Source organism: Eptesicus fuscus, chromosome 18 (genome assembly GCF_027574615.1).
Source record: "Eptesicus fuscus isolate TK198812 chromosome 18, DD_ASM_mEF_20220401, whole genome shotgun sequence".
Lineage (NCBI taxonomy): Eukaryota > Metazoa > Chordata > Mammalia > Chiroptera > Vespertilionidae > Eptesicus > Eptesicus fuscus.
In genome coordinates this window covers 17,343,767-17,465,662 of record NC_072490.1, presented here as the reverse complement: position 1 = coordinate 17,465,662, position 121,896 = coordinate 17,343,767, and the positions used below count along the sequence as shown (strand labels likewise).

Sequence of the window (121,896 nt, the reverse complement as noted above, 5' to 3'; positions counted from 1 at the left end):
TTCGATTCCGGTCAAGGGCATGTACCTTGGTTGCGGGCACATCCCCAGTGGGAGGTGTGCAGGAGGCAGCTGATCGATGTTTCTGACTCTCTATCCCTCTTCCTTCCTCTCTGTAAAAAAATCAATGAAATATATATTTTTTAAAAAGGACTAGGTGGAAGTTAGAAATATTTTAAAGGAATAATCAGCAAGGACTTGATTGATAATGTTTTGTGACATAAGGTGGCAGTATAGATAGAAATAGAAAAGATAGAAAAGGGAGTCACTTGGAGATGAGGAGTTAGATATTTGGTTGGAGTGATATACCTTCCATTTAAGATGACAATAGCTAATTTAATGGTTGTTGGATCAATTAATTAACTATCAGAATCCAAAGTGTGTGTAATTTCTTCCCGATGGTGCCGCCCATAATCTATGTAGTGATTAGTTTTGAAAGAAGCAATTGATTATAGTTATATTCTTACACATTTACCTTCTATTAATTAATAATAGGTATAACATCTACTGCAGAAAACTGAGATTTAACTGTATCTTTGAAACCTTACTTTCTTATACAATAAAAATTGTCTGCATCTTCCCAGTCAACAGGTTCAAACTTTGCTTATGTTGGCAACTTGTCAGGGGGTTGGGAGCTACACCTGTTTTACTTAATACTGAGTTAATCACAATCTGCCATTATCTTTGAAACAGCCCACAGAGGCCAGTGTATTCAGGTTAATATTTATCTTTGAATTCTAGAATTTGGAATCTCCACATCTCTGCTTTCTTGTAACCAGACTACATGCAGCTCCAGGGCCACAGGCCTATACTCAGCCACCAGGTTCTATTTTAATCTCATGTCCTCTTTAAAATACTGTCATCCTGATCGATGTTTCTCTGTCTCTGGATCTGTTTTTGTTCATCAGTTTATATTGTTCATTATATTCCATAAATGAGTGAGATCATGTGATATTTATCTTTCTCTGATCAGACCATCAAACCTCAGAGGGAAGGTAGGGGAGGGTGGGGGAAAGGGGGAGGATCAACCAAAGGACTTGTATGCATGCATATAGGCCTAACCAATGAACAGAGGCAACAGGGGGGTGACGGCATGAGTCGGGGGGATGAAGGAGGTAATGGGGGGATAAGGACACATATGTAATAACTTAATCAATAAAGAAATTTTAAAAATAAAATACTGTCATCCTGCAATGCCAAACATATTTGCCACAGATGTCAGAAGTCCTTCCCAATTCTTATGATAGTCACTTAATCTTTATTTTACATGGGAATAAGCAATGAGATTGTGTTTTGTTTTTTAGCATGTAAGTAGGAAACAAGATGAGGAAATGATATCTTTGATGTTCTATATATTTAGACTAGTTAATAAATTTGAGATTCAAATTTAAAGAATATCTCAGCATTAATTCTATATCTACCACAAAATCTGGCTGATTTTATTTATATTAGACTAAACAAAAAATGTCTTATTAAAATCTTTGCTTAAATATTTACTCCCCCAAAAGTGTTAGTCCTATGCTGAGTAGTTAGTTAAATAGCTCTTCAAAGGTTCCCCACTTCCCACTGTAGTACTTGGCATCTAGGAAGTGTCTAGCAATGACAGAGGAAGGGAGGAATCAAGTATCTCGGTAATGGTCTTAATGAATTGGTGACATCATTAAGATGTTACTAAGCAAAGTATTGGAAACTAGAATGAATCTATATCATCTCAGGACATGTTATGTGGGTACTTTGATTTTTTTTAAAATATTTGCTAAGAGCTGCTTTTTCTTGTCATTTACCTTTCTCTTAAAAAACTTGGCAAAAACCAAACCAAAATAACAAAACTAGTCAAAACACTAAAAATTCAACAAGAGATTGGTTTGTTAGCAAGAAGGTTGTGCCATTCTGGAGACTGGGCTGTGTTTGAGAATGGCAAGGGAATATTTGCATGGAAACTGACCTCACATGGCTACAGACATGGAACTCAGGCATGTCTGAAATGTCAGCACAAGGTCCAACTATGGGAGTCATCTATGTCTGCATAGATCAGGGAAACTATGAGATATGTTCAGTTCTATAAGAGAAATTGTGAAACTGTAACCAAAATCCAGGTTTGGCTGCCTACCATGATGAAAGCCAGTGAGACAGGAACTGGTGAAAAAGAAAAGGGGTTTATTCAAGTGTTGACCACCTGAGAAGATGGGGGACTCTTGTTGCAAAGCCCATCTCCACATTTCAGTGCAGACAGAAGTTTTTATAAGGAGGGAGAGGGAAAGCAGAATAGAGATTAAGGGAAGGGCATTGAAAAGTTCTCTACATGCAGACCCAGTCCATTTCGATAAGGACCTTGAAACTGATCAAGTGATGGTTTGGTGTGCGTCATCCTGTTTTTACTGTTCAAGGTCAGCAATTCTCCTAGAGCTGGGATAACTGAAGGTCAGAGTCTGTATCTCCTGAAGTTAGTTCCTAGGATTCTTATACAAACATGCTCTTTATCTATAAGCTACGTATTGGTCAGGTCAGCATTTACAGAAACAATGTCAAAATAATGGTTACAAAATTAGAAAGAAAACTCAACATGGAGCTTCAGAAAAGGAAAACTGACAGATAAGTAATAATTGGCCATGACAAAACAGTTTTATGAAAGATGTGGTATGTGCTACTAGCTGTCCAAGTGTCCCAATGATTATTTCAACCATAGATTTGCTTTAGATATTATTATTTTTAAATATAAGGACTTAACTCAATAATTAAGGTAAAGGAAAGCCAATTTGGATTATGCTGATAGATACAATCAGAAAAGGAACCAGAATGTGAGTTGAGAGAGCAAGTCCCTGTGCCTAAGGAAGAATGAAAAGATATCCATTTATCTGAGACGAGAGGCCTGGTGCATGAATTTGTGCACCAGTGGGGTCCCTTGCCCAGGCCTGTGGGACCAGGCTGAAACCAGCTCTCCGACATCCCTGGATTGCGAGAGTGTAGGCAAGGCCGAGGGACCCCACTGGTGCATGATCGGGACTGGGGAGGGATGCGGGAGGTTGACCAGCCAGAGAGGGACCGCGGGAGGGCTCCAGGGCATGTCCGGCCCATCTCACTCAGCCCCGATTGGCCAGACCCCAGCAGCAAGCTAACCTACCAGTCAGAGCATCTGCCCCTGGTGGTCAGTGCACATGATAGCAAGTGGTTGAGCGGCCTTAGCCTATCATTAGCATATTATGCTTTGATTGGTTGAATGGATGACCAGACCCTTAGCATATTAGGCTTTTATTATATAGGATTGCTACCTAATGGGAAAGATAAAGAAGAGTTGAGAAGCAGATCTTCAATGACATTTCACAAGTTTATACAAGAATCCATGGCACAGTGGTACAAAATTTTTAAAATGCGTCCTGGAGCAAAACTGCTAAATATAACCCCAAAGAATGGCAGTTCCCTGAAGAGGCAGTGAACCCACTATGGGTTCCTTTTATCCTGCAGTTTATCCCTTTATCCTTTGTTGCCTCTTACTATATTCTTTCTGAGTGCTATGCTAGGTATAAGAGAGGCAACAAAAAGAATAAGACATAGTTCCCAGCTTGAATGGGAAGCCATTAAAATGCCATCCTGTGTCTTCAGGCAAATATATATATATATATACACACACACACACACACACACACATACATATAGTTCAAAGTGAAGTAAGATGCAAAGATGGGCGCAGTTCATCTAAATCACCTTCTTTTTTTTCTCTCTCCTTTTCCACCTTCTTCCTCTGGAGGTAACCTTGGTCTGCTCTAGAAGTTGAAAGAAGAAAAACAGGATAAAGAATATAGTCCTTTTGCATTGAATTAAAGAAAAAGAAGCTAGTGCATAATGATGGAAGGGTTAGAACCAAAGAACCCCATGTTAGTCAAAACTTGGTAAAAAAGGAGAATGAGACAGGTTAACAATAGTAGAGGCTTCCAAATATTAGGCACTGGGTAAGGAATTGCTAACTTGTGTGGATTTTAGCCAATGTTTTCTCCCCTCTGACCTTCAATTTCCTCATCATAAAAATGAGAGCATCAGGTTAAAACAGTTCACAAATGTTTGTCCATTTAAGAATCGGGGAACTGTGAATAAACTAAATTCTCTAGTCTTAACCTCAGAATTTTGACTTAAAGGTCTGCCTGGGGCCCAGGAATCTGCATTTTAGATGAACCCTAAGATAGTCTAATGCAGTCCTCCAGGGAACAATGCCTGAAAGATTCTGTGTGCCGAGGTATCACCATTATAAAAGGGAAATAGCAGCAATATTAAATACACAGCTTGCAATCTCTTCCTGTTTCTCTTTATGTAGTCCCCTTGTAATACGTTTGCAAATGGGAATTATTTCATAAAGAGAAGTATAATTTCATCTGCATGCAATTCCTTCTGCAGTGAGTGAAATCAAAATTATACATTTACCAAAAATGGGGCTTAGACACAACACGACATTCAAACTCAGAAAAATAATTAACTTGCACTCACAAAGCAAAATGAAAAGTTTCCTCCCAAAAAAATCACGATTTATTGGAGTGTAGAGTCTGAGAAATCAAATGTAGGATATTTCCATTCTCCACTGAAAAATGTTTTCGGAGTAGTGATTAGTTAATATGCATGCATATTTGTGAGCAGGCATTCTAGTGGCTCCTGCACGTATCAAGGGACCGGCACGAAGGATTGTACAGAGACATGGTGAACACCCAGCCCTTGGAACAGGAACCTGTGACACCCCAGGGTAGACAGACATTCCCACACATCTGGAGAAGGAAAAACTGCACTCTATCTTTTGGGCAACTCCTCTGCCATCTGGCATTTTCAGGCTAATCGTAGTTTATTAATAAAAATATCATATTTTTCCTTACTGGCCAAGATGCATGACATGAGTGCCCGACCACTCAGTGCTTACACTCATTTGTCAGTTGAGTTGAACCCAACGGAAATTATAGCTCTCATGTTTTTCAACCATGAGTTTTTTTGAAATGCAACTACTTCCGTGATTCATTTTACAAAGTTCTCCTGCCATCATTCTCCCTGAGCGTGTAATCTGTTTCAAATTTAAGTTTACAAGAAATACCAAAGCTTTGATGGTTCCATATTTATTAAGTGAAGATCAAAGGCTCTCTTTGCTTTTTTTTCAGTCTTTTTACATCTGCAAGGGATGACATAACATTTCAGATGACAGTATTTCTTTCCACCAAAGAATTCAGCATGAGAATGCCTTCATTTTCAAGCACTTATTTCTTCCTAAGCTGAAACATCTCCAAATTATAAATCACACATGGAATTTCATTCAGTTATATTTCCAGACACCAGGAAGCGAACACACCACTCTTTATTGCCACCAGATACTGCTTTGTCCCTTTTCTTCCCACAAAGCCCTTTACCTAAGAAGACTGGCTTCCGGGATTATAAATCAAAAATTATCTTCCTCAGTAGATCTTGCATGGGAGTTGGCTTTTTGTTGTTTTGTGTTGTTTCTGTCTGACAAAGAAAGGATCATCAAGACATTAACAAGTAGATCATATATGCAGAGAAATATATGAAGCAAATTGCTCTTCCAAATATACGAAGACATAAAAATCAGTGAGAAAGGACAAAGAACCCAATAGAAAAGAGGGCAAGATATTGGAATGGACAATCACACAATAGGGATCCCAAATGATTAATAAATGTGAAAGGATACTCAAACTCATCAATAATCAGGAAAATACAAAGTAAAGCAACAAAATACTATTTAACTCAGATCATAATGGCAACAAATGATAAAGGTTCAATGAAATTTCGTGTAGGCCAGGATATAGAGAAGCAGAAATTGGAGTGAGCTGCCAAATAACACTGTAAGTTGGCACTAAAACTCTTGGAGAACAATTGGCAATACCTTTGAAAAGTACATAGCCCCTGACTCAGCAATTCTATTTCTAGGAATATATCCTAGAGAATCTGCCTTTACCCACAGGGGAATACAGACAGCGTTGGTTGTAAAAGTAATAATACCTGCTTGTAACAAACACTGAGAAAAAGCAAATAGCCATCAGGTTGGTAAGGGGGAAATAAATTATGGTACTGTTCAATGATGAAATCTATGCAGGAGTTAAGATAGGTAAGTCTATATCGACATAGATTAGAAAATGACTAAAAAAGCAAATTGTAGAACATTTTGTACTACTTATAATACTAGTTAGGTATATTTAAAATTATACAAGTCAATATTATTAATTATTAAATGTATGTATATACTAAAAGTTCAAAAAAATAAAATAAACTCTAAATTCCTGACTGTAGTTGTCCCTGGGGGAAGATAAAGAAGGGGTAATGGGACTGAAAGAAGGTCCATAGGGGAGATATCTGTAATAAAAAATATCAACAATAAAAATCTGTAATAAAAACTATCAACAATAAAAAATATATTACACAAATACAAAGCACCCATATCTTATCTATCGTCAAATTACAATGTTTATTTTCCACAAGAGTTTAACTATAGTTAGAAAAATCATTGGTTCTAATATCAATTTCAATACCTCCTCAGAGAGTACCTATCAAAAGACCTATATTCATGAAACACCTATTAAAACAACAACCCATACAATAGGACTATCTATATATATAAAAGCTTAAGCAACCATTGCAACCAAACGGACTACCAAACAGGCTGCATCAGGCAACCAGGTTGGCAGGGGGTTTAGTGAGGGACGACCAAATGACCGAGCAGCAGGCTGCATGGGGCAACCAGGCTGGCAAGGGGTGAGTGAGGGGTGACCAGGATGGCAGAGGAGGCAGTGAGAGGTGACCAAGCAGACAGGCAGGTGAACAGTTAGGAGCCAGTGGTCCTGGATTGTGAGAGTGAGGAGCCAGTGGTCCTGAATCCTGGGGATCGGACCTAAACCAGCAGTTGGACATCCTCCGAGGGTTCCCGGATTGCAGAGGGTGCAAGCTGGCCTGAGGGGACCCACCCCCATGCATGAATTTCATGCACCAGGCCTCTAGTCATTCTATAACCCTGAAGCTTAGCAGAAGGGAAAGCTGAGATGTATAAGTGAATCTTGCCTATGTCACGAATCCATTGAATTGTTTGGATGGATTTGGTCATGAAACTTCTTCGGGTTTGAGTTTTCTCAGTGAAAAGTGAGGAGCCTGGGTGAAATGATCCCTAATAACCCTTCCTATCCCAAAAGTCCATGACAAGGTGTTTTCTCGCCCTCCCTTAATCCAGGGCACTTTCTCTCCTTGTAAACTGATCAGAGCATCAGATATTGTCTCTTGAGAATGTGATTTCCAGCAAAGGACTTATTTAAAAAAACAAAACAAATAACATACCACTGTAACAAAAAACAGACTCTGTAAAATTCATCATGACGGGATCCGACCTGAATCCAAAGCATAAATTCTTTTAAAAAAATGAGCAATGGCAGCAGGCTAATCAATCACAACATGTTTCAAGGACGTGGTGCAGTTACTTCCTCAGTGCTTCACATCCACTCTTCAGTCACAACAGACCGAATGATTGCTATAAAAAGTGAACCCTCGTATTAGTGCCTGTTTATTGAGTATGTCGGCACCAAGGGCCCTTCTTTGCTAAGTTACTGTTGCCTGACCAGATTCCTGTCCCTTAGCTTGACACATTATTGAGAACTGTTTTGTTCCACACCTTCTGTACTATTTCCAACCTTTTCTGTATAATAAAATATGTAATAACATGAATTGGGGTTGAAACTCTTAGTTCAACTCTGTAACATATAGCACATCCTTTTCCTGCTTAAAGCCACAGTAAGGATGTATCCTTTTCGCAGATGAAGTATAACCAGTTGAATTCCCACATTTTTATTATTATACTAGAGGCCTGGTGCATGGATTCATGCACTCATGGGTCCCTCGGCCTGGCCTGTGGGGATGGAGCCAAAACCGGCTCTCCGACATCCCCCAAAGGAACCCAGATTGCGAGAGGGCAGAGGCCAGGCAGAGGGACCCCACTGGTGCATGAATCTGTGCACCAGGCCTCTAGAATGCATATAAGATCTTTAATTAATTTCTTCTCACCCTCCTTCCTCCCCTCTGAGATTCATCAGTCTGTTCCATGTTTCCATGCCTATGGTTTCCATTCCTGCGTTGAGCGCCTTCCCCCTGGTGGTCAGTGCGTGTCATAGCTACCGGTCGGCCAGTTGCTTAGGCTTTTATATGTATAGATTTATAAAACTGCTTGTTGATCTTCCCGTTTCTCTGAAGGGGTTAAGAGGGTTTATTCACCTGATCATCAACATACTCATGTGCCAATACCAGACACCTTAAGACAGATAAAAATCAAATCTCCAATTTCATGTATTTGGCCACCATACAATGCTATAATTAACTCAGGAGTCCAAGAATTCCTGAAAACTTTCTAATATTAAACCACATTAATAACTCTAGATGCACAAACTACTTTTCTTGAAATGAAACTTTTTATCAAGAAAGTGATCTTCAACTGAGTTTGACTACAATTAAAGAGGAAATAGAAAACCTCTATTCCAGAATGATAGTATGGATTTTATAATGCATACACAAGCTTACTGAATTGCACAGGATGAGAATCTCCAAGAAGGTACTTTTCTGGTATGAAAAATTGAGAACTTTGCCGAACATCACAAAGGCATTTAGAGGACGGGGGCTTTTTTACACTGTCTCCTTCACAGTGCAATCACAATGCTTTTGCACACACACGCTAATAAATGTTCACTAAATTTAATTGGAGAGGTTATATGGAACACTTACAAACAACTCTTGATATAGCATATAAATACTGTATAATACAGTTACATAGTTTCAAAGTCAAGATAGTTTATTCAATGAGGTAGATAAAAATAGTCAAAAGAAAAATCAAAAGTAAAACATTTTCTGATGAGTCTACATATTATGGATTTATAATGTATATAAATTTATGCAGTCAATGTTTTCATAACTCTTGTCTATTCAAGCAGTTTTCAATGGTTTGCATACTTATTAAAGATTTTATTTAGGCAAAGTAACCACTAAAAAGATATAAAGCAAAATAATTCAATTTATTTCTTAAATGCCTATGTATTTACAATCATAAAAATTTTCATGCATTATAACTTATGAGATACTACACTTTCACTGTTATTAAAAATTAAAAATCTTAGGAAACCTGATTCAATTAACTTATGAAGAAATTAATAGCTAATCATAAAATATCAAGTTACTATTACTAGCTTAAACTTTTATCATAATCATGAACAGCATTTAATCATGAATATCTTCATTTTACTTTTAAACTATGCTTATACTTTTTAGATTAAAATCTCACATTGGGGCAATGAGACTTTACTCCAAATTACAGTCACATATGGAAGGGAGCTTTTAATTCAAGGTTTAATTATGATCCATAGTACAAAGATATATTTCCATGAGGGTTACATGATGGATAACCAGCAAAGAAATATGCTAGCAGAGTAAATTGCCCACTAAGCATGCACTGAACCAGCAGACTAATCTAAAACATGGTAAGTCCTTGATTATTGCCAGCTTTTCTATAATATTCAGGTTCTCAAAGGTCACTGAATTTTATAATTATCTCCAAACAATTTTCTTCTTGGTCCTTTAAGCTTTGTCTAAATAGTTGAGTATGTTGCCAAGCAACAACACCATCTCCTCTGCTTAATTCTGCTTCCAAAATAACTTCTGTGGCACCAGAAAAATCATGATAGGAGCGAAGAATTTTATCTGTTGGAGGGAAAAAAATAACACTTTGCTTTGGAAACTTAAATAACATAACAAAGAGTTTTGGGATGCATTTTATACACTTGTAGGTAAAAATCAACCCTTAAAAAATAAATATAAAAACAAATTATTCTTTATGGAGGAAATGTGTCCTTTGAAACAAAGAAATGATAATTATTCTTCCATCTGTTTCAAAATAAAAAACATAAGCCCTTCTATTAGAATGAGGTTATACAGGTTTTAATTAATTTTTTTCTGCAATAGTATGAATAACTCTTGGGTATAAAAAACTCAAAACTACATCTCAAGTAAGTACAATTACTCTTTAGAGTGTTAAATACACACTTCATGATTAATTCTCTGGTCAAATGCTTACCGCCGGACAGTTCTACTTGTGCTGTATCAGATCGCAGTTTCCACTGTATTGTTCCAGTCTGAAAGGTTTGACTACTTGTTCTAATGGTAATGCTATCTAGTTTTAGGCCAACTGACCCACACTCAAACTTCCAGGAAATATGAGCATGAGATGATCCTTCCTTTCGAGCTAAATACACCTACAAAGTAGGAGGAAAAAAAGGAATTGTCAGAAAAAATTAAATAGTGTATAAAACACATATAGTCAAAGTCTTATTTTCACAGAGTACTATGTACAAATGGTTATTAAAAAACCTAATTTTCCCCACTGAAAACATTTTTACTACTAACATTTAAAACTTTTTATTAACAGTTTTTCCTATAGTATCTTCGAAAGATATTATTTGAATACAGGTAGCCCAACAAGTATAGCCCTAAAGGGCTGCATGCTAACCAAATTTTGGTAAGTCATATTTTTTAAATTAATAAGTTCAGCTATTTAAAATAAATTTTATGATGAAACCTGCTGAAATAAAGAATCATTTTAAATGCAATTATTTCTTAAATTGTCTTCTTTTCAAAGCCTGGATTTTCAGATAAGCTTTCCTAGAGTGAGATGGGCCATATCCTATAAATAAATAAAAATACCTCAGCCACTGCTAAGTAATGTTTTTTTTTTTTTTGGTTTTGTTTTGTTTTGTTTTAATCACCTTTATTTATTTATTTTTGTTTGTTTGTTTTTGTTAATCCCCACCGAGGATATTTTTCCATTGATTTTTAGAGAGAATGGAAGAGCTAAGTAATGTTTTAACAAAAGGTAATATCCATGCTTGCCTCCTAAATAGTTCGCTCCCCATTCCTTCACCATCAAATGCCCCTTACCACTTTAAATATATACTAGTTAAGGCATCCAAGATTATTGGCTGCTTCCAGCTTATCTCCTGCTATAGTTTCTAGTTTCATCCAACTCTTCAAAATGATTACATAAAAACTGACTTCCACAGCCATCGTCTTTAACAGGTAACTGCATTCACCCAGGCTCAAACCCCTAAGGATCTAACTCTTTAATCATTATGACTAAAGAGCCCCCAAAATGATCTATGCATTTTTTTAAATGAATATGGGGGGGGGGGCGGCTTCTCCATTTATACTGCATTTACCACTAGTCATGACTTTACACTCATCTTCGTGCCAGCACCCAGCTCTTGCATTAAATCCAAACTCTTAGCTTTCATAGTCCTCCCAAATTTTATCTCACCTTGAACTACCAATATTCCCTTACTCAAATGTAACTATTTTATTTTTGGCATACTTGTATGACCTAACTTAACCATATCATAGCTCTCTGGGGGCAGAGGTTCTGAATTCAAAGGATTTTATAAATAGTATTTAAGTAATAAAAAAATTGTATACACAAACATATTCTTTTAGAAATGTCAAATCTACTTCTCAGGGGCCAATAGTTGAAAGTACCTTATAACACACATCTGCATGAAAATCCTACTGCATGTCTTTAGTCATCAAGTGAAAAATCACTGCTAGCATTCTATTGATATTCTATTCAATTTGGCAACTTATGGATATTTTTCCTCCAGACTAAATATGTCAGTTAATTTAACTTTAAAGTTTTTAAAATCAGTGAGCTGGAGATTATAAAACAACTAAATAATCACCCCCCAAAGAAAATGATTTGAACTCCTCAGAATATCCTATATAATAAAAGGGTAATATGCAAATAGACTGAACGGCAGAATGACCAGTCACTATGAAGCACACTGATCACCAGGGGGCAGCTGCTCAATGCAGGAGCTGCCCCCAGCCCGCAGGCCCTGATCACCCAATGGGGGCCTGCAGGCCAACCTCTCAGTCCCTTCCCCTGGCCCGCAGGCTCTGATTGCCTGATGGGGAACAGGAAACGGGATGGGTGGTGGCGGACACAGGTGGTGCCAGGTCAAGGCCCCCACCCTGCCAGTTGCCCCCCCCACAGAGGGCCACCTGAGGTGCGGGGGCGGGCCTGGCAAGCAGGCGGGAGCGGCCAACCTCTTGGTTTCTCTCCCCGAAACTGATGGTGAACAGGGAACCGGGGGTGGGTGGCGGCAGGGGCGGGGCCGGCTGCCGGCAGCCAGGGAAGATGGCCCTGATCGCAGGCCAGGCCTAGGGACCATACCCATGCATGAATTTGGTGCGCCAGGCCTATCGTATGTGTATAATCAACAATTGTTCTGGATGGCAAATCTAGATGTATGTAATTGTCAACTGCTCCACTGAGGTTCAGGGAAGCCTCACTATAACATCCTCTAATGTTCATGTGTTCCTACAGCATGCTCTTCTCATTTGTAAGGAGAACCTGGGGCTCAGGATTGCACCCATGCTTCCTAGAGGTCATTAATTTCACCTGTTGGAAACTACTGACTATCCATAGCCTAATTCAGGCGTCCTCAAACTATGGCCCGCGGGCCACATGCGGGTGTTTTGCTGTTTTGTTTTTTTACTTCAAAATAAGATATGTGCAGTGTGCATAGGAATTTGTTCATAGTTTTTTTAAACTATAGTCCGGCCCTCCAACGGTCTGAGGGACAGCGAACTGGCCCGCTGTTTAAAAAGTTTGAGGACCCCTGGCCTAATTACTCCTTCAAAGAAGTGGCTAGTAATGACATTATCTGGAAAAGATGAGCCAAACAACAGGGTTACAGGAAGAAAGAGAGTTCTAAAGAACTAAAAAACTGGGGGAAAGTAATATTAATACAGAAATACATTCAAATTCATTTATTGGTAAATACTTCCATGTAATAGATTTTCAGGGCTCAGTAGTTTTAAATGTTCCCTCAAAAGTGTGGCTATAAAGTATGATAGGCTGAAGTCAGCTTAATTTCAAATTTCTAGCTTACCCCAACAACTGTCTTCATTATACCATGTGGCTCTGGGCCAGAATTGTGGTTTTAACTGTCACAGGAGGTTTATAATAGTTGTTGAACATATGTGAGAGGACTGCCTAAAATGTGAGATGACTTACATTTTTTAACCCTGAGGGCATCAGCTTTTAAGAGTCTCAATAGTTAAAGGATAAAATGGATCATCATTGAATTCTTAAATGCTTAAACTGTCAAACACATTGTGAGCAAATAAAAGGTCTCAGGGTAAGAAACAGTATATGCAGATAAAACAGACACTATTTATACTGAAAATTCATATTATCTTTTTCACATAATACAGTCTGTCTGGAGCATTTTAACCAATTTATTTTAACTCAGCATTTTTAGAGGTGCCAGGAAGTTATCAAGAATATGCATACTTAGTTTGGTAATTTGAAATGCACCAAAACAATAGGATTTACATAAACCTCCAAAATGGTCCTATGTGTTAATACCAACAGAATGAATAATTTTAATTTATTTAGAACAATATATTATACTTTCAAATATTCATTTTTTTTTTGGTTGAGACCCCCCAACCCCCCAAAAAAGCTTATTTTTTGGGTAACTGTTGGGTGTTCCTAACTCCTTTAAGTTATTTTAGACAACTTTTGCCTGTTGTCTTTTTAAATTCATAGGTGTCTTTATTATGTATAGTTCTATATACTTGTTTGTGCAACTTATGGGACTACTAAGAGGTGAGTGCTGCTACCCCTATTTTAGCAGCAGTGGTATTACTGACGTCATGGAGTTTCCCCCTGCAGACTGAAATCTAGCACCCCAAAGTGACCCACCCTTGCCCCTCTTTGGCATCTGTAAGAACATGCAGGCACATCACAACCTGTGGGCAGGAACAAGACTATGTGTCTGTGACTTAGGGTCTAAGTTATACAATGTACACAAATGAAACTTTGCTCTTTGGGTTGTGTCTGTAACCACTAGTTTCAAGACTGAGAGCAATTTGCATGTCAGCTTTTTTAGGTAGTTCACATTCTACAGAAGATCTTCACTTAGAGATTTTCGGATTACTACATGCCAGGCTGGTCTACTGGTTACTATGGATTCCTGGAAGCTCAGTTTGTACTACACTATTTGAAGTTGTTCTCTAGTGTGCTCTTAAAGTCATTCTTCTGCTTAGGCTGCTAGGATTAACTCTAATTAAGTTCACTGTACAGCAGACATTGCTACAGATATCCTGCAGAGCAGCTGCATTTCAAGAGATTTTAATTTAATGCTGGTAAATTGGTATTGTTCATGAACCTTATTTTGGGTTATTCTATTTCATCACAGAAATCAAACATGAGTCACTACCAGTCTCCACTGTCATCTCTCTATACTATGCTTCTGATTTTTTTCCATTTGGAGCCTCTGGAATTTCCTCTGGATCACTAGTGTGATCACATCCTTCCCTTGCCTGAACTTCCATGGATTCTTATTACATCATCGCAAGGTAATCAAAGTCTCTGGGACCTGACAACTGTTTACCTCTCTCTTCTCATTTCTCACTGTTCTGCTCCATATTCCCTACTACTTATTCTTCCCTAGATATCAGGTGTTTCTCTCCTCAGCGTTTGTTTTCTAAAAAAATATATTTCTTTATTGATTTCAGAGAGGAAGGGAGGAGAGATAGATAGAAACATCAATGATGAGAGAGAATCATTGATAGGCTGCCTTCTGCACACCCCCCACGGGGGATCGAGCCCACAACCCAGGCATGTGCCCCTGGCCGGAATCGAACCTGGGACCCTTCAGTCCGTAGGCTGACGCTCTATCCACTGAGCCAAGCCGACTAGGGCGACTCTCCTCAGCGCTTTTGCACATGCTCTTTCTCATGTCCCCAAACACCCTTCCCCTTCCACCCAGAAACTCTCTTTCTGCCCTGGAGCCAGTCAGCTGGGGGAGAGACCACGGGAGGTTGGCTGCAGGAGGTTGGCTGTGGGAGCGCACTGACCACCAGGGGGCAGCTCCTGCATTAAGTGTCTGCCCCCTGGTGGTCAGTGAGCATCATAGCGACCAGTCCAGTGGTCATTCAGTCGACTGGTTGTAATGGTCACTTAGGCTTTATATATATATATATATATTTATATATATATATATATAGACTGGTTTCAGGTGTACAGCATAGTGATCAGATATTTGTATCATTTACAAAAGTGACCCTCCCAATAAATCTATTACCCACCTGGAACCATACTTAGTTAATACAATGTTATTGACTATATTTCCTAGGCTGTACTTTGCATCCCCGTGACTATTTTGTAACTATCAATTTGTATTTAGTACCTTCCCCTTGACTATTTCTCATGCCTATTCCTCACCACACCTTTCCTGCGTAATCTCCATCCTGGAATCTAGACAGATCACATGCAGCCTGCTCTTGTGTATTTAGAACAGATTTTTATTCTCTGAAAGAGGTAGCCTCCCAGGAGCACAGGGACTTACTGCATTGTACTACTTAGCAAGTACGTTTTTCAGTGATGTGTGAATTTGAAAGGAATATAAAAAGCTAAGTCAGGGACACTTTTTAGGAGGCAAGTGATAACAAGTGTTATTAATAGATTCCCAAACTAGTCTCCCTGCATCTGCCCTGGTCCCTTCAAAAATGTTCTCGCCCTAACCTGTTTGGCTCAGTGGATAGAGCATCGGCCTGAGGACTGAAGGGTCCGAGGTTCTATTCCAGTCAAGGGCATGTACCTTGGTTGTGGGCACATCCCCAGTAGGGAGTGTGCAGGAGGCAGATGAATCAATGTTTTTCTCTCATCGATGTTTCTAACTCTCTATCCCTCTCCCTTCCTCTCTGTAAAAAATCAATAAAATATATTTTTAAAAAATGTTCTTTGTGTGGTTGCCATAAATACTTTTTAAAAACCCTGATCATTACTAAATGCTCTCAGGGCAAGAAACAGCTCAAGTGTCTTTCTCTCTGGCCTCGCCTTGTACTGTGCTGCACCCCTGCTTCTCTGCTTGTAGTTGCCCCGCCCTCTGCCCTCTCCATAGAACTTTCTTTACTATCCTTTCTGTTAGATTAACTTATTCTTGTCCTTAGAACTTGGCTTAAGCCTTACTCCCTCCAGTCCTAGCTAACTGGACTAATTTCTCCCTTTATTGACTTACTACACTGTGTACCTCTTCATGAATCTTTTCAACAAATATGTGTGAGAAGAGATTATTTGTCCTCGCCTACTAGATTATAAATTTATTACCTGGGCAGAGACCTTGTCTTTTTCTACTCACTTTTGTACTACTCTTAGTATTCATATATTTATCATAGTATCTTATATATAAAAAAAAAGTTCATAGTAAAGTTTGGTGAATGTAAGAAAGAATGATTGAGTGTATATGGCATACATTTTATATCACCTTAGGGCTGTGCAGACCACCACAATAAACCATGTCTTCATTCAGACTTAGCTATTTTTAGATACTTTGCATTTTTGAGCAATTTTTCATTCTCTTTGTTGCTAGAGCACTTTTTGATGTACGGCATTATGTCAAGAATTAATTCATTTCATCATTCAGTAAACATGCACATTGTAAGACATTGCACTTGGCACTTGGGATATAATGTTAAGAGGCAAGTGTCAAGGAGAGCATAGATTAGTGTAGGAGAAAGACACATGGGCCAACTGTTTAGATTAGTAAGATTAGTGATACTGGTGGTCAGTGCGCTCCCACAGCCAACCTTCTGCAGCTGGCCAATCTCCCACGGTCCCTCCCCCCCAGGCAGCTGGCCCCGATGGGTCCTGATTGCCTACCAGGCCAAGGGACCCCACCCATGCACGAATTTGTGCACTGGGCCTCTAGTATAAAATAATATTGAATGTCAACTATAATTGGCACATAAAATTAAAAAAAAACAACAAAAGAAATAGGCTTTTTCTATTTAGTAGAGCTAGAGAATTTCTAACTGGGGACATGCTAGTACAGAACTAAAAAATGCTAATTTAGGGGGGAAATTCAAGTTTTAGTGGAAATATATTACTTCTGAGTTATTAGTCTCTACAATATAGTTAAGATTCTAATATTTTTCTTCATTGGGCACTAAATACTGTAACTGAGAACTGACTCATTCAACTTCTAAAAAGATGCCCTTCATAAAAGCATATCAAGGCATAAACTTTACTTGAGTAGGAGCCTGTTTTTCATGTAACGGTCTTTGCATCTCATTTACATTACTTAAATCTTTTTATACAATACAGCCTCTCTAGCCATACGCTCTTCCCTTGCCTTATGAACACCTACTCATCCTTCAGCGTCCAGCTCAAATGCTGCCTGCTCTGTGGAGCTTTGCCCAATTCCCACAGCCAGAGCTAATTACTCCCTCCTCGGTGTCTCCATGGCAATGTGTTGATATCCTTATTATAGTACTCTTCATCGTGGTTAAGATGGCTATTTATGCTTCAGTTTCCCGTTAGACTGTGAAAGAAGACATTGTACCTCCCATCTTTTTTTCCCGTGTAGCTAACAATGCCTAGCACAACAGGCACTCAGTAAATGTTTGCCGATGAACCAATGAGTAACTAAAGAAGAAATATGCCATACAACAGACCTGTTTCTCAGCATGTCACATCTTCTGCAACACAGCATTGTTTCCTCTACCATTACTTTCTCCATTCACACTACTGGTTAGGAAGAATGGCATGCTAGACTAGTTTAGTCCTTGAATAAAAACATATCTATTCTATCCTGCTTTCTGTTCAGAAAATATTTTTGGCTAAGGGTAGTCTCCAAGAAGTTGTTCAGTGCCCTCATCAACTATATAATTGATTACAGATTCATATTCAAATACAGATTCATATCTTGAAATTTAAAATTTTATATTTCATTTTATATGCCCTTCTTTGACTAAAAAAAGGAAGATCCTAAATCTACAATTTTAATAATGCTATAAGCTATTCTTGGTTTAATACAAAAAGATCACCAAGGTAAGTTTTAAAATATAAACTTATGATTAGAAAAAAAGCAGGGACCTCATTTCTGCATGCCTTCTGTACTCTGATTACTGCCTAGAACAATGATAAGCATATAGTAGATGCTGTTAATCTTTAATCTATCCAAGGTCTTACAAGTGAACAATTCCCTTCCCATTCAAACATTTGTCAAGTTAACTTTAAAAACTCCCTATTAAGTTCATTAACTCCTATGAAAATATATCAGTAACATGGTTAGATCTAGTGAGGTCATTTGAATAACTTTGAGTTTATTTTTGGTGCTTGTCTAAGGGATAGGGCAGACTAAAAGCAAAGCCTCTTACTTGTTACAGATAATGGGACAACAATATACAAGTTAGCATATGGGAACTGCTATAGTCCTAGCAATCCATTTCTTTATTCTTTAAGACAGAGTAGAAATAACTAATATTACTTCTCAACCATTCATATTGTTATGCAATGAAGGTGTATTAAATGGTTAGCTCTTGGGACTTTGAACTACATGCTATATTCCATTATAGTCCACCTTAGTAGGCTATCAATACATACTTGTGAAGAAGTTAAATAACAATATACCTTATATATTTATGCAAAAATTAGTCGCATGGATTGGTCATATACTTGATTACTTTTCCCAATGAAAGCTTTAAATTCAACCTCTAATGAAATCACTTCCTTGTTATAAATCCACAAATTTCTTATGATCTCTTGATTAAATGTTGGGAACACAATTTTCTTTTACAGGTTTAAGGAATACTAAAAGTAATTTTGACATATCAGTTTTCACATCATGCACAACTGAAAAATGAAACCAATCATATGCTTAAACAACGACAAGGGTTTTAAACAGTTTCCTGCATTAAGTTACCATGTTCCAGTCTGTTTCAACTTTTCTGAATATGGATTCCATTTTCCATACACCATTTTCCCATCCAGAAGTGGTTTGATTATTATTTGAAACTCGAACATAATGATCTTTCACAATATTATAACAAAGGTGAAGCTGTTTAGAAATCTTCTCATTTTCAGAGGGGATGAACATGGCTTCCTTTTTCTTAAAAAGGAAAACGGAATTAGTTTTTCAAGGTAAAGAAAGACTATAGATTGTATATGTATATGGGGAGTGGGAGAGAGAGGATGGGAGAAGAGGGAGAGAGATTGCTATGTATAGTGGTAAGAGATTCCTTCAACATGAAAATGAAAAATTGGTGCCATTAGAAATTCAGAAAATATCTTATAGGTTAAACATGATCAGTATAATGTTGATATAGCACAACTGCTACAGGACAGAAAACGAGAAGTATAAATAATAGCTCTGACTTATATTTTTGTGATTTTGAAAGTTCACCTAAATTCATTTATTTTTCTTCATTTCCACCATAATCGTTTTCTAACTGGACTAGTATAACTGTCTCTTGAAATTAATTCCCAGCTTTCAAGTTTTATTTCTCCTGTTCAAGCTTCACATAGTAATGAAAGTGGTTTTTTAAAGATGTCAATTGTGATGTTATTTCCTTGCTTAACTCACTCCATTGACTTTCACTGTACTGAAACTCTAAACCTTTCCTTGCATGATCTGTCCCCTGCCTACTTTTCCAACCAGATCTCATGTCACTCTGCCCTTTGTCTCTTTGCTCTCACCATATTACTTTTCCTTTAGTTCCTCAAAAAGATCCAATTCGTTTCTGCCCCAGTGCCTTGACACATGCTGTTTCCACTGTCTGGAAAGCTGTTCTTTCTACTTCCCATATCTTTGATTCTCTCTCATCCTTCAAGCCTAAACCTAAAGCCATCTCATCAGAGTGTCCTTTCCTGGTAACGCTAAGGTAGGAGAGGGTCTGGGGATTCTGAAACAATCAATGCAGACCACTGCTCCAGTCTGTGTTAATGTCTTGATACAATATTTACTAATCACTCAGGAGAGTAGGGAATGCTTTTTTTGTTCAGCATTGGGTATTAGGTATTAAACAATATAAAAACTTTGAATGTACAAAAATCACTAAAAATATGTATCTTAGAGAAGGAAAGAAAAAGTAATTATATATGTGTATTTGTAATCACTGTCAGAATTACAAAACAGTAACATTGGATGTATAAATAAGATAATTCCATAGTAGAACCTATGACTCATTACTGTCAAAAAAGTAAAATAAAAGCAGTTTATTCTTTTTAGATATTGGTATTATAAGTTAGTGTATTTGCTTCAAAACAAGCATGTAACAACAAAGATATTTCAGAATCGACATAGCCAAATGGAAATAAAATTTAAAGTAGCAGTATCTATATTTTACAAGGATAACTAACTGCAAAAGGGAAAAGAAATATGTATGTTACTGAACATACCATGTATGCAACTGAACAATCTGGAGTAAGAATGACATTAATATTTCACGAAATCTTTTAAGTCTAAGATTAAGATGAAACTATTCTTTCCAGAAATCACCGGATATCACCAACTCATTTCGAGGTATAGTTCCATAAATTTTTAGGACTGACATTTTTCAATTTACTTTTAAAATAAACATCTATTTCTAAAGAGGAAAATGACATTTTAAATCCATGCCTCTAATATGGTCTTCAGTAATAAGAGACATTTTTTAAAAATTTCAAAAGGGGAAACAATCTGAGCATATGACCCAATTCATATTTTTAAAGTTTAATCAACTTATATGCCATACAAGAGGAAGCACACCCATCCATAAAAAGAAAAAGAAATGAAGACCTAAATAATATCAATGTTTTAAATTGAGAACAGCTGTGAATTAAATTAGCTTTTTAAAACTGGCTTCATTTACATTTATACTTATAACTTGCACTGCATCAGCAGTGATTTGAATGATTTGTTGAATTTAGATCTTGTAATTTTATGGCTGAACCAACACTTCCAACTGCCTGCTAAAGATTCTGGATAAATTAACAAGCAAACAAAGTTACTGAGGATAATTCACTCCTTTTAGACATATTTCTTTATTGGAGAAATGAGTTGCAAATTTAGAAAAAGTAGATATAAAACTTAAATTAGTTTAGAACTGTCGATATTGATATCGTGATGGGTTATTTTCCTTTCAAGCACTTTTCATTACATTATCACCTTAGACCAGTGGTCGGCAAACTCATTAGTCAACAGAGCCAAATATCAACAGTACAACGATTGAAATTTCTTTTGAGAGCCAAATTTTTTTAACTTAAACTTCTTCTAACGCTACTTCTTCAAAACAGACTCGCCCAGGCCGTGGTATTTTGTGGAAGAGCCACACTCAAGGGGCTAAAGAGCTGCATGTGGCTCGCAAGCCACAGTTTGCCGACCACGGCCTTAGACCTTCATTTTAAATACTTTATAAGAATATATTTATTAAAAAGTAAATAAAATACTTTATAGTGAGTCAACTTTAAACTCCCTAAGGGAAAGGGACAGTCTATTGTACTTTCTTTATGTTTATTACAGAGCTTTTCACCTGGCCTCTAATTATAGACATTATATTTCCATTGTTCATTATTTAATTTTGGGAGATTAATCAAGAGATACCTTAAAATAAGTCTGACAATATAATAGTAATCACACCACCAGCAATAATTTCTAGCCAATACCAGATGTATGCAAGTCTATTTCTTATCTGGTTGATGATTACATGGGTGCTCAATTTGTAAAAATCTGTTCAGCTGTACACTTATAATTTGTGCATTTTTCTGTATATACTTCAGTAAAAGTTATACTATACTCAAAATTTATGAAAAATCCTGTTTTAAAATGTTTTGCTAACTCTCTTGTATGTGACTAGACTATGACAATCAATCATTGGTTTTACAGTTTTTAATTATTAAGCTGTAAAGTTAATTGAAAGGTCATGGCCAATGCATTTTTTCAGTAAGTAAAGAGCACAGTATAAGAAGCAGGAAAGTGAGATTATTATGCTATAATGAATTAAATACCTCTAGACCCATTTCACCTCGGGCTACTCTCCAAGCCACTGACCCAGATATTCTTCCACCAAGTTCTCCAGGTTTAGGGGTCTTGGGAGAAATAAATTCAACAAGCTCCACAATTATCCTCTGGAGAAGTTCTTTTCTTCTGTTTTCTGACAAAGACATTTGCCTCTGCAATACACGTTTTAAAAAAGTCATTAAGATTAGGAAAATGTGCAAGTGCAACTCTAAGTAAGAATATACTTAAGACATGTATTTTAAGGGAATCTTAAAGGAAATAACAAACTTTATTTTCATATGTATAATTATTTGGAAAATAAAATGGACACTAGAATATTCAAAGTAATTTTTAAAAACTTAGGCAAAGAGATCATTTTATACCCACATCCGACGATGCATGACCTTTAATATCCTAGATTTAAAATGAAGATAGCAACCTCTGCTTTTGGCCACAGTAAATTACTTGAATCAGATCAACTGTCCCATTGAGAAAAGCTAGAAAAGGGTGAACACATACACACAGACATACACAAAAACCTGTTTGAATGCAATAGAAAACTACCAACGTAGCCAGACTGAAAAAGTTAAGATCCCAAGAGAAATTGAGGTGAACCAATACTGTGCCACTTGCCCAGCCAGCGTGACTCAGTGGTTGAGCATCGACCTATGAACCAGGAGGTCATGGTTTGATTCCCAGTCAAGGCACATGCCTGGGTTTCGGGCTCAATCCCCAGTGTGGGGCGTGCCGGAGGTAGCCAATCAATGATTCTCTCTCATCATTGATATTTCTATCTCTCTCTCCCTCTCCTTTCCTTAGAAATCAATAAAAAAAAAATTAAAAATACTGTGTTACTTTTCCCTTCCAGGAATTTGCTAATTATTAACTGAAACGAGGAGGAGGGGCCAAGAAACCAAGCATAAAATGAAGGCTAAAGCGCTGAAAAACAAAGAATTTTTAGCAGAAACAAAGTGCTGACGAGTAAATAATTGGAGTTCAGAGCCTTCCAAGGTGAAGGGATCTAGTAAATACTCCAGGTTTTCAGTTTGGCATCTCTGAAGGACTACACATTAAAGGTGAAATTCCACAGAGATTGAAAAGCTCACTTACAACGTCAATCATGACTGCATTAAGATGATCCACTCCTATTCTAATTGCCTTCCAACAGCGCAAAAAATAAAAAATCATACAAATATATGTTAAAAACATTTCAATACTACCAAAAGGGTTTAAAGTAAAAACTTAATCTCCCCTCTTGAACCACTAGGTCTTCTCGGAAGTAGTCATTGTTAACAATTTCCTGTGACTTGTTTTAGAAATTTCCATACATGAACAAGTGTGTGTGTATGTAATTATATTCAAGACACAATTACTTGGATAAATAAAACAACATACTTTTGCCAAGTATTATATATACTGAAATTTTGTTTCACTGAACTTTAAGAGACATAACAATTTAATGTAAAAAAGTACAATATTTAAAATAAGTCATCAGAAATTTGAATTAACAAAGACATTTAACATATTAAAATATTGTTGCTTACAAAATAATAATACAACTTTAAAAACCAGCTCTTGATTATATAAAAATTTTCAAATATTCTCTCAAAAGTGACAAATGCCCATCACCTACCTGCTTATTAAGTCCATTAATAGTTTCTCGAAGTAATTCTTCTTTAATCTGAGTTCTTCTTGAGATTACCTCTTCATGTTTACAAGAATATCGCCAAGTGACATCAACCACCTCAAATTACAGAATACAAATATATAACAAGATTACAACTATCATCCTTAAATACCTAGAATGTAATTCTTAAACATAAAATTTTAAATGCTATTCTTTCAAGTTCAAAAACCTGTGGAACAAAATCAGAGAATGTGCTTTTTATTCATTTTGTTTAGGCACACTTCCAAGAAAGATTGTGACAAGAAGTTTTCAGAACATTTAGGTTTTTTAAAACTTATTTCCCAAAATACAACAAATAAAAAACCTTTTCCATTTTTCCTGTATGAAATGTGTATTATAGAACTGATTTTTGCAAAAACAATTCAATGGAGAAAAGATAACCTTTTCAACAAAAGGTGCTAGAAAGTTCCTTATCCATATGCAAAACAATGAATTTCAATCCACACCCCAGAGTATATACACAATTAGCTCAAAATGGATCACACAACCCAAGTGTAAAATTTGAAGTATAAAACTTCTAAAAGAAAACAAAGGAGAAAATCATTGTGTCTTGCGTTAGGCAAAATTTTCTTAGATACACTATCGAAGGGCATAATCCATGAAAGAACAAATTGATAAAATGGACTTCATCATTTATTCTCTTCAAAAAATGAAAAGATAAGCTTCAGATAAGGAGAAATTTTTTTGCAAAGCATATATCTAATAAAGGACTTGCATTCAGAACGTATAAGGAACTCTCAAACTCAATGATAAACAAAACAATTTAAAAAGTGGGCAAAGTGGATATGTGGATGGCAAATCCTATATAATAAAAGCCTAATATGCTAAGTGTCCGGCCTTCCAGTCGTCCATTCAACCAATCAAAGCGGAATATGCTAATGATATGCTAATGATATGCTAAGGCTGCTCAACTGCTTGCTATGATGTGCACTGACCCCCAGGGGACACACAATTGACCTGGTCAACCAGTTCTATGACGTACACTGACCACCAGGGGCAGACACTCTGACCAGTAGGTTAGCTTGCTGCTGGGGTCCAGCTGATCAGGACTGAGCGAGACAGGCTGGACACCCCCTGGAGCCCTCCTCAGCTGGCTAACCTCCCGTGTCCCTCTCCGGTCCTGATCGTGCACCAGTGGGGTCCCTCAGCCTGGCCTGCACCCTCTTGCAATCTGGGACCCCTCGGGGGATGTCAGAGAGACGATTTCGGCCCGATCCCACACAACGCAGGAACTGCTCCCTGGTGGTCAGTACGCTCCCACAGCGGGAGTGCCACTCAGCCAGAAGTCAGGCTCACGGCTGGCAAGTGCAGCGGCGGTGGCAGGAGCCTCTCCTGCCTCCGTGGCAATGCAAAGGATGTCTGACTGCTAGCTTAGGGGAGTGGGCCTAAGCTGTCAGTCAGACATCCCCTGAGGGCTCCTGGACTGCGCCAAGAGGGCGCAGGTTGGGCTGAGGGACCCCCCCACCCTGAGTACATGAATTTTGGGCACCAGGCCTCTAGTAAGCACATAAAAAGATGCTTAGTGCCCTGACCGGTTTGGCTCAGTGGACAAAGCATCGGCCTGCGGACTGAAGGGTCCCAGGTTCGATTCCAGTCAAGGGCATGTACCTTGGTTGCGGGCACATCCCTAGTAGGAGTGTGCAGGAGGCAGCTGATCGATGTTTCTCTCTCATCGATGTTTCTACTCTCTATCCCTCTCCTTTCCTCTCTGTAAAAAAATCAATAAAATATATTTAAAAAATAAAATAAAAAGATGCTTAGTACTGTATGGATACATGGAATAGACTGACAGATCTCAGAGGGGAAGGGGGGCGGGGAATTAGATAAAAGAAGGTAAAAAGCCAAAGAATATATATGCATGATCCACAAACACAGACAAGTGTGGTAATGGCCAGGGGATGGAAGCTGGGTGGAGGTACAGGGGAGAAAACAAGGGGCATCTATAATAGTGTCAACAGTAAAAAAAAAACCCACAAATTTTGTTAAACTAAAATATAAATAAATAATGTCCATCAACAGATGAGTGAATAAACTATGTTACATCCATACAAAGGAATACTCAGCAATAAAAATAACCATTGATACACATAGATGAATCTCAAAGTAATTATACAGAGTAAAAGAAACTAGACTCTCCCATCCTCACTCCACCAAAAAGAGGATATAGATGCTCCCTGACTTATGATGGATTACATCCCAATAAATCCATCATAAGTTGAGAATACCATAAGTTGCAAATGCTCTTAATAGCAGCACACTACAGAGTATTGGTGATTTACCCTGTGATTGAATGATGTACTGTGAGTTGCAGGTCACTGCCACTGCCCAGCATCATGAGAGTATGGTACATGAGAGCATATCACTAGCCCAGAAAAAAGATCAAAATTTAGAATTCGAAGTACAGTTTCTAGGCAATTTGAATTGCTTTTGCTTTTTGCACCATTATAAAGCTGAAAAACCATCGACAGTCGTAAGTAGGACCATCTGTACACTATATGATTCCATTTACATAAAACTGTAGATCTGTGGTTACCCTGACAGGGACAAGTAGGGATAACAAAGGGACATGTGGAAACTTCCCGGGATAGTGGATATGTTCACTATCTTGACTTTGTAAAGGTAATTTCATAAGTGTATATAAGTGACAAAATTTATTAAATTGTATACTTTTAAATATATGCCACATTTTGTATGTCAATTATACTTTCAAAATTTGTCGAAACTGTGTTGTATTCTTAGGAAAAAAAATGTGTTCCCTTATGCCTACCTCATCTTTAGAAAATGCTAGGACATAGGACAGCTTCTTGCCCCACCCTACTTCATAGAGGAGCGGTTTGTCACAGGCATCTTCACAGGCATCACAGTGCAGCCACCGCTGCTGAGAGGGAGAATAGACTTCTGTCCAGACATGGTCTGCTCAGGTACACCAGAGAGCAACAGGAAGAAAAAGAGTTTACAAAACCAGAATGACTTCCAGTAACTATATACAAACTCCTAAGGTAAGAACCACATAATCAAGTTAGGTGTAACATTCTAAATCTTAGTTAAGACTAAACATTTTGTGGCACACAAGACTCTAGTACACTTGTTTTCTCTGTCCCTTTGAAATCCTTGAAAATGTTTGTGGAATATCTCCTTTCATGCAGTCAGTTTTAGGCTTAATTAAAAATAATGTGAGCTATAACTTTAAAAAGGGTGAACATATTGAACAAGAGCATCGAAAACAGGGATCAGTTTGCTAACATGAAGAAGTTAATGTCACTTGAAAATGCAGTCTCTCTCAATTTTTAAGACCCAGAACCAAAAGGAAGCCTAAAGAGGATTTCTGATTATTGATGTTCTACATTGTAAGAAAATAATAACAAATAAAACACAAGTTAAACACTGAGAAAAAGGAAAACAACTTTTTGACATGTAGATGACATATGTCATTTCTAAATAAGAACAAAATAAATTTCACATAGCTTTTATTACTTTTTTGTATATTAAGATTTAAGATTACTAAATTTTTTATACTAATCCCTACAAAAGTAAAGATTTCTATAGCATATTATTACACATGTTCTTATCCATATAGAAACACCATTACTAAAAATGGCATGGTGAATTATTAATAAAAGAATGTTTATAGTGCAGAGTACTATGCAAAAAATACTAGGTGCACCACAAAAACTTTGTGATCCCCTAAAAATCCGTGAGGTTGGTATTATTATTTTACAAAAGGCAAATGGAAGCTCTGACTCAGAAGGCCAGAAAATACAAGACAGAACATAACAAGCCCAGACTGTAAAATTCTTAATTCTGCAAAGCCCTACTACTCTCTGCTCATACCAGTTCTGTACCTGTGTAATCCCAAACGTAGCGAGCTTCAAACCCTAAGGCTCGGCAGCACAGTGTAAAACAATTGGCCCACTCGCCACACCGTCCACATTTCGTTTCCAAAAGTTTCTCAGGGTTATTATACCTGGTTTTAAATAACAATAAAAAAGCTTTGATTCAGTATCAAAACTAAAAATTTTAAAGAATTTATATTATCTCTGTGCTAAACAGTAATATTCCTAATTTTAAATTCGTAATGATTAGAGAGCCTAGAATATATGAGGCAGTGTTAGAATCTTTGGTAAAAATGATTAAACAATGGTACAACCTTCAAGGAGTTTCTAGTCCTAAGAGGGGAGAAGGGATTAACATAACTAACTTGAATACACAGAAGAATGTGATACAGACCTTTACAATAGGTCAGGTTAGGGTTACAGGAGAGTGGTCAGGGAGGAGAGCTAGTATTTGAACTGGCCTTGAAGGACAGACAGGATTTGCATAGACAGAGATTCTCCAGGAAATCTGCTTTGAGCATTAGCATTACCCTAACAAGTAGTCTAATTAGCTCACTGTATTTAAAAGGTAAACAACTTTATCAGACTACTCAATGAAGCTTTAAGCTTAGGTGAACTCAATTTTACTTAAAATCCGTTTCTTGTCTCTAATGATTATTATTTTTTTTTAAATATATTTTATTGATTTTTCACAGAGAGGAAGGGAGAGGGATAGAGAGCCAGAAACATCGATGAGAGAGAGACATCGACCAGCTGCCTCCTGCACACCCCCCACCGGGGGATGTGCCCGCAACCAATGTACATGCCCTTGACTGGAATCGAACCTGGGACCTTCCAGTCCGCAGACCGACGCTCTATCCACTGAGCCAAACCGGTTTCGGCTCTAATGATTATTTTGATTGAAATTTTGTTCTTTTCAACTACTTAATGGTGCTTGCTAATTTGGAAGTTGTTTTTTAAAAGATGTTTGCTATGTCTCCAATTATAAAATTATCACAAAACTGGAGAATAGCAAGATTTGCATTTGGGTTGAGAAGGATTTTGAGCTGATAAAGCTAAGCAGGAAAAGGCCCCAGCTGAGCAGAAATGCTGGCCTTGAATTTGGAAGAGAAAGATGCAGTTGTATGAATAAACTGGCTCTGCAATGACAAGTTTGTTTTAAGCAGATGATCTTGTGTAAGCTAAGTTAAATGAATTTATAAGTCAGGTAATTAAGTCATTGAAACGTTATAAATTTACAATAAGAAGTAAAACAATAGAATCAGAGCACCTATACCTCCTCCTTCTGTATACCACTGTGCCAAGTTCAACAACCAGCTCAGCCTCTAATGCTCATCATCGGAACCCAATACAGAGAACGGCTAAGAGTACAATGAGCAAATGTTTAGAAAGGAAAAAAAAACACTATATAAATAGTTTTGTTAGACTGGGCTCCTCCACACTATATTATTAGTTTACAACAAATCACTAAGAAAGAATTTATGAGGAGAGGGACTTAATTATATGTATCTTTTATCGTCAAATCTTTGTAAAGTGTCTGTGCAAATGTTTGCTAAATGAAGATATACATTTTTGTACAAATTTTTTATAATGACTGGATATTGGATTTTGTTTATCCTATATTCTGTATATCACAGGAATGGTTCCCTTAAGAAGAGAATGGAGTCCCCAAGCCCCCCAAATTAGGTATTTCAAACATATTTTTCTTGCCTAATGATAAAACCAAACTTTACAAGTATTGCCAATTAAGAAAAACTGATAAGAGGCTTATAAATTAATAGAAAAAAATAATTGAAAAGTTCAAATTTCCCTTGTTGAAAATTTAGAGATATGAAGGTAGGTTAGGTTGGGCAGGGGAGGCACCTAATTAAAACAAACAAATGATGGCACTATACTTTTACCTTCCATATTACCATCTGATGATTATTTAAGTACAGTATTATATTTGCTATCACAATTATCAATATTATTAATGTTGTTAGTATTGTTTTCTATCAAGTATTAATATTAATGTTATAAAAAATATAAAATTAATGTATTTAGAGAACAATATGAGATTAATAGTATTAAATGTGCTAGGTCTACATTCAATTTATATTTAAGAGCAAGAGTCAAAAACCTTTCCTTTAAAAAGACAGACAGTAAATATTTTAGACTTCCCAGGCCATATGATCTTTGTTTCCAGTATTCAACTCTGCCACTAAAATATAAAAATAGTTATAGAACATATATAAATGAATCAGCATGGGTGTGTTCCAAAAAAACTTTATTTACAAAAATAGGATGTGAGCTGGATTTAGCCTGCCAGTCATACCTTGTTGTTCCTTGTCCTAATAATTAAAATGAAGATTAAAAATTTCATTTAATAAAAATTCTCTTCTATCCATTCCATTAAGACTTGACCGTCCAGTTGATACCCACCTCGGGAACCGATTGCTGAACTTGCACGCATCACAATAATGATCTTCCACTCTGTTTGCACCCCACTTCAACTCGTCTTCAGTGGGAAATAATCCTTCACCTCTAGACTTCGTCTTGCCACCACATTTGCTGCACAAAATGTCATTCACCCATTGAAAAAATTCTTCCTTAAACCAGTGTAGAAGCTCCAGCAAAAGAAAATCTTCATCACTTAAATTAGTACCTGAGAAATTAAAACAGAACCAAGTAAGAGCTAAAGCTGACAAAAACTAAAAATATCCACATATTTTATTCTCAGATATGAGCTGAAATATATGAAAATATAAGATGATCTAAAAGGTTTGCACAAATATTAATGTAAGAAACATCAGTAGATTGTGAATGAGGCTGAAATATGGTAACAGTACACTGTACATTTAGAACAGTAGGATGTCTACCACTTTGTACCCTCTGACAGACATTATACATTAACATGTGAGCTGTGAGCTGAACACAACAATCTCTCAGGGAACTATGGTCAGTTTGGAATTGATCCTGAAACACATGGGAAGTAAGAAAAAAGTCTGATTTGGAAAAACACTTTAAAATTACTGTATTAAAGTTGTTATCAGGTATATATACAAGGAAACATGAAACAATCACAAAATCACAGACAGAAATCACAAAATTCCAGACACTTTAAAAATCATCCTATTAGCTTTTCTATCAGGGTTTCAACATACAACATAATCCATCCATGGATACTCTACAAAACGTAAAAACATAAGCATGTCTACACTGTATATAATAACCCTAGCAAGTAAGCATGACACATAATAAATATATTCCCTTTATCAAATAAAAATACCTTTCTTGACCATATTTAAGGCTATGGTATCTCTGGAATGAAGGAAAGGAGAAGGGGAAAAACCTAGGAGACCTATACAGGGAGCTCTCATCTCTGTATTTAATGTTTTATTATTTAAAAAATGATACATAAAGGAAATGTATAGCATAATGTTAAGGTCTAATAAAGTTTGATGCTGGTCATAGGTGTTTGATATATTATACTCTATTCTTATATTTGTTTGATATATTTCAAAATTAAGAAACTACAGAGAATATAAAAAGGCCAGAAACATATTATTTTCCTGTGTTAGAAAACTCAATAGTTCTCAACAAATTAATCTGTAATTTAATATAATCCCAATAAAATTATAAAATATTAAATCTTAAAAGCTAACTGCAAAGTTCATGTCAAAAGAAAAAAATGCACAAAATAGCCAACATAACTTTGAATAAGAACCATGAGATAAACTTGCCTACTACATATCAAAACACATACAGAATTCTAATGATTAAAATATTGTGATATTGGGAAAGAATAGATAACAAATCAATAAAGCAAGAGTCCTGAAAGACAGATTTTTGTTTTCATTTTTTATTTTATTGGGGTGACACTGACTAACAAAATTTTACAGGTTTCAGGTGTACAATTCCACAACACATCATTTGTATACTATATTGTCTTCACCACCCCAAGTCAAGTCTCCTTCCAACACCATTTATCCCCTCTATCCCCTCCTCCACCTCCCTCCATGCCACCTCCGCCCCAGCAATCCCCACACTGTTGTCTGTGTCCATGAGTTTTTTATTTTTTTTCTCAATCCTTCCACTCCCAGCCCCTCGTCCCACTGATAGGTGTCAGCCCGCTCTTTCTATGGGTTTGTCTATATTTTGCTTGATAACATTTTGTTCATTAGATTCCACATATGAGTGCAGTCATATAGTACCTGTCTCTCTCTGACTGGCTTATTTCTCTTAGCATAATGCTCTTCGGTATATCCATGCTGTCTCAAAGGGTAAGATTTCCTTCTTTTTTAAGGCTGAGTAGTATTCCATTGTGTAAGTGCACCACAGCTTTTTTATCCACTCATGCAATGATAAGCACTTGGGCTGTTTCCAAATCTTGGCTATTGTAAACAAGGCTGTAATGAACATAAGGTTGCATATATTCTTTCAAATTAGTGTTTAGGGTTTCTTTGTATATATTCCCAGAAGTGAAATCACTGAGTCATAAGGCAGTTCCATTTTTAATTTTTTGAGGTAACTCCATACTGCTTTCCACAGTGGTTGCACTAATCTGCATTCCCACCAACAGTGCAGGACAGTTCCCTTTTCTCCACATCCTCGCCAACACTTGTTTGTTGATTTATTGGTGATAGCCATCCTGACAGGTGTGCGGTAATACCTCATTGTGGTTTTAATTTGTATTTCTCTGGTGATTAGTGACGTTGAGTATCTTTCAAATGCTTATTGGTCATCTGTGTGTCCTCTTTGTAGAAGTGTTTATTCAGGTCCTATGCCCAATTTTTAAATTGGATTGTTTGTTTTTTTTATGTTGAATTTTATAAGTTCTTTATAAATTTTGGATATTAATCCATTATCATTGGCAAATATGGTCTCCCATTTAGTGGGTTGTCTTTTCATTTTGTTGATGGTTTCCTTTGCTGTGCAAAAATGTTTTACTTTGATGTAGTCCTATTTGTTCATATTTTGTTTCCCTTGCTGAGGAAATATTCCGAAAAAAAAAATATTGCTATGAGAAATGTCTGAGATTTTACTGCGATAAATCATATTTAATAAAGTTAGTCTTTCAAAGTAGTTCTAAGAGGAAGGACTGTTCAATAAACAATATTGGGACAGGTAGCTATCAAAATAGCAGATTCTTACTGTACTTCATTTATTCTTAAATGTATATTTATAATAATACACACACACACACACACACACAGAAAAAATGCTATAAAAGTAATAGAAGTTACAAGAGAATGTTTATGACTTTTGTTCATGAATATGTTTAGGGCCTTAACCAAGACAAAAATTGTAAAATAATGAAAAATAATTAAATTTTCTTATAGTGTACATCAAAATATATACTAAGCGAAATTAAACAAAGAACACTGGGGGAGGTGGGAAGTAACATGACTAACAAAGAAAAAATAAGTACCCAAATATATAAGAAACTTCTACAAATAAGTAATAATACTAACAAACCTATCAGAAAAATTTAAAAAGTTCATAAAAGAAGTTCAATAATTTCATTTGTTTGGCAGGATCTATGATAACAAACATATCATACATGCATGCATGTATACCAGGAGGCATGCTTTACAAGAATCTTCACTGCTGCAGCATTTATAATAGAGATAGATGGTAAAAAAATCTCAATTTCCTTGAATAGGAAATGGTACAAATAATAGTATATGAATACTACCGAACACCATGGAAAGTTAAAAAGGTTTCTAAGACATGATAGTAAATTTAACACACTAAAGATATATGAGATAAATTTTGTGTAAACCCACACAACTTAAATATTTATTTTTACAGATAACTGTAAATGAGTGTAAATACCCAGAAAAAGATATGAAAAGGAACACATCACGAGATAACAAGTGGTACCTATAGAAGAGGAGTAGGACTGATTGGCAAGGAGAATTTAGCTTTTCCTGTATAATATGAAAGTTTTCTAACCAAAAAGGTATTCATGAATGTTAGATTAAAAATAAACTTTTATAAATACAGCACTGCCATCATCTCTCTTCTTAGAATCCCTAGCACAGCCAGATAAGAAACAATTACACAGAAACTCATAGTAAAATGTTGAAGTTGGAATAGTTTTACAACTAAAACCCTAAGACCATTAATGATAACAATGACATATAATTATTGGTAGATGAATGTGGCAGGAATTGTTCAGAGCCATTTACAAATAATATCATTTATTTCTGAAAATTATCATTCCTATTTCAAATAAAGAAATTGAGGCATAGAAATTAAATTACTTGCTCAGTAATGCACAGTAAGTGGCAGAGCTAAAATTATACCCAGGCAGTTGGCTTCAAAATCTACATTTTTAATTAGTAAATAATCTCCCTCTCTCAACCAAAGTGAAGCAATGGTCTAATCATATGAATTAATTGTGAATATGATTTCTGTTAGATTCACATTAAGATTCACTAATAATGCCATCATATATTCCATGGACTCAAGTTCTACTAAACCTAAAAAAAATCCACATACCAATGATTATGATTAAACTGCAAATACATGTTTGGGTAAAAAAGTGGTTTTTGTTTTGTTTTAAATATATTTTTATTTATTTCAGAGAGGGTTTGGGAGAGAAAGAAATAGAAACATCAATGATGAGAGAGAATCATCAATTGGCTATCTCCTGCATGCCCCCCACTGGTAATCAAGCCCACAACCTAGGCAGGTGCCCTGACCAGGAATTGAACCATGACCCCCTGGTTCAAAGGTTGACACTCAACCACTGAGCCACGCCAGTAGGGGTAAAAAAGTTTGTGTTTTTTCCCCCAAATATTAACAGATGTGTTCATTAGTTACATGCAATAAAGTTATGCTGTTATTGTATTCTTTAAAAACCCACATAGGAATAGATTAGATATTTACAACGTATACAGCAAAAGGTACCATTTAGTGTTTCTGTTTATTTAGCAACTAGTGGCCCTGCACACAAATCTGTATGCGAGTAGCTCGCTGCCACTTGCCTCAGCTGGCTACCCCACTCAGTTTCGCTCGTAGCTCTCGGCCGAACTTAGCTCGCTGCCCCGCCCTCCTGTAGCTCTCCGCCCTCCTATAGCTCTCCGCCCGCTGCCCCACCCCTCTGTAGCTCTCTGCCACAGGTAGCTTGCTGCCCTGCCCTCCTGCTGTTCAGTCGTTATGTGATGGCGTCCTGACCAATTTGCATATTACCCTATTATAAGTATAGATGATGCCTTTTTAGCAATGAATGGTGATGTAAAGCCACTACCTTTATCCAATTTTCTAGCTCTAGATAACTTTTCTTGAGATCTCTTTTTCAGTTCTTGGACGGGAATACAAGCCAATGCTTTCTGCTGGAGAGCAAGATTTTCATAGACCAGCACATGCTGCAGGTTGGCCTGAAGAACTTTCAGAATGATTGAATCAGCAGTAACCTAATAGAAAAAAACACTGAAATTAGTTTTTCTCCATATTCTATAAAAATAACATAAAAAACACTGGTTATATGATTTCATAAAGAGGAACATATTAATTTACTGAAGTAATTATACTCAAAACCTTTACAAAATTAATAGGAGATAGCCATATCTGTGTCACAGTCTAAGATATATATTTTTAACCTCTTAGTATATTATATTACTGAGGATATATTGAAACAGGGGTGCAATGAATTCTTGACCACAAGATTGGACCATAACAATGCTCTGTTCAATGCATGTAACAGCCCTTTCCACATCAAATTCCTGTAAGTAATATAATTTTTTAAAACTTTATTCAGCATTAGCAAAGGATAAGTACTCTTAAAGAGGAAAGGGAGATACAAATGAATTACTAGTAAAGGAAGAAACCACAGTAATATGTCCTCTAGAGAGAATGGTTACAAAAACTAAACAAAGTTCTCAAAATAATCCCAAAGGCAGAGGAGCCACAGAATCCACAGAGGAGGAAGAGGCCTTGGAGCAAGCATTAGGGAGACTGCATGGGCCCTGCAGAAGGAACACTTAGACATTTTGCACCTCTCACCCCATCACTTCTTGTCAACAAAGAATGTGCCTCTGAACAGTGCCAGAGGATGCTTAGATTCCTAAAAGGAAAGAGGCGTGTCCAAACTAAGAACAATTACTTTTGGCAGAGCCCACTTAAACAAAACAAAAATAGGAAAAAAGGTATAAAAAAAAAAGATTAAAAGAGCCAAGAAAGCAAGAACATAGAAAATATAAAATAAAATGTCAGAAATAAGTTCAAACATGTTATTAATTATAGGAAGTGTATTAAAAGGTAAAGACAGATTAATTTAAAGAAATAAAAACAATTGCCAAATACTTTTTAAAAATATATATATTTTTATTGATTTCAGAGAGGGAGAGATAGAAACATCAATGAGAGAGAATCATTGATTGGCTGCCTCCTGCACGCCCTACTGGGGATCAAGCCCACAACCCAGGCATGTGCCCCTGAACGGAACTGAACCCGAGACCCTTCAGTCTGCAGGCCAATGCTCTGTCCACGGAGCCAAACCAGCCAGGGCTGCCAAATACTTTTAATGTTAGGCACTGTATTACTAGTAAGCACTGGGAATGGGTACACAAGACAGACATGATCACTTTATGATGTAAGTGGAGAGGCATTAAACAAAAATGATAGAACCACCAAGTTACATTAAAAATAATGGAGACCAGCCCAGCCGGCATAGCTCAGTGGTTGAGCATCGATCTATGAACTAGGAGGTCATGGTTCGATATTCAGTCAGGGCTGAGACAACAGTAGTTTGATGCCCGGGTTGCAGGCTTGATCCCCAGTGTGGGGCCTACAGGAAGCAGCTGAGCTATGATTCTCTCTCATCATTGATGTTTCTCTCTCTCCCTCTCCTTTCCTCTCTGAAATCAATAAAAAATAATGGAGACCAAAATAGACAAGGACATTATCCTCTCAGAATAAGTAGCCTATGGATACAGAAACACTGATAAAAACAATGCTCATTTATTCAAATATTTAACGACCTTTTATTATTTGCTAGGTACTGGGGATATAATGGTAAGTTAGACAATTTATTCATAGATATGGCAAAGAATGAGGATAGTGAGACTTTTCAACAGGGTTCTGACCCTAGAATTCCCTGAATATATGACATTTGTGGTAAAATATGAATAATGAGTAGCAGCTCATAAATAGGGAAAGGAAAAGACCATTCTTGTCAAAGAACAGCATGTAGGTAGGTAGGGAGCATGTGAATTGGGATTATGCTTAGTATAAAGCAAAGAATCAGAGAGAAGAAAATCGTAGAGAAGGCTGAAAATAAAGTTGAGTTGGTAAGTAGCTGGATCTTTCATACCTCGTTCCATTGTAATGGAATATTATAAAAGAGACTTAAGCAAGATAATAAAATCAAATTTGTATTATCAGAATATCAATCTAGCTGTAGTGTAGAAAAAGCAGGTATGAAAGACCCAATGGGGGACAAATGCAGAATTCTTGAAAGAGCTGGTGGTTTAAACTAAGGTGGTTATAGTAGTGGTAGAAAAGTGAATGAATATAAAAAGAACTTAGGAAGTAGAATCAACAAATCTTGGTGACTGAACTGTGGGGCCAGAGGAGTTAGAAAAGTAGAAAAACACATAGGCATGATCCACAGATTTTCTAATATGAGCCATGGGGTCAATAATTGAACTAGTTACAGAAGGAGAGAAAACCAGAAAATGATTAACTGAGCTAAAAACTATGTATGGTCAGATAAAAATGAAGTGGAAAATGTCCCTTAAATTTAGCAGCATGAAGACTGTTATCTTAGTAAGAGGTTCGCTAGTAGTATTAATAAGGAAAACAAGTTGTAAGAGACTTACTTGTGTAAGTGGTGCCCCAAAGCAGCCTAAGCACACCAAGGGAGCTGGACAAAGTGGTCCATTGGAGCCCTGCCTGGTGTTACCCAGTGGTTAGAGCATCGGACCGCGCACTGAAGGGTCACAGGTTTGATTCCCGGTCAAACCTTTAAAGTCCTTTACAGTTCACAAAGCTTTCTTTTCACATATGTTATCTTATCTGATGCCTACAGTCACTTAGCACCATTACTAGTTTATCCAATACTGTCAACTAACAGCTTCCCAGAAGCATTCATAAACACCAGCTGCACTTATTATTATAAAAAAAATTAGCTGTGATGTTAATGAGTAGAAAATATTTTAAAAACTTAAAGGTTAATATAAGGCAATTGAGGCACAAGAGTGAACCTCCATGAAAAAAAAAAGTGTATATTTTGTCAAATCACATGATATAACCACTCAACAAGAATTCTCTCTAATAAAATGGTAACATGCAAATTAACCATCACTCCGCTACATAAGCCACGCCCACCAGCCAAGCCACGCCCACCAGCCAATCAGGGCGACTATGCAAATTAACCCCATCCAAGATGGCTACAGCCACAGAGAGCAAGGTTTCCCAGGTAACAGAAGAAGCCAAGCTTTCCCATAGCCGTTGCAGGCATAAGCCTCCACTCAAGCTACAAAGTTTCAATTATAGAAGTAAACAAATTCAAACAAATGGCGGCAGAATGGAGCTTGAGAGACCAGGCCAGGGTTGCCGGCGGCAACAGGGGAAGCAAAGCTTTCCGCACACCCTGGCCGGGCTCACACACTTAAGGCTACAAAGTTTCAATTGTAGAAGGTGAATTAACTGCCATAGAAATGGTTGCCGCCCCAGAGGGAGCAGCAGGAGGCTTGGCTCCGCTCCAGGCTACAGTTTCAATTGTAGAAGGAAAATAAATTCCAGATACCAGGGCCTCTGCTTGGGTTGCCAGAGGGCATGGCCGACCTGCAAACCACCACAGGCCCCTCGCTCAGGCCGCCCCACACCCTAAGGGAAACCCCACCCTGATCCAGGACACCCTTCAGGGCAAACCAGCTGGCCCTCACCCCTGTACCAGGCCTCTATCCTATCTAATAAAAGAGTAATATACAGATTGATCATCACTGCAACACACAATATAGCTGCCCCCATGTGGTCAAAGATCCTGCCCCTATGTGGACACAAGACGGCCACCACAGATGGCCAGCAGGGGAGGGCAGTTGGGAGGCACCCGGCCTGCAAGGGAGGGCAGTTGTGAGGGACCAGGCCTGCAAGGGAGGGCAGTTGTGAGGGACCAGGCCTGCAAGGGAGGGCAGTTGTGAGGGACCAGGCTTGCAAGGGAGGGCAGTTGGAGGTGATCAACCCTGCAGGAGAGGGCAGTTAGGGGTGACCAGGCTGGCAGAGGAGGGAAGTTGGGGGCAAACAGGCTGGCAGGGGAACAGTTAAGCATCAACCAGGCTGGCAGCGGAGTGGTTAGGGGGTGATCAGGCTGGCAGGCAGAAGTGGTTAGGGGCAATCAGGAAGGCAGGCAGGCAAGCAGTTGGGAGCCAGCAGTCCTGGATTGTGAGAGGGATGTCCGACTGCCCGTTTAGGCCCAACCCCAGGGATCGGGCCTAAACGGGCAGTCGGACATCCCTCCAGGAGTCCCAGATTGGAGAGGGTACAGGCTGGGCTGAGGGACAACCCCCCGCCGTGCACGAATTTCGTGCACTGGGCTTCTAATTATAAAATAAAACTGTAACTGTCTCTTCCTTCAGTTTCTACTACTTTTATTCTTTATTTTTTTAAAACAAGCTTTGGGCCCTGGCTGGTTTGGCTCAGTGGATAGAGTGTTGGCCTGAGGACTGAAGGGTCCCGGATTCAATTCCAGTCAAGGGCACAAGCCTAGGTTGCAGGCTCGATCCCCAGTAGGGGACGTGCAGGAGGCAGCTGGTCAATGATTCTCTCTCCCTCTCTCTTCCTCTCTGTAATCGATAAAAATATATTTTAAAAAAATTAAACTAAGAGAATATGAGTTTAAATTGGCTACTGATAAGTTACTATAGTGAAAATACTTAAGGACCTATATCAAAGGGACTTTTGTAAACAGGACAATTTCCTATTAAGTAAGACTACAGTAGTTTGATTTCAGTTCTTCAGAACTGTATATCTGTATATGCTAATAACTAAACATCACTAATTTGCTAGTACCACTACGAGTAAATTAATGTATTTACCTTAAACCTAAAAAAGCTGAATTTTTTATTGAACTGAGGCAATGATAATGGTTAGGTTGCTGGAATAAATAATTTCTATGGTGAATGGCAGCAGGTAAAATTTAGATCAGAAGTATCAATGCAGTAGAGAAAATATTTGACAGCCATACCACCATCTAGCAAGTTCATTACTTTGTTTTAAGTTATATGCTAATTTGTGTAACTGATTTAAGTACCAAGGCATTTCTGTACAGGTACATTTATATTAATAAACAAAACTTACCCTAAGAAGCAGTAAACCACAAGTTAAGATTTAAAAGTATAAATAAAAGACAGCCATTTTCCCCCCTTTTGTTACAAATTTGAGAATATTTTAGAGCTGGGAAAATTTGGATGTATTAGAATAGCTGAGGCATAAATTCAGGAATAAGTCATAAAATATTTCAGAGCTTCTGCTGTTTTAACTTTATAAACAACAGTTAGGAAAGTTTTAATTCTAACATTACCATTGGAGCAAATGGTGGATTTGATGACTGCCCTTCACTGCCCCCTACATGCTGGGTTAACCCATTAGGATCTGAAGACTGTGCTGTAGGAAGCTGGATACTGGTTGCAGGTTGCTGAGATAATTCTAGTTTGTGGCTCTTATATGCTTCATCCAATCTGCTACTTCTCTCTGTGGCAATGAGGTCACGAATTTTTTGCAGCTGCTCCACTGAAGCTTTTTTAGGAAAGATAAGATGTGTTTCTCCCTGGAATTTATAAAATTAGGAAAAATTTTAATCTTTGTTCAATACTAATAGTCATTCTTTTACATATATGTATAAATGAAGCCAATACTATAGAAAATATCATATTTTAATAATCATTGCTTTCTTATTATATGGCACTTTTTAAATAACAAAGGTAATGCCTAACATAAACAAGAAAATTTATCTTCTAGTTAGCATATAATGCTAAGCCTATTTTATTAGTTCAAAGAACCTTTAGAAAGTATTTGTTTATCTTTTAGGAATACTAAGTCAGAAAGCCTCATAAGAGTTGCAAATATGCATATTCCTATCTTCCCTGCAATAGTATATGATAACTACTGTTCTCTATGACATTCCCCATGAAATAATGATACTAGAGATACAGCCATACCAAATGATCAGTGGTCACATAAGACCAACAAGAAGTTACATAACTTTAATCTTCTAAGACCAAGTCTTTAGAGAATAGCTACATGATTAGAAGTCTGTATATAGACTTCATTAATTCCACCAAAATAACACAAAGTACACCCTAATGGTCGATTCAAAATCATGGATTGTTAACAATACTCATCCAAAGGATCAGAAAAATAAAAGTTGATATACACTAGCCAACTAAGAGCATATGTCTGGTCCAAATAAAACAAAATATCAAAAAATAAAAATCCAATTATTTATATAGTGATTCATTTAATAAATATCCATAATATTATCAGAATGCTTGAGATATAATAAACATAACAAAGCTCACAATGTAAAATAGCAAATTACAAAACAAGAAAAAAGATTAAATGAAAATAGATTCAATTTTCAAGGTGTTGAAAAGCAGCAAGCAGTGTTACAACAGTAATTCTACCAACTGCAAATGAGATAAAACAGTTGTTACAAAGTGCAGTAGACAGACTTGTAAACTGTAAGCGTTTAAATTAAACTCCACAATTGAGAATAACCTTATTTTCCTGGTGATGGCAGACCTGGAGGAATTAACTGTCCAAAACATTACTCAATGACATGAAAATCAATTTAAAAAAAAAACTGAAAGAGGCCAGCAAGCTCCATACATTGCTCATAATAGCTGTAAAAAGAGACTATTTCCACTTATTGTGTTTACTAGAGGTCCTTGGCCTGGCATGGCCCGAGGGGCCCCGGATTGCGAGAGGGCACGATTGGGGCCAGGAGGGACATGGGAGGTTGACCAGCAAGAGGCCAGCAGGAGGGCTCCAGGGTATGTCGGGCCCATCTCGCTCAGTCCCAATCGGCCGGACCCCAGCAGCAAGCTAACCTACCAGTCAGAGCGTCTGCCCCTGGTGGTCAGTGCACGTCATAGCAACTGGTCAACCGAACGACTGTCTGCCCCCTAGTGGTCAGTGCACGTTATAGCAAGCGGTTGAGCAGCCTTAGCATATCATCAGCATATTACGCTTTAACTGGTTGAACAGACGACCAGACACTTAGCATATTAGGCTTTTATTATATAGAATGTGTTCTAGCCTTGTGCTAAGTACTTTACACACATTCAAGTAATTCTCACAACTAGCCTGAGATAGGCATTAGGTTAATCTCCACTTTTATATGAAAACTAGTAGCCCTGCACACGAATCCGTGTGCCAGTAGGTTGCTGCCACCCTCCTGTAGCTCTCCACCCGCTGCCCCGCCCTCCTGTAGCTCCTCCCCCCTCATAGCTTGCTGCCCTGCCCACTCCTGTAGCTCTCCACCTTCCACTTGCTTGCCCCCCTGCCCCCTCCTGTAGCTCTCTGCCGCCCATTTGTAGTTTGCTGCCCCACCCTCCTGCAGATCCATGATCCGGTCATTACTCTGTCGGTCGTTATGCCTCACAGCATAACGGATAATTAGCATATTCCTCTCTTATTATATAGGCTTAGAGAAGTTAAATATCCTGCCTGATGCTACAGAACTGTCAGAACAAGGATTCAAACTGCATGATCTTAATCGTTAGGCTATTACTGACTCTGAATTAGACTGAACAGAGACCAAAAACCACGTTTGTACAGTTGGAAGGGATGAGCAAAAAGAGAATATTTCTACAGTTGTAATGAATAGCTACATGATAAATGGCACAAATTGGAACACAATGATTTTTCCAACATTAGAAGGAACTACCTCACATCTATGATGAGGTTTGGGAAGAGAAACCAGACGTCTGGCTTAAATCCAAATATGGAGGCTCTGGATCTCCTACTGTTGTTAGTGGAGGAGCACTGAGAGAATAGCTGACCTATGGACAGCGATGGAAAATAGCAGGAAAAGTATCTGGGACTATGTCTCAGTCCACAGGTCAGAGAGGCCCTCATAAGACAGACCCTGATAAGACAGAGATTTTGCTCATGCCTTGTCTCCCTTCCCTTCATTCTTTTTAGGACCAATTCCAACAGAACACGATTATGGCCAGAGAGTCTGAACCAAACAAGTTTAATCAACAGCACTACATTTTCATTAAAGGGAAACATTACAGGCTTAATGTCCTAGGTCCAATAACATTTTAAGGTATCAATGAGAATTCTAGTATTTAACAAACCTGTTTCTCAATGCATTTTTGCTGAAATAATTCTCGTTGTCAGATGTTAAGCAAACCTGGTCCCTGCCCACTAAATGTTGGTAATTAATATCTTTCAGTCACCAAGAAAACCCAAAATGTCCCCTCTAACTCCTCATGTCTACTATCTGTCTAACCCAGTGGTTGGCAAACCGCGGCGCGCGAACCACATGCGGCTCTTTGGCCTCTTGAGTGTTCTAACGCCACTTCTTCAAAATAGACTCGCCCAGGCTGAAAACCGACTTCTGTGCCTGGGCCACGAAGTTTCAATCGCATTGTACGTGTGCGCCCACACGTGGTATTTTGTGGAAGAGCCACACTCAAGGGGCCAAAGAGCCGCATGTGGCTCGCGAGCCATGGTTTGCCGACCACTGGTCTAACTTACTAGAATGCAAGCTTCATGTAAGAAAAGATGTATATCTACCTAGTTCACCAATACATCCCTAACGTCTGAAACAGAATCTGGGGAGGCAAGCAGTGAGGCAGAAAGGAAAGTATATCTTATAGAAACTTAGCACCTTAACAATTTCTTCAGCCTGGTCAATTCTGACTGCTACTGACAACTGAGTCTCCATAACCTGGTTCAACTTTTTTCAGTATTCCACAAACTATAAATAGTTAAGCATATTCACATAAAGAAAATTCACAATCTTGATTACTACTTTCACTGTGTCATAAAATTAAACTATGCCACAGATGACAGAAGATAGAAACATCATACATTTCTCTTGACCTAAAAACAAACAACAACAAAAAACAGACTGAGATTCTTTTCTCCTGTCACAGAACTTATGTGTGGCAACTAAATTCAACTTTTCTGTTTTAATCTTTTCTTTTTTAAAAAAAGTATTTTTTATTGATTTTTTAAGAGAGGAAGATGCCAAAACTGGTTTGGCTCAGTGGATAGAGCGTCGGCCTGTGGACTGAAAGGTCCCAGGTTCGATTCCGGTCAAGGGCATGTACCTTGGTTGCGGGCACATCCCCAGTAGGGGGTGTGCAAGAGGCAGCTGATCGATGATTCTCTCTCATCGATGTTTCTAACTCTCTATCCCTCTCTCTTCCTCTCGGTAAAAAATCAATAAAATATATTTTAAAAAAATTTTTTTAAAAAAAAGAGAGGAAGAGAGAGGGATAGAGTTAGAAACATCGATGAGAGAGATACATCGATCAGCTGCTTCCTGCACTGCACACCTCCTACTAGGAATGTGCCCACAACCAAGGTACATGCCTTTGACCGGAATTGAACCTGGGACCGTTCAGTCCGCAGACCGACGCTCTATCCACTGAGCCAAACCGGTTAGAGCTGTTTTAATCTTTTCACTTCTTATTGCGACAGGTGGTTGCACCCTATTTGTATTCATGTGTGCTCACAAATCAGGTTTTTGCTAAAAGTCAAAAGTGCGCTAGAATTTGGTCCTTCCTTGAGTTGCATGTCTGACCTCACAATTCAGACTGAGACTTTTCCCTGTGGGAGATTTGTTATATTTTACTGTGATTTTACAATATACTTATTGTGACTTTTAATTATCTAATAGGTGAAGAAATAACTAGTCCCACCGATTTCCCCAATGATCAATTAATTTTAAAAATATTAATCTAATTTAGGTAATTATCCATCAACACAATAATGCATGCTTCATACATGAACTGAGAAGAAACCCTTTAACAGACTTACCTCCTCAAAGCCCATTTCAAATAAACATTCAACGGCTCCTCTGACGGGCAAGAGTCTAGTAGAAAAAGTTGTGTTTCCAATCCGGATAGATCTATATTTTTCATCATTAGGGTTTCTGATTAAAAAAAAAAGTCTGATTACATGTTATATGTAATAGTTAATATTTTTCACGGTTTTTTGCATTCCTTTTCACATTTCATACTAGCTATATTCCTACAAGGTAGGATAAATCCCAACTTTAAAAGAAAGGGGGAGCACAGTCTGGAAAAGTGCCTGATTTTGTGATTCTTTCCTCACCATACATTTCTACAACCTCAGTGTTTAATTTCACAGCTGAAAATATTAATGCTGCCATAGGAAATCCATGTGATATTTTAATCCTGTGCTATTAAAGCTAGAAACCTTTATGAGTTTTTAGGTTGCTAGGGAAAAAATCCTTGTCAGCTAGCTCCAGAGAGGCAGCAGAAGGCTCTGACTCAGAGCCTATTTTGTTCTGATGAATCTCAATCATTAAGAATGGTGTGTGATGGCCCATGAACCAGGAGGTCATGGTTCGCTTCTCCATCGGGGCACATGCCTAGGTTGCGGGCTCGATCCCCAGTAGGGGGTGTGCAGAAGGCAGACAGATTCTCTCTCATCATTGATGTTTCTTTCTCCCTCCCCCTCTCCCTTCCTCTCTGAAATAAATAAAAATATATTTTAAAAAAGAAAAGAAAAGAAAGAATGGCTGAAACGGGTTTGGCTCAGTGGATAGAGCGTCAGCCTCGGACTGAAAGGTCCAAGGTTCGATTCCGGTCAAGGGCATGTACCTTGGTTGCGGGCACATCCCCAGTAGGAGGTGTGCAGGAGGCAACTGATCGATGTTTCTCTCTCATCGATGTTTCTAACTCTCTATCCCTCTCCCTTCCTCTCTGTAAAAAATCAATAAAATATATATAAAAAATAAAAAAAAGAATGGTGTGTGACACATAGATGGTGGCTAATAAACATTTATAAAATAAATGAATAAAAGAAACTAAGAAGCTATAAAATGGATCACAGTTCCCCAAAGACTTTACTTCTGACAAACATGAATCTAGGTATACCTTTAGTTACTTGATTTTCTTTCTTTCCTAAACAATGACTGGCTGTATCTACTATAAGTTCTGCTTCAGCTTAAGATAGATTTTTGTCACAGAAAAAATTCATAAAATGAAGATATGAATTTCTTTTACCATAAATAAGATTTTGAATAGTATACATGTGATGAGACAGGCATATGAAAAGCTTTGATTTGAGTTTGTTAAGAACCTTGATAAATCAGAAAGGCTATTAAAAAAAATACAAAATTAAGGTAATCACACTATTATATTCTAAATATCTTCAGAACATAATTTAGGATGATAAGTAGGTTTTACATCTGATACCAACTCTTTTTAAACGGTGGTGACTTCCATTAGGATTATATTAAGGATTCTGGTGCTATGTCAGGGATCCATAGGAAAAAGTTTTGAGGCCATCTGCATGGGGTAAGAAACTGGTGGTGGTGGGGGATGCTAGCAACTGATTGACTATCTTTGCCCTAACTAAACATGCTCTCTGAATATTATGATATAAAAACACCCCCCAAAAGAATTTCTAATTGTGGAAGACTTGACAAATTTCATGTTTCTTTTCCATCAAGCAATTCCCTACTGCCCAATTGTAAATACTATATGAATCGTTTCTAAACCTCTTTTCCTTAATTTCAAAAATTATACAAATTTATTACAGAATATTCAGACAAAATCTCTAAAATTCTCAAAATGTCCACACAGATTGGTGCTAACCTACAAACACTTTGCAACCCATTCACAAGAAGTAAAGTAATTGAGAATATTCTGTAATTTTTATAATAATTTGATGTTGCCATGAAATTTTCATTGTATTTTATAAAAATGTTAGCTTCACACGATTGGAAATTTAAAAAAAACAACAAACGATGGTTATTCACTCCAGTTCATTTGAGAATCATAGTTGAGAACCTCAAAGAAAAAGCTATATTCTATTCTTTCATTCTGTGTTTTAGTGCAAGGTTTCTTAATCTTGGCATTACTGACATTTGAGGCCTTTTATTTTGAGAGGCTGTCTTGGGCACAGCACATGTTTAGCATCCTTGGCATCTATGCCACACTGTATCACAAGTGTGCCTTTCTTTCTTACCATGTAAACAAAAAACATTAAACTGAAAAATAATCCTACATTATCAAAGCTAGTTACAGATAAATTATGCATCTTTCCATGATTTTCAACACTTTCAACAGGATGTAATAAACACATCAATACCTCCAGGATGATATATTCTACCGCTGCAAAACTGCTTGAGCTATTTCAATCTACCTTTTCTCAATAGCTTCCAGATTTCACATGATCAAAGTCTTTCACTGGGCTTCATTTTCTAATTTTTCTTTCCACTTTCACCACTGTTCTGATATAGCTTATTTTTATACACGTTTCAAACTAACTGTTGATATAAAGCTTCTCTGCTACAGGCTTTGTATAGTTTAGAGTTTTCCTCTTTAGTTTCTAGTGAGCAATTTTCTATCTTTATAACATGGATGGACTTATCATATCATTTATCTGTTTTCCCACTAAAAGCAAATTGCAAATAACAAAAAAAAAATTACAGTATAATGTCGTTACCCAAATCCTATCTTCCTCTTTTTAAATATGTTGAGCAGACCAGTCATGGTCTTGAGCCTAGACTGATGCCAAAAGTCTGCCCCGGAAGCACTCAAAGGCTGAGAGAACTTGGTTATATGGACATCACCGGACCTCATATCCATCGAATTCCATTTCCCACCTTGGAAAAGTGTCATACAAACACTTTCAGAATCTCTAGCTTTATAGCATCATCCCAGGTTGTCTACTATTCTATATATGTGTGTGTGTGTGTGTGTGTGTGTGTGTGTGTGTGTGTATATATATATATATATATATATATATATATATATATATATTGAGTTCAGAGAGGAAGGGAGAGGGGGAGAGAGAGAGACAGAAACATCAATGATGAGAGAGAATCACTGATCAGCTGCCTCCTGCATGCCCCGTACTGGGGATCAAGCCAGCAACCCAGGCATGTGCCCTTCAACAGAATCGAACCTGGGACCTTTCAGTCCGCAGGCTGACACTCGATCCACTGAGCCAAACCAGCTAGGGCTTTTCTACTATTCTTGACCTCATTACTAGTCTCTTAATCCTGTAGTGTCTAAAGTATCCCTAAGAATCATCTTTATTTTTGCTTGATCTTCTTCCATTAACTTAATTTTCTCTGCAGACTTTTCTCAGATTCCTTTCTTTTTTTAAAATTTCTGTTGACTATCTCTGCAAGTTGTAATATTTATTTTGCTTGTTATCAACTATTTTGCATCTTTACATGAGTTTTTTTAGGGGTGGGTGTTGTAGGTGACGACGGTGAATGAATGGGGTCCTGAAAGGGAGCAAAATTTCTGGTACCTCACTCAACCACAACTTTGAACGTATTCTGGTGTCTTCCAAGTTGTCTCACCCCCAATATCTACCAAATTGTTTAATTTATGGGGAAGAAAAGGTCTTTGTTTTTACTATTGCAATGGCAGGAAAGTTATGCTTTTCTCCTTACATATAAAAGGCTAATATGCTAAGTGTCCAACTGTCCGGATAATGATGTCACATAGCAACGTCTGGCTTCCTCTCCCTAGCGACTAGCCTTCTTGGAGTTTCTTCAGCCCAGGAACACAACTTGCTTTATAGCCAGGTGGAAACATTTCACACTTTAACCAAACGTCTGTGAAGCATTTTCCCGTGCCTCATCTCATTTGATCCTCACAGAAGTCCTGGAATAGGTTGATAGGAGACTCGGTGGAATCCTATTTTCATTAGCCAGAAAACAGAGATTTAGAAAGCTTAGAAACGCGGCCCGAAAAAAGAAATGGTGGACCTTGAAAATGACTTCAGGTTTTCTCACTGCGCAGAATATAGTCAAACACTGCTGCAGTTAAATATTTTACCCTTTGTTCTCCCTGCGTGATCTACAATAATAATCTGCTTCGTGTTATTTACTGCTGTGTTGCTGATAATTACCTGAAAGAGAAGTTGGGGTGCTTCACTGGGCTGGAAAAAGCTTAGCTAAATCAGAAAGCAGGTCTAATTAAGCAAGTTTATTCTATATCTATAAAAGGCTAAGTTGACTCACGCATGCGCGATACATATAAAGCTCTTGCTGGCACCAATCACACGCGTGTTTCCATCTGTCATTGTCAATCGTGAATTTGGTTGACACTTCTATTATAGAGAAAGTGCAAATAGCGATATTAAAATATTTCTTCTAATTAATTTCCTTTCAATGTGCATGAATTCGCGCACTGGGCCACTAGTCTACTATATTTTAAGATTTTAAGATGTTAACAATAGGCTTCACACTGAAGAGCAGATAAGAAAAAAGAAAAAATGTTTTTCTCTATTTCAGAAACACTGAGAATTAAATATATCTGGTCATTTACCAGCCCTCTTCCTCTTTGGAATGCAAAATACCAGAAAGGGTTCACATAAATGGAAACTTAGTCATTACTAATCACAAAAGTTGCTTTGTAGGTCACTTAAAAAATTATTTCTAGTCCTTCTGAAAATTTGTTATTCTGAGATACACGTAGATTTTCAAAAACATTTATCTGCCTTAGAACCATGTGGGAACCAAATCTGGCTTTAACTCTACAATTCTCTAGCTGACCACAAGGGAAACATACACGTAATCTAGCTTGTTTAACATGAAAAACTGACAGATAACATGAGCCAAGTCATTTATGTCTACCTTTTGCAAAATTCCAAAAAGTAGGTGAGAGTTTACATAAATTGCCTATAATCACATTTTTACAAAATGGTTGACTGGGGATTTAAACCCACCAGCCCAGTGGTCGGCAAACTGCGGCTCTCGAGCCACATGTGGCTCTTTGGCCCCTTGAGTTTTTAGCAAAGGCCAGCTTAGGAGTGCCCTAATTAAGTTAATAACAATGAACCTACCTATATAGTTTAAGTTTAAAAAATTTGGCTCTCAAAAGAAATTTCAATCGTCGTACTGTTGATATTTGGCTCTGTTGACTAATGAGTTTGCCGACCATTGCACCAGCCTGATCACAAACCTTACATATTCTCCACCAGGCAAGATGGCAACAAACTTTCCAATCCTCATTTAACTACTTTCTCTCAAGGTGTTGAGAGTAACCTAGATTAGAAATCTGAAGTTATTTTGATGTCTCCTCACATTACCAGTTCTTGCATTCAGTCATCCAAAATTGGCCATCCTTGCTTATAATACTTCTCTCTCCAGTCTATCCACGTTTACGCTTATGATTACTGCAATAGCTTCTACAAAGCTCCTTCATATGCTTCTCGTTCAGTCTAGAAACTAATCACTTTGTCTTGCCTATCATGTCAAGTACAAGTTCTCTGCTACTCCATCAACTGGACTCATCAAACTTCTGTTCTCAAAACTGTTCTGTGTTAGGTCCCTCTGCTGTCTCCTCACATAAACATGTAAGTGAGAAGCACTGTCATGGAAACTGTTCTCTAGATTTTATGCTGTGGCTATTTTCTATACCTGTGTCTTTCTCCCAAACATATTTATTTTATTTGAAAGAAAAAAACCACTTTCCATTCTTGTTTCCCAATCATATAGGTGCTTTCATAAGCAATAACTACGTAAAGTTTGATAAGGAAATCAGTGGAAAAATCTAAATTTTAAAAAACAACAAATTATCTTAGAAAACCATGAGGAATGCCAGTGAATCTATTATAGATTTTTGAAAAAGTAGGTATCACTGAACACAGATCATCTTTATCTAGAAGTCAGTGAACTGAAAAAAAGGTAAAAGGTTCAAATCCATGGCCTATTGTGCATGCAAATTAGCATGATTCTATTCTGCAATTTCATTAGCTTTATGACTCAGTTGGGAAATAGGAAAAACACCATCCAAAACAGAAATTTAAAACTTAACCAAAAGTATTATTTTCACTTGTATATAGTGACAAGTATTGCTGTGAAAACAAAAAAAAAATTCTGCTAATGAAATTTTCATTTCAGCTCTCATTCTATAAAATACTATGTCAGACCCTGGGGTAGGAGCAAGGGATATCAAGACACCGCTTATACAGAGCCTTATCCCTAACATTAATAGGTTCCCCCAAACAGCAACAAGAACAGAAAACCTTAGTGTTCTCAACCCTCAAATAAGTTAGATAAGCAAATCTGTAATGTAGTGTGGCTAGAAATAGAGAATAAATCTGAAGCTTTCTAAAGAGGTTAGCAGGAAATAATTTGCATACAGCTTGGCTGGTGTTGCTCAGTGGCTGAGCATTGACCTTTGGACCAGGAGGTCATGGTTCGGTTCTTGGTCAGGTCACATTCCTGGGTTGTAAGGCTCAGACCCCAGTAGGGGGTTGCAGGAGGCAGTTGGGGAATGATTCTCATCATTGATGTTTCTGTCTCTCCCTCTCTTTTCCTCTCCGAAATCAATAAAACCATATGTTAAAAAAAAGAAAATAAAATAAAGAGGTTAGCAGGTCATTGAACTTGAAAGATAAAAGGATGGTCCCCACCCCTCCACACCCATACCTGAAATAGTTTAAATTCTAAGAATATGAGGGCAGAGACTAATACTATTACTTATGACAAACTAAAATGGGTAGTTTTTCATACCATCTCCTGTTATATTAGTTCCAAACTCCTAATTCCCTTTTCAGATAAACACTTTTTAAGTTCAGAAACACAAGCCAGTGAAAGGCTGTAACATGAACTGACAGCATGCCAGTTTCTTCTGTGAGTCCGGTAAACATTCATAATGATGATTATGATGCCAAGACATTTGCATGCAAAGGATTTCCCTCCTCAAAACACCTTAATCTTAGAATTTTTGGGTTTCATTGCATTGAAAGCAGAAGTAAATCCTCATTACAGGGCCACTTCCCTTTTCTGAATAGAGGGTTTTAAATAGTTTGGCGGCTTTCCACATGGGAGGTCCCAGCGGATGGGCCCTGGAGAAGTCAACCTATGAGTTCATTCGTGCAGAGTCCACTGGCATCCTGGCGCTCTGAAGAGCTGTTAGGCCCCTTAGGGTGAAGATAAGTTGAGAAAGGGGTCACAGAGGAGGAAGGTGGTCCCAATTGTGTAGCTGTGTACAGTGCACAGGCTGCAGCCCATGTCCCCATCTGGCACATAATAAGGGCTCACTATGTTTTTCCTTTAATTTACTTTTAAGTCATTAATGTTACCTGTATGACCACTATTGTTAATTGCCACGGGTTAAAACACTGCACTTGCAGCTAATGTCACATAACATCTATACCCTGAAATTAACAGGGATTTCCTTTTAGACTTCATGCCAATCTACCCACCACTTAGAAGATCAAGTGCTCCAGGGGCCGAGGGGGCACAGAGAACCTAGATAACCATCCTGACCTCATAAATGAGGCAACACGCTAAGGCCCCTGGTACCTGGAGCTCCTCTAAGCTGGTTCCACTTCCCTCCCCTGCACACCAGGTCCCGGCTGAGGACACAGCCATCTGATCGAAGAGCTGAGGTGCTCATGATTCCAAATGAGGAATCAAACTTGCCTCCCAATTCCCCAAATCTGCAAGGTCCCATGGAGATCTGGAGCTGTGCTTTCGCTCACAGGAGAATGAAACAAGTTACTCTTATCCAGGGTGGTTATCTTCACCAATTTGGTATTTAAAGAGTCATTGTGAAAGTGGAATCCAGATGTTAACATGAAAATGGTAACTTTAGAATAATGTGGCTAATAATGGTTCACTCAACAAAATTGGGCAGAAAAAAAAACACACACACCATAGAAGGTTTTTTTTAAAAAAAACCACTAATTCAGTATTGTGCTTAATATAATCACAAAATGTTAGGAGGAAAACATTTTGTCAGCGACTAACGTGTGACAAGCATTTGGGGAAATGGAAGGAATCCGGCTCGGTCAGAATCCAGGCAGTGGGAAGGAAAGGCTGTCGGGTTTCTGTCCTGTCCTGTGAAACCGCTCAAGCAGCGGATCCGAGGCAGGTGTCTGCGGGCCCGCCTTCCCCACTCGCTCGCCCTGCCCTACCCGCGGGCCCTCCAGCTCGCCCCGAGCACCCGGACCTCTCGTGCCGAGTTACGAGCGCAAAGAAACTTCCTCTTCCCGGGCGGGGGTGGGGCCTGGCCGGATCTCCAGGCCCCTGCTCCGCGGGCTGCCACACGGAGCCGGAGCCAGACCCCCGGCCCGCCTTGGCCTCGCCGCCCTCCGGGGCCGGGGCGGGCGCCCCCAAACCCAGGCCGAGCTGGCGCCGCGCCCCTCCCGTCCCCGCAGCCCTGTCAGACCCCGCCGCCGCCGCCGCCGGCAACCTGAGGATGTTGTCCGCGTAGGTGAGCAACAGCTTGGAGGCCTCCAGAAAGGTCTCCGGGGTGTTCTGGCAGAGCTCGGCCACGGCCGGGGACGCGGAGGCCGAGGAGCTGCCCAGCGCCGCCGCCGCCGCCATGCTTGAGCGCCCGGCGTCACCGCCCCCTGCGCGCCGCGTCCCGCACTGAGCACGCGCCGAGCGCGCGGCCGCCCCTGCGGCGGGGAGGGCGTGGGGGGGGGGGCGCTGCTGGCGGGAGGTGGGGGCGCGAGGGCCTGATGGGAGGGGCGGAGGACTCGCCTGGAGGGGAGGGCGAGGGCCTGATGGGAGGGACAGGGGGGTCGCCTGGAAGGGGAGGGGGAGGGCGAGGGCCTGATGGGAGGGGTGGGGGGTCGCCTGGATGGGGAGGGCGAGGGCCTGATGGGAGGGGTGGGGGGTCGCCTGGAGGGGGAGGGCGAGGGCCTGATGGGAGGGGTGGGGGGTCGCCTGGAGGGGGAGGGGGAGGGCCTGATAGGAGTGGGGCGGGGGGTGAGGGCCGCCTCGAGAGGGAGAAGGAGGGTTTGATAGGAAGGGCGGGTCGCCTGAAGGTGAGGGGTGAGGGCCTGATGGCAAGGGCGAGTCTTGGTCGGGAGGGGGAAGCCGAGGCCAGGTGGGAGGGTGGCGGGATCCACGGGCGGGCCAGGAGGGGACTCTTCTGTAGAGACTGGGGGTTCCGCCAAGAGGGGCGGGTCTTGGTCGGGAGGGGCTGGGCTTGACTGGGAGGGAGACTAGGGGATCTCGGGCGCCTGATGGGAGGGGCAGGGTGCTTGGCTTGGTGGGATGGGGGATGTTCCCCAAAGGGTCCGGGGTTTTGACCAGGAGGGCAGGGGCCTGGTTGTGGACCAGAAAGGGTGGGTGGCGGGGACTTTGAAGGACTGACAAGGGTGCCTGGTGGTGCTCAACTTAAATCGATCCAACCAGGAAGTGGGGAAACGCCCTATACCTCCAACCACCGCTTTCCCCAAAATAAAACAGTCTTACAGCTTCCTTCTCAAAGACTGTCCGGCCTTCCTGGACAGAGGCGGTGAGACACCTGGGGAAGGCGCAACAAAGGTTCAAAAACAACACAGTAGCTTTAAAACTCGGCTGGGTTTCTGGTATAGCAGTTATTTCTAGAATTAGATGAATGACTGAAAATGTCATACCTAAGTCCCAGCGCAAATAATATGATGGCTTTTTAAAGATGTGCTTGTCAGACCTCAGGTTGCAATATAGTGTTTTGTAGGCTCAATTTACCTTCTGTGTGACCAGCATAAAACACACACAATAAGAACACAATAGAATAGAAACGGGGAGAGGAAAGATAAAATATACATCTCATATAGTAAGGGTATTATTTTGTGACTTTGTTTTGCAGGTTGGTCATGTGATCTGTATCCATTATTCCTTTTAGAAGATGAATCCTAACCTCTATAATCCATTCTCTCTCTGCCTTACTAATGCTCTTAAAATTGTTTTTCTTTCTCTGCAGAAATTCCTTTCCTAACCTCAACAAATATTTGTCTTGACCTTATGTTTTTAAGAGAAGCTACTTGCCTAAGTAACTTCTTTAAATGTTTTTCATACTTATCTTTTGTTTGCTTTTAAAATTTCAAAATGTCTTCCAGTATCTATGAGCAAGGCCCAGGCTACGCCATCTACTTCAATTACCCTTCATCTGCCAGATATTTGTGAGAAGTTTTTAATATGTGTTTTGGACTAGCTTCCAAGGATAGTGTGTTTAACTGGTAGTATCTTGCTAGCTGCTATAACTAAAATTTTCAGTGATTTAACACAAGAGAAATGTCTTGCTCACATAACTGTTTAATAATACAGGTGTCATTAGTCTGGGGGTGGGGTGGGGGGGGGGGAGCAGCTTTCTTCCATATAATGATTCAGGGACCCAGGCTCCTTCCATCCCATAGAAGGGATGTCAACAAATATTTTTTGTAAAGGGCCAGATAGTCAGTCAGTGTTTAAGGCTTTGTGGCCATAGTCTCTGTTTCAACTATTGCACTCTGTCCTTGCAGTTGTAGTTCCATAGACATGACTTTAAAATGTATGGGCTTGGCTGTTTCCAATGAAACTCTGTTTACACAAACAAGTAGCTTGCCGGATTTGACCTGTCGTTTGCTAACTTCTGCCATAGATTTACAGAGACTTCTGCATTTAGTTAATGGCTGGGCAGAAAAAAAGCCACCTGCTTAACCACAGGGTCTCAGAAATGACACACAGCTTTTGTCTAGCATGTTGTTGGCCAAAATCAAGCCCCATCTAGATAAAAGGAGGGCAGGCTGGGAAATGTAGTCCCTGTCTGGACAGGTACTGCCCAGCACTCTATAATAAAGATGGAAGTTTGAGGGACTGGGTTATAACTAGCTGTTTCTACCACAAATTATATTCCTCTTAATTTTTCTTAAGAGAAGTTGTATAATAATTGTATAAGGTTATTAAATACTATATAGTATTTATGATTTATTTTTTTTTAAAAGGAAAACACTTTTTTAAAAAATCGTAGGAGGAAACCCAGTATATACAAAACACCAAAGTGGTGTGCTCTGGAATTGAAGGAGTGTGGTGTGTGTGTGTTGTATGTGAGGGATAGAATACCATCACTTTAGCCATCCCTTTGACAGAGATAATGGCTGTACAGTACTTTTGTGGGGAATATGCAACCACAGTGTGAAAACCAATGCCATAGACTTAATACAGTGATAATAACATACAGTCCACAAAATCATAGAAATGATCATTTCAAGGGTAATTAAGTAATTTATTGTTTATTTTAAATCACCTGAAATTTGAATCCTTTAAATTACTCTTTACCAATACTTCTGTTAAAATTCTTGAGTAATTACAGTTTCTCTTGGACACCACCATTTAGAAAGGTATTAAGGTAATTTATTACAAGGTTCTTTGACTCATTCTTTTTCCCTGTCTGCTTCTTCCACTTAAGTCAAGTGGAAAACATCTTGATTTTTTTAGTTTCCTTTAGAACTAAAATTGAAAATTTGAAACTACCCTTAATCTCTTTATACCCACCATTGCTTCCAACAATTAGGATGTTCTAATATTAATTCAGCTTTGATCTTCCATTCTTTGACTTGGTTTTCTTTTCCTCAGAAATAATGAATTTTTTTCCAGATTCTAGCTTTAAAGCACCATCTTTAGAATTGACACATGGTGGCACTATTCTTAAATGGAATAGAAAAAAAAAAACACCACCAAAAACCCACACCATTACATTTTCCCCATGATGGGTTTTGTCATAAAAAAGAAAATGCTGAACTCAATAAAGACCATCAGCAAGCCCTAACCGGTTTGGCTCAGTAGATAGAGCGTTGGCCTGTGGACTGAGGGGTCCCAGGTTCGATTCTGGTCAAGGGCATGTACCTTGGTTGTGGGCACATCCCCAGTGGGGAGGTGTGCGGGAGGCAGCTGATAGGTGTTTCTCTTTCATCGATGTCTCTAATTCTCTATCTCTCTCCCTTCCTCTCTGTAAAACAAATCAATAAAATATATTTAAAAAAAAAAAAAAAGACCATCAGCAAGAGAGGAGTTGAAGCCTTTCAGGAATTGGCATGTATGAAGTGGCTTTGTTCAAGACAAAAAGGAGTAACAGAGACCCTGGTGAAGGGAGTAAGTTCACTGCATCTTTCCTAGAGAAATTTAGATTCAATAACGGATTGCAGTACAAATTAGACCAGAACTGCCAGTCTATCATCTCTGACCTTCAGGCTGTAATCCAGAACCTCAGCAAGACACATGAGACTTTTTGATTGGCCCCTCCTTTTCTTCTCCTTTACTGTACTGTTGTTTTGTCCCATATCTCAAATCCAGTATTGGCCGAATTGAACTACAGATAACCATGGCAGATAACCATGTCTCCAGGCCTTAGTTCTACTCCACCTATCTGGATGCTATTTCCCACACAATTTACTAGTCAAACATTTACTCGTTTTCAAGATGCAGCTCAAGGATGACTTTTTTGAAGCCTTTCCTGAACTTGGGAGGTAGCATTGATGCACTTGTCCCCTCTTTGTTATTATAATAATTCCATTCTTCTATGATAGCACCTGTTTCAGTGGTTTGCACATATGCTTCTATGGCTGTCTCCCTCTTGACTATAAACTTCTCGAAAGTAAGAACATGTCCTGCTCATTTTTGTATGCCAGCTTCCAGCACAAGTAGGAGAAATATGAACGTTGAAGATAAAGTACAAAGATGAAAAAAGAAAAGCTAAAGTAAACCCAAAGATAGTGAGATCAGTTTTGCTGGATGGAAATCTATTTAATAGATAATGGGACCTATATGGAAAGATAGTTTGAATTATGATTACAAAATGTTTAAGTAAACCTAAGAAGTCTGAACCCAGAGACGATGGTAAGTGGAGCACTTTTGAAGATTTTGATGCAGGAAAACACCATGGTGTTATATAGTGAGGAATATAGCACTAAATCATATGTAGCTATTAAAATATCATAAACTTTCCACCCCTATCCAAACGAAGGAAAGGAGATCAGAGGTAGAATTAAAAATGCAATGACGTTTTGTGGTTTTACTTTTCTTTTTTTGTGTGTGTTTTACCTCCCCCCCCCAAAGGATATTAATTGATTTGTCACTTCTTATCCAAGATAATTTTGTGATATTATAAAAATAAATAAGAGCACATTAAAACTATGTTTCATGTGACTTTGGCTTTAAAGAAAATATTGAAGGTCTTTTCACAATGACTTTAAAATATACTACACTGAAAAGAGAGGAAGTTTGGGTACTTATTATCAACGAGTTTTAAGTTATTTTATAACTACTCTTAAAGTAACTGTATTGTCATTGAATAGTGTGACTAAGAAGTGACTGAAGGGGCACTGGATCAAGTATGACTTAAGGCCATGCTGGGTTTCAGTGAACAATACTCTAGTTGGAAGCAATCACTTCAAGAGACCTTGCCCAACCCTGGCTGGGTGGCTCAGTTAGTTGGAGCATGGTCCCATTCACTAAATGGTTTCGGGTTTGATTCCAGGTCAGGGCATATACCTAGGTTTTGGGTTCAATCCCTGGTCTGGGCACGTCTGTGGGGCAACCAATCGATATTTCTCTCTGCCTTCTTTCTAAAATCAATAAAACCATATCCTTAGGTGAACATTATAAAAAGTGCCCAGAAAAAAGCAAAATTGTTGAGAGGTTCAGATGCGGATTATATAGTCAATCCTTTATCTAAAGAGGATTAAAGCTCACACCTGTGAGGGCATGTGAGCAATAGAGATGGTTATCTAAATGCTACTTTGATGATTTCTTCCCTTTTAAAATATTTTCAAATTATATTTTCTATTCACAGATTCATAGCCAGCTCTGAGCAAATAAAGATATTGCATTTTCCAGACACTTAGAAATAAACTTGTACATTCTTCTGTTGTCTCTGTTTTTTTGTCAGATATTGGGTGTTATATTTTGAGCACTGCTCTAGATCCAGCAACAATTTTTCCCCAAACGTAAAAATAACTGCATTATCACAACAGCATGATTTATTGTGGAAAACACAGTTAAAAAGGCTAAACAAAAATAAAAGGAGGGGGAATAATATCACAATCATTGTACATCCTTGCATATCTTTAAAAAACTTGAAAAAATGGGTATACACTTTTTTGTAACTTGAATCTCCTAACATAGTTTTAGTATCTTTTCGTATTAATATTCATTTATAAAATTATTTTAAATAGCTGCACAACACTTAGATGTACCTACAAAATACACAACCAATTTCCTAGTACTGGGCATTTTGGTTAGTTTTACTGTACTATTATAAGTAACTCTGGGAGGCACATTAATACCTTTAAGGCTACAGTAATTTCCTTCTTCTCTAGGATTCCAGTAGAGTGTGATGGTGTTTCTTCCCCAACAGGGGATTATGTGAGCTTTATCATTACAAAGATAACAGAGAAAACCCCGTTGTGACGGCCAGAATCACGTTAGAGGCGCCTTCTAGATCTACTTCGAATCCCTGAGCTTGCAGGAGAGGAGATTCTGCAAGGGCACCAGACACCGGCCCCTCGCACAGTCTGACCTCCGCCAAGGTGACGCGGGGGAAGGACGCCCGCTGGAGCGGACTCGGACAAAGGCATGCATCCTTACGCGCGTGCGCGGGCTTACGTGAACGCGCGTGCGCCGGCTTACGTGAACGCGCGTGCGCGGATTTACGTGAACGCGCGTGCGCACGCGCGCATTGTCGCCCAGGACGTCGGCTGCACGAGTCGCCAGGAGACTAGTGGAAGGTATTGGCTGCTGGGTTGTCCTGTTATTTCTCCCGTCCCCCACCAAATCGGGTCGGGATTAGCTCGTGAGAGGGGAGTCTAATTACTTCTTTTCCTCTCTCCTGCTTTCTTCGGGTGTGTGCGGTGCTTGGGACGCGGTGCGGAGGATTGGCTACACCCCTTTACTCCCCGCCCAGGGCCTTCGCAGTCCCAGAAACTCTGGTTATCTCCACGTTTTGAAGATCAATAAAGTCCACTTACTCCCACCTCAAAGAACAGGCCCTGAAATGTGTTTAGTGCCACTGACACCAGAAATGCTATTTAGAATAAGGCTAGGTGATCCTGAAAAAAGTATGCTTCCTGCAGCCCCTATCAGACTCAGAGTACCTTCATATTTTTCAGTGTGTGATTCTACTTAGGAGGGTTGAATGAATCATCACTTTACCTCTTTGTCTTGTAATCTCTGGGGATACTTACAGACCAAAAAGAAAGTTAAGTCAAAACAGGTGGTCTGGTGATCGGCATAAATTAAAATGATGTAGCCCTAGCCGGCTTGGCTCAGTGGATAGAGCGTCCACCTGCGGACTGAAGGGTCCCAGGGTCCCAGGTTCATTCCGGCCAAGGGCACATGCCTGGGCTGTGGGCTCGATCCCCAGTAGGGGGCATGCAGGAGGCAGCCGATCAATGATTCTCATCATTGATGTTTCTCTCTCCTCCCTTCCTCTCCGAAATTTTAAAGAAATGTATTTAAAAATTAAAATGATGTAATATTATTTTCCCTGTGCTCATTAACAGCTCACACCAAGCACCTGAAAGAACACCTTGGATATTGTTTCTTTGGCCTTTAAGCTATTGAAACAATAGTGCCTTCTGGGCCTGTTCTGCTCTGTTACTGGAGAGTGTTTCTGATCATCTGAATCTCAACCATGTTTTCAAACTGCTTGCAGAATATCATAAAAATCACAGATGCTCACCTTCTACATTCAGGATTATGCCACCGATTAATAAGAAATAAAAGGAGGTTTTTTGGAACTGTGCCAACATCCAGATTGCACAGGCGGGTTGTCATTACAGGTATTGGTTTAGTGACTCCTCTTGGTGTTGGAACTCAACTGGTGTGGGACCGTCTGATCCGAGGAGAGAGTGGGATTATTTCACTGGTTGGTGAAGAATATAAGAGTATCCCTTGCAGTGTTGCTGCTTTTGTGCCAAGAGGTTGTGATGAAGGTCAGTTCAATGAACAAAACTTTGTGTCCAAATCAGATATCAAGTCCATGTCTTCCCCCACCATTATGGCCATTGGGGCTGCAGAGTTAGCCATGAAAGACTCTGGCTGGCATCCTCAGTCAGAAGCTGATCAAGTGGCTACGGGTGTTGCAATTGGCATGGGAATGGTTCCTCTTGAAGTTGTTTCTGAAACGGCTTTGATGTTTCAGACCAAAGGTTACAATAAAGTCAGCCCATTCTTTGTCCCTAAGATTCTGGTCAACATGGCAGCAGGCCAGGTCAGCATTCGCTATAAACTCAGGGGCCCCAACCATGCAGTATCTACAGCCTGTACCACAGGAGCTCATGCTGTGGGAGACTCTTTCAGATTTATAGCCCATGGTGATGCTGATGTGATGGTGGCTGGAGGTACAGATTCCTGCATTAGCCCTTTATCTCTTGCTGGGTTTGCCAGAGCCCGTGCTCTGAGCACAAACCCTGATCCTAAGTTGGCATGTCGACCATTTCATCCGAAGAGAGATGGTTTTGTAATGGGAGAAGGTGCAGCTGTGCTGGTGCTGGAAGAACATGAACATGCTGTTCAAAGAGGAGCCCGGATCTATGCAGAAATTTTGGGCTATGGACTCTCAGGTGATGCTGGTCACATTACTGCGCCCGACTCTGAAGGAGAAGGTGCTTTAAGGTAAAGACTGTTTTTTTTTCTTTTCATTCAAAATATTTATTCAAGTAAGACATTTTATTGGAGTGTTAAGTGAGGGGAAATTGTACTGTCTGGCCTTAGTGTATGGTATCTCTGTTGTTTCATTTTAGACTAAACAAAGTGTTTTTTGCTTTAACATGTTTCAAGTATTTGAAAATATTTGAAAATCCTTACAAAAATTGGAATCAATGTGTTGTTTTTTTTCCTCAAGGGAAAAAGTAATTTCAGATAAATGTAAATATATTTTGTTAGAGATTATATAATTGATAGGCTTATATGTTTATTTCTTGGTGATGAATCAGTCCTAGGTACTGGGGGTGACTCATTATTCCCAAGCAGATGGCATGCTAACTCACATGTTAATCTAACATGGGGTTCTGTTATTAGACAAGGAATTATTTTCATTCAGTGTACTTGGATATTTCTTTCATTTAAGCCATATAGATAATGAATCGCATGTTAAAAATTAAACTTAGTTCTGATAAATTTCTTTTGTTATTTTACTAGATGTATGGTTGCTGCTGTAAAGGATGCAAATGTACAGCCCGAAGAGATATCCTATGTCAATGCACATGCTACTTCCACACCCCTAGGAGATGCTGCTGAAAACAAAGCTATCAAACATCTTTTCAAAGACCATGCACATGCCCTCGCCGTTTCCTCAACTAAAGGAGCCACGGGACATCTGCTGGGAGCTGCAGGGGCGGTTGAGGCAGCATTCACTGCTCTGGCTTGTTATTATCAACAACTACCACCTACTTTAAACCTGGATTATACAGAACCAGAATTTGATCTCAATTATGTTCCACTGAAGGCACAGGAATGGAAAACTGAGAAAAGACGTATTGGACTCACCAATTCCTTTGGTTTTGGTGGTACTAATGCAACACTTTGCATTGCTGGCATGTAGGACAGACAAATCATTTGTGATTAAACATTGATTTTTAATGTTATAAACAAACTTTATGAAGTGGAGAAATACTATGTTTCTATAAATGCATATACTTTTATAACTGTGTCAGGGTTTCTCAGTTTTGCCACTACTGATATTTGAGGCTGGCTAATTCTTTGTTGGGGAGAGGGGAGTTGTCCTTTACATTGTAGGATGCTATTACAATCTACCCACTAGATTGTAATAGCAGCCCCTTCCCCAGTTGTGACAACCAAAGATGTCTCTAGACATTGCCAAAATGTGTCCTGAGGGGCAAAACAATCCCCATGTGCAAAGGACTGATCTAAGTTTTTCTAATACTTTAGATCAAACAACTCTTCATGATATTTCACTTGCTCTTGTCTCTTTCCAAAACATTTGGTGAATAGCTGCTCTATGCTAGGTAAGGTTGCTGCACGCTACAACTCCAGACACACCATTTCCATGTAATATATAGGAAAGGAATCTATACTAATAAAAGGGTAATATGCTAATTAGACTGGGTGACTGGACAGCCTCTGGACGCCTGACTTCTTTCGAGACGGGACGACCAGGCCAGCAGGGAGGCAGATAGGGGGTGACCAGGCAGGCCAGCAGGGGGGCAGTTGTGGGGTGGCCAGGTCGGCAGGGGGGCAGTTGTGGGGCGGCCAGGCCAGCAGGGGGGCAGTTGTGGGGCTACCAGGCTGGCAGGGGGGCAGTTAGGGGGCGATCAGGCAAGCAGGCAGGCGAGCGGTTAGGAGCCAGTGGTTCCGGATTATGAGAGGGATGTCCGACTGCTGGCTATCCCCGCAGGGGTCCCTGATTGGAGAGGTTGCAGGCCAGGCTAAGGGAGGCCCCCCACACACACACACACCATGCACGAATTTCATTCACTGGGCCTCTAGTACTTATATAATGAAATTTGTATGATTGATCAACATTCTTTGAATATAGCAATCAGCTAGCAATGATCTATTTACTCTTTACCTATCTAGCTCCCTTCATATTATCTATACTGAAATTCTGAAAGAAGGAAGTGAAATTGGTTTGGCATTTCTTATTCCTTTTGTATTGATGGCAGTTGTGGGAGCCCCTTTCACATCCCGTGTGTTTCAGGGTTCCAGTTCAGGTCCGGTTTCTGGAGAAGGCTGCAATCAAAATGAAAAGAGACTGGAAAGAGTTAATTTGGGTAAATGGGGGGCCAGGCGGGAGTCCACCTCTAGTGGGAGGACTACCGATAGGCTCTGGCCTTGCTATCCCTTTTATTGAGACTATGGGATACACCCATTACCCTTAAGCAGGTTTGGGATACACCCATAGCCCTTAGGCAGGTAATAAGCTGATTATCATATCAGTAAGGATTTACATGATTACAAGATGGGGAAGTTGCCTCAGTTACCATTGTCTCAATTAGATAGGGAGTGGTTGGCTCTGACCTTTCAGAGCTTCAAGGTTGACCAGCCTTTTACATCTTTTCTATTAGTGAGACAATGGTCAGTTTCCAGCAGGCGGTACCTAGTGATTCATGGACATAAGGGTTCTTAGGAAGTAGAACAGAACTTGGTGATACAAGCCACGCCACCTTATTCCACCTGCAGCTATAATAGAAAATTTTTGTGTTTACTTCCAACATTTCACCCCAAGTGCTGGTGGTACTTCTACTTTTCCACCTTGAGGCTTTCTCTAAAGCCAGCAGATCTCATTCATCTCCATTGGCTGGAAGTGTTGGGATGGGAAAGAGTGCAAATTCCCTAGAGGCTCAACCAGCTTCTGAAGAATGAGAGTTGGTGGATAAATGTCTCAATTCTCAGCTGCAACTTCTCAGCTCTGCCCTGGTAGTGCAAAGGCAGCCACAGGCCCTATGCAAATGAATGGGTGTGGCAGGATTTTGCTTGCAGGGAGGGGAGGAGCACATTTGGCCAATGGACTGTAGTTTGAAAACTGTTCTAACCAAGGAAGCCCATTGAAAGGTTTAGCTAGCTGATTTTCTGTGTCAGTGGGGTATCCAGAAATTTTGCCATATAAGATTGGAAAACTGGATTTCAGAACTGGAATAATAATCTATATAATAAAGAGCTAATATGCTAATTAGACCGAACAGCAGAACAACCGTCTGGATGACCTTCCGGAAGAAGCCGGGCCTGGCGAGGGCTGAGCCCCTTGCACGAATTTTGTGCACTGGCCTATAGTAATTATAATAACAATCCTTAATGTTTGTATTGTACCTACATTCCAGGCATTGTTGCAAGTACATTTCTTATTATCTTTTAATTTATTTCTCACAACAACTGTAATTTAGTAATAATGGTATCCAATTTTATGGATAGGGTATTTGAAATTTAATGAAATTAAAAAGCTAGTCCAAAGTTACACAGTCAAACAGTGGCAGACAAAGACTCAAGAGTGTCCTGTGATTCCAGAGAGCAGGCTCTTAACCTCCTAAACATGCCAGCTACTCAAGAGTAAGGATTGAGGCTCCCTACCAAGGGAGATCCTCTGGGGAGGAGCAGAGCTGACTCATTTCTGAGTTGGGAGAAGGAATGCATCTCCTTGCAACTCTCCTTTTGTTTGAAAAAGAATAAAGATGTAACTTGTTTTGTTTATTCAGGTACTGACATATTATATTAGAATGTATAAAGTCTGATAACCAAACCCCAACTTGAAAATCAAAATGATCCTTCTCTAAGTATAAATAATGTACTCTTTCCAGGCTTACTATCCGTACCTTTATGTAATTTAAAAAATTCATCATACTGTCTTAAAGAAAGGACCTATTAATTTATAGGTAAAAACACTGATGGTATATTTTTCATTTACCATCAGATGGTATGTGATACATGCTCATTTTAAACAATTAAGGCAGTGCAGAAGAATAGAAGTCACCTATTCTCCACTCCCCTTACACTGGCTAATAACATTTTATAACCTCAAAGTAACTGAAATGTGTATTGCCATTTTGATCTGGCCTAACTTTAGCAACTAACACATGAGAATTTCCTTTATTGTTTCACTGGTTAATTACACCCAGACAAACCCTATTCAAGATGGCCTGGTGGCAAATAACCCACCTGAAGATCTCCTTGTTTTCCAGAGTGATTTGGTGGAAAGAATGGGAAATTTGGACTCAATAGACCTCGATTTAAGTCACACTCACCGAGCCTCAGTTTTCTCACCTGTAAATGGAGTCAGTAGCACTACGTATGCAAAAAACGGTTTTGAGCCTCAAGGTTGATCAATACACTAAGTGTAATTCTCTGTATAGAGTGGCTATTATGTTAAGAGATGAGTGTGTTCTTTTCTATATTAATAAGTTATCTAGGAGCTTGGTTGCTAAATCTGGAAAAACTTGATCAGTTTAGGATTTTATTGTTTTTATATCTCTATATTGATGTATTATGACTATTATTAATATTAATATTGTGTCATCCTTGTAACCTGTTATTAAATGTTAAAAAGCTTTGCCAAGGTAGAAGCATTAGACTTTAGAAATTTCCCCTAAAATAAGTGATGTGAAGCATAGAAACGTTAACAAAGAAGCTTATGAAATGAAAGAGATGAAAGGTTAGAAAGCTGCCTCTCTTGGCTGACTCAGGCCCACCCCTTCCCAGCAGCAGGGACTGGGGGCTGGAAGGGATTAGATGACCTCTCAAGGTTCCTTGTAGTCTGTGGTATTTTTTTTTTAAGTCTATTTAAAGATTGCAATAATACTGCTGATGTGAAATCCTTTGTACACAGTGATGGTTGAAAATACCGGCTCCTGACCTGAATCTCTGCCTGCCTGGTTATAATTATATGCTTGAGATTAACAGGACTCAAATGCTCATGTTTTATACAAGCCATTGGGTCTTTTTTCTCCTCAAGAATTTTTTTAAAACTGTATTTTAGACTGAAGCAAGAGGGAGAAGGTTGATTTAAAAATGCATTCAGATACAGAAGGATTTAGATTATTTTAATAACTAAGCTAAGTTATCATATTGCAGTTCAGAAAGATGAATGAATAATAAGGTAGAATGCTAAGATCCATGAGGTAATCCCTGAGATAGGACATCACTGGAACAGCATATTAACTAGAAAAGAGTCATTCTTAGCAGAGAACAGATAATTCCCCAAATCCATAAGCATCTGGTATATAATAAGTAGCTTGTATAGTATTTTTTCTTTTTTTTTTCAATCTTTATTGTTAAGATTATTACAGATGCCCCTCTTTTTTCCTCCCATAGCTCCCCGCCACCCAGTTCCCACCCCACCCCAGGCCCTCATCACCCTATTGTCTGTGTCCATAGGTAATGCATACATGCATATAAGATCTTTGTGTATTCTCTTCCTGCACCCCCCTACACCGCCTTCCCTCTGAGAATCGTCAGTCTATTCCATTTCCATGTCCCTTATTTTATTCCATTAACCAGTTTATTCTGTTCATCAGATGTTTTTATTCATTTGATTTTTAGATTCACTTGTTGATAGATATTTATTTGTTGTCACGTTGTTGTTGATAATTTTTTATCTTTACCTTTTTCTTCTTCCTCTTCTTAAAGAATACCTTTCAGCATTTCATATAATACTGGTTTGGTGGTGATGAACTCCTTTAGCTTTTTCTTGTCTGTGAAGCTCTTTATCTGACCTTCAATTCTAAATGATAGATTTGCTGGGTAATCTTGGTTGTAGGTTCTTGATATTCATCACTTTGAATATTTCTTGCCACTCCCGTCTGGCCTGCATAGTTTCTGTTGAGAAATCAGCTGACAGTCGTATGGGCACTCCCTTGTAGGTAACTAACTGTTTTTCTCTTGCTTCTTTTAAGATTCTCTCTTTGTCTTTTGCCCTTGGCATTTTAGTTATGATGTGTCTTGGTGTGGTCCTCTTTGGATTCCTCTTGTTTGGGGTTCTCTGTGCTTCCTGGACTTGATAGTCTATTTCTTTCACCAGGTAGGGGAAGTTTTCTGTCATTATTTCTTCAAATAGGTTTTCAATTTATTGCTCTCTCTCTTCTTCTGGCACCCCCATAATTTGGATGTTGGTACACTTGAAGTTGTCCCAGAGGCTCCTTACACTGTCCTCATATTTTTGGATTCTTTTTTCTTTTTGCTCTTCTTGTTGGGTGTTTTTTGCTTCCTCATATTTCAAATCATTGACTTGATTCTTGGGATCACCTAGTCTACTGTTGAATCCCTGTATATTATTCTTTATTTCAGTCAGTGTGTGCTTAATTTCTGACTGGTCCTTTTCCTTTTTTTTTTTTTTTTTGACATTCTCACTAAGATTCTTAAAGGTCTCACTAAGTTCCTTGGAGGTTTCTAGAAGATTCTTGAGTAACCTTATAACGGTGGTGTTGAACTCTATATCCAATAGTTTGCTTTCTTCCCTTTCTTTCATTTGTGACTTGTTTCTTTGTCTCTGCATTTTGGCTGCTTCTCTGTGTTTGTTTCTATGTATTGGGTAGCTGCTAAGTCTCCTTGAGTTGATGGAGTAGCCTTGTGTAGTAAGTGTCCTATAGGGCCCAGTGGCTCAGCCTCCCCAATCACCTGAGGATATCTTTTTCTGTGAACTCTCATGTATGTACATGAATAGAAATCTGTCCTTTTTCTTCCTCATCTGTTTTTAGTTTAATTCACAGGCCCCCAATAACTGAATCCCTGCCCCAGTTGGTTGGGCCGCATTTGGGAGGCAACTGATCATGTGTCTCACATCGATGTTTCTCTCTCTCTCTCTTTCTCTCGCTCTCTCCTTTCCCTCTCTCCCTCCCTTCCACTCTCTCTAAAAAAATCAAAGGAAAAATATCATCCACTGAGGATTGACAACAAAATTTATAAAAACAAAACCAAAATCAATCTTCACACCTAAAAAATGTGTTAATATCGTCAAATATCCAATTGGTGTTTAAATTTTCCCAAATATCTCAGACATTTAAAAAAATTGATTTATTTAAAACAGGATCCAAATGAGGTAAATACATTTGACAGGTATAGCTCTGAAGTTGTTTTTAATCTGAAGCAATCAGTCCTCTTTCCTTTCTTTACCCCTTGCAATTTATCTGTTAAAGAAACAAGTCATTTGTCCCATACAATTTTCCACACCTGTATTTTGCTGGCTACAAACCTATGGTGTCATTTAACATGTTCCTCTAACCTTTTTGTTGCCTAGAAATTGGTGATTAAAACTGGGGACTTGACTTGATCCAAGTTCACAAGAACATGTACTCTTCAAGGGTAGTATGTACCTCCATGAGTAACACATAACAACTATTGTGTTTAATGTTAGCAGATAAGCCGAGTATTATAATTTGCTAATTTTGAATAAAAATCAGCAGTGGAAGTGATACCTTTTTGTACAGGAGAAAAGTATACACAGAACAATATTGTGGAATTATTTAAATTTATCCTTATTGATTGGGCATCACAGCAACTATAAATAGATGGTGATTAGCAGACCTTCACTGGTGCAAACCCTGGACTGCTCCTCCTTTGAATCACCTTATATATCCAGGATCTACTCACTTAACCATCTCTCAGGTTCCTGCTACTTTGGTCCATGTCGCTGTCATCTCCTGCCTACATCACTACACTAACCTCTTAACAGGTCTCTGTGCCTTTGTACTGGCTTCTCTACACCTGTTCTCAACTCAGTAGCCAGAATAACCCTTTTAAATTCTGGCTTTTTCATCTACTACCCAAGTTATTTAAACTCTCTGAGTCCCATTATTCTTATCTGTAAGAAGTTAACAATACTTACCTTATAAGTTTTTATTCATTAAGCATTTATTGGCAGCTAAAATGTATAAAGAACTGTATCTAATAGGTATTGGGGATAAGATCCTATATAATAAAAGGCTAATATGCAAATAGACCGAATGGTAGAACAACCAGAACAACTGAACAACCGGTCGCTATGATGTGTGCTGACCACCAGGGGGCGTGTGCGGAACATGGCAGGTGTTGGTTGTGGTGGGATGGTGGAGCAGGTGAGCGGGGGTGGCAGACCAAGGTGGGGTGCCGGTCCCTGTCATCGGGGTGAGCCTCTGGTGGTTGCTGAAAATTCTTTGCTCCTGCGTGCCGTGGTCCCACCCGGTACTCGCACCTGCTGCCAGCACCAAAGCTGCTGCTCACACCCACTGCAGGTGCCGGTCCTGTTCACTTGGCACCATCAGTGGGTGTGAGCGGCGGCTGCTGGCCCTGATCGCCCCTGAGGGCTTCTCTACCTCCCTCTGCTCCTGAGGGGCGATTGGGGCAGTAGCCGCTGCTTGTACCCGCTGCTGGTGCCAGCCCAATCACTCAGTGCTGTCAGCGGGTGTGAGCGGGGCCAGCACCATCAGCAAGTGGGAGTGGCAGTGGCGGGAGCGGGACTGCCAGCAGACAGGGGGCCAGGGGCCATGGCAGGAGGGGCCAGGCAGAGGAGCGGAGGATGGGCTGGACCCGCCCCCATGCCCACCACAGCCTCACAGCCCACAGTTCCTTTCAAGGTGCACAAATTTGTGCACTGGGCCCCTAGTAATATATATAAAGTGCCTGGTGCACAGTAGTTGTTCAATAAGTCATTGCTATTATTATTACTAATGTGCATAAGTAAATCAGCAATAAGACTTTTGGAATGGTGGTAGTACAGATATATCAGTTAGCCTTCTAACTAACTAACTAGAGGCCCCCGCCTGGTATCTTTAAATAGATGGTGATTAGCAGACCTTCACTGGTGCAAACCCTGGACTGCTCCTCCTTTGAATATATAAAGTGCCTGGTGAAGCTTTATCTGCCAGGGAAAAGGATTGTTTTTCCCCCTCTAACTGGAAGTACCATGTCTTTCTACAACAGCTGTGTGACTTCTGACAATCCTGGCCAACTGTGTCCCAGAACAAAATGAAGCTGTTTTCCCTGAATACCATTCTGTTTCACGGTGGTTGATAGAGATTCGCTAATAATTTTGATCTGGTAAAGAGTCAGTCAGTGGAAAATTAGAAATTTTAATGAAGATTCTCATTAGTTGTTCTTCACAAATAATGGGGCTATAATCCAACTCAAGGTTCTTAGCAAAGCAATTCCTATTTCAATTATCACAAGTGATTATTAGTTAGTGTTTATATCACTTTGTGCTTCTTAAGTACTTTCAATTATTTTTTCTTTGAAAAAAAAAACAAAACACAAAAAACCACAACAACACTAAAGAACCAGAAAACAAACCCTTTGTGGCATCTCAGAATGTTAATCTCCATTTCACAGCTGGGGGAATGTGGAATAGTTATTGAGCAAACACCAATATATTCTGTTATCCTTGCAAAAATAATGCAAATTTATCTCCTAATGGTTGGCCATGACCAGCCCCTACTATTAAACAAATGTATTTATACACAAAAACACCAACATGTACATGCATGGTAGAAAAGATGCTCTTGGATTAATGCTTCTAATGCTCAGCAAAGAAATAGACTCCCCGCATGATCTCTCTCCAGGAAATTCATGTGTTGAATAAACTGGGTCTAAAGATGGTGATTTTGTCACTTCTCTGCTCGCTTCCTGCCTTCAAAATTCCCATTCTCCTACCCTAGCTGGTTTGGCTCAGTGGATAGAGCGTCAGCCTGTGGACTAAAGGGTTATGGTTTGATTCCAGTCAAGGCCACATACCTGGGTTGCGGGCTCGATCCCCAGTGTGGGGCATGTAGGAGGCAGCTGATTGATGATTCTTTCTCATCATTGATGTTTCTATCTCTCCCTCTCCCTTCCTCTCTGAAATCAATAAAAAAATATATTTTAATAAATTCCCATTCTCCTCCTTGTCTTCTTCTACTCTTTTAATTCAGTTGATCAATAAGTCAGTCGATGTTTGCTGTGTAGCAATTACACTGTTTCTGTTGCATGCAACTGTAAGCATTTATTGTTGGCCCATGCACCTGTGGGTTGTCTGGGCTGGTTAGCTCCATGCTGAGGAGGTAGTGTCTTACCTCTGGTATGCTTATGGCAAAGACCTTAGGGCAGTGGTCGGCAAACTCATTAGTCAACAGAGCCAAATATCAACAGTACAACAATTGAAATTTCTTTTGAGAGCCGAAAACTGACTTCTGTGCATGGGCCACGAAGTTTCAATCGCACTGTACGTGTGCGCCCACACGTGGTATTTTGTGGAAGAGCCACACTCAAGGGGCCAAAGAGCCGCAGTTTGCCAACCACTGCCTTAGGGCAATAGAATAAGCTTAATGCATAAGTACATTTTAAATCTTTGCAGGTGGCTTGGCTCAATGGCTCTCCCAAAGTCAAGGTGCAGGGCAGCTACTCCTCCCACTGGTGGGCCATAGCAAGGGTTTTGGGTGTATTATTGGTGGGAGTTGAGAAATAATCAAGTCTTGCAGACACAGGCAGCATCTTCCTCTTTTCCTTTGCCCCATCTCTTTTCTGACTTGCATGTTAGAGTGTAACATCGGCAAGATCGGGCCACAGTAAGATAGAGTCTTAGCAAGACCGTGATCCCCAAGGATGTGCCAAGTAGAAATGTAATACCCAAGGAGGCTATCCAGGGATTTCCTATGGATGTTAGATTTATGGCTAAAACACTCTAATAATATTCTATCCCTGTAGTTAAGCCCCTTGCAATGTGACTTTGAAGATCTTCTCATCAAGAGTTAGAATTCATTTCCCTGCCTCTCGAATCTGGGCTGACTGGTGACTTGCTTTGGCTAATGGCATGCAGTGGACCTTATGGGATGCCAATTTCGAGCCTAGTCATCCAGGGGCTTTCTCTCCTTGCTACCACCATGAGAATAAGCCCAGGCTAACTTGCTAACAGGTGAGAAGACCATTTAGGGGAGAGCTGAGACCTCCAAGTTGTCCCTGCTGAAGAAGGCACTGGTGATCAGCAGGTGTATGACCAACCTGCCAGCTCACTGCAGAACACGGAAGAGGTCTCAGATCCACAAGCTGCCTGGCTGACCCATATGTGTATGAGAAATAATACATCTGTTTTGAGCCACTAAATTTTGGATGGCTTGTTAGGCAGAAGTACTAATTTGAATACCTTGGAGCTTCTCATCTTGGCTGCTTTGTACCATAGTATCCCATTTCCAGATCCTGCATATTTTGGGGGCAGGCTAGAGGTGATAAACTATTCCCTGGTACCTTCCATATTCCCCAAACCTGCATCCTCACAGTTCTTGAGATTTTTGTGACTTTTTCCCAGTAAGCATTTATAGTGGGTAGCTATTTATTTAGAAAGAGTATAGAACACAAATTGATTTTGGAGAATGTGATTACTAAGACGATAAAAAGGAAAGCAAAGCACACAATGGCTCTGTGTTCAAGCTGTCAGATGCATTCTAATTTCTGTAACAATGGTAATTAATTTTAGCTGGATAGAAAATCCATTTTCTTTGAGGAATCAGTGAACTATAAAGAAATTTGTCAGTAACCATTGTCTGGAATTTTAGTCTCCAGGAGGCACAATCATTTTACAATGACAGCTATTTTATGGGAAAATCAACCTAAGAGAAAGCTATTAGGCACTACTGTACATTCCTGTGACAATGGGATTGAAGTCAAATAAAAAGGTAAGAGGCCTAATATCAAAGATCTACTTTTTTCTCTCCTGTTTTCTCAGCACTAAAATGTAATATAAAAAGCGAAATGTAAAGAGATAAGTGTGGTGGCTTACAGTTTAAATTTTTACATTATCAAACATATTTCAGGGCATGATCTTTGGGCATTGAGGAAAATAGCAATTTATGAAAGTATTGGAGGAATGCTCCATTTTTGCCATTAAATCTACAATTCTACTGTAAATTTTCTGTGGTTTAGTGTTTTGTTATCAATGCTTTCCTGCTCATCACTGAACTCTAACAGACCAATTTTCACATTTGTGGGCATGTGCTACTACTTTATTTTTTATGGTGTACTGTGGTGGTTGAACTTTGGTACTGGTTTTAAACTAGCCTATCAAAGCAATATGGAATTTGTCACAAGTGAAATCTGTATAGAAGATGTAAGGGAATGTTTCATAGTGTTTTTATGTGCACTGATGAACCTATTTATCTACTTGGAAGAAGTTTTTCAGATGTGGGGGTGGATTTGCATTGTTCCATTCACACAACCTCATGTCCCTGGCTGGAGGGCACAGGTGTTATTATTCTACTAGAGGCCCGTTGCACGAAGATTCGTGCAAGAATAGGCTTTCCTTCCCCTGGCTTCGCTCCTGGCCATCTGGGAGCCTGCAAGTCCTCCTGGAGCTCCCCCCACCCCCCGCCCTCTCCCTCTCCCTCCCCCTCATAGCAGGCGTTCAGCCCTGCCCGGCTGCTCCGCACCTGCGTATGCAAATTAACCCACCATCTTTGTTGGGTTAATTTTCATACTCACTCCTGATTGGCTTATGGGTGTCTCAGAGGTGTGGTTAATTTGCATATTTCTCTTTTATTAGTGTAGATGTAATGTTAGGGTATGTACAAGCACTGAATAAATGCATCAGGCATTTTGGGGCTACAAAGGGGTCAGTCAGCTTCCAGGAAACCTCTTTGTAGGGACAATGGGAACATGAAGGAGCCAGGCCTTCTTTGCCTACTGACCCTTGCTTGTAAGTTTCCCCTCTATAAAGCCTTTGCCTTAAAGTATTTCATGTGTTGTTTTGGAATTCTTCCTGAGCCCTGGAGCTTGACAGGGAGTTGATCACAAAAGGACTTGACTTGCATAACAATCTGTTTTTAAATGACTCATTAAGGGGAGAAAATAAATGTTTTTCTCTTAAGAATGTGAGCACAGCAAGTTTTGTGTTTTGTTCATTGCTCTCTCTCCAGCATCTAAAACAGTACTTGACACAATAAGACCTGTTTAATGAGTGAAAGGAAATTTGAAGAGGATTGAGACCAAGAGATGTAGGTTAACTCACACACCAGCTGAAGAAACCCCAAACAGTTACCTCTTCCTTAGGAGCAATTGAATCACATCCTTAGATTAAACAGTGAATATTTGCCATAATCATTTGGGTTGGCAACCTGCCAGTTACGCAGAAGCTAAAAGCCTGACCCAAACAATGAAACTAGTTCTTTCTTGGTGCTGAGCTGATTCTCTCTTATTGGAAATAGACTTTTTTTTTTTTAATATATATATTTTATTGATTTTTTACAGAGAGGAAGGGAGAGAGATAGAGAGTTAGAAACATCGATGAGAGAGAAACATCGATCAGCTGCCTCCTGCACACCCCCCACTGGTGATGTTCCTGCAACCAAGGTACGTGCCCTTGACCGGAATCGAACCCGGGACCTTTCAGTCCGCAGGCTGACGCTCTATCCACTGAGCCAAACCGGTTTCGGCGGAAATAGACTTTTAAAAACATTCATACAGTAAGCCGAAAGCAGGATTCTGATTGGGCCTGCCTGTGTTCATCACATGCACATCCTGAAGAAATTGGTTACCGGGGTCAGGAGGATGTTGCACTTGACTGACTGACTCAATGTGGGTCACGTGCCCAAGCCGGGAACTAGTGGGGAGAGTTTGTTACCAGAAGAAAGGGGAGAGAAAAGTGTGCATGCTAAGTGGACACGAGTAGTTAACTATAGTCTACTATGATCAGCAAAGTCAAGCCTATGCCTCTTATTTGAGGGGCAAATTGAGCTTTGCCTCTGCTTGTTTGAATTGAAATAGGCTAGAGTTCACCCACACAAATGTGTGCAACTTAGAAGACCAAATTATCCTCTGTTATAGATTAGGCAACCGGAAAGTAAAATACTCTTGCTTTTCCCGAATCATTTGTTCTGCTTAAAGTCTATTCTATGGTATTTGCATGGTTTCATTTGGCAAAGGCATAGAAAGCACTTAGCTGTAAATGCAGCGTAATTATATGCGGTGTAAGTGACTGAGCCATTACACACAGGAAGTTAGGGTAAAACCTGTTATAGGGAAACAGCCTTTGGATTTATCCTGTAATTAATCTAGATTTGCTACAACTATGTTCTAGAAAAATGTTTCTTGGCCAACTTTCAAGAAATTTAAGAAGACTAAAATTCATATTATTTAAAATCGTTATTGCATTGCATGAAAAAATGAATTCTTGGAACTGGTCAAATGAGGCTGAGAGAGATCTCTTTGAAAGGAAGGTAATTTAGAGACACTAGTAATTTAATTGCTTCTAGTCATCAGCAGGTTTTAAATTTGTTTTTATGGTATGTATGCTTTTTACCTTGTTGATTTTGTTGGGAATTGAGAACATGATCTGTCAACAACAATAAAAAATGTGAATCTATCTCTAGCTTCAGCTTGTAATTAAATTAATTTTCATAGCTATTTTCTATCCTCAATGTGTCCCCATTCTTTACACCATCCCTGTGAGGAAGGTCATGATAGAGAAGTGGAGGAGCAGAGATATTAAGAAGTTTTTCTCAGGTCATATAGAGAATAAGTGGCAGGTGTGGGACTTAAACATAAGTCTTCTATATCAAATAGGATGCCTTTGGCTATCTATGACAGGATACCTGGCTAATAGTGGCTTAAACCAAAAAAATACATTTAATAATCTTGCATATAAAGAAGACTGCAAGCAAGTGGTTCTAGCTTAGTTCAAGGAGCTAACCACACTGGGCATGTGCCCTGACAGGGAAAGGAACTGGCTGGGCAATATTCTTGTGTTTTTATCATGTTAAACTATTTCCTTGGATAAATTGTTAGAATTAGATATAGTGGATTTTACCAATGGCCTCCTCACTCCTTATTGTTCTTCTGTGCCCTGTGACATGTAACTTTTCAGCACTGTCCCACTGTGGGCAGAATGTAATGTCCCACCCCCTGTAGGCTAAGATGATTTGTTTCGGTCAATGGGATGTTAGAAATGTTGTACAAGTAGAGTCTTGAAAAATGTTTTTCCAATTGAGCTGCCGACCATTACCCTGCGAATGGTATTCCTAGCTAGCCTGCTTGTTCTGGAAGGACAATGAAAGCAGAAATGCCCAGTTAAGCCTGGACAATGTGGTTCAGTGGTTGAGCGTTGATCCATGAACCAGGAAGTCACCAGTTGCAGGCTTGATCCCCAGTGTGTGGTGTGCAGGAGGCAGCCAATCATCATTGATGTTTCTATCTCCTCTCTCTCTCCCTTCCTTTCTCAGAAATCAATAAAAACATAATTTAAAAAAAGGAACTATCCAGTTAAGCTGATTTAATACAGCTCTGACAAATCAGAGCCGCCCAACCCACAGACACTTGAGTGAGGCCAGCAAGATCAGCAGAACCCCACAGCCAACCCATGGACATGTGAACACTAAATGCTTGTTTTTTTGTGTGACAATGAAAACTTGTAGCTGCTGCTACACAGCATTAATGTGGCAACAGAAAACTCATACATTGTGATTTAGCTATATATTTTTTAATGGTACATGTATTTATTTGTAGTTTTAAAAACATTGATATATTTTTTGGATTTTTTCAAGATAATACATGCACTTTAGCTTAAGTGATAATGTACATCCATTATAATTAGATAAAAGTAAAAATAACCAACCAAACAAACAAAAACCTCCTTAGTTGTTTCTAGACATCATTCCTATCTTGACCTTTTTAATTAACTTGGCTATTTATTTTTCATATAGATGAAAATAATTTCAGTGGTAAAAAAGGAAGATAATTACTTGTTCAATTATAGAAAGAAAATGGAAAAGCTAAATTACTAAGAATAAGGGAAAATGACCAAACTGATAAGCCAAATTTATTTTTAAAGTTGGCTTAAAAGATTGTTAATTTACTTTATTTTAATCAGTCTCATCAACCCTTAGAATGCTGTGCAATTTAATTTCTGACAACAGTGAACATTATTCTATATAAATTTAAAGCCATGACTCTGACTTCATTTTTCTATCTCTGCACCCATGGGCTCATATTAATATTTATGCTAAGCTAATAGAAAGTTTTTGTCCATTCTCACTTTAGACTTTGAAATGAGATAATTAGTTCCCATAAGTTAAGCAGGATTGAATTTCATTGCATATTCAGTCCAATTATCCTTGAAATCCACAGATAATCCCCAAACCTCATTTGAGTGATTAGTATCCATGTATAAATAACAAGCCTTCCATTCAGAATTGTAATAAAGGAGTAAGATGAACCTTTTTAAAAAATTGATTTAGCTGAAACCAGTTTGGCTCAGTGGATAGAGCGTTGGCCTGCGGACTCAAGGGTCCCAGGTTCGATTCCGGTCAAGGGCATGTACCTTGGTTGCGGGCACATCCCCAGTAGGGTGTGTGCAAGAGGCAGCTGATGATGTTTCTCTCTCATCGATGTTTCTAACTCTCTATCCCTCTCTCTTCCTCTCTGTAAAAAATCAATAAAATATATTTTAAAAAAATTGATTGAGAGAGAGAGAGAGAGAGAGAGAGAAAAGGGAGAGACACCTATATGAGAAACATCAATCAGTTGCCTCCTGCACTCGCCCCTACTGGTGATCGAATCTGAAACCTAGGTATGTGCCCTGACTGAGAATGGAACCCACAACCTTTTGGTGTATGAATAATGCTCTAACCAACTGAGCCACCCAGCCAGGGCAAGATGGAGATTTTAAAGTTTCATCTCCTTGTCCCTTCTCAAACCCATCACTTTTTGACTGTCTTGATTCTTTCAGATCATCAGTTATGCCTTCCATCTTCCTTTGCCTTCCCCATCCAATCTGAGTCCCTTTATTGTCCCTTTAACCACATTCCTTACATCAAGTTCTCTCATCTGTTGAGCCTTCCACTACACCTACCGTGCCAGCCCTCAGCCCGACCCTCCACAGGTGGACCTCATTGGAGGGGTATGTTCACCATTCCTCCAGGGCCCTGGCTCTTCTCCTGTGCCCAGCATTATTGGCAGATAACTAGTTTTGAAGAGAAAATAGTGATCATCAGAGTGAATATTCCTCAACTTTCTTTATTCCTAATCTTCATGGCTCCAGACTTTCTCATCTACCCTCTACATTGCAATTCATTGATTCACCTGATTAAAAACATCTAGTGAATCTCTTCTGCCTACAAATTCTGCGCATGGCATCCAAGGTGTTCACAATCTGTTGGCCACTTATTTTCCAGGTTCATTTTTCTGCCTCTTGCTATAGGGAACTGAGGAGGCCAGGGGGGAGTGGAAGGTAACTGGGAACTAGAAGGAGCTGAAGCAGTAGCCAGGGTAGAACTGGCTGTCTATCAAGGCCAGACGAGTGTGGTAATTTGTGAGATTCCATGCAGGCACCATGTTCCAACAGGCTCTACTCTGAAGGAATAAAGTCACAATTTGAAAGTGTAGAGTGGTGTCTTAGGCCGGATTTCCCAAAAGCAGAACTTGAGATAAAAGTTTGTGTCAAGTCAGTTTATTTTGGAATATAATCCCAGGAAGCAGGGGTGCAGGTTGGAGGAATGAAACAAGGAAAGCCAATAAATACAAAGGGTGTATGACTGAGTGGCCTAGAGGCATCTCATGTTGGATCTAGAGAAACTTTGTGAGAAGCCTTATGAAATGCATCTAAGGACTATTTCCTTGTGGGGGTTGTGAGAAGGGAGCATTTAGTCATTGACTTCTGCATTCCATAGTCAAAGATGTCCTCATTGATGTTTAACTGTCTTGTACATCTGGATTAAGAATGCATGCATTCCAAGCAATTTGAAAGACAACATAGGTTAACCTCAAAGGAATCCCTGGGCAGAAAGCAAGAGCTATACAGTGCAGTTTAAGGCAAGTTGTGATTCATTTGCCCCAGCACAAAGGAGGTCAAAGCCTTCATAGAACTAGCAACAGCAGCAGTGGCTAATGTAAGAGGTGGGTTAAGAAGATTCTGAAATGTGCACAAGAAGCATCTGATTCAGGAGGTGACATGCTGAGCCAGAGTCACTGAAGGTTCCTTCAGCTCACCTGAGACCATGAGAAGTCAAAAGGGACACAGTCAAGGCCTCTGCTCAGAACCTTGCCGTGGCTCCTCATTGCCCTCACTGTAAGATTCAAAGTCCCTACAATTGCCCCAAAAGACACAATGTGATCTCTTCTCCCCTCTACCTTTCTGATCTCATTTCCATCTTCTCTCCTGTCACTCACTCCTTTCCACTACACTGGTCTCCTTGCTGAGGTTCTAACATGCTCCTGACTTAGGACATTTGCCTAGGCTCTGCCTGAAGCACCCTTTCATGATGAGTGTTAGATTCTTAGAGGTCTAACTCTTTCTTCCTTAACATCTTTGTTCTCACGCTGCTCTTCCAAAGGGGCTTAAACTGATCACCCATTAAAAATGTCACCCTCTTGCTTGGGCAGCTTGGCTCAGTGGTGGGCCTCGAACCTATGAACCAGGAGGTCATGGTTTGATTCCTGGGTAGGGCACATGCCAGGGTTGTGGGCTCAATCCCCAGTTGGGAGCGTGCAGGAGGCAGCCGTTCGATGATTCTCTCGCATTGATGTTTTTATCTCTCTCTCCCTCTCCCTTCCTCTCTGAAATCAATAAAAATATATATATTTTAAAAGTCACCCTCTTCCCCCGGGTCCGGGTGAGGCCATGTGTCCCTGGATCCGGGTGAGGCCTCGCGCACCTAGGTCCTGGTGAGGCCACGCGCCCCTGGGTCTGGGAGAGGCCACGCGCCCCTGGGTCCGGGTGAGCCCACGCGCCCCTGGACCCGGGTGTGGCTGGGTCCCTGGGCCCGGGTGAGGCCACGCGCCCCTGGGTCCAGGTGAGGCCTTGCGCCCCTGGACCCGGGTGAGACTGGGTCCCTGGGCCCGGGTGAGGCCACGCGCCCCTGGGTCCGGGTGAGACCACGCGCCACTGGACCCGGATGAGGCTGGGTCCCTGGGCCCGGGTGAGGCCATGTGCCCCTGGGTCCGGGTGAGGCCTTGCGCCCCTGGGTACGGGTGAAGCCGGATCCTGGGTCCGGGTGAGGCCTTGTGCCCCTGGATCCATCCGGGTGAGGCTGGGTCCCGGGCCCGGGTGAGGCTACGCACCCCTTGGGTCTGGGTGAGGCCACATGCCCCTTAGTCCGGGTGAAGCCGTGCCCCTGGGTCTGGCCGAGAACAAACCAGAGGGAGTCGGACCTCCATTACCACCATTTGTCCACCATCCAGAGCAGAGGGGTCAGTGCTGACATGTACACATAAGGAACTGGTGGACATTGAAATTGGGTCTCAAAAGAACTGTTGGTCCAGAAAGAAACTCACTACAGACTGATTCATTTGCCTGTCAGCATAACTATTATTGCTCGTCTCACATTCAGTTCTTATAAGTATATATCTAGTGACATATGATCTCGCTCATCTAGGGGAAATGATGAACAACATAGACTGAGGAACAAGAACAGAACCAGAAACAAGGAGGCATCGATCGGACTATCGGGCCTCAGAGGGAGGATAGGGGAGGTTGGGAGGAGGGGGGAGAGATCAACCAAAGGACTTGTGTGCATGCATATGAGCCTATCCAATGATTAAGTTCAACTGGGGGTTGGGGCATCCGTGGGGTGGGGTGTGGGATGGGAATGGGGGGATGAGGACAAATATGTGACACCTTAATCAATAAAGAAATTAAAAAAAAATAAAAGTCACCCTCTTATACTCCTCCAGCTCCTTACCTTTCCTGTTTTACATAGCATTTCATCAACTTCTAACTTTCTATGAAATTTACTTCCTTAGTAGGTTTATTATTTCTCTTTCCTCTGCCATTACAGAAGGCAAGTTTCACAGGGCTGGCATCTTTGAGTGGTTAGTTGTATCCCAAGTACCTGAAAGAGTGACCAGCACATAGTTAGTGCTCAGAAAATGTTAATTTTGGAATAATGAAAGAGCAACACTTCCTGGTGGGAACACTGAAGGGAATTCTGCCCTTAGGAAAGGGGCTCACTGTTGTGCTTTCTTGGACCCATGTAGTTTGTAACCCACTCAGCAGGGACACCAGCTGCCTCGTCCTAATCTGAGCAAAGACAGAGATGGGCTAGAATTTGAACCATGACCTTCCTTAGATTGAAATTCAAGCAGAACAGTGGTGAAAACCAAGCAATTTGTTGGCCTAACAGATTTACAAATGACACACTACAGCTTGAGAGGCTTTGAAAGGAAGGCAAAATCTGTCCCAGAAAGGAAAATAATCATGATTATGATATACTTGATCATGATATATTTATACGATGCTTTCACTTACTGCATAGCATCTTAGTACTATAACAGTCATTTGCTGTAGGTAGGGATTAAGATCCCCACCATAGAAAGTAATGTTTATTGATATATTTGTACCTTAAAAAAAGTTAAAGTTTACACAATATGAACTTAGCCATTTAAAGTACACAATTCAGTGGCATTTAATATATTCACAAATGTTGTGCAACTACATCTATCTAGTTCCAAAACGTTTTGATTATCTCATAAGGAAACCCCATACTCATTATATGGTCAATCTGTATTACTCTCCCAACAGTTCCTGGCAACCACTAATCTGTTTTCTGTCTCTATAGGTTTGCTTATGCTCAATATTTCATGTAAATGAAAGCCTAAAATAGTGAACTTTTGTGTCTGGCTTCTTTTACTTAGTATAATGTTTTTCAAGGTTCATTAGGTTGTAGCATGTTTAGTATTTCATTCCTAGTAACAATTGACTACTATTCCACTGTATGATATGCCACACTTGGTTTATCCAGTCATCATTTGGGTTATTTCCACCTTTCGGCTCTCATGAATAGTACTGCTATGAACATTTGTGCACAAGTTTGTGTTTGAACACCTGGTTTCAATTCTTTTGTGTATATACTCGAGAGTGGAATGTACATTTATTTTTACCCATTTATTTTTCACTTCTGGAATATATGTCCTGTAAAACACGGACTTTTATTGAGGTGGTATTAAATAGGCTAGCTAAACTGGATTTTAGATAATATTAAGAAAATTAGAAATGTTGAGATGAGAAAGCAAAACTTTCCAACGAAAATATGTAAACCACAGGTTTCATAAGGTTGTTACAATTAAATTGAGAATTTGACTCCTAGGCACCTGGCAGATGTCAAAAACTTTTTTTTCCCTAAGTTAGAAATGAAACCCAGAAGTAAAATGTTTACACAAGCCACAAAACCTAAAAGACAGGTTTGACTACATAAAAGTGAAGAAATCCTGTACAACAAAAGAGTTAAAGATGACTAGGAAACGGAAGGGAACTATCTGCAACATCAGTAACAAAAGGTCAAGGTCTTGAATATGTAAACAGTACTGACAAATCATTAAAAAAATACAACCAGTTATATTAAAGGGTAAGAGGCATTTCATCAAAGGAAAAAAATTTGTGGGGGGAGAGGAGAGTTCAGTAGATTGAAAAAAATTTAAAAGACAGATAACATTCAGTATTGATGAGGATGTGGAGAAAAGGTAAATGTAAAACAATGTTGATGGGGAGTATATATTGGTAAAGCTTTCTTGCAGGGCAAACTGGAAGTAGGACACATCGATTGATGTGGAGTAATGAGTAGAATAGGGAACTCAGAAATAGACCCTCACAGATCTTTGACAATGGAGCAAAGGCAATTCAATAGAGAAAGGATCATCTTTTCAATGAATGGTGCTGAACAATTGGAATAGCATATGTAAAAAAATGAACCAGACAGCAGACCTTACACATTGTAGTAAACCCCAGAACTCTAGGGATAAAAAGAAAGTCCTAAGGGCTACCAGTGATAAAAAACATTGCCTACAAAGGAAAGAAAACCAGAATGATGTCATACTTTTCATCAGTAACACTTGATGCATGAAACAAGCGTGCAGTATATTCAGAATCAACAGGAGAGTTCTGAGAACAGAAAGAAATGGACACCAATGCAACTTCCATAGGCACCATTTGTCTATGTTGCATCCTGCAGCCTCTAAGGAAAATGAGACAGAAACCTAGACAGAAAACGAGAGCTCAGCCTAAGCCTGGGGATGGAAGTACAATAAATTTGTAGGAAAGACAAGTGAAAGCCGGGCATGCTAAAGAGGAAATGATTAGTCTGGCTAAGCTAATTAAGTAATGGGAGTCTGGGTAGCTGTACTTTTCATCAGCTGTGTGTTTATTCTCTTGACACCAATTGCGGCAGAGCAGTTTTCAAATATATTCATTTAACCCCTGTGCGGTACTATACTTTCTACAGAGCTTCTGACAGCTGCCAGGGCTTATGTTCAAGAAAGCCTTCTGGCCAGTGTGATTGCCCAGAGCATGACAGCTCCTTCTGCAGTAAGACATCATTTCAATAGAAAGGCTTTTGCTCAAAAACAAAGTAGTGTAGCCTTGTCAGTTAATCAAAAAAGCATAATGCCAGGAGATGCAATCGCGTCATGTGGAAAACTTCTGATGCATTATCTCATCTACGTACCAAATGGGGTCTTGCCATTAAAACCACCCCCTATACCACCAGATGGAATTGTATGCAAGCACACCGAGAGACGGGCTAGGGTGGTCAGGGGAGTTTCAAAGCACAGCTGTCGGCTCTGCCTGACATAGGACCAGAAGAACCAAGTTTGTGAGTGAGTGCTTGCCCAACAGCAGGCCTCTCAGTTTAGCCAATTATGTAAATCGAGCTGGAAGAATGATTTGCACCAGGCACGGTTTCGGGTGGAAGCCCGGCTGTTGTAAAGCCCGGTCCTGGGTCTAGGCCAGGGGTCCTCAAACTTTTTAAACAGGGGGCCAGTTCACTGTCCATCAGATGGTTGGAGGGCCGGGCTATAGTTTAAAAAAAACTATGAACAAATTCCTATGCACACGGCACATATCTTATTTTGAAGTAAAAAAACAAAATGGCAAAAACACCCGCATGTGGCCTGCGGGCCGTAGTTTGAGGACGCCTGGTCTAGGCTGTTTGAAAAGTTTCTGGCTTCCTTTCCAGTTCTGATTTGATCTGATTTTCCTGACTTGTGCAGAGGCTCTCTCTTGTCAAGCAACTGCGGGAACAGAGCATACATATATATATATATAATTGATTTCAGAGAAGAAGGGAGAGGGAGAGACAAACATCAATGATGAGAGAATCATTGATCGGCTGCCTCCTGCACACCCCCACACTGGGGATAGAGCCTACAACTGAGGCTTATGCCCTGACCTGGAATTGAACCGTGACCTACTGGTTCATAGGTCAACACTCAACCACTGAGCAACACTGGCTGGGCCAGAGTATGACCTTTTTAAAGTTGATAACCTTCATAAAGACATAAAATTGGCAGAAAAAATGGAATTTTAATCACTGTGTTATATTTTTAAGGCCAACAGGTAGGAATCGTCAAGAATTGATTGAGTAACTTTTAAAGCTAAGAGTCATCATGTGCCCTAACCGGTTTGGCTCAGTGGATAGAGTGTCAGCCTACAGACTGAAGAGTCATCATGTGCATTAGTTGTTGTTTTCTGGTTCCTTGAAGCCAAATCCAATTCCAGAAAAAAGATGATCATGAACATTCTTTTGGGACTGTGAACAAATGTTCTATATTTGTGTACAAAAATTGTCTTGGAGCCCCATGCATTGAAAAAGTTTATTTTTTATGGCAGAAGAGAAATTTGAGAATAGTATGGGACGATGGAAGATCTTTTTGGGCACACTTCTCAGGAATGAAAGGGGAGAAGAGCAGGAAGCCACGGGGGTTTTCAGACTGTGCTCAGTGCATTCTTCTGAGAAAGTCTTTCAAGTGTTCGAAGGAGGGGTTCTCTTTTACTCAGGATGCTGCGGGCCCCCTGCCCCCAGTCACTGCCATGCAGCGTCAATCAGACAAACTCAGTTTTAGATTTTGTGCTTCTGCCCCAAGTTTCATTTGGAAAAAGAGCTACTTGCCCTAAAATATGTGTAACACCACTTCCTTGACGGAGGATGACTTTACACCCTTAGTTCAGGGACAACATAGTTACTTACTTGATTTTTTAAAACTTGTTTATTTCCAAACATCTGTAATTTATGGTTCCCTACTCTCTTTCCCCAGGCGTTTAGCAATAAAATCCCCCTGAACTGCAGTCATATTTAATAGCTTCTCTTGGAGTCTAGAGAAGGGAAAGTAAGAAATAGATGGGTAGGTACAGTTATCAAACTACTACAAAATTAACGTGTCCAATTATTAATTAATATATAAAACCTAGCAGATTTCTTATATAAAAACATTGTTATTTCTTATGTAAAAACATAAGCTACTAGAAATTTATATAGAAAATATAATGAAAGAGTATATTTGTTCATATTCATATCAAAACCCATAAAAATCTTAACAAAAAAGGTAAAAAACCATTTGGAAGAAAATTGTAGAACTCCATTGTGGGGCTTTTTAAAAAGTCTTGAATAAATAAATTTAATACTTTGTTTTCAGATAAGACTCTCAATATTCATCATGCTTTTGTCATTTATATACAAATCATACAGACTCTTGTAGGACAGTAAATGAGTTACAACAATGCTTTTATCAGTCACATAGGACCTCATTGAATTTATTTCTATTTATCCACTAAATACAGTTCCAGAAGTGTAATTTCTGGCTCAAAAAGCCTACATATTTAAAATGTTGGCAAATAATGTCAAATTGTCCTCCAAGAAATGTTTACCAATATACACACCTACCGATGCTGTTTTGTAGTGCCTTTTTCTTTATATCCCTATTACCACTGAATGTTATCCATCTCTTAACAACTTTTGTCTTAGTCTACCAGACTTTCCCCAATATAATACATAATATTTCTTTTAAAATACCTGCTTACACTTTAATAGACTGGATTGTCTTAAAAATGTTTTGTGGGATATTGGCCTTTTGTTACCTATTCTGCAAATAATTTCCTCCAATTTCCTAGTTGTCTTTTAACATTTTTTTTTCCTTTTGTTGCATAGAAGTTCTTCATTTCTATGTAGTCAAACCTGTCCTTTAGGTTTCAAGGCTTCTGTAAATGTTTTACTTCTGGGTTTCATTTCTCACTTAGAAAAGCATTTGATGCCTGCCAGGTGCCTGGGAGTCAAATTCTTGATCTGATTATAGCAACCATGTGGAACCTGATCAGTTTTTGACTCCAGTGTCTTCTACTCCAGTTAGGCAGACTGTGGCTTTGGCTACGGATACACCTCCCTCTCTAGATTTTAGGGTGCTATTAGCCCTGCTACCTCAGTTCTCTAATGGGTCCAAGAAAAGTAATTGATTTTCAGTTTGTTCAGTTTTTTTTTTTTTTTGTCTTAAGATGGAAGTGATGACTTCAATCATTTTATACATTGAAGCTGAAATCAGAAGCCTTTTACTGAAAATTACTTTTACTAAAGTGCTGAATAGGTTTATGTGGCTGTAATTTAGTAAGACAAGGAATCCTGGATGAAGAGTAGGTCTCGGGGGTGCCATATCAGAAATCAGTTTAAAAAAATTTTTTAAAATTGATTTTTAGAGAGGGGGGGCGGGAGAGAGAGAGAGAGAGAGAGAGAGAGAGAGAGAGAGAGAGGAAGAGAGAGAGGAACATCTAAGTGAGAGGGAAACATGGATTGGCTGTCTCCTGCACCCCTTTTTTCTTCTCCCTCCCACCAGGGATCTAGCTGGAAACCTGGGCATGTGCCCTGACCAGGAATTGATCCAGTAACCAAACCAACTGAGCCGCACTGGCCAGGGCAGGAGTCAGTTTTAAATATGTGATGTCTAAAAGAATGTTTAGACAGCCAAGGGAAGATAGGGAGTGGTTGGATATACAGGTTTGAGCCAGGGAAAGAGTTGGGGCTGGGGATAAAAGTTTCTGTATCAGCATCAGTGTGGTATTTAAAGTCTCTGGTGGTTTCCTGTCTCCCTCCGCTCAAGACCTCACTGTATGCTGTCAGAGTCTGATCTGCCTCTTGTGCTTTCCCTGACCTCCACCTCGCCCCTCCTGCCCTGTTCACAGAGCTGAAGCCACATTGACGTCTTCGCTATCCTATCTAATAATAGACAAATATGCAAATTGACCGCACCTTCGCTACACCCAAGCCACGCCCACCAGCCAAGCAACGCCCACCAACCAATCAGGACGAGTATGCAAATTACCCCAACAAAGATGGCAACTAATTTGCATATCAAGACAGCATCGAAAGAAGCCAAGAGCTGCAGAAGGGAGTAAAGCTTCGAAGAAGCAAGCAAGCCGGGGGGCGGGGAGGAGAAGGGAGGAGCTAAGTCAGGGCTGGGGGTGAAGGGAAAAGCAGGCGGGCTGGCGGAGAAGGCGGGGCGGGCGACAAGGGAGGAGCGGAGGCGGGGCCGGGGACGAAGGGAAAAGCAGGCAGGCTGGCGGAGAAGATGGGGCGGGTGACAAGGGAGGAGCGGAGGCGGGGTAGAGTGCAGCAGGAAATCCTATTGCAGGATTTTTCCTGCAACGGGAACGCTAGTTTCTTAAATAAGCAAGGGCTGCTCCTGCCTCTGCCTTTGCCCTGCTGTTTCCTCCGCCTGCAGTTTTCCTCTGGTTGTCTTCCCTCCCTTTCCCCGGGACGCAAAACTCACTTCCTCAGTGATGCCTTGTCTCATATTGCTTCCCTGAAATCCAGTCCCTCTGTCCTGCTACCTCATATCTATTTCTTCCCCTTAGAATGTGTCGCTATCTTACATACTCTATTTGATGTATGTTGTTTATCTCATACATTATCCCCAGAGATTGTAAGCTCCGTTTGATTCTTTGTATCTCCAGGTTCAATGTTCACATTATAAAAGTAAAAAGAAACAGGTGAAAATAAGTTTAATAATACACTCTGTTTAACTCATTATATCCAAAGCATTATCATTTCAACACGTAACGACTATAAAAATTATTCAGGAGATAATTTACAGTCTTTTATATGTGTGAAGTCTTCAAAGTCTGGGGTGCATTTTACACCAACAGCACATTTATTTTTTTTAATTTTTTTTTTTCTCCAACAGCACATTTAATTTGCACGAGCCACATTTCAAATCCTCAACAGTCACCTCTGACTGGAGGCTACTGTACTGGACAGTGCTAGGTTAGCATTGGGACATTTTTCTTAGGAGAAGTGGGATGTTATTGAAGGGTTTTAGGTAGGGTTTAGGAATGACACGATCATTGTTACATTAACACAAATTACTGTGGCAGCAGAGTGGAGAATGAATTGGGGGGAATCGAGAGTATATGCAGGGAATTTGGTTTAGGAGACTCTGAGAAAGATGGGCTGAGAATCAGACGTAACTGCCTGGGTGAAGGTATTGGCAGTGGGAAAAGACAGAAAACTATAAGGATACAGTTAGCCAGTAAATTCTACAGGCCTGACAATAATTGGACTCAAGTAGGCAGGCTGACTTTATAAGTCAGATAATGTTTTGGTTATAATAATTTTTTTTTGTCCTCCGTCAGACAAAGAACGGGTTTGATTGAAAAACTGTTTTGTAGTGTTTCCCCTTTATTTTCAGGTATTGCTTGTGATTTTTGTGGGGTTGTGGGACTATGTAGATCTTGAGCTTTTAGTGGATAAATCTGAATGGCCACATGATGGTGCCAAAAGCTTGGTAGTTTATAAGGCTTTTCAGAACTGTTGCAAATTCCTTCTCTGACAGAAATGTGGCCACCATGGCTGTTATTTTATTGTAACAAACAAATTTATTGAACATAAATGAAAAAAATGGTTGTGCTTTTAAAGCAATGATTTATTTCTAATCATGTTCTTAAGTCAACAGGTAGACCATAGTTCTCATTATTTTATATTTGTAGAATTAGAGTTTTCTAAACCCAGTGTGGCATTCTCAGGATGGTGCAGAAGAGAAATTCAATCCTATAATAATTTACTTAAGGATGAACAAGTAGGATCTGTATATAATCGCTTTCCCATTCCTTTGGCATTTCTCTGTAGTACTTTGGAAGATACACCAAACTTCAGGAAGAGGTGATTATAAAGCTAGTGAATCCAGATTCCTTGATACAATATTTGCAGTGATTAGTTAGAAGTTCTGTACCTTATACATAGTAGATTCTTAATATTTGCTGACATCGTGACTGCAAGTGTGAATTAATGAAAACCCAAACCACGTATTGGCCAAAGAGTGTCACTTTTTCCAAATTAAGTAGCCAGTTTTGGTTGAATACAAAGCATGGCGTATAGAAATTTGTAAATATTAGAGATACTAGAGGCCTGGTGCATGAAATCCGTGCATGGGTAGGGTCCCTAGGCCTGACTGGCGATCTGGGCCGATCAGGGCCTTCTGACTGCTGGCCAAGGCTTTCCTTCCCCGGCTACCAGCTGCTGGCCGGAGCCTTCCTTCATTCCGCACTGCCCCCTGGTGGTCAGCACAGGTCATAGTGAGCAATTGAACTTCTGGTCTCCCAGTTGAATTCCCGAGGGGACACTTTGCATATTAGCCTTTTATATATATAGATAATTTTTAGCACTCATTGGAGACCCAAGAAGGGGTCCTTTACTCATTCAACAAACATTCTTTGAATGTCTACTATGGGCTTGGGGCCATGATTTCCTGATTAGCAGGTGATCCTTAATGCCATTAAACAATGACTTAGAAATGTAAATGCCCCCAGCACTCACAGCCAAGGAGCACCAAGTGTAAAACCTCAAGGTCTGTCAAGGTCTAGAAACATAAGTGCCACTGCGTCCCAAGAAGCCTTCACCATGTGCTGGTTCCACCAAATGCCATAAAACATCAGAACCTAGAATCATCTGTGCCATTGAAGTGTTATCAAGTGCCACAGAGTACCATGATACTGCTAGTGTCACTGACACCTAAAAGTATCTTGGCACTATTTTAGCTTCTAGTCCAGAGGTCAGCCAATTGTGGTTTGCAGACCTACCATCTGCTTTGGTAAATGAAGTTTTACTGGAATACAGCCACACCTACTCACTTGCATATTACCTATGGCTGCTTTTGTGCTATAATGGCAGAGGAGTAGTTGCAATAGAGACCTTTGGACTGAAAAGTCTAAAATCTTTACTGTTTGACAAGTGTCATTCATTCCTAGAACCAGATTTGCCTTTAATACTTTAAGTCAAAGCTGCTATTAAGTGCAACAACACATAGAAACTCACTTGTCAATGAGTAAGCATACAGAAAACCAACTTGGAGGAGGGATTAAGCACTGGGGAAAGCTTCCAGGAAAGTTTTTAGAGTCTATCTTTTGCATTACGTTTAGAATAAGATTAGAGGATATAGGCAAAGATGATAGATTTCATCAAAGTTCTCATGATAGCTATTGACTCTATAATTTTGACCTTTCTTAAGGATATTGATTTTGTAAAAGAGGAAATGAAGAGGAGGAAGTAATAAATATTTTCATACATGAATTCTTCTTGGATATTAATTCTCAGTTTCAGGAGTAATGATTTCGTTAACCTTGAAATATCAGAGTGTGGATGAAAGATTATGAATATAAATGAACTCGTGTTGACATCTACTTTAAATAGCAATCGAAATACTGTCAGAAGGGAAAGGGCTGTTGTGGCAAGTTTGGTGACGAGGCTGAGATGAGGGCTTGAAGCCACAATATTATGTCATATAATGCTCGTTTGTTACTTGTTTAATTTGAAAATATATGAAGAAAATAAGTGTCCCCTCTGGGTTTGTGTAGCAGGTTAAAGATGGACCTTATGGCCCTTAGATCCATTAGGAACAGATTGGCTGATATCTGGGATGCCCCTGAGAGTGAGCAACAAATCAAAACCATTTGCGTGTTCAAAGGCCCAAGAGATCCTCGGGTGCCATCAAAGAGAAACAAGAAAAACATGAATTAGTATCTGGAGCGCTATTTCCCAATTATGTGGCATTGGGCAAGACACTTAAATCTGAACCTCTGTTCTTTGTAAGTAAACTGAAGCTCAGCATATCATCATTACCTTCGTCATTACCATCCTCATTGTCATCATTCTTATCAATATTCTTATTACCATGGCATCTTCACTAGTGCTTGGAAATTGCTCATTATAGTTCACCTTTACATAGGTTATTCCTTTTAATCTTCAGAGAAAGCATAGATTATTTGCTTTTTTTGGCTGATGAGAACATTGAAACTTAAAGGAGAAGTGACTTTCCCAAGTTCGCACAGAAGCCATTGACGGAGCTGGGTTGCTCCATGGCCCATTTTTAAAACTCTGTGCTAATGAAAACTCTGCTTTGGTATATCCATGCATTACTGGTAGCTTTGGTATAACCTTTTTGAAAGAAAATTTTTAAAGCATATTAATAATCAAATGGTGTTATTCTTTTTATCTGGTAATTTCACTTCTGGAAATACCATAAGGAAATACTCTTATAAAATTAAAGTGAATAAGGACAGTCATTACAGCATTATTTGTCATGGTAAATAATTGGTAACTTCATAAATGTCAAAATAAATGAGGAAAGATTAAGTGAATAATGATATATTACACAGAATCTTAAATATTCTTCAGGAGGTCTATTTGGTAAAATAGTATAATGCAGAGATCTGTTATGTGAAAAACTGAAATATACCTTTTTATCCACATTACGATGCCAATTCAGTAAAATTTTGCATACATATGAAAAACGGGCAGAGGAATAGAAAGCAAATGTCAAATATTCTTTTCCTGAGGTGGATATTTTGGGTGGATTTTTCCTTCTGTTATTGTCATTATAATCTGTACAAAAATGTATATTGCATTTCAAATTTGTTCATTTTTAGGTACAGATTATAAAAAAGTACTTCATAGGATCATTGTGAAGATAAAACAAGAGAATATGAGTAAATGGAAGAATATTAATAAACTGTAAGACAATTCAGTTGTTGCTGTTAAAGTACCAGGCCTGTCTGGCTGGAAGAAGAGCTCTTGTATTCAAATGACAACAGGTTTGGCTGCTCCTGCTATCCATCCTCATGATCTAGGCCAGCGTTAGGCAAACTCTGGCCCACAGGCCACATCCTGCCTCTCTGCCTGTTTTTCTATGATGTGGGAGCTAAGCATGCTCTTCACATTTTTAAGTGGCTCAAAAAAAAAAAAATTCAAAGAAGGATATTATTTCATGACATAAAAATTATATGAAATTCAACTTTCCGTGTCCATAAATAAAGATTTATTGGAACACAGTGACATATATTTATTTATATGCTGTCTGTGGCTGCTTTTCTCCCACAACAGTGGTGTTGACTTGTTGCCATAGAAACCATATGGCCCACAAAACTTAAAATATTTACTCTCTGGCCTTTTACCAGAATTTTCTCAATCCCTGATCCAGGTCAACTTCGATTCTCCAGATCCTGTCCTTGCCTCCTGAGAATTTTATTTCATGGATTTTTCTTAATTGCCCTTAAATAGTTAGAAATACTACCTTTTCTTAATATTTAGGCTTGAAAAATGTCTTCACAACATTAGACATGGGGGCCTTGAGTGGCCGTGACACTGAACAGGGTTTCATGGGGACGTTTGCTAACCTGCAAATACAGGTTCTGGTAGCCACTAAGTGGGAAGTACAAGACCCATGTCAGGCATCAGAAGATCCAATCTTTATTCTGCTCAGTGTTTGACTCACCTCCCCCTTGTTCCCTCATCTGTAATAATGAGGCTGACTGAATAATTTCTGAAGCCCTTTCCAGCTCTGTACTTCTTCAGTGACTTGTGCCATTTTAATAGTTGGTGGTTCCTCATGGCCATCATGAGCGTTTCTGCTTCTTTTATAATCTTCCTGACTCTGGGACAAGTTTAAGTCCAGGAATCAAAACATGAATATCTCCCAGGCCCAGACAGGTCGAGAACCCACCTGAGACGGTAAAGAAGCCGTGTTAAGCGCAATAGCAAGCTGCGGAGTGCTGGCCCTGGCTGATGGGAGCAGCAACAACCAGATTCCAGCTATGTGTCACCAGAGTTTTCATATTTTCAAGAGATAATAGAAACTATGCATTTTTTGGTGAAATCTAATGTGTGAATTCAGGCAACAAACTACAAAAATAAAAAGAGCTATAGCTCCTGCACTCCCCAATCTCTGAGTACAGAATGGCATCTTGGTTGCCATTTAAAAAACTCTTGCCTCTGCACGTAGGAAATTTTTTATACCTTCCCACTGAGGGTGGACAGCAAAGTTTCTCCAGAAACCTTTGTCCATCAGAAAACCCTCCCGTTACATAAATAGAATCTCAAGACACCATCTACATCAAGCACTCCATGAGACAGCAAATTTCTGCATATGCAACTTCTGAAATTTAATAAAAAATACCTTTACATTTTCTCTACTTTTGAGAACAGATAGTAATTTGAAGCTTATTGATGTGGTGGAGGGATAATTATAAACATGCCATTTATCTCTCAGCTCCTCTGAAACTGAAGCATTTTGATAGTAATATGCTATATATTTATACAGCCCCACATCCCATGTGTCAAATGTTTCTCTTTTTTGGATATGAGATATAGAAGAAAAAAATGTCAAAATGATTTTACTGGAAAAACAACTGGCTGCAGAAACTGCTTATTGTTTATTTTCATGTGGGAATACCGCAAAAGGAATAATGTGAACATGTTTTTGAAATGAGAAAGAAAGAGTAAGGTGAGCAGATTTGAGCGAAGGGGTCAGGGCCTTTGCCCATATAGATGTCACATTAGTAATGAAGAGTTCTCCTTGGACAGAAGTTTCTATACTTGAGTAGAGTGGCAAATAGCAGCAAGTTCTATTTAAAACCGAGTTGCTTGGAGGAACATGGCTTGTTTATAATAATGTTTCTAATGCAAGGTCCCCACTGTTTCAGCTCTGAGTAATGGCATCTCAGTTTGGAGATCCTAAAGAGAGCCCCACCTGTGGTTAGAAGAGGAAACAGCTCCTCTGGGGAGTGAGTGGTTTGCTTCCTATTCCTTAATAGACTGAAATGAAGGGGATGCTTCCTTGATTTTAAAAGTACATCATCTCCCTGTTCCCCCTCCCCCCCCCCCGCCCACTGGAATTTGATGATTACATCCATCATCTGTTTTGCTTTCCATATGTCTTCCCATATGTCCTTGGCAAACAGTCCCCTCACCTGGGATGTTCTTGCTGGTCATTTCTTACTCTCAGATGACTATAGCTAATCAAAGACTGAACTGAATTGAGCTCAGGGAGTGTTTGCTTTTAACAAATGAAAGCCTCTTCATGAGGTAAATGCCTTCAAGACTCCAGGGTGTATTTTGGCCACTTTGGCATGCAGTGGGAGAAATATTTGGGAAGGAGAGAAGAGCAGGAAGAGAAGGCCAGACTTGCTTACACCTAACTCAGCTTATACCATGATTGTAGGAAATGGAAAAGAAAGTACATTTTTATCCTATCTAATAAAAGAGAAACATGCAAATTGACTGTACCTCTGCTATGCCCACAAGCCACCTCCACCAGCCAATCAGGAGTGAGTATGCAAATTAACCCAACAAATATGGCGGCGGCCACAGAGCTGGAGCAAGCAGGAGGCTTGGGTTGCCCCTAGCGATGGAGGAAGCCAAGCTTCCCACCTGCCCTGGCCTGCCCTGGCCTCTGCTCAAGGCTACAAAGTTTCAATTATAGAAGATAAATAAATCACAGATACCAGGGCCTCTGCTTGGGTCGCTGGGAGGCGTGGCTGGCCTGAAAACCACCACAGGCCCCTCACCCAGGCCACCCCACACCCCAAGGGAACCCCCACCCTGATCTGAGACACCCTTCAGGGCAAACCAGCTGGCCCCCACCCATGCACCAGGCCTCTATCCTATCTAATAAAAGAGTAATATGCAAATTGACCATCGCTCCAACATACAAGATGGTTGCCCCCATGTGGTCAAAGATGGCTGCCCCCATGTGGACACAAGATGGCTGTGACAAGATGGCCAGCAGAGGAGGGCAGTTGGGAGGGACCAGGCCTTCAAGGGAGGGCAGTTGTGGGCAATCAGGCCAGCAGGGTAGAGCAGTTGGGAAGGACCAGGCCTGCAAGGGAGGGTAGTTGGGGGCGATTAAGCCTGCAGGGGAGGGCAGTTAGGGGTGACCAGGCCAGCAGAGGAGGGAAGTTGGGGGGGACCAGGCCTGCAAGGGAGGGCAGTTAGGGGCAATCAGGCTGGCAGGGGAGCAGTTAGGCATCAATCGGGCTCGCAGGGGACTGGTTAGGGGTTGATCAGGCTGGCAGGCAGAAGTGGTTAAGGGCAATCAGGAAGGCAGGCAGATGGGCAATTGGGAGCCAGCAGTCCTGGATTGTGAGAGGGATGTCCTACTGCCCATTTAGGCCCGATCCCAGTAGGATCGGGCCTAAATGGGCAGGATGTCCGAGGGGTCCCAGATTGGAGAGGGTGCAGGCTGGGCTGAGGCACACACCCTCCCATGCACAAATTTTGTGCACCAGGTCTCTAGTTAATTGTAAATACACAGTCTATTTTGTTTTGTTTCTTTTGATTATTGCAAATAATACAGTCTCTCTCTCACCAATCGCACTCTTCTTAGCAGATACCGCCCCCCACTGCCCCCAGCACTCTCAGAGTTATCCAAACATGGTCATGACAGTACTATTGAGAGAGGAAAATCAAGTCATTCTGGCATTAGCATTTCCAAATCAAAACTATTATTAAAGAAAATAAATGCTTTTAATGAGAGCCTAGACATTGTCCATAGTAATCCCTTGTTTTTGATGAGATGGCTTTTGTTTTGATTTTATATTTTATCCTTGTCATTGTATGTGTTATGCTGTTATTATTTGTATTTTTGCTTTCGAAGAGTCTGAATAGTGCCTCAATTATTTTGATAGAAACTCATTATCAAAAGTAAATTGCTCTTATTAGAAATGTGCTGTTGTGTTTTATTGTGTTTGCATCATCCTTCACAAGGTAAAGAGAATGCCTTCCTTAAGGAAGAAATTGCATTTTAATTTTAAAGTAATTGTTTTCTGATTATAAAAATGCAACTTAATTTATTATGGACACTGAAAAATAGAGAACAAAATATACAAAATAAAAATCTTCTCTAACTCTACTACCCAGAAAAAGCCACTATTAATATTTTGGAATATATCTGATGAATATTTTAAAATATATCTATAAATTATAAATGTACACATATTTATAATTTATAGATAATGTTATATATTATGTTGTACCTAATATATATGTTTGTGTATATAAAATTATATAGATAACTATAGATAGCCTCATAATTTTCCCTTTTCACTTAATTATTCAGAATATTACCATTCTGTTATAGCATACTTTCTAGTGGTTGCAAAGAATTTTAACATGTGGATGGATCAACTTTCTTTAAGCAATTGCTATTTTTGGACATTAGGTTATTTTAGATACTTTCTGTTTTTTGTACTTTTGTATAAACACATTATTGTTTATAATGTTTTTGCCTTAAAATACATTCCTAAAAGTGCAAGTGCTGGCTCAAAATACATTCCTAAAAGTGCAAGTACTGGGTTAGAATTTTTTTATACTGTTGACCAATTATGGTACAGAAAATGTATAGCATTCTATTCACTCACTTGCAATATTTAAGAAAGCAAATTTCACAATATATTTCACAAACCTGGTCATTAAAAAAAGAGAGAGAAGACTTGTAGTTGGATAGATAGTCAAGTTACTCATAAGGATGGGCATTTTTTCATATATTTATATACCAAATGCACTTATCTTGTTGTCCTTTGCCCTTTTTTATTGAGGCATTTCATTTTTTTCTTACTGTAATTTTTTTCTTATGAGTTCTTTGTAGGAATAGTAACTGTCATATATATTACAAACATGATTTCTAGTTTAACTTTATTATTTGCTGATGAGAAGCTTTTAATTTTTCCATAGTGTGATATATCAATTTTTTCTTCTTTGTTTTTAGGTTTGATTATTTTCATTTTATCTGAGACCAAAGTTTTCCTGTTGGAAATTTTAGGCCCCAGGGCAGCTTTTTGGGGGTACAAATGTAGGTGGGCAGAGAAACTTGTGTTTAACTTTTTTGGTATCATACTCTGGCTCCAAATAGGTTATTGTTTCATTTTCAGGCTTTTATGTAGTATTAAAAAATTCTGTACCCCATGATACCTTAGTAAGCTATTTTAATGCTCTCTAATGTCTTTTCTAAGAATTGTATATGAAGTTTCAAAACTGTGGTGGAGAGAACATATACTTTGGGGCCAAGTAGACATACCTGAACTGGAATCTCAGTTTTTCTACTTACTAATTAGTAATTTACATAATCTTTAGTCACAGTTTATTTATCTGAAAAATGAGCTTGATAATACTTGTCTCATGAGGTGCCTATGACATATTAGGATTTTTTTCTTTTCTCTTTTCCTGTCTTTTCTTTCTTTTCTTCTGCCTCTCCTCTCCTCTCCTCTCCTCTCCTCTCCTCTCCTCTCCTCTCCTCTCCTCGCCTCTCCTCGCCTCGCCTCGCCTCGCCTCCCCTCGCCTCCCCTCGCCTCTCCTCTCCTCTCCTCTCCTCTCCTCTCCTCTCCTCGCCTCTCCTCGCCTCTCCTTTCCTCTTCTCTCTCTCTCTCTCTCTCTCTCTCTCTCTCTCTCTCTCTCTCTCTCTCTCTCTCTCTCTCTCTCTCTCCCATTAGCAAATGGGTGAATGATACCTGAGATTTAAGTTATTCAATAAGTAAAAGTTCCAATTGATCTTTTAGGTCACAAGAATACCTTAGGTCTTTTTCTATTTGAAATTACATTCAGTGCATCCAAGACTATGTTCCTTCAATTTCTTTGAACCAATTGATTTAGATAATTTGAATTTCCTATCTTTCCCTTACACTCAATGATGTCCATGTGTTAGCATTTTATCCCTAAAGATCTTGGTTTACCTGCAAATATGAGGTGGGTTTTTTTTGTTTTGTTTTTGTTTTTGAGCATTTGCACTTTACATAATTTGTAAAAGTTTTAAATTCTGAAACTACCATATCATCTGCTTAGATATTGTCTTTTATCCAGGGCAACTATTGTTTTTCTCTAGTCCACATAAATGGAGTAGTATCAGAGCCACTTTCTGGAGCATTTTCTCAACAATCAAATGTCTCCCTAACTGCCTCTTTATCCACAAAGATGGGCCCAACACCTTGTTTGTGCTACATGATCCCTGACCTCTGGGCCATTGCTGATCGCACTAGAGTCAACCAGATAATGTCTCCTGGAGCTAAAGTATAGGAACTAAGGGATTTTAGCTTTCTCTGATCTGGCCCTTCAGATGGAAGAGAAGTGGTCAGCATACACAGTTGTGTGGCTTGAGAAACAGCAAAATGGGAATGAGAGAGAGAGAGAGAGAGAGAGAGAGAGAGAGAGAGAGAGAGAGAGAGAGAGAGAGAAGCTGAGTGGGAGGGTTTTGAGGTTCTGGTCTCAGTCCCTTCTGGAGACCAGATTGCATTTCTGCACTTGGAGTTTGTGAGTTATCACTTCATCATTATGACACAGTCTCATTTGTCTTAATCTAGCTTTAATGAGCTTCCCTCACATGCAGCTAAAGAGACCTTTATCATTCTCCTGTAGCTCAGATACCTTCTATTTGGTTAGCCTTTATTGAAGTCTTCTATTAGCTCTTTATATTTTGATTCCAGAAAGTACTCCCAAAGGGAATCTATCTTTCTCCCATTCCCTACAAACTGCTCTCTCCATTTACAATGATTCTCTAAAACCAAATAAAGCTATTTGTACACAAGAAAGAACATGTCCAACTTGGGTTTGCCTCCCATCCTGTTAGTGTAAAGTTGAACGAAACTATTTCTACACCTATTTTATAAAGAGTATGGGAAGGGAGGCAACGGAGCTTGAATTAAATTTGGTTCTCTTTGTTCAGATCTTTGTTCACGTTTCCTAGGCCCTTGCTTTGCACACTTTCCTTAATCATAGAACTTGTGTTTAGATTCATTGTCTGATGACTGCCAAGTCCATGTTCTGTTCTTGGAGAATCGTCAGGCCCCTTTTGAAGCATCCCATGACTTTCCCCTCTGATCACAGCTTTTAAACTAATGGACTCTTGACTCAGTCAGGGGGCACTTGGATTTCTTCTCCCAGAAATTTAAAATGGTAACTCAAGAATGATAGTTCATAGTTGGAATTGGGTGTTAAATCTGAATGGTCATGTTACATAAAATTTCACAGGCTAAGAGACCAGAGGAAAAGGCTGCCAATGCTATCATTACATTAAGAGTTTATTAAAGAAAACCTTCAAATGAGGTACACCTCAGCTGCAGCGAGATGCCAAATACTGTGAGGCAGGCACTAAGGATTATATAGGACAGCGCAGGAGATATGGGTACTGGGGTGTCGTGTGCCTCAGATAAGGGGAAGCCATCTATCATGCTTGCCTGCCTTTCATGCTTGTCTGGGGCAGGGCAATAGACTATTCCAGAAATCAGCACAAAGCATGTTGTGAGGTATAGGGGAGGGGTGGATCACATAGTTTGGGAGGGTATTTCTGTGAAGCAATCTCTGTTCTGCCCTGGATCTAACTGGATCTAGCATGGGGGTCTGACAGTGGTTACGTCAGGGAACAGCCTTCCCTCCACAGTCATATCAAGCTGGAGCTCTGCAGCTGGGACAGCTGTGGCCTACCAGCATCTTGAAGCTAGGAATGCCTATGTGCAGAGAGAGAATATTAAAAAAGACTGCTCAGAGAGAAGCAGAGAGGATGAGTTATGCTGTATAATAAGGAATTTGTTCGGTCTTTGTCCTAGGTTCCTGGCACATTGCTTTCAAAACTCTTGGGATTTCCTAAGTGATAAATGTATCTTTGTTATTCATGAGCGCCTTAGGTCACATCTGAGTTTATGCTAATGAGAAGGCTCAAGGTCAACCTGTAAATAGCTTCAGGATGGCGGCTGGCCACCAGAAAGACCAACTACATGATTAAGAGTTTGGGACTTTGAGTCAGTTTATGGGGAACCCTGAATTTATAGCCAGACAGTCTGAAGCGCAGGTGGCCCGGGGATCCCTGATGTCTGGCTGACATCGAAGTGAGGGTTCTCTTGTAAAGGATTGAGCCCTTAACTTGTTGGGTTGGTGCTAATTCCAGATAGTTAGTACCAGAATTAAATTTCAGTTTACCAGTTGGTGGCTGAATAAGCTCTAATACAGCCCAGAGAATCAAGAAGAGTAACCTCAAGTCCTGATGTTCCTGTTTCAGTACCTTCTGAGGCTTAACTGCCCTTGGGTTCCATGCGATCTGCTGGTATTTTGCTAATAAATTTCACGCTTTACTTGAGGTGGTTAGTGTGGGCTACTATTTCAACAATCTCTTACAAAGAGTTAACATAGAACTTTGAAGGAATGCGACATGATGTCAGAAGCTACTATTTGCTAATTTTCTTAACATTTATGTAAATATTGTAATTTTCTAACTTGCCTTTGCATACCCTCCAAAGGAGATTTTTGAGGAAAGCATGATTTTACTACTCTCTGAAATTGTACAACTTCAATCTACCATGGTCAGTTAGACTTTACAGGTCTCCGTGTTGTTTTTTTTTTCAACTTAATATTTGACTTTGCAGTTTTAGTGGCTCCTTGTCTAAGTCCAAATTGTCATAAACTCTGAGAACGTGAATGCAGTAATGGGACTGAGGGCTCATCTGGTTCATTCCTTTTATTATCACAAATGAGGTATCCAAGGAGCAGAGAACTGAGATGTCTGGCTCAAGATTAGATCACTTATTAATGGCAAAGTGTGGATTTGAATGATTTTCAAGTTTCTGATTTAACAAATACATTCTTACTTTTCAGAGATAAACAGAAGGACTTAGTTATTTTTTTCAATGGTAGAAATAAATTTGAATGTTTCTATAGTTCTAAATTTTTAAAAATTTCAAAAATGGATGTGGCTGTGAGTTGACACTGAATCTCACTAGGGAAGTTGCTTTCCACAAGAGGCTGCTTTTGGGGTGTGGTGTTCAGATAAGTCTTAACTGACTTAAATAAATGAACCTTTAATAGGATTTGAATTCACTTCTTTTCTATTATTTTTCTTGTTTGGGTGAGTTTAAAAAAGATTTTTTTTTTTTTTTATTGATTTCAAAGAGGAAGGGAGAGGGAGAGAGAGAAAAACTTCAATGATGAGAGAGAATCATTGATCGCTGCCTCCTGCATGCCTCACACTGGAGATGGAGCCTGCAACCCGGGCATGTGCCCTGACCGGGAATCGAACCATGGGTCGATGCTCAACACTGAGCCACACAGGCTGGGCATGGGTGAGTTTGTCTCTTAATGAATCTTTGCACAAATTCCTTTTCTCTGAGTAAAACATCTGATTTATTCTGTTTTCTGTCTGCAGGTACCTTGAAAGAGGGGAGATTGATTGTTTTTTTCTTTTTTTCAGTGTCAGACACTGAGGTTTAATTTACATACAGTAAAATTCACCCTTTTAGGTGCACAGTTTGAAGTGTTTTACAAAACCCCACAACAGTCAAGCTATAGAATATTTCCATCACCACCAAAAGTTCCCTCATGACTTCGGTAGTCAATACCCTCTTCCTACCCCTGTTTTCAAATAAACAAAAACAAAGTTTACTACCAACATTACTAAAGCAATGTCTGAGGACATAGAAATCAAGAAATAGCTAAGATATTCATAATTGTTTGTGTTTTTCATTTCCTTAATGATTTTACACACAGCTTATAAACTCATATCTTTAGGTTATAACGCTTTCCCTTTTGATAGCCTTCTCTAATTCACGTTTGTTCATTTCCTTATGTGATTTGCATTTTTTTAAATTCTGAACTTATCTTTAACTGTTGTTGCCAGTGTCTGAGTGCAGTGTGTAGGAAGTATCCCTTCAGAGTGATTTTGTTTGTTTCTGTCAGTCCCTGAAGTCTTTCATGCAGACCAGTTTTCTTATGTTAATTTCTTTTTTTTTATTGTTTGAAGTATTACAAATAGTAGTACATATGTCTCCTTTTTCCCCTCCTTGTCCTCCCCCCAGCCTCCCCTACCCCCCAGCATATGCCTTCACCACGCCGCCCCCTCCCCCCCGTAGTATCTTGTATCTATTGGTTATGTTTGTATGCATGCATACAAGTCCTTCGGTTGATCTCTTACAGCCACCCTCCCCGCCCCCCCACCAACCTCCCCAGCCTTCTCGCTGTAGTTTGACAGTCTGTTCAATGGTTCTTTACCTCTATATCTATTTTTTCCCCCATTTCTTTTCCGTAAAAAATCTTGCATCTTATATTAATTTCTTTGCTTGAAATGACTGCCCCATGAAAGAAGTGTAACATAATTCATGGTATTGATTATCTATTGCTACATAACAAGCTACCCCAACACAGGCTAAAACAACAATTTATTATTGTGTCTCATATATTAATAGAAGCCTGGTGCACGAATTTGTGCACAGGTGGGGTCCAGTGGCCCGCCCTGATCAGGGTGAGGGGGGCAATCAGGGGCAGGGCTGGTTGGGGGAGAGGCCCACGGGTGGTTGGCGTGCCGGCCCCACCCTCTGGTTGAACTCTGGTTGAACTCCCGGTCGAGGGGACAATTTGCATATTACCCTTTTATTATATAGGATTATTATATAGGATTACCTCTTAATTCTATCCTTGCATGTAGGGCAAGCTGGGGATTTTAAATTTCTTTCAGGAGGCTTTCTTTTTCATACACAGAAGACAAGTTTCCTTGCCTTGATGCTTCTCCTTCCATGAGGATAGCCTATTTAGTTTCTGTTTCACAGACTGGATGCCTGGGACTAGTTTCTGGTTCTCTGCAGGGGTCCTGGTTTAATATCACTCTTCCCATTCTGAACCCTATTCAGGCTAGTCATCCCCTAGAGCAGTGGTTCTCAACCTTTCTAATGCCGCGACCCTTTAATACAGTTCCTCAGGTTGTGGTGACCCCCAACCATAAAATTATTTTCGTTGCTACTTCATAACTGTAATTTTGCTACTGTTATGAATCGTAATGTAAATATCTGTGTTTTCCGATGGTCTTAGGCGACCCTGCTAGCGGTTCTCAACTGCTAGCGGGTCATGACTGCTGTAAAGAACTAAGACCATCAGAAAACACAGATATTTACATTACGATTCATAACAGTAGCAAAATTACAGTTATGAAGTAGCAACGAAAATAATTTTATGGTTGGGGGTCACCACAACATGAGGAACTGTATTAAAGGGTCGTGGCATTAGAAAGGTTGAGAACCACTGCCCTAGAGCCTATATTTGGGTCCAATACCACTCCAGGCTGCTGGAGTTTCAGGTAGAGCTAACCATTTTCACTCATGTTTGGAACTTGTATAGTTTTTAATGGGAAGGTGGCCCATACCAGCTCAATCTACCATGTATCTAGCTAGACATGTCCTTCATAATTTTCTTCAATGGATATTATTTTCTAAATGGCTTTTTCCCAGTTTTTCAAACATCTTACTTTCCCCCCATGTTCATTTAATTCCTAACATCAAATAATCTGCTATCTTTACTAGTTTTGTTTGTTTTTTGTTTGTTTTGTCTTTGGGGGTTGACAACAATTCTTGCCAATTAGTTATTAGCTAAAGATAGATGCAATTTCTATTAATCTAAATTTCATTCAGATTGAAAGAGGATAGGTCTATTAGTATGTTCCTTTACCTTACATTTTAGAAATTTATTTGCTAGAGATTCTCTTTTGATCTTTGCTGTTCTTTTTCCTTCCCCTCCTGCTTGCCTGTGCTGAGATTGATATCGCCACAGTAAAATATATTCCTCAAGGATGACTGCTAAGTCAATTTGTGCATTGTCATTACTTAATCTTCGGCATAGTCTGTGTGCTCTCTGATTTACAACACTGCCTTCTGTTGTTGCATTTTATGTGATGCCTGCAAATGCTTTTAGGATTTCATTATACGAGGGATTGTAGACTAATTTTTTATTTACCTCTTAGTGTTCCCATAAGATTGCCATACTGTAGAATGAAACTCAATTCTTTGTTTCATTCCAGCTGCCAGTAGGCAACCAGGCAGACCACACACTACTGAAAGAGAATTAGAACCATCTGCCTGGAATCAAGGTCCCTTAGTGAATGGGTAACTCATCACCACACAGGTTTTTAATAGGTAGAAATTACAAGTTGCAGTGCAAACAATTTACATCTCCATTCTGTGTTGCATGTAAAATATGAAGCAAAACTGGCAGGGATCTAATATCTACATTGAAGGCCCATATCTGGCAAAGGCTGAACTGATAGCATGCATGCTTTAATCAGTGCCACAAAAGGGCCCCAAATAATCAGTACTTTTATTCTTAGGACCACTTTTCCCCTTTACACAGAGGGTAGCCATGTTTTGCAAACAAAATTTGAGATACTCTGACAGATAGAATTGCAGTTTTGAGAAGAAGAAGAAAACTTGTGTTCTTGCCTGGCTGGCATGGCTCAGTGGTTGAGCATTAACCTATGATCCAGGAGATCACAGTTCGATTCTGGTCAGGGCACATGCCTGGGTTGTGGGCTCAGGGCATGCAGGAGGCAGTGGATCAATGGTTCTTGCTCATTATTGATGTTTCTATCTCTTCCTCTCTGAAATAAATACAAGTATATTTTAAAAAATAATAAAATGATTTGTGTTTCTTTCCACTTCCCATTCTGTTTTAGTCATGCTGCTGCTACTCTCTGAGTTAAATGGTTGCATGTTTTACCTCTAAGGCTAGGTGTTTAGCAGATAAATAAAGTTGTGAGTTAAAGGAATTAGAAGGTAGGTCATTTAAGAAAAATATAACTTTTCAGAAAGCTAAATTACAGAGAAACTGCTTTACCTAAAAACAGAGATGAACTCTACATTAAAAAACCAATTTTTCATAGAAATATATGATGATGAAAAACAGAGGATTTATTCCAACCTGTTTGAGTCTAGAATCTATACTCCTAATTCTAATGTTAAGCAGCAAAATAGGGAAAGGGAGCAAAACCCAAGTTGTCTTCCCAGCCTCAATTTCTTTTTTCATAGAATAAAGAGAAGAATATCTCATAGAGTTTCTGCAGGGATTAAGTAGATAATGTGTTTCAAGCAAAGTACACACAAAAGACAACCTATAAATGTTTCCTTTCTTCCTCCTCTCATTTAACCCAGACCTTCAAGACAGGTGATTCTGATTCAATATTTAGATTTCAAAACACTAGTTGTGATGCTAGCAAAATTATAATTAAGCTGATTGAATTTCCAGTTGTGCCCAAATATCAATGAAGCCAATATTTAAGCAGAGCTGTATTGGATTGAACTGTAATTCCATAAGCCTTGGATAATTGAAAATTGGCTGTAAACTGAGAATTACTTTGTTCTGCACGATGTCTCCACATTAACAGGGGCTGAACAAGTGAAGGATTGGAGGTAAGTGAAGTAGCTTGGCAGGAGGAAATATCTCAGGAGGAAATGCAACAGCATAATATGCAACACGCACGATCACTGGTATTAATTATTTGAGAAAGGTCTGATTTATCTTTCTGGAAAAATTCCCCCTGCGAGTGCCAATTATAACCAGAGTGTGGATTCTCTAAGGTGTTCAGTAATCACTCAGTTTTCACCAGTGCTCACTCTCCATCCTGGACTTTCTCCCCCTACCACCTATCATTTTTCCCCCATAAATGCCCTGATGGGGCATCGAACCCGCAACCTGGGTATGTGTTCTGACTAGGAACGGAAGCACCATCTTTCGGTGTATGGGATGATGCTCCAAACCACTGAAAACACTGGCCAGGGCTCCATCCTGGCCTTTTAATATAGACTCATTCATGTTTTCAATTGTTCCAAGTTCTTGCCAAATCTGTTACAAGTAATAGGCATTATGGGGACACAGCAAAACAAGCTCCTGTGATATCCCCAAATCTCATTTTAACTTTGAAATTCTTCCCCCACTGAACTTTGTATTGAACATCAAAAAATGGAGTGTGGGGATCTAAATGGATTTCTGAGTCTGCTAGCGGTGGTAATTGTAACTGACACGGCCCCACTATTATAGCTATAGATAGAAGTAATTCTCAAAATCATCCCTGTAACTCCAGGTACTGATTATCTATTGCTACATAACAAGCTACCTCAAAACATAAGGCTTAAAAGAACAATTTATTATTCTCTCTCATAGGTTAGTGGGTTGACCGGACTCAGCTTGAGGTCTCTCATGCAATTGAAGTCCAACAGAGGCTGTGGCTGCATTTATCTGAAGGTTCAGTTGAGTTGGGATGTCACACGGCTGGCAGTTGATGCTGTCTGCTGAGAGCGTTGCTGGGGCTGCCCTCCTGAGCGCCTACCCATGGCCTTTCCATGTGACTTAGAGCCCTCAGCATAGCAGCAGTTTGCAGAGGGAGCAGCCCAAAGAGTGACCTGCTCAGAGGTCCAGGGAGAAGCGCTAAGGCATATGATTCTGTTTCAAATGTCCCAGAGTGTCACTCTGCCACCTTCTGTAGGTCAAGCAAGCCACTGAGGCCAAGTCCAGGTAGGATAATGAGACTTCACTTCTTGATGGGAAATGGCAAGGTCACATCGCAGAACAGCATATCTGATGGGAGATATTGGGTTGATCATCTTTGGGAAATATAATCTGCCAAACCCAGTTCATCTACTCCTCTTTCTGCTGCCAACAGAACTCACCTGAATCTGGAATGGCCCTGGCTCCAGCTAGTTTAATTACCTGTGAACTCAGAATAATTCATAATAAGTAAAATGCATAGAGGAAGTCAGAGAATATCAGTTTCAGATATATGTTCTGTTTATTTCACAAATCAGACTCTTGCATTCTTATTCTTGGTGCCACTGTCTTGACTAACATGACATTCAGAATTCTATAATTATATCCACCTTGGCCATTGAAATCCTGTTGTCTTTCTTACCTCTGCTTTGACCTTTTTGCATTTCCAATGCTTCACTTGCTCCTGATCTCTGATACCCAAGACACTTACCACCTCTATCTGTAAAGTTTGGCTTCCAGACCTTTGGATAATGGCTGACAACTGCTAGCATAGTTTCTGTAGCTTCTGACTTTACTTTTTGGCTTACAGAAACCTTAATCTTCAGCTTTCCTATCTCAGCCCGACTCCTTCCAAGTTCTCTTCAGATTTTAAGTTATTAACCTGGTCCCATTGGTATCTACTTCTACCAGGATGGAGATACATTTATGTCTACAATCTAAATTTTCCCCTTCAGTTGAAAACAAAGATTCTTTGCCATCAACCATTAGTGTCTGAGCCTTAAGGCTTCCCAATGTCTTCAGGCTTCCAAACATCCTGTATTATTAGGCTGCTGTTCTCTCTAGATGTTTGATATTCCTGTACTTCCATGACCCAGGAGATATATTGTCTCAAGTCTCAGTCATTCAGTGTGTTTCAGCAATGATTCAGCAACAGCTTCTGTTACTCATTTATCATATTGAAGGAAATACTTTTAGGAAGGGTGGTAAGGGAAACCCCAGGGGTTTGAGTCAGTATTTTAATGGATTGAAAATAACTCTTGCAAATGGAACATAATTATATAAACTGTCAGAATCTGTAACCTGTACTAACTCCTCATGGGTCTCCAAACTTCAGATGAAATGATAGTTAAAATCCATTGGTAATTGGAGACTTGATTTTTTTCCCCTCACGGATTTTCCTTTTGGTGGTATCTTATTAAATTTCCTTGCACATACATCATTTAAAGTCTCTGCTTTGTGTAGCTAGAGAGTATTGTATAGAATATAAAATGTATTAGACAGAATATGTCTTTTCTGATTTGGGAAAGCTGGAAGCATTCTAATTTATTGGAAACAGTTTTATTGACCTTCTTTTAACTCCTTAATTAAATTATAATTTTTTTTTATAAATGATCTATCATGGTTTAGGCCACTGTGGATATCTGTGAATATGTGGGTGAGGGACATCATTAAGATAAATAAGCCTTGCTTTCAATGATTTAGAATTTAATAGAAGATATATCATGCTCACCCCAAACAGCACTGGTGGTGTTTGTTATTGAGAAGTATAATTTTTGATGGGTACCATTGGAGATGTGCCCCAAAAATTGGGCTCTAATTTATGAGGAGTAAATGGGGAATAAAAAAGGCCACATAGCCCTGGCCATCTTGGCTCGGTGGATGGAGCGTCGGCCTGCGGACTGAAGGGTCCCAGGTTCGATTCCGGTCAGGGGCATGTACCTTTGTTGTGGGCACATCCCCAGTAGGGAGTGTGCGAAAGGCAGCTGATCGATGTTTCTCTCTCATTGATGTTTCTAACTCTCTATCCCTCTCCTTCTCCTTCTCCTCCCTTCCTCTCTGTAAAAAATCGATAAAATATATTTTTTTAAAAAGGCCACATAAATGGAAAGAACAGCTTGAATAAAGGTATAGAGGCAGCTCCATGCAGGTGTTTTTAGAGAAATGACAGGATAAATTATATTTAGAAAAATAATGGACTGTAAGACTAGAGAAGTAGGTTTGAGCCACTGGGAATGACTTTGAATGCCTTAATTGAGAGTGTCTATATTATTCTGTAGGCAACACTGGCTACTGAAAATTTTTGTGCCATTTTAGGCCTATTGTCTAACTTAAATTGGAAAGTATGTTCACAGTACATTTGTGGTAGAAAGCTTCAGGAATTCCAGTTAGAGACAAGGAATAGTGACAGCATCGGCTTGCTGGAATCTTGCTGTGTTATACCATGTATGGTTTGAACTTGAAGGATGTTGGGAATCTGGGCTAGTGGGAGAGGGTAGAAAGTGGGAAAAGGAGAAAGCCTAAGTCTAGGTGAGCTAGTGTGGAAATAGAGTTGATCTCGAGAGAAGAGGCCCACAGTCTGACTTTCAGTGGCCAGAGGTGGCCAGTGCATGTCTGCTTTGCATTTCTTGGTCCTAGAAAGTCTTAGTTCTAGAAAACTTTGGTCAGCAGAAAAACCAGGTCTGTTGGGAAGCACCACCTTTTTTTCCTGGAAGGTTTATCCAGTTTGAAATAGGACCCCAACCAGAGGCTGAAGACACACAAAAGTCTCCAACTAGGAGCAAAATTCCCAGAATCCTCTGGCTCCTTACGGATGCAGAGAACCACAGCCCCTTCTGATGTCCTACTCATGACTGGTTGTTTCCACTTGCTCCTTGGACTTATCTCAATTTTGAATGTATCATATTTTCAATATTCTTTTAAAATATTATATTTATCATTTTATATGTTAGAAAAACACAGTCCTCAAAATAAGCAAACTCATTTAGGAACTAAAATCCTTCTAAAAACAGTTTAAGGTTAGCTCATACTTACTTGGAAGAGCAGATTTTCAGCCTTTTTTGTTTGTCTCTCATGGTAACAGTTGATTAGTCTTATAGCTACTACTCCTTTTTAACTTTGTGCTTGAACTTTGCTTACCCACATAATGTAATGTTGGTGAATGGTTCAAACATTGAGGCTCAGGCAATTGTTGCTGTTTTTTTTTTTTTTTTTCTTCCAAGAAAAAAAAATTGTGAGATGGATTCTTTTGTAAGTGTAAGGTAGTTCTCAGCTCACTCTTGGAGCCACTACTATTTGCATTATGTTTTTGTTTTAGATTGTATAATGGGAAATTTGAATATTCAGCTTACAGCACATAAAACAACACATTAATGAGGATTAAATGAAGAGATATGTGAAAACACGTTGTACATTTTAATGCCTTATGCAAGCGTAAGTTAATTATTATCAGCCCATGCAAATTATTCTATTTTGATTCAGATATAGACTGTGTTAATGGATTTTGTTCTGTCGTCAATTTATGCTTGAAGGTTGTTTTAATAGATTTTGTTCTGTAGAACAAAAGTTCTGTTTCCAAGCCATAGCCAAGTATCTGAATTATCCTGGTCTGCATTTTAATACTATCATTCAAGCTTAATTGACAATTGTTAGTGTCTTATTAACCAGTGAGGTAGACAATCATCATAAACTTAAAACTGTGGGTACTCATAGTTCTCAAATTAATAGCCTTGAGATCAGAAAAGCTGGATATTTCAGCAAGTTTTGCAATTATAGAATTGAAATATGCTAGAACTGTGGGAGAACTTGGAGGTTGAGCATTGATTACCTAAATCGGTTTTGATTTGATCAGGGTAATCCAGTAATTGGTTACGCCCATCAGAATTTAACCCATTGTACTCCATAAGCGTCTGTAGACGCAAGCGGCGGACCTTCCCCACACGGCATGGGCGTCTATAAAAAATAATGTTTTCCCTAAGTGGTAGCCCTGACCAACTTTAAAATAATTTTTCGTGAGAATTTTCAGCTGAAAATATTCAAGAACACCTGAATTGTGAGTAATATATTTATTTTTATAATATTCATTGCAAATTGATTTTTTTAAATTAAATTCAAAATATTGTGGCCTGTGGGGATGGTTTCCATTATGGACGCATGGCAGTTAACTGGTTAAGCTGCTGAACTAAATTGTGACCCAAGAAACCCAAGGAAAATGTGATCTTGTTCTAAGCACTGTTTTTTTAAAACCCAGCATAATTCAGGTAGAGCTTTCTAGAACCTTATTAGAACTTTCTGGGTTTTTTTAAAATACATATTTTTATTGATTGCAGAGAGGTAGAGAGAGAGAGAGAGAGAGAGAGAGAGAGAGAGAGAGAGAGAGAGAGAAACATCAATGATGAGAGAGAATCATTGATCGGCTGCCTCCTACATGCCCCACACTGGGGATTGAGTCCACAACCCAGGCATGTGCCCTGACAGGGAATTGAACCATGACCTCCTGGTTCATAGGTTGACACTCAACCTCTGAGCCACACCGGCTGGGCAGAACATGCTGTTCTTGAAGTCAATACAGGAGCTCCTGCAATAGAATCCAATTGTCCTGGCACCCTGATCTCAGACTTCTCAGCTTTTGGAACTATGAGAAAAAAATATGTGTTATTTAAGCCACCCAGTCTATCCTATTTTGTTAAAGCAGCCCAAACTGACTTAGATACACCTATAAGTGGAATCACACAATATGTGTTCTTCTGTGTCTGGCTTACTGCACTTAGCATAATGTTTTCAAAGTTCATCCATAGTGTAGCATGTGTCAGAATTCATTCCTTTTTGAAGCTGAGAAATATTCTATTGTATGTATATTCCATATTTTGTTTATTTGCTCATCTGTTGATGGGCACAGTTTTTTCCACCTTTTGTCTGTTGTGACTAATGCTGCAATGAACAATGTTGGAGATACCTATTTCAATCTCTGCTTTCAATTCTTTTGTGTATACACCTAGAAGTGGCATGCCAGGTCATATGCTAATTCTATCTTTAACTTTTTGAGGAACTGTCAAACTGTTTTCCTCAGCACCTGTACATCCCCACTAGCAATGCACAAGGGTTTCATTTATCCATACTTGTTATTTTCTTTAACCACACTTTTTCTTTTCCTAATGGATGTGAAGTGGTATCTCATTGTGGTTTTAATTTCATTTCTCTAATGTCTAATGATGTTGAGCATCTCTTTATGTACTTATTGTCTGTGTATATATCTTTGTTGGATAAATATCTATTCAAGTTGAAAATGGGCAATTTTAAATAAATTCATAACTTGATTTGGACTGTAAGTTGGGATTCCTCTATCTATAGGATTATCTTGCTGACCAAATGATGCAATGCATGTAGAAATAATGATTTTGAATTAAATAAGTTTAATTTCTCATCTAAAACTTGAAAAAATATTTTGTTATTTATGTTTTAGAAGGCTCAGTTATCAGATATGGTTCTGTCTTATTAACAATAGTTTTGAGACAATCAACATAAATCAGCATCACTGCTTGGTATAATTGATATGTTCACAAATAATTGCATGCTTTCTTACCAGAATCATATCTTAAATATGGTAGAGGAAGTTGCCATCTAAATAATTCTCTTTGTAGACATAAAATTGCCTACTAATTTTATTTGTTGTAAACTTGGAATTTTATATATTAATTTAGCTCTAATGAGACATGCTTACAATAAGATTTCCATCTCTGATGCAATAACAACAAATATCAAGTCTTAAAAAATGGAATCACTATTTTAGGCACTAATGAGAGCTTCATAAAAGTATAAGAATTGGTTTCAGGTCTCATAAAGCACTGGTTTGTGGTAGATCCTGTGATCAGAAACCATGAAAGAACTTCAGAGGACGGTAACAGTGTCATGGAGGTTAAAAGCCTGTATCTTGAGCCTACAGGACACATTGCTCCCCCAGGGGGTCTCACTGAGGTTATTGGAGCCTGGTCTGAGAATAAAAAAGATTGTTTAACTGTATAAAGCAGTAACAAATAACCTCTAGAATCTCAGTAGCTTAAAACAACAAGGTTTATTTCTTACTCATTCTATATGTCCACTGAGGGTCTGCTCTGTATGTTACCATTCTGAGACCCTGTCTGACAGAGCAGCCACTAACTGGAACATTGTTCATTGTCTTAGAAGAAGGAAAAAGGGAGCTCCCTCTTGAACAGCTCATATTAGCAAATCTAGTGCTTATTAAGAATGCAGATTCCAGGATTCTCTCTAACCTACTGTGACCAGAAGGCACCAGTTAGTTAAAAACATTTGGGTAACTTCAATAGGACTACCATAAGTTGCTTGCATTTGTTTGTTGTTGTACTTACTTGTTCACCAATGTTTGCATGAGTGACAGAATCTAGCCTGAGACTTACTTTCATTGACAGCTACCACCAGGTAGAGAGGATGGGGGAAAACAAACAGGAAGTCTTCACTTCTCTTTAAGAAGTGGAAACTATTGGTGTTTACATGCGAGTATCGCACAATTGTTGAGCAGATAAACTGGCTTAGGTCTGTTTGAACCAAGTAGAATACTAAAAGAAGACATGATTCCAAGTGAGGCAAAGGGACATACTGATGACAGTATTTCAGCTCATGTCATCTATAGCTTAAGTGCTTGTCAATGATAATGGGACACTGGAGCATGAAGGTGACACTCTGAAGACAGTCCAGTAGATTCTTCAGAATATTGTAGACCCTTCCTTCCTTCCTTCCTTCCTTCCTTCCTTCCTTCCTTCCTTCCTTCCTTCCTTCCTTCCTTCCTTCCTTCCTTCCCTTCTTCATTCCTTCCTTCTTCCTTCCTGCATACTGTTTATGTTTAGTAAATATTTCAACATCTTGATTATTCTATGAGATCCCATGGCACCAAAGACAAACAGTGAAATTCTGACTTTCTCTCACTGGACTATACAAGCAGGTAGGCTCTTTTAAAGAATCCCCTTGAATGTTAAGGATTCTGGAAGGCCTATGTGAAAGTTCCTTTAATCTCCAAAGTCATGGAATAGTCAGAGAAACATCTAAATGAGAGTTAATTTCCAGCAAATAATATGCCTGCATTCACTGCCAATTAACTCTAGCCTAGAGCTAAGCAGTATGATCTGGGGATGAAACTTTTTTTGCAACACAATACACAAAAAGCAATTATAGATTTTTTTCCCCTTAAACCAGTTAAAAGGTAGAGGAACTATTAATAATTATTGCACTCCGCTTAGCTTCCTCCATAATTTAATAGGCATTGGATTTTTTTTAAACCCCAAATCACTCAATAATTTAGCTGCTTTGTAACCTAGATAAATCACCTTATATTTTGCTAGGTAAACCAACTATTTTAAAATGGTAAAGTTAAAATATACCACATCTAGAGAGAGCTTTCTCAGAAGTGTTTTAATTCCATATTAGTTTTCTGAATGAAAAATAATCATATTTGGATTTTAAAACATCCAGGCTTATCTGTATCACGATTAAGTAAAAGATCTTATTGAATTCTAGCAATCAGTGGCAAAGAGAACTACAGATCTATGTGTTTACCTTGTTCTGAATTTAAAAAGAAAACTGCTCAAGAAGTGGAAATGATATAATTTCTATAGTTTTCAAGTTAACAACAACGTGTTTTAAAATTTTTCTTCTTGAATCTCTAAGGTAAAAGTTTGCCAATTTAAAAATTGAGTGACATCCAAAATCCTGCTGGTACAAATGCAATATTTTCCAATGTATTTTCACAAACTAAAGGAACCACTTCCTAACCATACCATAAAAGCAGCTTATAAACTTATATTTATGATTAAGTTGACTCCATTAATACATACACTTTTTTTCTTTACCTTAAAATAAACAGAAATTCTGAGTGAGATATGAGAATGGGAATGGAGTGGTCGTGAGAGTGCTAGGAGAGTAGTGATTATAGGTTGGATAGTCAGGTCTACCTGGGGATCCGTTAGCTTTATCAATCAGCAAACTACCCAGTGAAGCCTCCCATAGTGAGGGACTCCTGTACATTTTGGTCAAGTTTGTTTTTAGCTTCTCTTCATCACTTCCTTTGGGTTTCTTAGGAGGTTCATGCTCCTGACATTTTATAAAACACATCTCTTCTGTATTCTACAAGATGGCAATAATTTGAAAAGATTTTGTGTAAACTCTTAGAAAACTGGTGTGTCACTTTTCATGATGGCATTATGCCTCAACACAATAAAAACTTGCTAAGGCCTCAACATGTCAGATTCACTGACAACCACCAGTAAAAGGAGGTCCATTTAGTTTCTTCTCAGGGAATGTCAACTTATATGTAGCCACCAGCGATGCCTCCTGGACCACCCCTTTCAAAGCTGCAAGGGGGAACTGTATTTGGGGACAACAACCTCACAAGCAGAGGATGCCCCTTTGGGGGCACTCTTGCCTGGTGGTAAGAGGTTCACAGTGGTTCCATATTAGAAGAGATCTAGCCAGTCCAAGCAATTCCTACAGTGTCATTACAACTTCCTGGCTAGTATTAGAAAGAGACCACGGAGGAGAAACAAAAGAAAGAACTTACAGGAGGGGAAATGGAGTAGGCTACTTCTCTGCTTTAAATCTGATTCTATAGAAATTGGAAGTTTAAAGGAGAAAAAAGACAAGAGGGGAGTGATAATCAACAAGGGAGTGGTGCCTGGTTAGGGAGGTGAGAGTCGGAGGAGTTTGTTTCTGAGGACACATGAGGCTGCTCGTAGGGACCCTGAGTGAATGCAAACTGGACAGTGCTCTGGGGTCTTGCATTTTGCAGGTAGGAGCAGCAAGCTAGTGCAATCTGGCTCGTTTCTGTTACAATCTAGTTATGTAGATTTGCTGTGAGGATCAAACAAATGCGAAGGTGTATGTAACAGTGCCAGATGAACCATAGAAAATGATGCAAGTGCAATTTAATAAGAGCTGTGTGGGTGTGCAGGAGAAAAACATTGAAAGCAAAGTTGGCACATCATGTCTCCATTCCACTAGCATGCTCCTCTGCCCAGTTTTCTCCAATTTCAAATACTAAAAAGTAAAACTATGGAGAAGGAAAGAAGGGATAGCAAAACTTATCAGCTTTCACCTACACTACTGCAACAGTCCCTCCCTCTGGAGTAATCCTTATAAAGCAAATATGCTCAGATCACTTTCCACCCATGGTAGACATGGAGATATGCCTAGATCCTCCTTCAAGGAAGAACTTGATTCACTACAGAATGGTCAGCTCTTGGCGCCTCAGGCTCTGCCTCAGCTTCAGAGAATTGCAACTCCCTTCACCACCTTCCATTCACCCAGGTCACCCCCTTTTCCTGGAGGCCTAGGCCCAGTGCTGAGTGAAGTGGAGAAGGCTTGACAATTTCTGCTTGAAGCAGCACAACTCTGAGGGGCTATTCTTGCCCTGGAGCTCCATACCCACTTGGCCTAGGCTTTGTTGGGCTTGCATCTTAGCTTAACTTCTTCCTCTATGCATTTGTGCTTCCTCTCTCTTCCTTCTCTTCACAGATATTAATCCTTCATAAACATCTTACAAGCAAAACTCTGTCTCATTACCTGCTTTCAGAAAACTCAACCTGCAACTCCACCTTTAATCCTTGAAATGGTTGCCCATCTTCTCCCTAGAGCTTTTCAATAGGGACATTTTTTGACTACTAATGGAACTCTGTATTTTTTTTTTCTTGCCAGAGAATTTTATTTCTTAGAAAGTATTATAAATATGATTGTACAAAATATAATTTCCAACTGGAATAGGTAGTTTCAAGAAGACTATCTTATGATCACATGAAGAATACAGGATGGTAAACTCATTGCTATACTTTCTGGAGGGCAATTTCAGTCCTTGTTTTTGCAATGATTGAGAAATAACTTTTGTTTCATATTTTGTTGTGAAAAGAAATTGATGCTTAGCAACAATGTTGGAAGCTTCTTTATTCCAGAAAGATTTGAGGTAGACCAGAAGATCCAAATCTGCTTTTATTTTTTTCAAGTGATATTTGAAGTTTCCGTGCATATTTTGGGAAAAACAACTTTGTCCTTAGTTATTTTCATTAGTTGAAAATAAAAACCAGTTAGTCTTTTGAACATTTTGATGAGTTATTTTCTTGGTTGCTTGGTGGAATATCTTTCGGCAGTTGAGCAAATATATTAGAGGCAAATACAAATCTGTCAAACTTGGTGTGTTGACTTTACTTAGAACCAGGTTATGAATATTTCTTAATAAGTGGCCCTTTAATCCTGGTTTTGTAGACTGAACCTTTCTGATATCAAAGGATGAAAAGAGAGACAGTAAACCCTTCTATAAACTCTGAGAGGAAGTTGGTAGGAGGCTCGTTGGCCCTGATGTGGTTTGTAAAATACATCAAAGGGGAGCACTAGGAAGTAATAATTATAAGCAAGAAATTGAAAATTGTGGCATGGTTGTATTTCTCTTTTGGTGGGAATCTTACACCATCACATCATTTGATAGTGATGGTTGGGAAAAGTAATAAACAGAATTTTGTATTAAGAAGAACTAGGAATAATTTTATGGCAAGTAAGCAGGCCTAGAGACCGTGCCTGTCTTCTTTTTACCCCAGCAACTTAATTGAAAGTTTTACTCTTCTTTGCAATAATCTCAAATTCTATAGGTTAGTTAATTCATCTGCTCTATTTGCAATGACTATATGTGTCACAGTGTCATAGAATGACACTATGAGCATGTGCAACTATTTGTCAGTAGGCAGAGCAAATGAAATTATGGTTGTTTGTATTATCAAATACAAAATTTGCTGAGTAAGACTTGGCTGCAGATAGGATAAGGGATGAATAAATACCATTTGAAATCTTTTTTTAATGTGCAGTGGCATTTTATAAAAAATATAGTTAGCTGTCTACTTTTTGAAACAGCAAAGATCAGAAGAGTAGAAGGTGGGAGTGATTCTATTACTGTCTCTGCTAGAGTTTATTCTCAAGATCTGAAGATTTTTTTAGATACATACACGAACAATTGTATGAAGAGGGCAGAGAAAACAGCAATTTATTATGATGACTGGATTAAGTATTCTGGCATGAAACAGAGAAAAACAAGCATCTCCACAGATGGGAATGTGGCCACATAATGTTTTCAGCAACAGATTTCTATGGAGGATTTTTGGCATGAATGCTAAACATTCACATTGCTGAAATTGCCATCTGACTTATATTGGGGGCTATTTTAAGATAAACTGCAACTTGTTAATTATTTCTTGGACTCTATAGTTCTGGTTTATGTATTAGAGGATAAGAAAAATATAAATTATTAGGCCTGGCATTTGTGGTTCTGAAATAGTTTGAAAATTAAAAATTCTGTTTAGCATTTCCAAGTCAGAAGGTGTAGGGTGTATTGATTATTCAAATGAAGATGTTCTGATTAAGTTAATTCTAACTGGAAGAAGCAGACTAGAACTCTCAGTAAGATGGGATAGTCTTACCATGGTCAACTTCTCTTATCAGAACTTCATAGTTCTCTTATCAGAACTATGAGAAGGAAATAAAATTATGTATGTGAAGTGCACTTTGTAAATTATGAGGTACCAAGTAGTATCTATAATCATTTCTCTTTCAACCCAGCAACATTGCTTCTAGCGAATGCTTACGATGCACTGCCCTGCATCCTGTTACCCACCTGGTTTTAGTGTAGCTGAGGTGGACAGCTCCATGTGAGTCACCAACATCCCTCATCAAGTGTAGGAGTGGCATCTCTCTACTTTGCTGCTTTAGAGGACCTTTTCTGAGGCCACAGACAGCTGGTCAGCTACACACAGATATGGCCTGGAGGCATGGGGAAATTAATATCCAATGGTAGCAGTCCTGCCGCCAAGGCTGATGGGAGTCAGTGCATGTCCTAGGTTTCCTGTCCCCTGCTGACACCAGTCCAGTCCCCATGGTTCTGCACAGGCTCCTCAGCAGCTGTGAGCTCTAGTTGCCCACAGAGGTAACCAATACACTAACATGCGATTGTATTGTCTTTTCTCACTCTCCAGTCTTGCTTTCCCCACTCCCTCACTTCTGCTTGCTGGGACCACCTCCCATAAAACCATCTGAATCTCAGCCCTTGTCTCAACTTTGCTTTCTGGAGGTACTACCCTAGCCTAATTTCCCATTGATATTTTAGCATAGTGCTAAAGAAAAACGGACATCAAGCTACTGTAAAAGGAGATAAGCACCCTGTTGAGAAAACTCCTGGCAGTGAGTTTTACCACCATACTGAAGGGATTAGGAGATTGCTATGATGATAGTCCATGTACTCAGGATTTCTAAAGCTTCAAAGCTGTTGTCCTCAGTGTTTTTCAATACCTTAATTATAGACCAAAGTTCCAAATGTGGGGAGCAGAAGCTCAGTCGGTTCTTTTTGGGTCATTAAATATTACTGGACAAAGTGCTGTGGTTATAAAACTCTGTGGATGGAAGAGCAAAAACATCAAAGGAATGAGAGAGAAGGAAGAGTAAGAATAATATGAATAATTGAGCCCCCAAACTTGCCTTTGCCTTATGTTTCAGGGTTCCTCCCAATCCAGCCTTTATCTTGTGACTGCTCCATCCTTAAGTTCCATCAGGGCTGGGAACCCTGTGTGTTATTTAGGTTGTATTCCCTGCACACAACCTGGAACATAGCAGCTGCTCAATAAGCACTATGGGAATGAATAAGTAAACGAGCTGATTGGGTTTTTCCCCTTTGGACTGTGATAGGAGGGAGAGTCCTGGACCAAGAGGTGGAAGAACTGTTTTAAACCTAGGATCTGTTATTAACCCAGGACATGAGTTAATTTTGGCAACTCAACTGCTCTCACGCTGGTCTGGGGTGCCCAACACTCAAACGAAGACCTTTAATTGGTCACAAAGTTCTCAGGAACCATGTTAAGGGACTGGCCTTTGAAGTCAGGCAGAAGTGGATGTCAATTCAGTGCATTTAAGATGCGAGACCTTGTGAAACTTAGTTTACTGCTCTGATCCAAGTTCTGAATTTGTCAAAGGTCTATAATAATACCTTCCTCTCTGGTTTGTTAGGATGCTAACATTTAATATATAATAAAGTTTCCATTAGACAATAGTCAATAATTTTTATCATCCCTATCATCTTCCATTAGTATGGTTTTGTAAATCTCCATTTTCCTGAAAAAGTATCATAGGCTGAAGGAAATAGAAAGAGAAAAACACAAGAGGACTAGATAATCCATAGCTTGGAAATAAACCCTTCAGACATCAAGGATCTATTCATATGTGTTGCTGTATATCTATATATTATAGACATGCCATCAGGGAAATAGGCATACATGCTAGTCATTCATTTTCCAGATAGACTAATATTTCTGAACTTTGTTAAAACTTAGGGCATTTTATTTTGGGTCTTCCAGATTGCTCTTGCCTCTGGCTTTTTGTTTTGATTTGTTTTTCCCATTTCTCTGTCTTTTTTTTTAAACTGCTATTCTGCTTACTTCTGTCAGAAGCCTTCCCTCTCCCTTCCTTTTGCCCAAGGGCTTTGAGCCTTCAGAGAGGTGGTAGTACCTTGTGAGCCCTCTGTGGTGTGGGTGGTACTTGGGGAAACAGTTTCTGGTGCCTTTGTTCTTGTACTGACCTTTTCTGCCAGTTCTTCTGCTCTCCAGCCCCCTCCATTAGAAGGAGCCAAGCATTCATTTGTCCATCAAGCGTTTTATTTTTGTAGCTCCTGGATCTTCCAGTTCAGTGGATGTATTCCAGTGCCAGAGGCTGCCTAAATTACTTTGCAACAAACACTGTCCTCCAAACTCTCCTTCCTGGGTGCGAACTGAAGATTGTTTGATAAGAGTAGGAGTGTCTGGCAATAGAACTCAGAGGGAAAAGCTAGTTATCTGGGTAGACTGAAAGCCTAGCCTTATCTAGTTAATGTGCTTAGATTTGTGAAGACCCTTTGGGACTGGAAAGAATTCTTCTTCTCATTCCAAGTTAAACTCCACCCACAGAGAGATTTTTACTTATGTCTGTGGCAGACTGCAAAAATAGCCACCATTCGTCACCTCTCCCTATGTGCCTCCCTTTCGCAATGGGAGACTTCGCAGATTCAGCCATAAAGAGGCAAAGTCCATTTCTCCAAATTGAACCTGGGCTGGGCTTGTGACTTTCCTTGGCAAATAGAATACAACCAAGTAACTATATGTGAGTTAAGAGCCGGACCTCAGGAGACCTTATGTGCTTTTACTCTTTCTCTTGGAATGCGGCCAGCCACCATGGGAACAAGCCTGGACAGCCAGATGTAGGATGAGATTCTATGCGGAGTCATTCCAGTTTCCCAGGCTAAGCCTCAGATATGTGAAGGAGCTGAGCCAAGACCAGGCAAGCCTGGCTCAGATCAGTAGAACCATCTAGATGACTGTGGACTAGTGAGTCATACTGAAGGGTTCTTTTATACCACTATATTTTGATATGGTTTGTTATGCAGCCACATCTAAAGTGTTTTAGGTTTTATAAACCCACCAGTACATATTATGTTAAAATGATTGTTTAGACTATAGGGAGACAATGACAAGCATGGATAATCACGATTAGCAGAGTAACGATGAGAATAGAGGGCAGAATGTCAATGTGGATTCCTTTTTTTTTTTTTTACTTGAACCCATTGGCAGGTAAATCTGAGGATTCATAGATGTTACTGGCTTTCATAGTAAAAAGCTCGCAGAATGTCATCACCTACTATTCCAACTGAGGAGATCTCAAGCCCTTGGCTTCCACTCTTCTCTTCTAGGGCTTCTGTGTGCTCTGGGGGTTTATGAGAGGTGGGCACCCAGGACAAATCAGATGAGGACTGGCCTTGTCTTAAGGCACTGCAGTTGGGTACCCAAGGTTTATGAAAAATGTATTGGAAACATTCTATGCTATATCTTATATATCACATTAAGTTGTATGGCTTTACTAAATTATTTTTCAAAAACATTTTTTTTAACTTCCAAATGACTGAAAGATATAAGTAAAAGATAAAAATGCATAGTTTAGCTCTTGGTCACTCAGCATTTTATCTTGTGCTCATTGGCCCATACATGACACTGAAAGGTCTTTATCACTGAGTGTAAAAATAACTTAAACCAGTTTAATGTAGTAATTTCTTTCCTGAAATTTCTTTTTTCAGTAAAATCCACAGAAAGTGAATGCTGTGACTAATGCTCCCTCCTATTTAAAACATTTCACAAAAGCTATTTCCTTCATTGGGTGACAATATCCAGATTTTATTGGCTTTATCTGAAGGAGGCAATTTCTTATTACTAGCCAAACTCAAAATACTAAGAGTAAAATTTTGTAAACTCAAGCAGAAGTGGTGTCCAGATATTTGAAGACATTTCTGCATTTATGTTTTTCCTTCGGGAAATTTTAGGACTAATGTAAATTAATATATATATTTATCTAAGGTGACCAGCTTTCCCACTTTTTAATAGGACTGCAAAACATTCCTTACTTTGAAAAGATATTTGAGATTCAAGAGAGATAAAAACTAGATAAAGAAAAGCACTATTATGAATCACATACTTTCAAAAACGAAAATGTTCAAATTATCACTGAATTGCATACTGTTTGGCAGGTCAACTGTGCCAAGATGAGTTTGGAACTTTGCCCATCAGATTCCTTGGCTTCACTGAGCAGAGTCTTGCTTGTACCAATGCAGAATAAAATTCTTGCTATTTACTTAAGACATAAATCAACATAGAAGCGCACATTTTAGTCCTAGAGAATCAGAGAAAAAACTAATTCTGACAAATTGGTAACACTGAAACTTTACTTAGAAGATTCCTTCCAAATAGAGGTATATAGAGACATTGCCCAGTGATTATTATATGTCAAAAATTTGGTGCTCATATTGGGTAAAACCAAGAGCCCTTCTCCCCCACCTCCTTGCTAAATGCCATCTTATGTTGTGCTATATATTACACTTACAATCTAGGTAGAGAGGGTTGAGTAACGTAAGGTTTGCTTTTGGAGGCTGTATTTGTATCCAAAGACAGATAACAGGTCCTCCTGGAAGATCTGTTGCTTCCAGACACAGAGCAAGCAGCACTTGCATGGAGTTCATTTCAAATGGCCAAAGGGCCCTTTCTTTACAGAGGACTGTTATCCTCCATTCCCAAGCCAGTTATTTCCGATTCTGCTGTCAGTCCCCAGTCACAGTGTTTCAGGTCTGACT

The 121,896-nt window shown here is 39.4% G+C and overlaps 2 protein-coding genes across 3 annotated transcripts; one reads left to right on the top strand and one right to left on the bottom strand.

The window, feature by feature from the left end:
- Window positions 1-9,336: 9,336 nt before the first annotated feature.
- Window positions 9,337-52,870, bottom strand: NGLY1 (N-glycanase 1). Of its 2 annotated transcripts, XM_054729460.1 has the most exons (12): window positions 52,709-52,870; window positions 44,328-44,442; window positions 39,853-40,098; window positions 34,579-34,744; window positions 29,763-29,985; window positions 27,351-27,472; window positions 26,276-26,421; window positions 23,455-23,565; window positions 21,830-21,994; window positions 18,768-18,953; window positions 10,079-10,256; window positions 9,337-9,705 (listed from the first exon to the last, which is right to left on the bottom strand). In XM_054729460.1, exons 1-12 carry the CDS (start codon window positions 52,840-52,842, stop codon window positions 9,530-9,532), a joined length of 1,968 nt encoding a protein of 655 aa, XP_054585435.1. In that variant the 5' UTR covers window positions 52,843-52,870; the 3' UTR covers window positions 9,337-9,529. The 2 variants fall into 2 exon arrangements, with proteins under 2 accessions (XP_054585435.1, XP_054585436.1); XM_054729461.1 differs by lacking the exon at window positions 10,079-10,256 and having other exon boundaries at window positions 9,640-9,705.
- Window positions 52,871-58,936: 6,066 nt separating this feature from the next.
- Window positions 58,937-62,002, top strand: OXSM (3-oxoacyl-ACP synthase, mitochondrial). The gene is made up of 3 exons (XM_008153656.3): window positions 58,937-58,991; window positions 59,766-60,879; window positions 61,405-62,002. Exons 2-3 carry the CDS (start codon window positions 59,897-59,899, stop codon window positions 61,805-61,807), a joined length of 1,386 nt encoding a protein of 461 aa, XP_008151878.2. The 5' UTR covers window positions 58,937-58,991; window positions 59,766-59,896; the 3' UTR covers window positions 61,808-62,002.
- The last annotated feature ends 59,894 nt before the right edge of the window (window positions 62,003-121,896 follow it).

Bases quoted from the DNA above. Each gene is read 5' to 3' on its own strand.
- OXSM (XM_008153656.3), top strand. From the start codon at position 59,897: ATGTTTTCAAACTGCTTGCAGAATATCATAAAAATCACAGATGCTCAC. The intron at 60,880-61,404 runs GTAAAGACTGTT...TTATTTTACTAG, and splicing joins GAAGGAGAAGGTGCTTTAAG to ATGTATGGTTGCTGCTGTAA.
- NGLY1 (XM_054729460.1), bottom strand. From the start codon at position 52,842: ATGGCGGCGGCGGCGGCGCTGGGCAGCTCCTCGGCCTCCGCGTCCCCG. The intron at 23,566-26,275 runs GTAGGCATAAGG...CTGTAATTTGAG, and splicing joins TAGCATTTTCTAAAGATGAG to GTGGTTGATGTCACTTGGCG. The intron at 10,257-18,767 runs GTAACTTAATGC...CCTACTTTGTAG, and splicing joins TTGAAACAGACTGGAACATG to GTGTATTTAGCTCGAAAGGA.